The 144179-nt window shown below is 38.7% G+C and overlaps 1 protein-coding gene across 1 annotated transcript; it reads right to left on the reverse strand.

Annotated features, from left to right (window-relative positions):
• Window positions 1-119434: 119434 nt before the first annotated feature.
• LOC145035718 (xyloglucan endotransglucosylase protein 6-like) lies at window positions 119435-120970 on the reverse strand. The gene is made up of 4 exons (XM_078984223.1): window positions 120736-120970; window positions 120542-120642; window positions 120266-120459; window positions 119435-119994 (listed from the first exon to the last, which is right to left on the reverse strand). The coding sequence occupies exons 1-4, from the start codon at window positions 120905-120907 to the stop codon at window positions 119583-119585; spliced, it is 879 nt and encodes a 292-aa protein (XP_078840349.1). The 5' UTR covers window positions 120908-120970; the 3' UTR covers window positions 119435-119582.
• Window positions 120971-144179: the final 23209 nt, after the last annotated feature.

Below are 144179 nucleotides of genomic sequence, written 5' to 3' on the forward strand. Positions count from 1 at the left end.
AATTATTATTAATTTAAAGTTAATTCAGGATTAATTGTAATTAATTAAAAGTGTTAGGGTTTAATTGTAATTATTCATTGGTTAAACAAAAGAAACAATTCTAAAACCATCCAAGCATGAATGGTTTTGAGGAGGGTTTCTAAAAGCCTCCTGATAGTTGATAAGGAAAACAGAAAATATTTAAACCGATGATTACATCTAATATTTAATTGTTCAAATATGAATTTATTTCCAAGTTACACAAACTATAAATAGGACACTTAGGCATCAAAATTTTGTGGCTCATCAAACCTGAAAGACGAAATACAAAATTCATTTCTTTCTCGCCTCTCTCTTTCATATCTACTATTTTAGGATTTTGAATGAACAATTAGAGACATTCACACTATTGGATGTTAGCTTCCCATCGCTTATTGAAGAACTTAAGAGTTAGTATATTTGTATATACTAAAATGTGTGTATTCTAATCTAGTTTTTTCGATTATACCTAAATTAGAATAGTTTTCATAGTATGTTGCTATAATAAGAAAATGTCATAGATCCTTAATTTGCATATGACCATAAATTGTTTAAGTGAAATTCCACTATAAAAATCCGTTTTAATATAACCTAGAAAACTCATCAATATTTAAGTTAAGTTAAGGTTCGAATTAAATTAAAATATAAGTTGGGTTCGAATTAAAATTTTGCACGATCGAATTCAAAAGTGATATATCAACAAAAGATTAACTAAGTAACAAAAGGACAATATTTATCAAATAAAACACTGTATAAATATAAGCATATTACAAATACAAGCATGGCCTTAGGCTTACTCCATAAGCCCACATCCACAAAAGAGTTATAGCCAATGGGCTGAATGACAAGCATGAATATATATATATATATATATATATATATATATATATATATATATATATATATATATATATATATATATATATATATATATATATATATATATATATATATATATATATATATATATATATATAAGCATGGCCTTACGCTTAGTCCATAAGCCCACATCCACAAAAGAGTTATAGCCAATGGGCTGAATGACAAGAATGAATATATATATATATATATATATATATATATATATATATATATATATATATATATATATATATATATATATATATATATATATATATATATATATATATATATATATATATATATAGCCAACAGCATAAAAGTAATATGTTATAATCTTGTAAATTCAAAATTAGACTAGTATAAAATGATATGTGAAATTGGTACTATAATCTATATGTTTTAATTAATTTATGTTGGTAATTTTAGTATTACCATGTCATTTTATTTAATTGGAATTAACATTTAACATGTGAGCTAAGGGGCTTCATAATTTATATTCTAATATATGTCCGGATTTGTGCACAATATCAGATTAGAAGCCGGTTCGACGATAAGTCGAGGATCCGGAAGCAGTGACCCTTTGGCGGGGTCTTGGGGCAGTAAACCCTAAATTTTCTTACAATTTATAGTTCACATTATTTACTTTAAAAGTATATATTATTAAATAGGAACTAATTAAAATGATGTCAATTGCGCTAACATGTACTATTAGATAGGAACTAATTAAAATGATGTCAATTGCGCTAACATGTATTTAATATTTTCATTTGATATACTTCATATCATATGGGAAAAAGATCTTATGATAATTATGTTGGGTCATTTTTGGGAATGAGCCTTTTGTTTTTATTTTATTTTTAATTTGAATTAAAAAAAACTGCATTTGTGATATAAGCTTAAAACTTTTAACAAAAAATAATATTCGAAAAACTATTTTATTATTACATACATAATTACTTACTTCGCATATCCATATTTTTTTTTTCTGTATTTTATTCAATATAAAAACAAAAATAAGATTAAACTATAATACAATCATTAAGAGAATTTTTCATCTATTTTGTAAATTGAAAAGGTAACTTTCATAAGAATCAAAAGCTGGTACTTTTTGACTATTTCTCAACCAAACATGTTGTAAAAAGGTAAAATCCGAGTAAAATAAAAGGACAGAAAATACATCAATTGTTTTTGCCATTTGATTAAACCTATTAACTTTAGATAATTATTCAAATCCTTGTATTACTCAACTTATATGGTTGTAGAGGTTAGTCTATTGTAGGACATGAGTCATAGCTTTATTTGCAGGGAAAATACTTGATGCATATAAGCAATTGCTGAAAACACTTGTAGGAAAGTTCTATTAAGAAAAGAAAAAATGATAATAAAACTATACAAGTAATATGAACAAGACAGATGCCATATGTAATAATAAATTGACATATAAATATTTTTTAAAATTAGTGTCCCGTTAGTTTTTTCTTAGCTTCTTTTAATATTATTATGATTGCTCAAAAAAAAAAGTTATTAACGAGGCTTGGATTCACGTATATTGCTATCCAAAAATCTCTCTCTCTCTCTCTCTCTCTCTCTCTCTCTCTCTCTCTCCTTTTTTTTTTTTTTTTTTGGTACTTTTTGACGAGTTTAATATATGTTTACTACAAGCGTATATTTTAACCGGTTCTGAAACGTTCGATTCATCCTAAGGCCTAATTTTAGTTTTTAGTTTTCAAAATTTTAACAAAAGAAATGTTAGTAATCGTATTTTTCATTAACTCAAATGGGATTACAGGTTATGCTTTTATATACAAAACACCTTCTATCTTCTATAAGTTACAATCTAAACCCTCCAAGTTTCAACATATTGTCAACAATAGATGTTCTAAGACTATTTTGACAATCATAAATCGAAGATCCTCCCCTCAAGATGAACGATGATGAATATCATCAAGGTTCATCTTGGAAAGTAAATGTTGAAATTGGGGCCCATATAATCCTTGCGTGAATAGATCAGCTAGTTGTTGTTTAGTGGGTATATATTTGGGCAAAATGAATCCGTCTTAGTATTTGTCTCTGACAAAACGACAATCAATATCTAAATGCTTGGTCCGTTCATGAAAAACTGGATTTTGTGTTATATGGATTGCTGATTTATTATCACACCATAGATTAACTGGAATTTTCAACTTCACTTGAAGATTTCTCAATATGTAACTGATCCAAAGTAGTTCACAAAGAGTAGCAACTAATGCTCTGTATTCAGCTTCACAGGAAGAGCGAGAAACAGTCTTTTGCTTTATAGTCTTCCAAGACACTAAAGAGGACCCCATGAAAATACAATAACCAGTAATGGATCTTCTTGTTTCCTTACACGTGGCCCAATCAGAATCACTATATTGGTAGTGATGACTCTCTCTTGAAAAATAGACCCTTTGATGGACACCCTTTTAAATATTTGAGAACATAAATTGCAGCCTTCCAATGTATTTCTGTGGGTTTATGAAGAAATTGACTTAGCTGTTGTACAACATAACTAATATCGGGTCGGGTAAAATTGAGATACAATAGTCTTCCCACTAACCTTCAATATTTTTCCGGATCCTTTAATGGTTGCCCATCATCAAGATCCAGTTGTAAGTTCTTAATGACAGGTGTCGAAAGTGGTTTAACACTAGTAAAACCGGCTTCAGAGAGAATATCTAAAATATATTTTCGTTGATTAACATACAGACCATGTTTTGTTTGAAGTAATTCAACGCCTAAAAAATAACTCGCTTGCCCCAAATCTTTAATGGTAAAAGCTTTATGCAACTGATCTTTTACCTCATTTATTAACTTCTCATTAGGTCCTGTGATTAATACATCGTCAACATATACCACTAAAGCTAAAAAATCAGCTCCTTCTCCTTTAACAAAAAGGCAATGATCGTGTGTCGATTGTTTGAATCCAAAGCTTATAATTTTGTTGCAGAATTCAATATGCCACTGTCGACTTGCTTGTTTTAGCCCATATAATGACTTATTAAGCTTGCATACTTCTCCTTTCTTTGTTTTATTGTAACCTTCTGGAGGTGTGAGATAAACTTCTTCTTCCAGAAAACCATGTAAAAAAGCGTTGTTAACGTCTAATTGGTGTAAAAACCAATTATTTGAAGTGGATAAAGAAAGTAACAATCGTACAGTTACCTCTTTAGCAACTGGTGAAAAACTATCCGAATAGTCAATTCGATATGTTTGATTATATCCCTTCGCAACCAGTCTTGCTTTATACCTCTCAACACTGCCATCAGCCTTTAGTTTCACTTTATACACCCATTTTGATCCAATGGGTTTCTTATTTGGTGGTAAAGGCATTATTGTCCATGTTTCATTATCTTCTAGTGCTTGTAACTCTTTCTCCATAGCATTTACCCACTCAGGATCAGTAGAGGTTTGGGCATACGAACGTGGTTCATTTAAGGATGATACAGAGGTTAAAAAGGCTTTGTGGGCTTCAGTGAGTTGATCAGATTGTTGAAATGGAAAAGTTGGAATTGAATGTGGAGAAGAAAATTTTTTTACAATGCATGATGTAGTCATTGTGCCATGTAGGCGGTTTTCTATTTCTCTTTTCATTTATTTCTTGTTCTTGTTCATGTTGCATTTCTTCTTCATGAAAATCAGGAACCAAATGATCTTCTTGAATATCAGGGGCATTTTCATCATGAAAAAGTTGATCAAGCAAATCTACGTGATCAGGATTATAAGCATTTGTGGGAATGAAGTCCTGATGATTAATTTCAAATGGTATTCCTGTAGCTTCTTCATTTGCTTCATTTGGTAAAACATTGAGGTTTTCACTAGAGTTATTTTTGGCAAAAGGAAATATGGATTCATAGAAGATTACATCCCTTGACATGATTATCTTCTTATGGATTATAGGTTATGCTTTTATATATGAAAGCTGGAAATGAAAACTACACAAAACACCTTCTATCTGCTATAAGTTACAATCTAAACCCTCCAAGTTTAAACATATTGTCAACAGTAGATGTTCTGTGACTATTTTGACAATCATAAATCCAAGACGAAATCTTACGATGCATATAGAGACTAAAATATAAGAACTGTTATAACTCAAGGACTAGAATAAAAAATATAATGCATAATATACAAAATCATTTTTTTAAGATTTGAGACATATGTTTATGTTTTACTAGGAAATATAGATGGTGTTTAGACATAAGTTAATTTCTCGTTCCAAAAAATTTTAGATAAATTTGTTAAAAAAATATAATAAATATGGTTTTACCTAGTAGTAAAGAGGGTCCGTTCGAAATCTTAAAAGCATATTCCTCTTTTGGTGTGGACGGAGTCGTAGTAGTTGGATATCCGGTTTAACTGAGGTGGTCGTTCTCATCTTCTCGATACTGGAAAAAAATGTGTCGTTAGGCGGTTCAACAACCCAAAATGGGTTGGACGCAAAGAAACAAAGGATGAAACATGTTAGTACGGAGGTGACTTTAGAGTGCTCACGGCTCCATCCACTTCAAATGCTTGCATCGACAAGAGGAACATTGTAAATCCGTCTATCCTTAGAACAGCGATCTACGAAGCTCGTTCATAATTATTGTGAACACATGATTAGAACTTGGAACCTCCGATGAAGAGTCGATGTCTTAACAAGTGAACCAACATGTGCAATAAAGTAATATGAAGACAAATTAATAACAAAAAAATGATGAAAAGTTAGAAATTAAAATGATATAATACTTATAATTAACTAAAATAACTTTATAGTATTAAATTTATAAAAATAAAGAAATTTTTTATAAAATAAAAAATTATGGAAAATATTAAATAATATTTTATAAGTATATCATTTTTCAAAAAAAAATTCCTGCAAATAACTTTGCTTGTGCTTTTAATGAATTAAATTAATATATTAACAAATAAAGACAAAAGAATATAAATAGTCTCTATATTTTACAAAAAATTATAAGTCCAGTATATAATTTATGTGATATTGGTTTTTGCAATTTTTATTTATTATATGGTTGGTCCTAAATTCAATTTGTTTCAAATATTGATATGAAACTATCATTTTATCTCTAATTTGTTTTTTCTTTTAATTTATATAAATATTTATTACCATGGTGGTTGAGTAAGCTTAAAAATGAGTTTTTAATTTATTATCGGTTTCACATAGATATAAATTAAATTGAATGTTTGGATATAAGCATTTCTAAAAACAACTTATAAGAGTTCTACATTTTAGATATATGTCATTTTTGATAAGTTCCTCTTTACTAACTTATCAAAAATTCTTGTATACTTTGAAAAAACTATCTTTTAGTATTGCTATAACCTCATAAGTTAAAAAAAAATATTTAGAGTAAATTACTGAAATCATTCCTATGGTTTGGTCAAAATTGCACGTTTGGTCTCTAACTTTTTTTTGCACTAGGATCGTCTATGTGGTTTGATTTTGTTGCTTTTTTCGTCCGTTACATACATAAAGTTAGGGACCAAACGTGCGATTTTGACCAAACCATAGGGAAGAAAAATGCAACAAAATCAAACCATAAAGACGATCCGAGTGTAAAAAAAAAGTTAGGGACCAAACGTGCAATTTTAACAAAACCATAGAGACGATTTCAGTAATTTACTCAAATATTTATCATTTTATAAACCACTCACAAACACCACCTAAATACAAAGCTCACTACTTCAAGAAACCTTACACACCATATCTTCTTTCTTATCATAAACTAACCCACTCACATTCTCTTCCTTTCCCTTCCCTTCCTCTTTCATTTATCCCACTCTGTTGGCAACCGGTCGCCGCTTTTAAACACCTCCACACTTCACTAGTCAATCTCGTGAATTTATTGGAAGGGGTAAACTTCTTTGGTGTATTTGGAAGAACGGAAGAGATAGGTCCAAAAAGATGATTGTTTGAACCAATGTTAATCATATCTCATAGGTGTATCGTACAAAGCAAGAGGGGGTTACCTTGGTTCTTTGTTGCTACACTAGGTAGTGGAAACTTTAATGTGGCGGTGAATCAACCAATTACTTGTGACATCTATAAAAGTTCACAAAAAATTTTAAACTTTTCAAAATCAACCCAAGTTCATAAATTGTTTGCAAAATCATCCAAAACCAGTAATGTTTAAAAATTGCTTTCAACATAATAAAATCACATATCGTGTATCTCAAACATCATTTCAAAATATTGTATAAAAACCATGTATCAAAATATCAGAGTCTAGAATATTCCAGGATGCAAACTGTGGTGGGTGCCATGCAGTTATCCCGAGTTCTTCCCTTGCTATTGGAAGTACCTGAAACCAAAACTGAAAATTATAAGCACGAATCTTATTGAGTCTCTACAAACTACCACATATCATACCATAAACACATAATAGCATACATTAGGCCTTGCCCACTACATCGGGCCCCGCCCGATATCGGATGAATCCGACATCGGGCCCCGCCCGACATCGGACTGAAGTCCGGTATACATATAACATAGCAACAAGCATATAATACATAAACATATAAACATTCCTCAGGCTTGCCTCGGTATCAGAACGAAGTCCGGAACACATAACATATAACATATAAGCTAAACCTTCCTCGGGCTTGCCCCGACATCGGACCGAAGTCCGATACACATAAACAAATACATGCAAGAATCACGAAGACATCAAGCATACAAACATTCATCGGGCTTTCCCCGACATTGGACTGAAGTCTGGAATATATAAGTTACATCGGGTTATCCTCGGCATCGGACCTATGTCCGGTATATGCTAGCATACATAAACGCACCGACATTGGTGCCTTCGACCCGATCCTACTGGGGTAAAGCTCACCTCTCAAGCTGGCTACTGAAATATCAAGTGAGGAATCTCTGATGGCTACTCCAACAACTCCCCGACTTTAAATTCACAAGTAACACTTTGTCAAAAACTGAAAATCCTTTTAAGGGTTAATTGACCATTTTACCACCGATCAAAGTCAACTCTATGGTCAAAGTCAAAGTCAAGGTCAACTTCTCGTCACCATATCTAGAGCTGATCGTGCCTCCTCAGCTGTCAACTGAAAGGCCTTGCTCTTTGCCACAGGCGGCTCACCACGGCTCTGACGACCATCTGCAATCCTCAATGTAGCAGCGGCGGGTGCTGCCACCTGCCCTGCTACTGCAAAACTCGAGCACTGGGACCACCTGTGTCCCCTCTAATTGCACTGAAAGCAAATCAGATATGATATTGTCGTGGTGGTGGTAGTAGCTGTACAATTTTTGCCAACATTCCAGTTCGAATACACTTGAAGCAGCCTTAACTCCCCACCTTGCACGTCCCTTTATGCAACTTTCCGCATTTGGCACATCGGCTACGACCCTGTTGGATCCTAGTTCTGTGGTCTGATACCTTTGGCTTCTTTCCCAAACTCCCTAACTGACCCCCCTCGGGTTTCCTCTTCTTTTATATCTCTAAATCCCTCTCTCTCTCTCTCTCTCTCTCTCTCCTCTCTCTCCCTCTCTCTCTCTCTCTCGCCTTAGAAATCATGTCCTCCAGCATTTTACAGCTGGAGCGGCCAACAAACTGACGGATATCACTCCGCAACAACTCATGGTATCGGGTATTTTCATCTCCTCGTCCACCACATACTGCAGAACGACAAGGGCCCTCTCCCTGAACATCACGGTGATCTTAGTCACCGTCTCAATCGTCTGCTGGAGATCCTAGAACTCCTTAGCAAGCTGTTGCACCTCTATCACGGGTGCAAACTCGGCCCTGAACCTAGCCATGAAGTCACTTTAAGTCATAGAATTAAGAGCTACATCATTACCAATGGCATGTTCGACCTCCCCCCACCCTGTCCTTCATAAGACAGGATGTAAGTCGAACCTTGCCCCCCTCGGGACATCTACTAGTGCGGAATACATTGGCAACATCCACCACCATCTAGTGCTTGCAATGGGGTCCTGGGCCCCATGGTAGTCGGGAGCTCCACAAGCTCTGAACTCCCTAAAAGTGAGTGTGTGCGACCCTATCATGGCAGCCACCTTGATGCGGAAAGCACTTAACATCGCATCGAAAAGCGCTAAAATACCCTCCTTGATTGTACCGAAGATCACAGGAGTCTGATCCAGGAGACTGTGCGTGATCTCAAAGGAGATGAACTCTGTAGTCTGGTCCTCTAGCTACTCGGCTCCTGAGCTTGAGCCTGATCCCTTACAGGCGCCTGAACTACCGACTGGTCTAATGCGTAAAACCACTATTCTGAAAACACATCATAATAAACATCAGAATACTAATCAAATCTCGAGGGATCACATATACTACAAGTTCCTTGGATTTATCTCAACCTTCCTTGACTCGAGTACGGATCCTCTGCTTTCAGTAGTACGAGCCCATACTACCTTCCACATCTATCTGTACTTTCCTCAAGAACTGCCTTGACTTCACCAAGCCCTTTTATCACTAATGCTTCATCCGTTACTCTCATCCTAGGCTTGACCTAGGGTAATCACCATCCCACTCTCCACCATCAACTGCATAAGAAGTCTCTACTGTCTCCCCCTAACTAGCTCGTGAATACCATTACATATTACTATGACTAGATAATTCTTCGAATGAGAGATCATACCCTACAACGGTTGGACTGAAACAAGAGTTGCGAAATAGAGATCGACCTAACCTTCTGAAATTATTTAGTCCTCGAAATATGTAACTTAACATATTTTTTTACTACTTAGTAAAAGATAACTAGCACTCCTAGAAGCACAAAGCAAGCAACATTCGAGAATTGAGTAAAGATAATCAAGCATACTATTCAAGCCATCATACTGACTAATCTGTACTAGCTTGTAGTTTATAAAGTTAATACACATATAACAGTCACATAGGGCATTCTTCATAGATCCTTATCCCTAATCTAGCATGAAGTTCTCATAACATATCATAACATAAACTTGTATCAGTAATTTAGGAGTACTTACTTGAACTCAACTGATTGCATGCACCACAACCCTTTCTCTTTTTCAAAGTTCTTTTTGATTTTTTTAAAATTCTTTTCTTTTTCTCAAAGTCCTTTTTATAAAATGGCTTTTCTTTTGAAAATTTATATACCAATTCCTTAGTTTGAGTTCAGAGACACCCGAAAGTGTGACCAAATCCCTCAAACCAAGGCTCTGATACCAACTTGTAACATTCCAAAAATATAGTCTAAAATTTTCATTTTAAAACATTTAAGAAAAACCCATAATTCATAAAACAACATAATAAAATCAGATCAAACATCATATCAAAATACTGTATCGAAACCATGTATCAAAATATCAGAGTCCAAAATATCAGCGGCTGAAAATTGTGGTGGGTGCCATGCAGTCATCCCGAGCTCTTCCCCTTGCTACTGGAAGTACCTGAAACAAAAACTGAAAATTGTAATCACGAAGCTTAATGAGTCTCCCATAACTACCACATAGCATACCCACAAACACATAATAACATACATTGATCCTTGCCCACTACATCGGGCCCCGCCCTACATCGGACGAATCCGACATCGGGCCCCGCCCGACATCAGATCGAAGTCCAGCATCGTGCCGCGCCTGGCATCGGACCGAAGTCCGGTATACATATAACATAGCAGCGGGCATATAACACATAAACATATAAATATTCCCCAGGCTTGCCGCGATATTCGACCGAAGTCCAGAACACATAACACATAACACATAACACATAACATATAAGCTAAACCTTCCTCGGGCTTTCCCCGGCATCGGAATGGAGTTCAGAACAGATAAACAAATACATGAAAGAATCACGAAGACATTAAGCATACAAATGTTCCTTGGGCTTGCCCCGACATCGGACCGAAGTCCGGAACATATAAGCTACATCGGGATGTCCCCGACATCGGACTTAAGCCCACTATACGCTAACATACATAAACGGACCAACATTAGTGCCTTCGACCCCTTCCTACTAGAGGAAAACTTACTTCTCAAGTTGGTTGCTGAAATCTCAAGTGAGGAATCTATGATGGCTATTCTAACGACTCCCCGGGTATAAATTTACAAGGAACACTTATTCAAAAAATGAAAATCCTTATAAAGGTAAAATAACCATTTTACCCCTGGTCAAAGTCAACTCTCTAATCAAAGTTAAAGTCAAGGTCAACTTCCAATTGGCCCAACTCATTGAGTTACCTGCTAACTCATCGAGTTCCTAGGCTATTAAGACTCATGATAAACCGAGTCAACTCATCGAGTCTCTTCAAAGACTCGTTAAGTTCCACCTGGTACGGAATCAGGATAAATCAACTCAACTCGTCGAGTCCCCCCTCTGGACTCGTCGAGTCCCCTTGTCTGTTTGGCTATCTTGATGGATTCATCCCCTACACTTCAGATCAAAGTTTCATACTTCACATAAACCCCGAAAATGTCCTTTTGAGGGTAAAGTTTCCAACTTTACCCGTTAATACCTCTTCTTAATGGGTTTAGCTCAAACCCTAACTCTTTGGGACCTAAAACTTGGTCCTTAAGCCATTAATGCACTAAGCTAAAGCTTACAACCACAGATCTAACTCCTAACATTACTTAGACACCTAAAGCTCCCAGCTTTCTCCTCATGCATGGCCTTTTTGGGCTAAAAAGGCCAAAATGACACTCTAGGGCTTGCTTGGGGGTTCTAACGACGTAAAGTTTGCACCTTTATGCCTTAGCAACCCTTAATGATCCCAGATCTGAATGGATCCTTGATTGGGACATCCAAATCCCCAAGGTTCAAGTTCTTTGAACTAAAACTCTCAAAAGTGGAAAATAAATAGATCTAATTAATAAATGATCAAGTTATAGACGTAATTACTAGAAAAGGAAGGGAATGAAACGTTGCTTTTGGATCTATAATCTTCTCTTGGAGTCCTCTATCTTCTTCTTCTTCTTCTTACACAAGCTTCAAATCATACAAAATCACTCAAAAATGGCTCACACTCTCACTCAAAGCTCTATGGTTTTGTGGATTAGGGTACGGGACTTGGAGGCTGGAAATGAGGCCATAAGGTGGGGATTAAGAGGTTTAAATAGGGTGAAAAACCTTGAATTTAGGGTTTCATCCTGGCAGCCCTACTTGTCGAGTCGGGGATCCTAACGTGTCGTTTAGATCAATTTAATTCTGAGAGAGTGTGCCTGAATCCCTCAAACCAAGGCTCTGGTACCAACTTGTAACATCCCCAAAATACGGTCCAAATATTTCGTTTTAAAATCATTTACGAAAATCATAATTCATCAATCATAACAATAAAAGTAATAAGTCATGTATCTCAAATCATCATAACAAAATATTGTATCAAAATCATATGTCAAAATATCAGAGTAAATCATTCCATGCTAAAAGTCGTCGTGTGTGCCATACAGCCATCCCTAGCTCTTCCCCTTGTTAGTGGAAGTACCTGAAACCAAAACCGAAAATAGTAAGCACAAAGCTTAGTGAGTCTCCCCAAACTACCACGTACCATACACATAAACACACATTGCAAACATTGGGCCAAGCCCGCTACATCGGGACCGCCCGACATCGGACGAATTCGACATCAGGCCCCGCCTGGCATCGAGCCCCTCTCGATACATAAATCTATTTCTACTAGGCCCGGCTGTCTCTGGGTCCCGCCCGCTATACACATAAAAAACATATAATCATAATCGAGCTAGCATATAACAGACAACCTAAGTTTTCTATACAAATTCCTTAGTGTAAGTTCAGACATACCCGAAAGTGTGCCCGAATCCCTCAAACCAAGACTTTGATACCAACTTGTAACATCCCCAAAAATACGGTCCAAAAACTTCGTTTTAAAATCATTTACGAAAATCATAATTCATCAATCATTAATAAAAGTCATAAGTCATGTATCTCAAATCATCATAACAGAATACTATATCAAAATCATATGTCAAAATATCAGAGTAAATCATCCCAGGCTAAAAGTTGTGGTGTGTGCCATGCAATCATCCCGAGCTCTTCCTCTTGCTACTGGAAGTACCTGAAACCAAAAATAAAAAGTGTAAGCATGAAGCTTAGTGAGTCTCCCCAAACTACCAAATACCATACACATAAACATATACCGCAAACATTGGGCCTAGCCCGCTACATCAGGCCCAGCCTAGCATCGAGCCCCGCTCGGTATGTAGATCTGTTTCTACTAGACCCCGCTTGTCTCTAGGCCCCGCCCGCTATACACATACAAACATATAATCATAATCATGCTAGCACATAATAGACAAACTCAACAATATAGCTACTTGTCTCAAGGCCTCGCTTATCTTGGGCCCCGCCCCTACTTTGCTAATAATGAGGTATGGAACCCCTTCCACACTCATCTAGTGATGAGGTATGGGCCCCCTCCCACACTCACCTCCCTACCAGGCACATACAAGTATCACAAAGACAAAAAGTATAACTAAACATGCATTCCTTCCTCGGGTACCACCCGACATCGAACCGTAGTTCAGAAACATACATATAGACTTTCCTCGGGTCTCGCCCGACATCGGATCATAATCTGGAAGCATATAAACTACATCGGGCTAACCTTAATATCGGATTTAAATCCGATATACACTAAGATACATAAACAGGTCGGAATTGGTGCCTTTGACCCGCTCCTACAGGAAAAAATTCACCTCAAAAGCTGATTGTAGAATCCTGCGAATAAACCTCTCGCTGCTAGTTGGCAGATCCTAGAATTGCTGATCACTCTACTCCTTGAGCTATTAATTTAGTCAATAATACTTAGTCAAAGTCGAGGCCAACTACCAGTTTACCAACTCGTCGAGTTACTTCTTAACTCTTCGAGTTCCTATGTTATTCAGACTAGTGATAAACTGAGTCAACTCTTCGAGTCCCCTCACGGACCCATTGAGTTCCACCTGGTATGGAGTCGGGACAAATCAACTTAACTCGTTGAGTCCCTTTCAGGACTCGTCGAGATCATGCAGAAACCAGAAAAATGAATCCATCTTTAACTCGTAGAGTTAGCTATCCGAATCGTCGATTTCCTATGGTCCACTTCTCATTCACTCGCTTTTAAGCTAAACTGTTACACCCTAAATCGAGATGGCGGAAACATTCGGGGGTGGAGGACATCATGTACAATATCATAACAATGCACAATAGTAAAACAAGCAACAACATCCAGTGCATTAATAAAATAGTTAATACATGTGTCTTTTTTGTAAAGTAGAATGACACCAAAAATGTAAAGAAAAAATAAAAGACGAGTCTAAACGTGCTCTGTCTTCTCAAAAACCTGTGCTCGTGTACCTGTCTACTGGTTTCCTAAGAATACAAGTTATTTTCAAAGAGAGTATCAACATTTAAGTTGGCGAGTGTATAAGTATTTTAGTGCCAAATGTTTTCATTTGTTTCATCAAAATGTTTGTATTCCTTTAGTGAAAATGTTTGTTGCTTACTAGTGAAAATGTTTGTATCTAAGTAGTCAAAATGTTTGTATCTTTCCTAGAAAATCCTATATTTTCCGAATTAAATAAAAAATAGTCTTCTACCAAGACTCAAATGTTTGTATGACATGTTTTCTTGAAAATAGTGTAAAATTTGTGTTTGTACTTGAAATAGTTTAAATGTATGTTTTCCATATTTGTAAAACTATCTTTACTTGAAAATCGGATGCATTTCTCATGTGAGAATATCACCGTATGAATGTAATGGAAAAATGAAGATCTATAGTAGTATTGTATAGAATACACTACTGGTGCATTAGCTACCATGAAAACCAACTGGTTAATTATGGTTAAAATGTGATTAGGTTATAACCATACTTGATAGACTAGTATAAAACACGATGTTCTTTAGGAGTCAAAAATGATATGATATTTGTCACCCGTAGACGTATAGGTCCCACTATAGCTAGCAGCAAGGTGTAGGATGGTCAATCCCATATAGATCTATACACAAACTCACGCTCTCTGTAAGGCCCGGGTTAAGGGCTAAGGATTTTAGACAATGTAATAGTCTAGGTCAACTATTGTAAATCTTTTTGAAGTAATAAAGATGAAATATTTGAATTCTATGTGAATTATGTGTATTTGTGTGCTTATTACTTAATTATAAAAATTTAATTAATAAAGGATAAAAATTAGCGTCAAAATTAAAGTGTGAGATAAGTCCGATATCCTTACATAAAGTTGTAGTGGTCGAAACTATAACAGCTACAATTGCTAATTGGATTCTGAAGTTATATGTGAGATATAGTTACTAGACTTATCCAAGTGGGAGACTGTTGGAATAGTGTCTAAGCCCGTAACTATATTTGGTATGTACTTGACCCGGTTGTGCATGGTCCTTTTAGGTTGCCTTCACCAAAGCAACTTGACAAGGTAATTTAAGGAGAAAGAGAGAATATTATGATTTATTATATATTATAAGAATAATATATTAAAGGAGAAATCATACTTATTTAATTAGTATTGGTCATAAATTAATTAGGAATTAATTTGGTGACTAAAAGAGAGTAATTAAATAAATGGATATAAACTGTCAAATGTCTGATAGTTAAGTTTTGGGCCAAGGAAACCTTATGGACTTAAGGGGGAACGAAATTATGATGGGGATCCATCATATTTTCATCCAAGGCCTTATTCCAGAAGGTTCTTTGGGCTGCTTGGTGGTTAAGCTGTCCATTAGGGTTTAGACTGAAACCCTAGTAGCCTGCAAGTATAAATAAGACCCCTATGCTATGGAAATCGGCTAGATTCTTCTAAGAGAACCCTAGGGCCAATTTCTAATATCTCTCACCCTCTCTCATATTTCCTTCTAGCTTGTGGGGTTTGTGAACCATTAGAGGAGTTATAATTGTGACTCTAAGCTCAAGATCAACAAGACTACAAAGATTTCAAGCTATTTGAAAGATTTAAACACTTAGATCTGTTCTTATGATGTTGATTTTGAATTTTATATGATAGATCTAGGGTTGCAAGTCTTTGATTCAAAGCATGTACAATACATAAACCTAGATCCATGCATTAGGGTTTGTATGAGCACATAGGATTGTTCTTATGCATAAAACCCATCAGTGGTATCTTAGAGCCTTGATTGGTTTCAATTGTGTGTGATGCTTAACTGTTTTGCTTGCTGAAAATCGAATTTTTTGGCTCTGCCCGATTCAACTCGGCGAGCCAGTATCTAGACTCGGCGAGTTGGCCCTTACTCGGAGAGTTCGTGCGTCAGGCAGAGGGTATTTTAGGATTTAGTAGCTGTTTTGACTTGGATTTGATGCCTAAATCGTTTTTTGAAGTTAACATCTGAATTTTATCATAATTAAAATGATTATCCTTGCCAAAACAATAGATAATTTCAAATCTTTTGAATATTGGTTGTTTATATGATAAATATGGATTATTTTAAATTATTTGGTAATTATCTTATGACTAAAATTGGATTAGGTCAAATATAGATAATTATAAAATTAATTGTTTAATTTAAATTATTTGTTATTTGATCCCTTTTGTTTTGAAAAGTTCAAAAACTAGTCCTCAAGTTTTGAAATTTAAGTTTTGTGATTAAAAGTTTAATTTTGAAGAATTTAAATTTCAAACCCTTATAGTTTTACAAGTTTTAAATTCAACCCTATACTATTATATTATTACAAGCCTAATGTGTGTGTATATATATATATATATATATATATATATATATATATATATATATATATATATATATATATATATATATATATATATATATATATATATATATAACTAAAATGCTAGTCTTACCATTAGTAGGCCTCATTCACGAAGTCGGTCTATAAGGTGGGTATACGGTTGCTGCCTATAAAATGACGCTTAATGGGTGTACACTCACACCCACCGTTTTCTTGACTGGTGGAGGGTCGTTAGCCGAAAGGGTAGGATAGGGCAATCCTCTCCTCATTAAAAGTATAATGTAAAATACAAAGTAACTACATGTTTTAGAAATTCCCAATCTTAGTTACTTTAGGGTAAAATGTGAAAATGATGCTATTCCATGGAATCACACTTTGTACCCTTGTTAAACGTTAGTGGAGCGTGCGTGGTTAACCGGCATACTAATTTGGGATTGACATTGGTGGCGAAGGGTGACTCGATCTATATCATAGATCAATGGAGCGTGTGTGGTTTACCGGCACATTGATTAGGAGATAGAGACATTGAGTGCACCATGTTGATTCGCATGGTTATTCACAACTTGTTTGCGATCCTCGGTATCCCAGTCGCAAATTTGAAGTGCATATCGAGATTTAAACATGCCATTGAATAGTTCAATGAATCTCAAAGATCTAGGAGTTTTCAATACATTTAAAACTTAAATCTTCTTTTTCGTTTTTCATGGTGAGAATTAGTGGATCGTCATTCACTTAACTTCAAAATTATTTACTTTTAGTGTACGACACCCCTTTTCTAAGTTGTAAACAATGTTGTTGGGTCCTAGACCTAATTTCTCACTTGTGTGTTTAATTAGGGACTCATTTCTAATCAAATTTTGTTCCTTTTCTTTTTCATATGTCTGCAAACAACAACAACAACAACAACGCTTCTGGGTCATTCTCGTTGATGAACCTATGTCAAAAGGTGACATTTGATGGCTCAAACTTCAATGAGTGGATGAGGTATATTCGCATGATCACTCGCTAAGAGGACCAAGAGTATGTTCTCGATGAAAAGCTTGAGAAGATCATCCCAGATGTTGCTACTCCTGAAGAGTTGGCCGCCATTGAGGCCCAAGAGTGTGATGCTACGAAAGTTCATTGCATCATGTTGGCCACCATGAACCTCGAACTCCAAAAGTCCTACGAGGACATGTATCCGTATGAAATGCATTAGAATTTTCTGGACCGGTACAACCAAATCACGAGGCAAGAGCGCTATGAGATCATTACTAACACGATCACCGCTAAGATGGGGAGTGGAGAATCCCTAACCTCTCATTTGAAGAAAATGCAGAGGTATGTTGATTGTCTTCTCAAACTTAATGTTAAGTTTGATGAGGATTTGGTTATCGACATAATCCTCCACTCCTTTCCCTCCTGTTACAACCAGTTAAGAATGACCTACCAGATGAACAAGGAGGAGGTCTCCTTGAGCAAGCTCCAAGGACTGCTGAGAGCAACCTCAAAAGACAAATCTGTTGCACGATCCCCTGCTGTGGCTACTCCCGTGTTGGCAATTGGTCAAGGAAAGGGTAAGAAGAGAAAGGCTCCCTGTAAGGGCCACCACCATAAGGGTAAGACCCAAGATGGTTCCTCTTCTAGTGGAACCAATGCTGGTTTGGCCAAACCCTCTTCCGACCCCAAAGAAGCAGAGTGTTATTACTGCCACAAGAAGGGTCACTGGAAACGAAGCTACCCTTAATATCTGCAAGACATAAAGGATAGGAAGATCAAGCCCACCTTCGCAAGTATGTATTCTATTAACTCTAATAACTCATCATTTGCTACTTCATGGGTTCTTGATATAGGTTGTGGTTACCACATTTTTTCTGATTTACATGGCCTAAGAAGGAGTAGGGAAATGGAACATGGGAATATAAACTTGATTATGGGAAACAAAAGATCGTCGCCTGTGACCAGAGGCCGAGTTTATTCTTTAGTGCTTAGTAATGGGTTAGGGTTAGATTTAGAAAATTGTTGTTATTCGCCAGATATGGCAAGAAACATTATTTCATTTCATGGATTGTGTAGACACGATTTCATATATTCTTTTGATAATAGTAATGGTTCTATTAATGTTTATTTGAATGGTGTCTTTTATTTTAATGCATTACCTAGTAATGGGATTTATGAATCTGTGATGGTTGTTGATAATTTAGGAAATGATGTATTGAATATTGATTCGTCTACTAGCCTAGACAAAGCATGCTTGTGGCATTGTCGCCTTGGCCATGTCAACAAGAAACGCATAGCCCAACTCCAAACGGATGGATTATTAGAGTCGTTCGACCTTAGGGATGATGACGCGTGTGAATCTTTTTTACTTGGGAAGATGACCAAGTCACCCTTTACTGGCACTTGTGAAAGGGGTGAGGGTCCATTAGATCTCATACATACCGATGTGTGTGGGCCCTTTAGATCCACCACAAGGGATGCTTGCCGCTTCTACGTGACTTTTACGGACGATTATAGCAGATATAGATATATCTACCTAATCAAGAAAAAGTCGGAAACCTTTGAAAATTTCAAAGAGTTTAAGAATGAAGTGGAGAACCAGTTGGGCAGGAAAATCAAGATGCTTCGGTCAGACCGAGAAGGAGAGTACCTAAGTCTTGAGTTTCACGACTATCTAAAAGAAAGCAAAATTGTTTCATAATTGACGCCTCCGGGAACGCCACAATTGAATGGTGTGGCTAAGAGACATAATTGAACCTTGATGGACATGGTTCTTTCTATGATGAGTCGGACTTCGTTACCAATATCTTTCTGGGGGTATGCCTTAGAGACTGCCGCCCACTCCTTTACTTAGTTCCCACAAGAAGGTTACCAAGACTCCTCACGAGATGTGGACAGGGATAGCTCCCTCTTTAGCACATATTAAGGTTTGGGGTTGCACGGCTTTAGTAACATGAGAGACTCAAGAAAAGCTCGAACCTCGTAGTGAGAAGTGTTATTTCATCGGCTATCCACAGAAGTCTTTTGGTTATCTTTTCTATAGACTGAATGACAATGTTGTCATCGTTGCTAAAAGAGGAGTGTTCTGAGAAAGGGAATTGATAAGCCAAGAAGATAGTGGGAGTCAAATTTATCTTGAAGAGATTCAAGAACACATCGATGAAGGAACCTCTAACACTGGCGCTCAACCCGAGGAAACTCCTGTTGAACCCGTTGACGAGTCCTTTCCTCTTAGACGATCTAATAGGGTTAGTGTTCAGCCCCAGTTTTATGGTTTTTATATTACTACTGAAGGGGATACGTTTATTAGTGATGAAACACTAATGAATTTGGACGAACCTAGCAGCTATAAAGAAGCCATCGCAGGCCCGAATTCTGCTAAGTGGAAAGAGGCGATGGACAGCGAGATTCAGTCCATGTACGACAATCAAGTTTGGAACTTGGTTGATAATGTACCGGGTCGCAAGACAGTCGGGTGGAAATGGATCTTCAAGAAGAAGACGGACATGGATGGGAATGTACACACTTATAAAGCACGATTGGTTGCGAAAAGCTTTACTCAAACTCCTAGAGTTGACTATGGTGAGACCTTTTCACCAGTTGTGAAGATAAAGTCTATTAGGGTAATGCTTGCAATAGCTGCGTTTCATAATTATGAAATCTGGCTGATGGACGTGAAAACCGCTTTCCTTAATCGAAAGTTGACTAAGGATGTGTATATGAATCAGTCCGAGGGTTTTGTCGATGCAAAGCATCCAAATAGAGTGTGTAAGCTTGAGAAATCCATTTATGGATTGAAACAAGCGTCTCGCAGATGGAATCTTTGTTTTGATGAGAAAGTTAAAGAGTTTCGCTTTCTGCAAAGCAAAGATGAATCTTGTGTATATGTCAAAGCCAGTAGGAGTATAGTGAGCTTCCTCGTATTGTATGTTGATGACGTACTCCTCATAGGAAACGATGTCCCAACCTTGCAGGAAGTCAAGTCCTGGCTTGGGAAATGTTTCGCTATGAAGGACCTCGGAGAGGCTGCTTATGTTCTGGGAATAAGGATAGTAAGAAACAGGGAAAAGAGAGTGATAGGACTCAATCGGGATACATACTTGGACAAGGTGCTAAAGCATTTTAGTATGGAAAATTCCAAGAAAGGGGAGTTGCCAATCCAAAGCAATACCAAGTTGAGTAAGACTCAAAGCCCAAGTACAGAGGCAGAGATAGTTGATATGAGCTGAGTACCTTACGCTTCCACAATAGGCTCTATCATGTACGCTATGACTTGTACTCGCCCTAATGTGGCCTTCGCTTTGAGCATCGTCAGAAGATATCAGGGGAACCCTAAATATTCTTAAGTATCTACGAAGGACCAAGGAATGGTTTCTAGTCCTCGGTGGGAGTGATGACTTGAGGGTACGATGGTACAGTGATGCTATTTTTTAGATGGATCGGGATAGTTACCGATCACAGTCGGGCTAGGTCTTTACCCTAAATGGAGGAGCAGTGACTTGGAAAAGTTCCAAGCAGGAGACCGTGGCTGATTCAACTTGCAAATCAGAGTACATTGCGGCGAGCAAAGCGTCGAAGGAGGCTATATGTTTGAAGAACTTCATTGGAGACCTTGGAGATATGCCATCCATAAAGGAGCCGATGGAAATTTTTTGTGATAATGAAGGAGCGGTTGCCTTGACCGAGGAATCAAGAGATCATGGTAGATCTTGGCATATCGATAGAAAATAACATTTTATCAGACATCGGGTAGAAAAGGGACTCCTCGTTCTGAAGAGGGTATCATCAAAAGAAAATATGGCATATCCCCTCACGAAGGGACTGAGTAGGGTCAAACATTTGCAACACGCTAGGAGCATTGGGCTGAAGAATGATATAAGTTTGGATTAGATATGAAATGTGTAATAGATAGTTTGTACTTGACATTTGATGAATAAATAAAGTTGTATTATTTATAAGTAAAGTTACTATCTTATGTTGGTTATTTATCTATTGTTTCAATTTTTGCATGTTTTGACTTCTTGAATAATAAGATTATTCAAACGGTCCACAGTCGTTCATGTTTTGGAAGTAGATGTGAATGAAGACTATCATGAATTTTTTGTAGATTATCTAAAAAGTTTTGGGCATAGCAAGGGTTTGCTGCAAAGTTCATGAGTGCTTATGAATTTGATTTGAGCATTGGAATTAACCCGCGTTTGGTGGTATCACTTCGTGGTGTTGTACGTAAAGTGATCGCAAAGCGATAATATCATATAGTCTTAAAACATAGAGATATGATTGTTGTTTGTTGGTTGGTTATGCATTGATGATGTGTAAACGCATCCGTACTTGATATTATAAAACACATTGTTGTGTATGACTCAATTAGTAAATAATAGATGCATATGAGTCAAAGTCAACGCTTGGTCATAGTCAAAGTCGAGGCCAACTACCAGTTGACCAACTCGTCGAGTTACTTCCTAACTCTTCGAGTTCCTATGCTATTCAGACTCGTGATAAACTGAGTCAACTCTTCGAGTCCCCTCACGGACCCGTTGAATTCCACCTGGTATGGAGTCAGGACAAATCAACTTAACTCATCGAGTCCCCTTCAAGACTCATCGAGATCATGCAGAAACCAGAAAAAGGAAGCCCTCTTTAACTCGTCGAGTTAGCTATCCAAATCATCAATTTCCTATGGTCCACTTCTCATTCACTCACTTTTAAGCTAAGCTTCCACACCCCAAACCGAGATGGCGAAAACATTCGGGGGTGGAGGACATCATGTACAGTATCATAACAATGCACAATAGTAAAACAAGCAACAACATCCAGTGGATTAATAAAATAGTTAATACATGTGTGTTCTTTATAAAGTAGAATGACACCAAAAATGTAAAAAAAAAAAAAGATGAGTCTAAACGTGCTCTGTCTTCTAAAAAACCTGTGCTCGTGTACATGTCTACTGGTTTCCTGAGAATACAAGTTATTTTGAAAGAGAGTATCAACATTTAAGTTGGCGAGTGTATAAGTATTTTAGTGCCAAATGTTTGCATTTGTTTCATTAAAATATTTGTATTCGTTTAGTGAAAATGTTAGTTGCTTACTAGTGAAAATGTTTGTATCGAAGTAGTGAAAATGTTTGTATCTTTCCTAGAAAATCCTATATTTTCCGAATTAAATGAAAAATAGTCTTCTACAAAGACTCAAATGTTTGTATGACATGTTTTCTTGAAAATAGTGTAAATTTTATGTTTGTACTTGAAATAGTATAAATGTACGTTTTCCATATTTGTAAAACTATCTTTACTTGAAAATCGGATGCATTTCTCATGTGAGAATATCACCATATGAATGTAATGGAAAAATGAAGATTTATAGTAGTATTGTATAAAATACACTACTGATGCATTAGCTACCATGAAAACCAACTGGTTAATTATGGTTAAAATGTGATTAGGTTGTAATCATGCTTGATAGACTAGTATAAAACACGATGTTCTTTAGGAGTCAAAAATGATATGACACTTGTCACCCGTAGACCTGCAGGTCCCACTATAGCTAGCAGCAAGGTGTAGGATGGTCAATCCCATATAGATCTATACACAAACTCACGCTCTCTATAACGCCCGGGTTTAGGGGCTAAGCATTTTTAGACAGTATAATAGTCTAGGTCAGCTATTGTAAATCTTCTTGAAGTAATAAAGATGAAATATTTGAATTCTATGTGAATTATGTGTATTTGTGTGCTTATTACTTAATTATAAAAATATAATTAATAAAGGATACAAATAAGCGTCAAAATTAAAGTGTGAGATAAGCCCGATATCTTTACATATGTGAGATATAGTTACTAGACTTATCCAAGTGGGTGACTGTTGGAATAGTGTCTAAGCCCGTAACTATATTTGGTATGTACTTGACCCGGTTGTGCATGGTCCTTTTGGGTTGCCTTCACCAAAGCAACTTGACAAGGTAATTTAAGGAGAAAAAGAGAATATTATGATTTATTATATATTATAAGAATAATATATTAAAGGAGAAATCATACTTATTTAATTAGTATTGGTCATAAATTAATTAGGAATTAATTTGGTGACTAAAAGAGAGTAATTAAATAAATGGATATAAACTGTCAAATGTCTTATAGTTAAGTTTTGGGCCAAGGAAACCTTATGGACTTAAGGGGGAACGAAATTATGATGGGGATCCAACATATTTTCGTCCAAGGCCTTATTCCAGAAGGTTCCTTGGTCTGCTTGGTGGTTAAGCTGTCCATTACAGTTTAGACTGGAACACTAGTAGCCTGCAAGTATAAATAAGACCCTTAGGATATTGAAATCAGCTACATGCTTCTAAGAGAACCCTAGGGCCGATTTCTAGTATCTCTCACCCTCTCTCATATTTCCTTCTAGCTTGTGGGGTTTGTGAACCATTAGAGGAGTTACAATTGTGACTCTAAGCTCAAGATCAAGAAGACTACAAAGATTTCAAGCTATTTGAAAGAGGTAAACAGTTAGATATGTTCTTATGATGTTTATTTCATTATATGATAGATCTAGGGTTGCAAGTCTTGGATTCAAAGCATGTACAATAGAGAAACCTAGATCCAAGCATTAGGGTTTATATGAGCACATAGGACTGTTCTTATGCATAAAACCCATTAGAAACAAGGATTTCGGGGATATAAAGAACGTTGAAATCCAAGTTATAATGAAGCCTCAAGAAAAGATCCTTTCGGCTCAGAAACTCTGCTCCGGCGGAGCCCGGTTTCCAAGGAAACCAACTGTAAGTGAGCTGTACCTAACCTATCTTTAGTATAGCTTATGTTTTAATATATAACATTATTAGGGCCTTAAAATAATTATTTGGGCTATTATTATCAGTTATATAGAGTGTTGTTTAACGCTTATATAATGATAATAATAGCTAGACTATTAATCAGTCACGATTGACGTTAAACTAAATCCTAGTGGTATTGATATTAGGTTTTATCGAAGGAAAATTGTTTTGAGAGTATCGAAGCGCTGTCCGAGTGCAGAATCACCACCTTTTCAAGTGAGTGCATAGTTATTTTCAGCTTACACATAGATATGAAGTATTTTATATAAATTTTGTGCCATGTGTGCATATTATCTGAATACTTGCTATCTATGCTGGATGAACATAATTATACATGTTTTCAATGATTTAAACTGTATATGTATTTTATATCTACAAAAATGTTGGGGTAAAACATGGGTAGATGTAATAAGAAGATGTGTGATAAAATGATGAGAGGCCTCGATGTTGTTGTTGTTGATCCAGTCATCTAGCGGAGTATAGATGACGACCACATACTCTTCTAGACAGTCCAGTGGGACGCTGACAAGATCGCAACCTGTAGGTATTGTGAACGATGAGTTCACCGGTGTACTCCATCCCCCACATGGTTGACTTTAGGACATTTATTGCTAAGGAACCCCCTTAGCAGTAGTGTCCATCCCGATGATAATCCTTAGGATAGGTCCCTTATGATAAGTGTTTAGGGACGTAATGTGAAGATAAGGGGAATGGGTAATTGGGTTATTGTTGGTTGATGAAATTAATACACTTATTTATTGTGGGTTGAAAACCCTATGTGCTCTTCAGGCTCCCAAGCCTGACCCACTCAGTTTTATGTATTACAGGTAGTGGCGCTCGAGCATAGTTGTGATGTGTTGGGATGAGGGATTACGGATATAGGCCTGTAGATATGAAATAATGTAGTAAGGCTTATATTGTATTGTTTATACTTATGTACTGTATCGAACATGACATCCCGAGTCTTTTAATGAAATACATTTCTAAGGAAATGCTTTTGAGAAATCTTTATCATATTATTGTTTTGGGACGAATTATGCAACTCTTTTATTAAAAGGTTACTATGATTTTGAAATAAAGTATAAACAAAACCGGTCTTTTCTGGCCATGATTTTGGGGATGTCACAGTTGGTATCACAACATTAGTTTAAGCGAACTAGGAATTTGTAGTATTTCAAGACTTAAATTTAGAATGCTAAGCGATGATTGTGAGGTGTGAGCACTAGCTTATTTTAGGAATTGTGCCTAAAATGCTTTTATGTGCTAAATGCTTTGTTCATGATACACTATTATTTGTTCAGATCTATGGTCTGTTGGCAACCAGATCTGGATACCTTATGTGTTTAGGATTCTAAACGTACGAGTATGATATTAGAACTAGCATATAAACGTTTCGGAGTGATAAGGATGATTTAAACGTCTAACCTAAATAAAGATCTAAATTCACCTTATTCAGTGTATAGATCAAAATGACAAGACCCCGTAGTGGCGCTGGGAATGCGAATGTGAATAGCAATCAACCCCCAGTGATTCAGCAAATACCTGTTGTAGTAGGAGCTGCACCCGAGCCATTCACCATGGCTAGAGTTCAAGCCATGATTCAAGCTATGCTAGCTGAACAAAGGGAAGAAATGAGACAGATGTTCCATGAAAATAGGGATGAACCTACCATACACGTTGAGCCGACCGAGCCAATTCCCAAGCAATTAGAGGAAGGGAACTACAGCCGCCAAGGGAGTCATTTAGGGACTCAAGGTGAGCAAAGGGATGGCCCGGAGAGGAGAAACAACAAGGATGGGTGGATGTACAAGAATTTCTTGGGTGCGAAACCACCAAGTCTCTAAGGAATCCCATAGCCTATGGAGATAATGGATTGGATCTTCGAGATGGAGATGGTGTTTGAATGTTGCGACTGCAGCGAGAAGGAGAAGACCTTCTTCGCTATGAGACAACTGAAAACTGGAGTATCGAGCTGGTGGAAACTATTGGCGGATACAATGTCATAAGGAGAAGGTCTGAAAATGTCATGGGATGAGTTCTTGGAACAGTTGAAGATGCAATATTGTTCAGAGATAGATCTGATCGACCTGAACAATGAGTTCCAAATTTTGAGGAAGGGAAGAATGAGCATCGACGACTATGCTACTGCTTTCACAGAGAAGATGAATTTGTTTCCGTACCTAGTGCCAACCGAACTCTCCAAAATTCAGAGGTTTGCGGACGGATTGCCCGCTGACTTTGGCCCAACAGTCAAGATGGCAACTACATTGAAATCAAATGTTCGAGCAGCTGAAAAAGTGGAGACCCAACAGAAAGAAAGGGGTCTGGAAAGGGTCGAGGTTAGTGAAAAACGAAAGTTTGATGGATCCTCAAAGTCCAATAAGAAGAGTAGATTCTCGAAGTCTGGTTCAAGAGAAGAAGGATCAGAAGCGAAGTGGTGCGACACTAAGATGGTCTTTTGTCGGTTACTATAATCACAACTTTCAAACACCATTTCCATCTCGAAGATCCAATCCATAACTTCTACTAGTGTTGGGCTACCAGAAAGACTTGGTGGTTTGGATTCCCTGAAGTCCTTGTACTTGCATTCATCTTTTTCAATTCCTTCGTAAGGGTTGTTCCTACTACCATTCTTGGTTCAGCTTAGCTAACAATCTTCCTATAGTTTCCTTCCTCTAACTATTCCTCATTTACTTTCAGTCGCATAACTGGTGAAGTAGGTTCTTCCTTATTCTCCTAAAGTAGTCGCCTCGTCTCCTCCATCTATCGGTCTAGCATCGCTTGCATCATTACTTAAACTCCTGCCATTGCGATAGGTTCGGGTGTAAATGCGACGATTGGTGCACAATCAATCATACGCTCCTGCCTATTTACATTAACATTTCCTAATCTGCTACAGGTCCTCACCATGATGTTTTGTACACTAGAAAAATCGTTCAGGGTACCGGAATAACGAGTATACTATGCTGTAGAACATTTTAATTATGTTTAGATGCATAACCCTCCTCATCACTACGAAAAGTTATGTCATTTCTAATATCGTAATTAAACATTTAGAAGCAGAAACTTATAAACTTTATTTATCTAAGTTATGGTCAACAATAGACCTTTCATTTTGTTACGTAATAGCAGTTTGGCAACCTAAGTCATGCTGTAATATAAATCATTTAGCACATAATACAAAATTATACATCTTATCCTAAAGTAAGAAAGTGCTAATGTCGATTTAGGTATACTACCTAAAATTTAATAGACACACATCCTATGATCATCGCTTAGCATTCTAAGTTTAGGTATAGAAATACTCAAATATTCTAATTCTATTAAACTAATGCTCTGATACCAACTGCAACATCCCTAATTTTCACAGTCAGAACATGACTTTTTGTTTATTCTTATTTTAAAAGAGAGTATTCTTTATTTTGTAGAATTGGTCCCATAAATGTATTTTCGAAGAAATGTTTTTCATTGATTTATCAAAACTTGGGATGTCATAACTTATAAAATAAAAATAAATATAAGTGTAGTCATTACATGCTTTTCAATATACTTTATACTATGGCCTATATTTCCTCGAATCTCTCATCAGGTTCGAACATCATTATCTTTGTACTGCTTCATGTGATACAAAGAAACTGAGTTGGTCAGGTTGGGAAACCTGGTGAGTACATAAGGTTTTCAACCCACAATATTCTAGTTAATTTGTTTAATTATCTATTTCATATCAAACAATTAACCCAATTAACCATTCCCTTTATCTTCTTTATTCATCTATAAAGACCTATCTTCAAGACCATCGTTGTAATTATCGTGGTTGTCATCTATATTTTATTAGATAACTACATCATTCGTACAATAATACTAGTTCTTACATCGTTAATACAATAGTACTAGTTCCTACATCGTTAGTATAATAGTACCAGTCCCTACATCGTTAGTACAATAGTACTAGTTCCTACGTCGTAAGTACAATAATACTATTAAATTCATGACATTCTATCATCATTTTCATCTTTCATCGTACTATGACAACTTATCATTTTTACCTTCCATTACCCTTCATTACCCAATGTTTTATATTCATAAAAATACATATACGGCATAAATAATATAAACTTATGTTTATAACATTTCATCTAACACATTACATCTTTGCACATAAGCACATATAGCATTCAATTATCTAACTACTATATATTTATGTGTAAGATGAAAGTAACTATGCACTAACTTTTTCAAAGTGGATGACTGGTGATTTCGGCAGTGCTTCACCTAACACTTAGCTTTTCCTTTTGATGTGACCTATGTTCATATCACTAAGTCTTAGTTTATTATTTCTTATGACTAGTGATAGGCTAGATTCCTCAATAATCTCAATGTCTACATCAAGATCTATAGAGTAAGGAGCTACCAGGTAAGATCATATCGGAGCAGGGTTCGGTTAGTATACAAAGTACACTGTTTGGAAATCCCATTTTCAACACCTAACAAAATCTAGCCAAGACATAACCCCCGTAAGTAGATCAATCAGTATAATGACTTGGAATCAATGGTAAATCTTATTTATAAATTCATAGCAATGACTATGAATATAAATATAAGTTACACTAAAAGCAATTTAAGTATAGTTTAACTAACAGAGATTTTCTTGACAAAAATCCAGAAATTACACTGGCAGAACTTCGACCTGATAGCTACTAACGTCGAGCACTCGGGAACCCCAGAGCTTCTTTAGAATCTTAAAAACTAAAGAAATTTACTGCCAAAATGGAGAGAAAATCTACAAAGAATATTGGAAAGGTGTGGGAAATCTAATAGTGGCTGAAACATATTTATAGGTTGAAAGTTGAAGGTGCGTTCCGCACCCCGACAACGTACCTGCTACTAGTTGGTTTGGTCGGCACTCCCAGCGTGTGACACGTGTCGTTCAACGGGTGGAGCAACATGGCAAGGGAGGTAAGTAGGGCCGTATCTTTAAAAATTCATATATTTGTCATACGAGCTCCATTTTCAACAATATCTATATCCACAAATAGATATTTTTGAGTACTACAACCTTCATTTAAACTCCGTCGGCAAATCTTAGCTGATCTTAAAATTAATAGTCTACGAAGATTACACTACAAAGGACCATGTAAAATTCAAAACTTCTTCATACAAACTCCGTTTTTTTACTGTCTTTAAATCAACGGACTCCTTATCATGAGATCTTCGATTCTCGTTTAGATTGTTTTGGTTAAAAGCAACCGATTTGAATTTCATTTTCTATGTACGTACTACTGCGACGAAACTTCAAAAAATCATAACTTCCTCATATAAAATCGGATTTCTAAACCACTTAGGTTCTGGTGACTTGGTAAGGCATGTGGAAGATATGGTGGATAACCTATTGACCCATGTTCAAATCTTGGCACCACTCAGCCCTTGTGGCCATGGAGGTTTGTCTGTAGTGACTCTAGGGCATGAGGCAAAGCTTTATGTTTGTAGCGGGGGAATAGTCGGTGCGCGAAAGCTGCCCCGGAAACACTCGTTAGGGAAGTTCTCTTTCCAAAAAAGAAAAATCGGATTTCTACATTCTCTATATGCATGCTCTTGGTTTTATGATTACTATAACTTTCATTTCGATCACTTAGGATAATGAGCAATCTATCTAAGATTCACTTTTTACGACGCGCATAGTCGTATTGGTTTAATCGCAAAACATCAAAGAAACATAACTTCTTCACACAAAATCGGATTTTAGATTTCTTTTTATATATGAAATCCTTGTCACATATACTATAACTTTGGTTAAGGTTATTTATCATAAATAACCTTCTATCAAAATATCGTTTTATCGCTTATTATATCTTAATTACCTATCCCGAATATGCAGGTATTACACACACAATAGGCGGCAAAAGTCAAAATCATTCATGACATTATAACTGAGGCAACATGTTCCTCGATTATAGGAAGAAGGATATAACTGGGATTTGAACTCAGAGTTGCCACGTGTTGATTAAGTTTAGAAAATCATGACCAGAGTACGCCTACGACATAATTACTAGACTATGGAGCTTAATGACGTATCCCTCTTAATACATTTTGATGGAACAAGATTGACAGCACAACCTCACTCCAGCCGCGGAACCCTTCTCTTATCCTGACTCAACTGATTAGTGAGGTGGCTTTTCCATCCAAACCCATGCATCACCGACATGTGAGCAACACGTAAGGTGAGCAATCAAAAACACGTGGAAGATACGTCAACATGAGGGAATATACATGCTAATTATGAAGATTCCCCTCACACCAATCAAGGACCATGAAGATCTCCCGAAGGATAGATGGACCAATTCTTATGCATCCTGGCTCCTGTCACGCAACCCTTCATTTATCCTGGCTCAACCGATTGACGAGAGGGCGTTTTCATCCAAACCATGCATCACCAACGCGTGAGCAATACTCAAGGCGAATAATCAGGAGCACGTAGAAGTTACGTCAGCATGAGGGAATGTCTATGCCACTTATGGAGATTCCCCTTACACCAATCAAGGACCAAGAATATCTCCCACGGGACAGGTTGACCAATCCCCGCCTCTGGAATGCAACAATGAATTTTCAGGTGGTCCTAACGCTCACATGATCCTCGTCCCTAGAAAAAAAAAGTGCATAACTCAGGTATGGGGATCGCTTTCTGAATCATCAAATCATACGCTCATGTTAACCTTTTCATACCACCGTTGACTTGATCTTCGGAGCGACCTTTTGGGATGCTACTGACATTCTCCATTTGTGTGTGTGATTGCAGGTCCAGGAGAGATTTCGAGGTTGAGGATCAATCCAAAGAACGACGTCATATCATTTAATCATATTATTTCTACAAAGTATTGTCCAAAATGTTATTTACAGGGACGAACGCAGGAATACATAGTAGGTGTTGTCGTGATGAATATTTATTACCGATACATGAAAAATAGTTAAGAAAAATCGAAAAATCAAAATTTTTTACACTACGGCCAGAAAAATTAGGGGTTGTCGGTGCCACACCGGGAACCCCTTAAAACTGTCCCTGATTATTTAATAAATATAATATAACTAGAAGCTCAGAACTCATAATAAAATTTTAGTTATTATATGCAGAAATTGATATAATTAGTTGGCAAAAATAATTATGAGGCTCCACTTGACTTTCCACGTTATTTAATAAAAGTCGTGGATTAATGTTATGAATCATGATCAAATTTGGTAGCACATTATAACATAGTTAATAAACAAATAAAGAAAACGTAGTTTAGATTTTTTGAAAAAATCTATGTTATCTTATATGGAGCAATAATAAACAAACAATAAACAAATAAATACACTTTTCTTGAATCAAGTAGTACAATTTTCAAAGGAGATAAGTATAATATTTATATGCCTTTACAAATAGAAAAACATTTTTACCATCAATAATAGCGTTTTTTTTTTTTTTTTTTTTTTTTAATAAGTGGTACACTTTTTCAGAAGAAGATAAAGTATTTTATGTTCCTCTAGAATAAAATAATTGAGGGGGGTATGAACGATATTCGTCCAATAGATGAAATCACAGTTAAAGTAAAACACGTTTTGCACATTTTTAACAAAAAATAAATAAATAAATAAATAAATATATAAATAAATAAAGTAATAACTTTTGATTAATATTTTAGGGAAATTTTTGGAAAAAATCTTGATATTTTGGAATAGTTTACAAAATAGTTTCAAGTTATTTTTTTTAATGAAAAGATAACCCGATAAAATGTTGCATTTTGATCTTTTTTTTTTCCGGTTCAACTGATAACAAATTAATTTAATATTATTTCGTCAATTTATTCAAAATATTGTGACTTTCTGAAAAAACCTTTATTTTTATTTTTATTTTTAATATTTTATTGAATACTCAAATAAATATGTTGTTTTTTAAATTTGTTATTATCAATATTATTAAATACATACACACATAAATATATTTTAAATACATATTTATAGACATAAAAATGTATTTATATGTATAAATATAATAAATACATATGAAAAACATACTTATATATTTTGATACCTTAAAAATGTTTTTAAAATTCTTTTTTCATTTAAACGTATTTATATGTTGTTGAGAAAAAAAACTAGATGATGATAGAATATATATATGTACAACAAACATATCAGGTCATGCTTAAGTATGGTGGATCGTACCATGCTTAAGTACGTTATAGAAATGTATGGTGAATACACAACCATCAGTGTCGGCCCAAGCCCAGGGCGAGCTGGGCCACGACCCAGGGCATCAAGGTGTAATGGGGCATCAATTTAAAGCCTGTTATATTGTATTGTATATTGCTTGGGCTTTGGTTAGTCCAGTAAAATGTGAAGACTAAGGGCAGGAGACGGCAAGTGGCAACAACAACAACCGATGGAGACCTAATTACTCATTAGCGCCAACCGATATATCGACTTTTCATTCTTCAATTCTTCTTCGCCCAAAGATGAAGAACACGAGGCGTCGGGCGTCCTTCTGGAGAATGGAGAGGACCGTTACACCCTTGGCTATATCGATCGAAAATCGCTCACAAGTAAGTCATCGGCTCATCATCGCTCTCTGCCTCACTCGTCCACTTCAGCTTCAGGCAGCCTTCTCTTGCCCTTTCTCTCGTTACTCATTAGCTTCTCTCATGTTCTATAGTTCTGAATCGACCTCTCACCTCTACTCTAAAACTGTAATAGTTTATCTATTACAGTAAATTGTTGTGTTAAAGTGAAGATTCAAAGGTGCCAAATTGGGATTGATTGAATTTGTCCTCCTGAAAGTCCTAATAATCCAGTAAGTTTTATCTATTATTTCAAATTTCTTGCATAATCTGAAATCTGCTTATTGTTTTTATTTGTCATCGGCTTATAATTGTTTTTATATAATATGATAGGCTTATTGTTTTTATATAATCTGAAATTGATTTTTCTGATAAACTGTATGTACATCACATTCATTGATTTTTATATAATTTGCTTATTGTTTTTATATAATCTGATGAAATGTGTATATAATCTGATCGGCTTATTGTTTTTCAGTTTTTATATAAATTATTAGTATTTTTTTATATAAACTGTATGTACATGAACATCACATTCATTGGATATTTATACTATCTAAATGACCATGGGTAACATCATTCATGGGAGTCTACCATATCAAAAGAGCAATATATGTGATGTACATACATGAAATGGGAGTTTGCCATATCAAAATGAGGTCCTATTTTAATAGTGTAATTGTATTTTTATTTTAAATAATGATATGGTTTTCTATATAAACTTTTTTTCTGTTTCTTCTACTAATCTAAAGATGTAATTGTTTTAATATAAACTGTTGTAAATTTTTTTTTTGAATCATGATATGGTTTTCTGAATTCTAAATAATTTGTTGTATGAAGTTGAAAAAATTATGTGTTTTTTATTTTTGAATAATATGTTGTTACCGTTAGATTAATTTCTGAAAATCTAAAGGATACTATTTCTTTTTTTGTTTAGGTTGTGGATACGAATTGATAACTTCAAGTTGTGGATATGGATTGCTAAGTAACTTCAGGTTGTATCTTTCTTTGTTGTTACTACATTTTGACTTCTAATTTTTTTTTTTTTTTTGTGAAGTTTAAATATGTTTCCTAGAAAACAACCATCTGGTGCTCAAAATAGAAAAAGAAAACAAAGAGAACAAGATCTTACTAATAAATTACAAGGATCTTTAAATAAGTATTTTTTTAGAAGTGAGAATAATGACGAAAATTCTAATGATGTTGAAACTAATGATTTTGTTGATAATTCTAAAGGTCCAATTGAAACTTCTAATGAACCTATTGAAAATTTTAATGATCTTGAAAATAATGATGTTGTTGATAAATCTAGTGATATTAATATTTTTGATCCAAGAGTATGGGATAAGTTAGATTTAAAAATGAAAGATTTGCTTGTAGAAAAATGGCCTATTAGGGAAATTGAAAATAACAAATTTTTTCCAAAAGATGCATTAGGTAGACATTTTTCTTGTGAATTTTATGTTCGTAAATTAAGAAATGGTGACTCTTATCATAGAAAGTGGTTGGTTTATTCGAAAGAACTTGATAAAGTGTTTTGTTTTTGTTGTAAGTTATTTAAAACAGCTCGATCTAGAAGTAATTTGGCAACCGAAGGAATTAATGATTGGAAACATCTTAGTGAAAAATTGAATGAACATGAACATAGTTCTGAACACATGATTAATTTAAAAACATGGACACAAACACAACTTAGGTTAAGGAAAAATGAAACAATTGATAAAGAGTTACAAGAAAAAATAAAAAAAGATACTCAACATTGGAAAGAAGTTTTGATAAGAATTATTGCTGTTGTAAAATGTTTAGCTGAATATAACTTGGCTTTTCGTGTAACTAATGAAAAAATATATGAGAAATCTAATGGTAACTTTTTAGGTGTACTTCAAATGATTGTTGAGTTTGATCCCGTAATGAAACACCATTTTCAACTTATTCAAGATAAAAAAAAAAGTCATTTTCATTACCTTAGTCATAAAATTCAAAATGAATTAATTGAAATGTTGGCATCCGAAGTAAAAAGTGCAATTATTAGAAAAATAAAAAATTCAAAATATTTTTCGATAATTCTAGATTGCACTCCGGATGCAAGTCGTAAAGAACAAATGGCTTTAATTATTAGATGTGTTGATGTTACAAGTGTTCCAATAAAAGTTGAAGAGTTTTTTTAGAGTTTTTAATTGTAGAAGATACATCTGGTTTAGGACTTTTTAGTACAAAATGCTTTAAAATCTCTTGACTTGGATATAAATTGTATCCGAGGACAAGGATATGATAATGGAGCAAATATGAAAGCAAACATCAAGGTGTACAAAAAAGATTACTTGATATAAACTCAAGAGCTTTTTATATGCCTTGTGGATGTCATAGTTTAAACTTAGTTTTGTGTGATATGGCAAATTCGTGTCATAAAGCTAAAACTTTTTTTGGTACTTGTCAAACAATATATAATGTTTTTTTAGCTCCACACATAGATGGAGCGTTTTACTTGATCATGTTGATGAATTAACCCTAAAATCATTATCTACTACTCGTTGGGAAAGTCATATTGAAAGTGTTAAAGCAATAAAAACTCAACTTTTTCAAATAAAAGAAGCATTAACAAAATTAGCTCAAGTGAGTGATGATGGTAAGGTTTGTAGAGATGCGGAATCACTAGTAAATGGTGAATTTTCTAATTTTGAATTTATTTTAAGTTTAGTGATATGACATGAAATTGTATATAGAATTAATTTGGTAAGTAAAAAATTACAATCCAAAGATATGATTCTTGATGTTGCAATAAAAAACTTAGAGGGATTAGTTAACTATTTTGAAAAATATAGGGAAAATGGGTTTGACTCCGCTATTAATGAGGCTAAAGAAATAGCAGAAAATATTGGAGTTGAACCAAACTTTCCTATCAAACGTGTTTATAGTAGAAAAAAACAATTTTATGAAATTCCAAATACCGAAAGAGAACAACAATCTTCTCAAGAAAATTTTAGAACTGATTATTTTATTGTTATAGTAGATATGGCTCTAAATCAATTGAGAAGTAGATTTGAGCAAATGCAACATTTTGAATCTATTTTTGGATTTTTGTTTGATGGTTTAAAGTTAAAATCATTATTTGATGATGAATTAAAAAAATGTTGTAAGAAACTTGAAACTAGTTTGACAAATGGTGAGGACCTTGATATTGAGGGAAAAGATTTATTTATTGAGTTACAAGTTTTGCAGGAAATGTTGCCGGATGAAGCTTACAAAGGTGAACATCCTTGGACAGCCATTCAAATTATGGAGTTTGTAAAGGAAATGGACATGTTTCCCAATGTGTTGGTGGCATATAGGATTTTGTTGACGGTACCGGTCACGGTTTCTTCCGTGGAAAGAAGTTTTTCGAAATTGAAGTTATTGAAATCATATCTTCGGAGTACCATGACTCAAGAAAGATTAAATGGATTAGCAATTTTGAGTATTGAAAGTCAATTCCTATGAAGTCTTGATTATGATAAAATAATAGATGTTTTTGCTTCAAAAAATGCAAGGAGGCATCGTTTTAGATAAATTTTATGTATGCTTTTGTTTGTGTAACCTTGTTTTCGTTTGACTATAAAATTTATTTCATTTTTGCTATTTTTTTAACTAAATAAAGGCATAATTTAGAATCTCGCCCCGGGCATTGAAAATTAATGGACCGGCCCTAACAACCATACTAAGCAACGCTAAGTATGGTGGATAAACATACTCAGACTAGGTCATGCTTAATTATGGGGGACATACGATCACACTCAGTCCACCACACTTAAGCATGGTTTGGTCCACCAAACTTATGCAACACCTATTTTCCATAATGGTTAAGTGTAGAGCATTAAAGAGTCAAATGCATGGTTTTTGGGAAAAACATGGATCACGACGTGACAAGCTAAATTAAAAAATGTGCATCTGGACGATTGGTCACTAAGTGAAACCGGCTACAGCCCAACCCATCATCTTTTAGGGTTTTCTTCGTATTAAGTACCCTAAACTCGCATTTAGGATTCATTTCTCAGCCTCCATCTGCAACACCCAAAAAAATTTCAACTTTTTCAAACTTTAAAATGATATGGTTTTAACGAATTCATTACGGGTATTAACCCGCATTTAACAAAAGCGGTCCCACAAAAACATTTGCACTTAGAACATTAGGTGTTACCATTAAGCATCATACAAACCATAGCAAGCAACTATCATTAAGCATCTTACAAAACATAGCAAGCAAATAAGAATTACACCAATACAATACATAAGGAACTTAACAAGTTCCACTCTAATCTTTATCTCATAATTTCTACTTCCATTTATCATCTTTTCTCCTCAATTGCAACCTGGGATACATGGGATTAGAAGAGATAGGTAAGACAAGAATGTCTCGTGAGCTACGCATGTTTGTTACTAAAAACATTTATCACATTTTCATCAAAAACATTTCATCTTTTCAAAACATATTTTAAAAAGACATTCTCCATAATTTGTTCCATATCAAAACATTTCATTAGTCATAAGACAGTTAGAAAGATATTCCTTTTTCACATTTCATTCATTCTTTCATTAAGGGCTAATTACAGTGTTAAACTGTTGCCGTTTTTATACTTAGGGTCTACGTCCAATAAATGAACCACTCCCAAGTCTAAATCAAGGTGGAAAGAACAAATCAATCCATGAATACATCATTTCCATTAGGACATCTACTTCGCGACAGGGAATGTACCACCCCAGTAGATTCCTCTAGTGTCTCTTATTAGGTATCATAACCTAGGCGGTTTTCATTTCATTACTTTCCAATTCTTTTTATTACCTTCTATTCCCTTTCATTACTTTCCACCTCTTTTCATTACTTTCCATGTTTTACATATTTCATATGTTAGTATCAATATACTCATTTCAAAAACGTTATCAAAACATTTGTTCTTCAAAAAGGTTCTTTACTTTCAAAACATTCTTACTTTAAAGGTATTCTTTCAAAACATTATTTTCTAAAACATTTAACATTTTTATTTCAAAACATTTAATATATCAAAACATTACATTTCATTATCAAAAATCATTTTTTCCATGTACCCCAAAGTGGGAAAATACCAACACATACTTACCTCAATCATACAAAGGTTTGGTATTCTGCTTCTAGTTCTTTTCCTTAAAGCAACACTCTTCAACCATTACCTATTCAATATGGACATAAGTCATTAAAATGATAAAAATACCCTTCAAAGGTTCCATTACTAAATTTTATTGCTTCATACTATTCCTCATGAAAAATTATAAACGTAGGCGAAAATCATGCATAAATCTGAGTCTGTATGCAAAAGTTCTGAGGAAAATATAAAAACCTCTAACAGGTACTTCCATGGGTTGTGAAAACTAAAGCATGAATTTCCACAGGCCATGTTTTCAAGTCTGCATACCCATAAAACTCGATTTTTCTCAAACTAACACCCTAGTTTGCATAGTTCTTGAAGACCCCTTTCCAAATCACTTTGTACCATTTATTTAGGTCCTCACACATGATTAAGACATGTTTTATCATCCAAAAACACCCAACTTAATCCATTAAGTTCTCATTGAAACCATTAAAGATATAATGATCCTTAAGTTCAATTGAAAGTTGAATTAGTCTACCTTCCAATTTCACATTCCAAACTTCCCAAAACTTGTTCCTAACTTATTGATCACCCAAAAGAATGTTGTTAAGTACTTAACATTACGCACACCTGATGTTAATTTCTTAATGTATTTAAGCAATGTCTAATTTCGTTCTAACTTTCCCATTTTCCCCTTATATCCAATAACTCCATATATCAGTCTAAGAATCAAACAACATCTTAAGTTGTGAATTCAAATAATCCAAATAGTACCCATTCATGATTATGAACTTCTACTACTCATCAATTACTCAACTATAAAGGATTCCATTGGTTTCATCATATTATCCCCAAATCTATTTCCATGATTCTCCTATCATGGATTAATTTGAGCATTCCAATTTGATTTTTTGATATCAAATATCATATAAGTCATAGTTACAATTCCAATCTAACATATAACCATGAAATCCCTAATTTTAATTTCTAGGGTTCATGAGGGTTTTCACCAAAATCCTCAAATCCATCAATGGGATGATTGGATTGAGATTGGTATCATCAAAACAACTCAAGGGAGGTTAGGAACCAAAACCCCAATCAAGGAATCAAACTAATTTCAACATTGGAGTTTTCCCAAGCAAATGAGAGTGAAGACCCATTAACTAGCTTTGAACTTTCCTAACTTGCCACTTTTGGTCCCTCCTTGTAAAAAGCTCTTTCAAAATAACTCTAAACTAACTTAGAAGCTACGATTAATTTCCAAAATGGTCCATTTCCATCCCAATCTTCACAAACTTAGTCCAAGTTATTAAGTTGGTCAAATCTCTAGTCAAACCTAAGTTGTGTCTAATTGTCACAAGTGACCCATCAACTTTTATTATGTTATAATGTTCACTTCTGACCTTCTACACTTCATATCAATCAATGAGATGTTTACTCCTTAATGATTTAATTAAATAAATCATTTTTCTATTTACTTTATTAATTTAAGTAACTAGTCTTAAATTTTAGGATGTTACAATTATCTACCCCTTGGAAGGATTCTGTGCTCTGAATTACATCGAGAGCCATCTCATTAGAATTTCATCCCATCAATTTTCAATTTCCTCAATACTTACATCACCTTGGTAGTTTGTCACAATTATGGTTAGCCTAATAATCAATTGTACATAAATTAGGGGTTATTAACCCTCTTGGATACTTTTACCGTTTTGCCCATTTTAAACTTTTAACAAATAACTTTGATAATGATATCCAATATTTTAAGACATACAGTCTCCTCATGTTACATCAAAGTTAAGGAACGTAAGAAGCCATATCAGGATCTTCTAAACCTTTAAGCCATCAGTTTTCTATTTCCTTACTTAGGTTCTAATTTGCCTAAGCATGTCCCTTTGTGCTAAAGCACGGCACCAATACTCCACTATTTACTAATTCCATTAGTAATTCAGTTCTCGGTCTTTAGCTTCCAAAATATATTTCCATCTTTTCCTTTTTTACCTCCTCTAGTATAACAGTCTCACCTTAACACAGTATTTTCAACATGGCCTAAATGTTACACTTTCCATTTCATTCATACTAACGATATTCTCCTTCTACATTTATCCATATGACAACCCAACCATGTTTATCACTAGCAAACTTATACTTTTGTACCAATAAGTACCATACCATCAAAGTTTATGTATGGTTCCCACCTTGTCCATATCCTCTTTCATTCAGTTTAACTATCATGTCAACCCAAAATCGCATTTCATGAGTTAACGTATTTCTTAGGCCTACAAGCCCAAACATACCATGATAAGAAGATCTAAAGCACACTGAATTGTTTCAACTCAACTTTCAAAATCTTGATGTGTGGGAATGATCTTTTCACTTGTAACTTGGTTCTTCCTAGATAACTACCCCTTAAAAGAAATGAGGGCATTTCTTTTAAGGATAAAACACAAGATGGTCCTCATCATGTAGCAAGAGGTTTTGTTTATTTCTTCACGAAAAAACTCATTGCCTCATATTTAATCCTCTTGGACCTCGAATTCTGCATTTTCTTTTCAACATTAATCACATATAGCTTCTATCATAATTTCATGAATACCCAACAGTTTTCTTTCACAATCAATTTTTGATTGATTAATTTATATATTTCTTAGTCATTATTAAGTAACACATCACATCCATAGTCAAAATTCCATCTTTTAGATATATCTAGGTGAATGCCAATATAACTAGAGACTTTATCGATAAAACTAAATACCAGATAACCCTTGACCAAAAGTCAAATCCAAATTATTAGTCATACTCGGACCATGTATAGAAGGTACATGAGCTATCGAGGTCTATACATGTAATCTGTTTAACTTGGACTCTTCATAGAAGATATCTTTATATTAAGTTTTCCAGCTCTTTGCCTGATTTCCGAATCCAGCTTAGCAGCAATACTCAAACTAAATATTCAATTGTACTTAAGTGTGCTTGGTCTGCAACATTAGGTTGCTCAACTTGGAATCTCTAAATCATGTATCCTTGGTTCGTTCATTTTTATTGTAATTCTAATCACCGTATATCGTTCTTACTCAACCTCCAAAATGTTGTGAGCTCTTGTAACATCGCATCATCACACTCCCTTATCCTTCTTACCATCTGCCCCTTAAAAGAAATGAGGGAATTTCCTTTAAGTTCCAAGTCATCCTATAATTCTCACACTGTAGTAGTTCTTCTCTCTGACTCAACCATGGAAATTTCAAAATTTTCCTTTGTTCACCACTTTCTGCTTGATAGTCATTTTCAACAAACTTCAAGTGTTAATTCTTGTCCACACCTTGTTAGTACCATAAAATCTTTTGATTTTCAATTTGCATTCTTTGATATTCCATCATGTGAAATCTTCTTCCAATTACTTATCATCTAGTTGTCCCTTCTTAAAGTTTTATTCCTGCTGACGCCCTTATTACATTCTCTGTGAAAACTGAACTTTTTATCACAAATCTCAGAATTTATAAGTAGAACTTATAAAGTTCCTCCCATTAAATTGTTCATCATGGTAGTCTAGTACTCTAGGGTAAGGTACTCTCATAGACTTGTCATTGTCACTTTTATTTTCCATTATGTGCATGCTTCAGGACTATCTTCATATTGGTTGTCTTATTTTCAGGCTCAAGAAATACCTTTAGGTATCTTTCATTATTCTTATTTCCTTGTGATGACTTCACCTTCCATTATAGTGTACTAGGTTAATACACCATATCTCGTCTTTTACTAGTGTCATGATATCACAAGGCCACCCTTCTTACATAGCTACCATTACATTTCACACATGAGAATGTTGCCATTTAGTCGCCAACTTCATAGGATCCCAAAAAATCTTACTAAATCAACATTATCAAGCTCCTTCCTAAGATGTCTCAGTTACACTGTATCTCTTCTTAGGTCATTAGCTCCCCTTCCAGTATCGTCAATCAAATCTGGTTATTTACTTTCATCTAAAGATGGAATTCATGGTTCCGTTCCATCTTTTTCTCAATCAAATTGTTTCTAATTTGAAGTTATCACTCTTATCTAGTAGCATAAACTTGTACCAAATTAGCAAATTCAACTAGTTTCTTAATCATAACTATGGAGTTCCAATTCTTATCCGACTATAGACTTTTACCAATAGTCAACTATATCCCGTTTTAGCTACTTGATTGTTAACAATTAACTAGCTCAATTCACTTCATTCCTTGGTGTTTCTATCTTACTACCAATAATACTTCGTGGATACAAACTCAAATTTCAAACATATATCAAATGTACACCAAGTAATTTTTATTTTATACTGGTTGTTTGACTTTGATAGAAAAGTTAAAGCTGTCAAAATTTCGTATTATCCATTAATCATGTTTTAAACTTCTTTATGACTCTTATTTCACAAAACCCCTTCATGTTTCCACCAAGTTTGTGTATGTATCATGTGTTTATAATAGTACGGGCTCTATACTATTATACCCACATCATACATAACCAACCTTGACTTCACCGCTTAGGAGATTTTGATCCATTGGTTTATACCATCCGTTCACTAGTCCTATTTCTGTTTCTTACTTTAGGAGCACTCAATGTATCATTCTACAAGTACATCTAACTTATCTAGAGCTTCATAAATATATGTGTAAGGTCCTGAAAACGGATCTTTACCAACGATCAAGCCATCACACAATCAAATAGAATAAGAAATAAAGTAGAAACAAAATTGAAACAAGCTTGCACATGCTTATATTGCATAAAAAAGTCTGGTACAACTTGCTCTCTATGACCGTGAATACTTGTGGCATCAACAACCATTAATGACCTAACCAACCCCTATATATAGTGGCTTGAGCACTTGGGCCGGATACTGGGTTTACGACCGTAAACAGGCTTACGGTCGTAAACTCTCTACTAGGTCATAAACTCTAAAAAACCTACCAAAACCTGATAATGACTGAAAAGAACTTATTACAATGTAAGCCTAGACCAAACCACTAACTAGACCCTTCAATCTTCCCCTTGGTTTGGTGCTAGCTTAAGCTCAATCTTTGTCAACCACCAGCACATCTGACATCCCCATTGCTCCATTCCACATCCATTTGTTAATGATCTCCCCAACCATAGTTGTATACTCTTTGGCAACTGGCTCAAATATGTCTTCTACAACTTTAATATGATGAAGGCTCAGCTGATGTATATCCCACTTTCCAAATTGAAGCATGTCTCCTTTTTCATACAAGCAGATGCATCCCTTCTCAAGTTTGATGACATCAGATCCAGTAGTTTCATCAAACACCTAATATTGCATGGTTCGAAGAGATCCATCTGGATGTTTTTGAAGAATAGGAATCTGCTTAACTTGATCGGTAGCAGGCCACATCACAGATCTAAGAGGTTGATTGGTCTTGGGATCAACTACAATTGGGTATATCTTAATGATTGACTCTGCAGTCTTCATTAAGGGAAAACCCTTGAGTACTTGATCCTCCAAGAAATGCTTGAAATGTGTATCCTGGGATTCTGAGATGGATTTGCAAACGGAGCCTTTGACAACTCTGAAAGATCAACTCTGGTCCAAGAGTGGAAATCATGAGCTTCTTTGTACAACTCAGTGTTGTCAATCTTTCGTCTCACGATCCACATGCTTAGTGTGTCGTGAAATCCCCATGAAATGATCTCGAACCTATCACCATATACATTCTTGAAACGATTCTCTCCAAGATCTGTAACGGTGATCTTGGGTTGATCCCCAGGAGCATTCTGATCCGAGCTCCTTTTAAACAGAAGTTGACCCTTCGCAGATGCTTTAGCTAATTTTGCATGTTTGTGGGCCACAATACTTGGAGCTTGAACAGGCTCTTCTTCAAATCTAACAACAACATGTGATGTTTGAGTAGATGTCACAATGGGGTGAGCTTCAATGTGCAGATTGACCCGAGACTCATTAGCGGATGTCTTGAATTTGTCACCAAATTCCTCTTCAAGCTTTTTCTTCAATTCAAAGTAACTTGAAGTGAGAAGATTAAAGTGCTCTTGGAGGTCAGTAATCTGCTTAGTCTCCAAAGATTTGTCTTTTTCAAGATCAGAAACCTGAATTTTTAGTTGCATATTTTCGCTCAAAAGCTCATTAAATTGGATATTGAGCTTGATGTTCCTTTGATCAAGCATATTAACTCTCTTTTGAAGCTCTTCAACGGCTGGATTATCTTCCCCTGAATGACCTTCTCTAAAAGAAACTCCTTTAGCTTTGGGAGAAGGCATAGAGCTTTGTTCCTGGGCTAGATGCAAGGCGAGCCGTACATAGGCATCATCATGATCTGGTCGGGGAGGAGAAAATCCTACCTGAGTAGAAGATCCACGAGCCTCAAAAGTGGTGCTAGGGCCTTCACTAAATGGTTCTGTTGAGACAATAGAAGGAGTGGTTGTTGGTGTAATTGGTGTAACTTGGAGGCCTTGAGATAAACCAAAATCTAGAAGTCCTTGTTGAGGATCACGTCTTCTTCTTTTTGAAGGAGGTTATGAGGTCTGGATTGTTGCATCATCACCCTGAATTGGTTCTGTGGTAGGTGAAATAATATCATGAGGAGGACCCCCTGACGCTGTCACCATGGGAGTTGTTGTATCAACCACTTGTTCTGTAGTAGGAAGTGTTGAATCGAGAACATCATTGGAGTCCCTTATCTTAGTTGCTGGATTAGCAACATCATTGATATTGTTAAGTAGCTTGTTGATATTGACATTCGACAAAAAATTTTCATTACTTCAAAAGTTTGTCAGGATTTCATCTTTATCAAAACCCGTAAGATCAAAATCTTCATATAGATCAGTCACATTTAAATTCTTTGAAGACCCCTCATTATAGTCACTTTCGACTTGAGCTGATGTCAGATCATGCTTCTCTGCTACAGTAACATCAAGAACAGTTGTCTCTTCTCTTTCTCCCTAGTCTGACACAAAGATCACATCCTCTTCTGAGATCACCTTTTCTGAGGATGTAGGTTCAGACGAAATCTTATCAAACGATCTATGAGACTTGGATGCCTCATTTGGCTCAGGAAATCTTCCGAATTTCACAAGCGGATACAATCCTTGGAAGACGACTTTTCCCTTGCAATTTTACTTGATGAGCCCAACAATGTGAGGACCTAAGGACTTCATATCAAGGGTCTCTCCCTCCTTGACCATCTTAGGAAATTGTCTGTTGATGAATAATTGAATGAACCTAGGATACATCAAGAAAGTGTCCTGGGTTATAGCATTGATGTTAACCACGAACTCGTCCAGGATAAACCTCAAAAAGTTGAAGCCTATCCCTGCAGCAAGAGAAATGATGGCTCCGGTGTTTCCCAGTGAGATTTCATCCGCACCAGACCTCCTGCCAGAGATGCAGCTGACGGACACATAAGCCAGGAACCTCCAGTATTTTCTGGGCGTCCTCTATCCCGATCTCAGTGGGAAAGCTAGGTAAATCATTGATTAGCAACGTTTCTCTAATGAACTGCTCAGTGATCACAACTTTGCATCCCTTAACAATCGCATCCACAGTAACTGCTCCATCGCCATCTCTTCTCATCTTAGTAGTCTTCCAGAATTCCCTTATGATGTGATAGACCACAGTTTTAATGGTGATGGCAGAGGCCAGGCAACATTCTCTCAGACCGTGAATCATTGACCTAAATTCCCCATGTACAACTGGAGGATCTACCAGAACAATCGCCAAGTTGAGCAAATCTGCGAATTTTAAGCTTGCTATTTGATCTGCACTAAAACAGACTAAGTAAGAAAATAAAGACATTTGAGCAAATAATATTTCAATTTATTTAAATTTAGCCCAAAGACAATTAATTATTTTATCCAAACTTGAGTTCACTGTCAACCAGGAGTTTTGCGGTCAACCTGGAGTTTACAATCGTAAACCCGTGGTTGTAAGCTCAGGGCTGCAAACGGAGTTTACGGCCGTAAGCTACCCTTGACCGTAAGCATGGGTCGTAAGCTCCGACAGACCAATTTTTCATCGATTTTAGACTTAAAACTCAACAATTTCCTGAAACAAATACATATCCATGGTCGGAATCTTACTACCTTTGAGATGAACCGAGTAATTTCACAGAAAAACGAAAAAAAAAATTGAAGTTGAGAGAGAAAGAGAGAGTGTTTGCGGCCGGAAGCTGAAAAGTGAAGAATAAAGAGGGTTTTCAGCTGTAAACTCTCTTTATATATATATATATATATATATATATATATATATATATATATATATATATATATATATATATATATATATATAATAAAACTTTTGAGGATTTAAAACAAATTAAAACTAACATTAAAATAAAATAGAATAAAATTAAAATTCTAAAATTAAAATTTAAAGACTTTGACAATTTTAAAATAAATAAAGTAAAAATAAAAAAAATAAAAAAAATAAAATAATTTCTAAAACTTAAAAAATTTAAATTTTGATAATTACAAAGTAAATTTAAAATGAAATAAAAATAAAATAAAATAAAATAAAATAGATTAACATTATCTAAACGAACACTGAATATAATTTTGTGATGTAGGGATCAAAGTTGTTAGACAACCTTTGTCTACTTGTCAGCACATCTACCTTCATGTCCATGTCTGATCGATCGTCGATATTGTGTTCCACTTAAACACAAAAAATTGTGATAAGACTTGGACAAGCTAATAAAGACAAGACACTTTTGATTCTATATTCTTAAATAAATTTCCTACGGACCATTTATCTGACGAGGACTAGGGATATTATTGTCCACCTAAATTGAGCAGCGAGATCTACAGACAATCTGTTAGTGTTCAATTTTAATTGTACTAGAACATGTTTCCCGCTTCCTGACATGCTCCAGTAATCAAGGACTTCCAGAATACTTCTTACATCGGGTGAGCAGACAATTATTAAGAAAGAACATAGATTTAGAATGCATATGTTATACACCCAGGTCGGATCTCTTCTAATCACGCAGAGGGTGAAATATATGACTAACTGAAGTTTTTAGAGGGATTGAGAAAAAGAATAATGCATATATTGTGTACCAGGTCGGATTGTAAGTCACGCAAAGGGGAGAGTATGTGGCTAACAGATAGAAAGAAGTGCATAGAAAGAAGATGCATAGAGATAGAATTGCATATGTTACAGTCCAGGTCGGATCTCTCGATCACACAGAGGAGGCAACATATGACTAACAGACAGAAAGAAAGAAAATAACCCTTCTACAAACCTAATTCATCGGAATTTCCCAGTCACCCCATCATTACCGAAATTCAGGACTAAATCCGGACATCGAGGAAAAGTTAATCCACAGTTCTAGATACGGGTTCTTTTAATGTGACCAATAGACTCCCATGTATATCTCCTACTCAACCTATCCGAGCGTTGTATTGTCTGACAACCCGAAATTTAGTCTGTCACTGTAACCCGCTTCCGTTAATAAAAAGTTATTTTTATTAAAGTTTTCCGTTAACTTTTGAGTTAGGTAAATCCATTTGGGTTATTGTTGTATTATTCATATACATCAGAAAGCAATAAAATCACGTGAAATACCCTCGATTTCTTTTGGAAAAATTTCTAGCTCACGACTAAGTCGGATTACGGCCATTTAATCGGGTAAAATCGTAAACTCCGTTTGATGTCGGGATTGGGTGGATCCCCACCTGGCCGTGAACTCAACCCTATATAAGGGTTGAGTGGTCTCCATTTGAACCTTTTCACACCTTTACAGCTTTCTCTCTCTACTCTCTCTCTACAACTCGGGATTCGATCTAGAAACGCCCCTTCAAGCTTCACAACTGTAAGTTAATCTTCCTAGCTTGTTGTATAGCCTAGCATACTTGAGAATCCATGGTTTAATCATCCAAAAGCCCCAAGAACATGTGTTTACGGTTTGGGAACATCCCAAAACCATAAACACCCAAAAAGGGGGTTTTGATGCCCCAAAACCCTTCCAATGCTTAGCTAATGGCCTAGGGACTTGCATGAATGATCTAAGAACCCCAAAACATAAACATAGAGGTGTAAATATGATTTTACAGTTAGGTAATGTCCCAAAACCGTAAACACCTTTTTAGGGTGTTAAAGTGCCCTTAAACACCTTCTATAGCTTGAATAAGTGACTAGAACTTCGTATGCCTACCTTAGAAGCACCGAATCATGCAAGAATAAGCCAAACATGAGTTTACGGCCATAAAATCATGTTTTTACGACCGTAAACTCACCAAGGAAGCATTCAAGAACCGTAAACTCCTTTTAAGGTCCATTTCAAGCCCCAATCACTTCCATAGCCTTTGATTCAACCCTATGACCCTTCCTTGAGTGAGATAAGACCTCTAAACAACCAATAACACCACTACCATGAGTTTAGGGTCGTAAACTCATGGGGATATGGTCCCAAAACCATAAACACCCCTAAGGACTCCCACTTGAAGAGTAAACTCCATAACGAGGCCATACACTCCTTAGATGCAACCCGTATCACCCCTAACACTTGAAATAAAGTGTTTTCGCGCATTAGAGTGTATTTACTTACTTAATTAGTGATTCAATAACTAATTAAATACAATTATGTATCACTTCATGTTACATAGGATCCTCGCGTGTGTTCAAGTCATCACTTAACACCTAACATTCCTACCTGGCACTTCCATCCATTCACTGCAGGTGAGTTCATACCCCTACACCTTTTTCCGAGTTTTTCATGTTTTTAGGGGGGGGGGGGGGGAATACAAGAAAAAGTACAAGGGAACTTGTACTAAAAACCTACTATTTCGTATGATATACTTACATGTTTAGTATGCTTTTAACACAAAAAACCGATTTATTAGATCGACTAAGAAATTAACTTGTGGAGTTAGTTTTCAAAACTAAAACAAGGAACTTGTGAACCTCATCATAAAATGTTATATTTTATGTTATATTTTATAATTTACAAAGTATTCATGATAATCATAAAACGAGATTATTATTATTATTATACTCCTATGAGTGTCACTAGAGCTTTGAAAATACGGCTAATGTACTCCTCTGGGTATCACCAGAGCTTCGAAAACACGGATAATGTACTCCTCTGGGTGTCACCAGAGCTTCGAAAATATGGCTAATGTACTCCTCTGGGTGTCACCAGAGCTTCGAAAATACAGTTAATGTACTCCTATGGGTGTAACCAGAGCTTCGAAAATACAACTAATATACTCCTCTGGGTGTAACTAGAGCTTCGAAAAGAAAAGTTTTGTCTAAGTATAGTAGATACTCTTGTATGGATAATACATCATCAACTTTTAAAAGGAAAATATAGGTTTTTTCTGGGATAACTTAACTTTTTCATAAGAAGACTATATAACAAATGGATAATCAAACTTCTTTATAAGAAAATATGGGATTTTCTTAGGAAACAAATTTTCATGAAATCAAAGGAACATTTTCTTTTACCAGAACTCAACCGCTTAAGAACTCACCAGCTTTATGCTGATATTTTTAAAACTTCTTGTATTCTCAGGTTCAACTTAGACAAGTATCTTGCTTATTTTTGGGAGAAGACAGAGCATATAGAAGTCTCGTCTTTATTTTTGATTATACGTTGATGTATTTAAACTATGTTTTCAATACTTTTAAACAAATGTAAATATTCTTATGTAATGTAATGGTTGTGTTTACTATGCTTACTATGTACAATGGTTGTGATACTACGCATGACGTCCTCCGCCCTGGAATGTTTCCACCATCGGTTTTGGGGTGTGACATATTGGTATCAGAGCTTTTGTTTATAGTGAACTAAGTATACCGAACCTTACATGATATACAACTATAAACACTAAGGGGTCGAAAGTGCTCTGAATTAAAGTATACTTTAAAAATATAAGTATTTTTACTACAAGTATACAAGTATACCTATATACCAGAATCAGTATCATGAAAAGAACCAAACAAAAGTATTTGGATGTTGAACATTGTGGTTAAACCTGGGCAGTTATGTAATCATGTCTAGGGTCAATATAGCCTGATCAAATATATTCATTCGAGACATGACCAACATGTGCGTGGGAGTGACTGTGTTGTTGCAGCAAGCCTAAAACTTACCTAAATACCAGAAAAGATATAGAACCAAACATGAAGATTAAAATACTATAGGGGTATTTTAGGATGCAATAACGATTAAACCGGAAACTTTCCCAGGAGAAGTAATAGTGTAACTGTAATACATCGGAAGTATTATAGATTCAATGCCTATTAGCCACCCCTTTACCATCACCTCGCATAGATAGCATGGATAAATTCCATATCCCTAGCGGCCCGTACTTCCTCAACCAAGGAGATGGCGGATGGATCGAGCCAGAGCCAGAAGGAAACCATGAAATTCATTTGGATGATGGCTTTGTCGAACCATTTCTTGAAGAGACTGACTCGGAACCGGAAGTCCAAAACCTACCCCAAGTGACACCAATGCCAAATCCTAACCCTCAAGTTGGATTCCAAGATCCAACGCCTATGTGGTAGGGAGCTTGAATAGGTGGATCCATAAGCAAGGCAAACCCCATCATACAACGGTAACCACAACTTCTAGAATCTAATCGAGGGGGTCCTGTAGACAGGGCCCTTCCAACCCTAATACACCGAGTGGCTCAGAATGTGATGCTAGGTGTGGCAACCCTTCAGCGAACTATGGAACTTGAAGCAGACTCAGATGCCAACACAAAACACATTCGTAATTTTGAAGTTTTTCACCGGAGAATTATGAGAGACAACAAAGCTCTACAGCGAGAGTTAGCCATAACCCAAGTCGAGGTCATAGAGCTCTAAACCGGCCAGTTAGGGTATGAAGGACGTCTGCTTGACGTAGAGCGACAGCTAACCGAATTAGGACTTCACTTAAGTAGTACCCATCGTCGATAGAGGATCACTCTACTCGTCCTTCCTTTCTGGTCAAAGGAATAGCCTTCATGTTTATGTTCTGAGTAACCGTTTCCCGTAAACACCTCTGTCTTCTATATTTCCGAATCTTTCTCTTTGATATTAGGACTTAGGCCTATTGGTAGGTCCTGAATTCCGAAATATGTAATCCCAGTTTCAGTAACGATGACAACAATCATATTTCAGTTAAAGCATGTATCATAGGATGTGCTCTTACCTTAGACAATTATTCCTTTTCCCCAATCGATTTCATATCAGTACCCATGAAAAGCTTCAATGTCCTAGTCGGCATAGGACGAATGAGCCTCACATGGTTCCAATGTCCTTGCGTTGAGAAAGCAATTCATCTCAGTCGTCCCTATGAAGGAGTCCTCACCGGTTTTAGTGATAAGTGATGGGTTTTGAGCATTCTAACACTTCCTAAGTGTACATGCAACCCTAATAACCTTGGATCTATGTTTGTCTAATTGTCATGCAAAGTTGAATTCCAAGGTTATATTCCTATCTAGCATACATGGGGAACAATTTTAACTTAATGTATAGATAGAATAACTTACCTTGTTGTTGTTTGTGTTCCTTGAAACCTTGTGAGCCTAGCACCCCAAGTGTGATGCCTCAAATGCTTCACAAAACACCAAATGCTCTTGGAAGAACTTATGAGAGAACACACACTTCTCAAAATCGGCCAAGCCCTCTTGTTTCTTAGTGTAGCCGATTTTAGGTGGAGAACATGTTTCTTATATAGTGTTGACACATCTAGGGTTAAACCCTAATGTGTCATGACTCTTCATTTCCATGACCCATGGGTTTGTAACTCTCATGGAGCATCCTATGGGTGGAACCCAACTTGATAGTCCATGGAGCCTTTTAGCCCACTATACAAGATATGGATGATTTACATAATCAACCCATATATTTAATTAGTTATCTTTTGATCACTTAATTGATTCTAAATTAATTCTTGATCAAACTAATCAAATAATATTATTAATATATTAGAACTTATAATATATTAATAATCTCCAAGTGTTATTTCTCTCATTTAGTCTATCCAATTGCATGGTGCCATGCAACCCAAATGGACCATGCTGGGTCGGGTCAAGTACATACCAGAAATAGTTATGGACTTAGACACCTTATCCAACAGTCTCCCACTTGGATAAGTCTAATAACTATTACTGCAAGTATGACTTCAGGAACCGATCGGCAATCGTAGATCTTTTCAAGGTTTCTCGAAACTGAGAAGATGATGGTACGCCATTTAAGATAAGTGATCATATAATCCTCTGTTCTAGATATCAGTCGGACAAATACATGGAACAATGTCTTACTTATTGTCCAACAATTTGTTTCCCGATTTCCTATTTGTTTGACAAAGAACTTCATTGAACACATCAATTTAGTTCTGACCGGGCCCGGTACATAGGTCAAAACAAAATCATCGAGGGGCCCAGATATCAGCTTCTAATCCAAGAAGGAACAGATAAACTTCGACTCATATGTTTGTTCTACTACTCATTGAATTACACACAAGAGAGCGATTTATAACATCGAGTTACCAATGCATTTTTCGTACAATCAATGCATAACCAACTTGTAAGTAACAAATCATATCTCTAGGTTTAAAGACTTATATGATATTACCGTCTCACGATCACTCGAGATAGAATTCCATGAAGTGATTCCAGTGAGCGTGGGTTGAGTCCAATGCTCAGAACTTATGAGCACTCATGATTGTTGTAGCCTTGTCCAAGACCTCTACAACCAAACATGACAGTCTTGATTCATACCTACTTCCGACATATGACCAACTGTGGAGGTTTGAATAATATGTTATACCAAACAAAATTATTCTGGAAGTCAAAACATGCAAAAGAAATATAGTAAACGATCGACAAGAGATAGCAACACTTTACTCATAAATAAAACACTTTTATTCATCATCAAATGTCAATTACACTTTACAAATTTTGAGGTTATCTAACTACTAAATCTAATATCATCCTTCAGCCCTATGCTCCGAGCATGCTGGAGATGCTTAACCCGAGTCAGTCCCTTCATGAGGTGATCTGCCGGATTCTCATCTGATGATACCCTCTTTGCCACGAGGAGTCCTTCTTCGATCCGATGTCTGATGAAATGGTATTTTCTGTCGATGTGTCTGGATCTCCCGTGATCCCTTGGTTCCTTGGCTAAGGCAACAACACTTTCACTATCACAGAAAATTTCCATTGGCTCTTTAATAGCTGGTACAACTCCAAGGTCTCCAATGAAGTTCCTCAGCCATAACGCCTCCTTTGCCGCCTCGCTAGCTGCAATATACTCTGATTCACAAGTAGAATTTGCCACTGTCTCTTGCTTGGAACTCTTCCAAGAAATTGCTCCTCCATTTAGGGTAAAGACCCAGCCCGACTGAGAGCGGAAGTTATCCCTATTAGTCTGGAAGCTAGCATCACTATACCCTACAACTCTCAAGTCATCACTCCCACCGAGGGTAAGGACCCAGTCCTTAGTCCTTCGTAGGTACTTGAGAATATTCTTTACCGCAGTCCAGTGTGCCTTGCCAGGGTTCCCCTGAAACCTGCTAACCATGCTCAGGGCAAAAGCTACATCAGGTCGAGTACACGTCATAGCATACATGATCGATCCTACAGCCGAAGCATAAGGTACTCGACTCATTTGTGCTATCTCAGCCTCAGTGTTAGGGCTTTGTGTCTTACTCAGTTTGGCGTTACTCTGGATGGGCAACTCTCCTTTCTTGGAGTCTTGCATTCTGAATCTCTTCAGAACCTTCTCCAAGTAGGTACTTTGACTAAGTCCAATTAGTCTTTTACTCCGATCTCTCAAGATCCTTATCCCCAAAATATAGGCAGCTTCACCAAGGTCCTTCATAGCGAAACACTTTCCAAGCCAGGAATTTACTTCCTGCAGGGTTGGAATGTCGTTTCCTATGAGTAGTATGTCATCCACATACAATACCAAAAAGCTAACTATACTCCCACTAGCCTTGACATATACACAAGATTCATCTTCACTCCTAGAAAAGCCAAATTCCTTGACCTTTTCATCAAAGCAAAGATTCCATCTGCGAGGTGCTTGCTTTAATCCATAAATGGACTTCTCAAGCTTACACACTCTATTAGGGTACTCGTTGCTGACAAAACCCTCTGGCTGACTCATGTAAACATCTTCAGCCAACTTTCCATTAAGGAAAGCGGTTTTGACATCCATTTTCCAAATTTCATAGTCATGAAATGCGGCTATGGCTAACAGAACCCGAATAGACTTAATCTTGGCTACCGGAGAAAAGGTCTCATCATAATCCACTCCAGGAATTTGAGAGAAGCCCTTTGCAACCAGTCTAGCCTTATAAGTGTGTACTTTACCATCCATGTCGGTCTTCTTCTTGAAGACCCATTTGCACCCTACAGTCTTTCGACCTGGTACATTCTCAACCAAGTTCCAAACTTGATTGTCATACATGGATTGTATCTCGCTATCCATAGCCTCTTTCCATTTAGCAGATTCGGGGCCTGCCATGGCTTCCTCGTAGTTGTTAGGGTCATCTTGACTTACTAGTGTCTCATCACTAATAAGTGTCTCACCTTCTGCAGTAATATGGAAACCATAGTAATGCTCAGGTGCACTCCTAACTCTCGTGGAACGCCTCAGAGGTACAGATTCGTCAATTGGATCAACAGGAGTTTCCTCCTCAAGTTGAGGGCTAGAGTTTGAAGTTCCTTCACCACTTGACTCTTGAATTTCTTCAAGATCAACTTGCCTCCCACTGTCTCCTTGGCTTATAAACTCTCTTTCTCGAAAGACTCCTCTTCTTGCTACAAAGACCACATTGTCACTAGGTCTGTAGAAGAGGTAACCAAAGGATTGCTGTCGGTAGCCGATGAAAATACACCTCTCACTTCGGGGTTCGAGCTTATCATGAGTCTCGCGTCTCACAAAAGCCTCGCAACCCCAAATCTTGATGTGGTCTAGTTTAGGTACTTTACCAGTCCACATCTCGTGAGGAGTTTTGGCAACTTTCTTTGTAGGGACTAGATTAAGGATATGGGCGGCAGTCTCTAAGGCATACCCCCATAATGAGATTGGTAGCGAAGCTCGACTCATCATGGAACGAACCATGTCCAACAAGGTTCGATTACGCCTCTCAGCCACACCATTCAACTGCGGTGTCCTGGGAGGTTTCAATTGTGAGACAATCCCACATTCCCTTAGATAGTCGAGGATCTCTGAACTAAGATACTCACCACCCCGATCGGATCGAAGCATCTTAATGTTTCTGCCCAATTGATTCTCGACTTCCTGTTTAAATTCCTTAAACTTCTCGAAAGTCTCTGACTTATGCTTGATTAAGTAGACATATCCATATCTACTGTAATCATCAGTAAAAGTCAAATAATAACGATTAGCATCCCTTGTGGCATGTTTGAATGGCCCACACACATCCGTGTGTATAAGGTCCAACAAACCTTCACCCCTTTCACACGAGCCTGTGAAGGGTGACTTTGTCATTTTTCCAAGTAAGCATGATTCGCAACTATCATTTGACTTTAGGTCAAACGACTCCAAGACTCCATCCTTTTGGAGTTGGCCTATGCGTTTCTTGCTTATATGTCCAAGACGACAATGCCATAATGATGTTTTATAAAAGTTATTATTATTAGTAGAATCAATACACAAAACATTATTTCCTAAGTTATCTACAACAGATACAACTTCATACACACCATCACAAGGTAATGCTTTAAAATAAAGTACATTATTAAAGAAAGCATTAATCGAACCAACTTCATTATCAAACGAAAAGGTGAAACCTTGTTTGTACAATGCATGAAAGGAAATAATATTTCTTGCCATTTCTGGAGAATAACAACATTTATTCAAATCTAAATTTAACCCACTACTTAGCGATAAAGTATAAACTCCAATCTTGGTGACAGGTGTAACTTTCCTATTCCCCATGATTAAGTTTATTCTTCCTTGCTCCACATTCTCACTTCTTCCTAGTCCCTGCAAGTCACAACAAATATGAATACCGCAACCGGTATCAAGGACCCAAGATTTCGAATGGGGTGAGTTATTAGAAATGATAGTGTAAATACCTGCATGGTTGGGTTTGACTTTCCCATCCTTCACATCCTGCTGGTACTTTGGGCAGTTCCGCTTCCAATGAGCTTTTTCATGGAAATAGAAGCATTCAGCCTCTTTTGGGTCAGAAGAAGGAGTAATGAAACCTTTCTTGGTTCCACTTGAAGAAGAGCCATCAAGGGTCCGAGCCTTGGTACCTTTCGAAGATCTCTTTCTCTTCCTCCCTCGACTTTGCCCGATTGCCAAGACCGGAGTTGAGTCTGGAGTAGGAGTGATAGCAACCGACTTCCCCTTAAGACCTGTTTCTACGGTCTTGAGAAGTCCCTGAAGTTTGCTGAGGGTGACCTCTTCCTTGTTCATGTGATATGTCATGCGGAATTGATCATAGCACGATGGTAAGGAGTGCAAAATGATATCTATTGCAAGCTCCTCAGGGAAGTTCACATTGAGCTTCAGCAAACGATCCACATACCTTTGCATTTTCTGCATGTGGCTCGTGACGGACTCTCCGTCCTTCATCATGGTTGTTATCATGGAGCAGATGACTTCGTACCTCTCTTGTCGTGCACTTTGATGGTATCTTTCCATCAAATCTTGGTGCATTTCATAAGGGTAGAAATCCTCATAAGACTTTTGGAGTTCAGCTGTCATTGTGGCCAACATGATGCAAGCCACCTTGGTTGCATCTCTTTCATGAGTATGAAAGTCAGCGATCTCCTGGGGAGTTGCAGTGGACTCATCAATTTCCTTAAGCTCCTTGTCAAGGACATATTCTTTGTCCTCGTAGCGGGTAATCATCCTGATGTTTCTGATCCATTTATTGAAGTTGGATCCATCAAAGGTGACTTTCCCACACAAACTCATAAGAGTAAAGGAGCCATTAGGATTCGAGCCAGAAGCATTATTTGAAGACATCTGAAAGAGAAGAACAAGTTTAGTATTGATTTAAGGGAGTCCTTAATAAAACACCCAAATGTAATATTAAGGCTAGGATCCAATCACAATATAATATAACTTAGAAGAGGTATGTCGTAATCTAAGCTATACCATATTTGAAAGGTAGGTGAATGACGATTCACCAATTTCCACCATGAAAACCGAAATATTAGATATTTAGTTTTTATTGGTTTTAGAAATTCCTAGATTCTTTGAGATCCAATGAACTTTTCAAAGGCATGTTTCAATCTCGAGAGTGCCCTCCAAGTTTTGTGACTGGGATACCGAGGATCACAAAACGAGGTGTGAAGTAACCATGCAAATCACTTGGTACCCTTAAAGTTTATCACTCAATCGATGTGCCAGTAAACCACACACGCTCCACCGATACTATAATAAACCTTAAGTCACCCTTTACCTACCTTGTTAAGTCCAAGTTAGTGTGCCGGTTAACCACACACGCTCCACCAACGACTTAGACAAAATGTAAAGTGTAATTTCATGGATTAGCACCTTATTCACATTTTCCTAAAGTAACTAAGATTGGGAATTTAATAAAACATTTAGTTACTTTATTATATTCATCATACTTTGAATGAGAATTTATAAGTCCTTGTCTTACACGTTCGGCTAACGACCCTCCACCAGTCAAGCAACCGGTGGGTGAGAATATACACCCATTAAGTCACCATTTTATAGGCAACAACCTTATACCCACCTTATAGACCGGCTTCGTGAATGAGGCGTACTAGCGGTAAGACGACTTTATTTTTATACATATATATATAATTATTAAATCATCATAATATAAGTATAAGGGTTGAATTTTAACTTTTAAAATTCTAGGGGTTGGAACTTAAAGTTTTAACTTAACTTTACTTGTTCCAAAACTTGAGGGCAAGTTTTGTAACTTTCAAAACTTTTCATTTCTTGTAACTTATGAGTTTAATAGAGTAATAAAATGAAAACTCTTCATTTTTCTAACTCTTGTATTTGTTTTAATGGTTTTAACTCAAGTGTGACTCTTGGTTTTCCATAACTTAAGGATAAGTTATGGACTCCATTAAAACACATTATGATCAAGAATTAATCTACCAAATAGGTCACAAATAATTCCTATGATCATCTAAAACATCATAAGAACAAGAACATGAATATGAACACAATCAAAAATTACATTTAAAACTTTGTAATTTTGATAACTAGTTGTTGTAGATGAATTAGCAAAGACATTACACCACCAAAAACAAGTTTTCAATTACCAAAACAGTTTAGGGTAATGTTTCTAATTCATTTCCAGCAACTGAATCGAAATTCTGCAATCAGTCGACCCTACTCGCCGAGTGCATGAACTGACTCGCCGAGTTGGTTGAAGATACCCATGAACTCGACGAGTCCCCCCTATAGACTCGACGAGTCCATTCGCAGACAGCAAGATTTCTGACTCTGTTTTCAACTTTTAAGCACAAATAAGAGCAAACAAGCCTAGGCTCTGATACCACTGATGGGTTTTGAGCATTCTAACACTTCCTAAGTGTACATGCAACCCTAATAACCTTGGATCTATGTTTGTCTAATTGTCATGCAAAGTTGAATTCCAAGGTTATATTCCTATCTAGCATACATGGGGAACAATTTTAACTTAATGTATAGATAGAATAACTTACCTTGTTGTTGTTTGTGTTCCTTGAAACCTTGTGAGCCTAGCACCCCAAGTGTGATGCCTCAAATGCTTCACACAACACCAAATGCTCTTGGAAGAACTTATGAGAGAACACACACTTCTCAAAATCGGCCAAGCCCTCTTGTTTCTTAGTGTAGCCGATTTTAGGTGGAGAACATGTTTCTTATATAGTGTTGACACATCTAGGGTTAAACCCTAATGTGTCATGACTCTTCATTTCCATGACCCATGGGTTTGTAACTCCCATGGAGCATCCATGGAGCATCCTATGGGTGGAACCCAACTTGATAGTCCATGGAGCCTTTTAGCCCACTATACAAGATATGGATGATTTACATAATCAACCCATATATTTAATTAGTTATCTTTTGATCACTTAATTGATTCTAAATTAATTCTTGATCAAACTAATCAAATAATATTATTAATATATTAGAACTTATAATATATTAATAATCTCCAAGTGTTATTTCTCTCATTTAGTCTATCCAATTGCATGGTGCCATGCAACCCAAATGGACCATGCCGGGTCGGGTCAAGTACATACCAGAAATAGTTATGGACTTAGACACCTTATCCAACAATAAGATCATTCGCAACTTCATATGATTCCTGCATCAAAGCCTGAGATCATCAATGAAAGGAATGTTATGTATTCCTGGCTTGTGTTGTCAATAGGATGCAAAAAGTTAAAGACCTCGAGAGCATTTCCGAAGCCCACAACATTCTCGGTGTCTTCTCTAAAGACATTCCAGGGATTTCTCATGAACATCAAGTTGAATCCCGTACCAACTTGATGTCTGTAGCTACTCTTATAGCTAACCCTTCACCTCATCTGGAGCCGAAGAAATAGGAGAGTTACTTTGCCAGCCAAATGGGCTGAGAAAACAAGAAGTTCTTAATATTATATTATGTGAACTTTGTGTGCTTAAATCTTTTCTATCTTTCCTAAGACCACATCATGGGAATGTGGGTCGAATCAAAGAGAGTCAGTAGCAAAACGGGAAATACCAATACCTAGACAAATATTTAGGATACATCCAGAGACAACCATTGTTGCTCACAAACGGTTTTCTTAACATATAGCAGATCATGCCTCCGAAGAAGCAGAACCAATCCACCAGTAAGACACAAATCCTCTAGATGGACTTGGCTACGTTCCAAGCTACTGTCACAGTAGCCGCTTTAGCTGTTCTTAATGCTAACGGCCAAAATGGAAATGGGAACGACTTCCACACCTCAAGCTGTAACAACCCACCATGAAATCAACAAGGGCATGTCCTAGAGAACATTCCAGCCCCCAAACCTAAGTGCACCAAACGAAAATTTTGGTCCGAGAAGAAGAACAAGTCATCTCAGAAACTTGCAAAGAAACGAAAACTCGAGATAACTTCTACAACCGTCATATCCGCCCAACTAGTGCCAACGCCAGTGCGGCAATATGCTGGAAAACTTCCAAGTTGTGAGAAATGCAACCTCCACCATGTAGGAAAGTGTCGTGAACTTCTATGTAAGAACTGCAACAGGCAAGGACACACCACACGATACTGCAAGGCATCTATACAACCAAACACCTTGATTACTGGTGTAAGGATGAATCAAGTTTGCTATAATTGTGGCAAACGCAGATATTTTAAAAGAAATTATCCAAGGATTATGATTGGCCGGGAATCTTGCTCCGTACAGACCCCAACCCAACACATCACTTCCACTACTAATGCTAGCATAGTCCAAGTGTGCTACATATGTGGCGAAATGGGACATCTCAAAATATATTGCCCAACAGAGAAGAACAATGAGGAAACATGAGGAGCCTAACCTCCGAGAGTAAAGAAGCATCGAAGGACCCTGCCACGTTTTGGAACGTTTTCAAAAACCTTGATAATTGTTCATAATTGTGATTATTTTCCCGTCCGGTTTAAATCAAGAAATCTATATAAGGTTTAAGGCCCTAATGAGCAAATTATGATAACTTAGTGAATACACTAGGGTCAGCTGTAATTATACACGGCTTGCGTACCCCATAGACATTCACCCAGGGACATCAATGTTCTAACAAAGCGATCCTTCCAAACCAACTTAATTTGCAATTCTTCGACGACATCGTGTTGGTCCGACTGAGTCTACGTTATACCAAACCCTATCGTCTTAAATCATATTATCGCAGAACTCTCATCACTCGTAACGAAAAATTAGGTGCGAACTTCAAAAACTTATCACTTTTCAAAGAACCCGAAAGCATTCATACAAAGGGTGCCACGCATTAGGACATAGACAAGGTAAAAGGGTTATCTGGACAATTGGAAATACATCATAGGACACTCAATTACTCTTAGTTGAACCTCTTCGCAACAAACGACGACCTATCCAGCATCAAGGCTGTGCCGTTTGAAACTCTCTATGACCACATGTGCAGATCCCCTCTATGCTGGGCTAAGGTGGGCAACACGCAGCTAGCCAAGGGGCAAGTGATGGACTCTCACTGGCCCAGAAATCATCCGCGAAACCACCAAAAGGATCGTACAAATCCGAGAACGGCTGAAAGCTTCCCGATACAGGGAAAAGAGCTACGCCGGCAAGAGATAAAACCCTGGAAAGGCATAATACGTTTTGGAAAGCGTGGAAAGCTAAACCCAAGGTACATCGAACCATTCGAGATCCCTGTTAGGATCAGTCCTGTAGTATACAAAACCCCATTACCGCGAGAGCTCAACATCATCCACCCTATCTTCCACGTCTCTAATCTTAAGAAGTGTCTATCCGATGAGACACTTGTGATTCCCCTCAACGATATTGAAATCAATGAGAACCTCAAATTCATGGAAGAACCAATCGAAATCATGAACCGAGAGATTAAACGAACCAAACAAAGTCGTATCCCGATAGTGAAGGTTCGCTGGAATTCCAAGCGAGGACCTGAATTCACTTGGGAGCACGAAGATAAAATGAAACAGAAGTATCCGCATCTCTTTCTAAATCCATGATTTGTATCTTATTTCCAAATTTCGGGACGAAATTTCCTCTAACGGGGGGATGATGTGACAACCTGAAATTTAGTCCATCACTGTAACCCACTTCCGTTAATAAAAAGTTACTTTTATTAAAGTTTTCCGTTAACTTTTGAGTTACGTAAATCCATTTGGGTTATTGTTGTATTTTTCATATACGTCTGAAAGCAATAAAATCATGTGAAATACCCTCGATTTCTTTTGGAAAATTTCTAGCTCACGACTAAGTCGGGTTACGACCATTTAATCGGGTAAAATCATAAACTCCGTTGTCGGGATTGGGTGGATCCCCAGGTGGATGTGAACTCAACCCTATATAATGGTTGAGTGGTCTCCATTTGAACCTTTTTCACACCTTTAGAGCTTTCTCTCTCTACTCTCTCTCTCTCTCTCTCTCTCCCCACAACTCGGTATTCGATCAAGAAACGCCCCTTCAAGCTTCACAACTGTAAGTTAACCTTCCTAGCTTGTTGTTTAGCCTAGCATACTTGCTAATCCTTGGTTTAATCATCCAAAAACCCCAAGAACATGTGTTTACGGTTTGGGAACATCCCAAAACCATAAACACCCAAAAAGGGGGGTTTTGATGCCCCAAAACCCTTTCAATGCTTAGCTAATGGCCAAGGGACTTGCATGAATGATCTAAGAACCCCAAAACATGAAAATAGAGGTGTAAACATGATTTTATGTTTTAGGAATGTCCCAAAACCGTAAACACCATTTTAGGGTGTTAAAGTGCCCTTAAACACCTTCTATAGCTTGAATAAGTGACTAGAACTTCGTATGCCTACCTTAGAAGCACGAAATCATCCAAGAATGAGCCAAACATGAGTTTAAGGCCGTAAAATCATGTGTTTACAACTGTAACTCACCAAAGAAGCATTCAAGAACTGTAAACTCCTTTTAAGGTCGATTTCAATCCCCGATCACTTCCATAGCCTTTGATTCACCCCTAGGACCTTTCCTTGAGTGAGATAAGACCTTTAAACACCCAATAACACCATTAACATGAGTTTATGGCCGTAAACTCATGGAGATATGGTCCCAGAACTGTAAACACCCCTAAGGACCCCCACTTTAAGAGTAAACTCCATAATAAGGCCATACACTCCTTAGATGCAACCCGTATCACCCCTAACACTTGAAATAAAGTGTTTTCGCGCATTAGAGTGTATTTACTTACTTAATTAGTGATTCAATAACTAATTAGATACAATTATGTATCAATTCATGTTATATAGGATCCTCATGTGTGTTCAAGTAATCACTTAACACCTAAAATTCCTACCCGGCACGTCCATCCATTCACTGCAAGTGAGTTCATACCCCTACACCTTTTTCCGAGTTTTTCATGTTTTTAGGGGGGGGGGGGGAATACAAGAAAAAGTACAAGGGAACTTGTACTCAAAACCTATTATTTCGTATGATATACTTACATGTTTAGTATGCTTTTAACACAGAAACCCGATTTATCAACCGACTAAGAAATTAACTTGTGGAGTTAGTTTTCAAAACTAAAACAAGCAACTCGTGAACCTCATCATAAAATGTTATATTTTATGTTATATTTTATAATTTACAAAGGATTCATGCTAATCATAAAACGGGATTATTATTATACTCCTCTGAGGGTCACCAGAGCTTCGAAAATACGGCTAATGTACTCCTCTGGGTATCACCAGAGCTTCGAAAATACGGCTAATGTACTCCTCTGGGTGTCACCAGAGCTTCGAAAATACGGTAATGTACTCCTCTGGGTGTCACCAGAGCTTTTAAAATACGGTTAATGTACTCCTCTGGGTGTAACCAGAGCTTCGAAAATACAGCTAATATACTCCTCTGAGTGTAACCAGAGCTTCGAAAATACAGCTAATATACTCCTCTGGGTGTAACCAGAGCTTCGAAAAGAAAATTTTTGTCTAAGTATTGTAGATACTCTTGTATGGATAATAAATCATTAACTTTTAAAAGGAAAATATGGATTTTTGCTAGGATAACTTAACTTTTTCATAAGAAGACTATATAACAAATGGATAATCAAACTTCTTTATAAGAAAATATGGGATTTTCTTGGGAAACAACTTTTCATGAAATCAAAGGAACATTTTCTTTTACTAGAACTGAACCGCTTATGAACTCACCAGCTTTATGCTGATATTTTTAAAACTGCTTGTATTCTCAGGTTCAAGTTAGACATGTATCTCGCTTATTTTTGAGAGAAGACGGAGCATATAGAAGTCTCGTCTTTATTTTTTATTATACGTTGATGTATTTAAACTATGTTTTCAATACTTTTAAACAAATGTAAATATTCTTATGTAATGTAATGGTTGTGTTTATTATGCTTACTATATACAATGGTTGTGATACTACGCATGATGTCCTCCGCCCCGGAAAGTTTCCGCCGTTGGTTTCGGGGTGTGACATATTGTCAAGCTAAACGGATCTAACTAGTTCAAGATTTGTCAAGTCCTTGAATTCCTTAAGTTCAAATCTTCCTAGTCAAGTGCATTTGGAGTCTTTCGTGCCTACCGGCGCATCGAACACAGAGCGTAGACAATTTAATTTTAATACGTTACGCAGATTCAGATTGTCTGTTATCACTTGATAATATCACTTCCCAACACAAAACTATCAGCAACATATTTTTCATTTTCTGATTTTTCAATGTTTTTGGACTTCTAAAATTTTTCAATGTTTATTTGGTTTTTGTTTATTTCTCCCCCTAAATTTATGCATGGGTGAGAATGAAATCACTAAAATGCGGAAATTTAAACTAATTCAACCAAAAAAATAAAATAAAAGACATGACAGAAAAAAAAAATAAAAAAAAAAAATAAAAGATAAATAAGTAAATAAAAATAAAAATAATAAAAATAAAATTAATCCTCAAAACGAATCATTTTCAAAAATCTCACAAGCATATCGAATCGAGCTTTGTTAAAAAGCTTGGTGAACAGATCTGCCACATTATTAGCAGTGAGAACCTGTTCCAACCGGACAAGTGAACGTTCATAATTGTCTCTGATAAAATTAATTTTGATATCAATGTGCTTGGTTTTGGGATGTTGGAAAGTATTTTTAGCAATTTGAATCGCAACCTCATTATCACAGTAAATAGGGGTTTCTAGATAATTCAAACCGTAATCCAACAGCTGATGTTGGATCCAGATAACTTGAGAGCAATAGGCATATGCAACAACGTATTCTGCTTCAGTTGTTGAAGTTGAAACGGTGTGTTGCTTCTTGCACTGCTACGACACCAGCCTATCTCCAAGATATTGACACCCTCCTGAAGTAGATTTCTTGTCAAGTTCACAGCCTCCATAATTACTTTCAGCTAAAGCATATAAATCAAATTTAGAATTTTTTGGATACCAAAGACCCAATTTTGGGTTGCCTTTGATATACCGAAAAACTCTTTTGACAACAATAAGATGTGAAAGTTTAGGATTAGCCTGATAACGTGCGCATTAACAAACTGCAAACATGATGTTTGGATGAATTGCAGTAAGATACATCAACGATCCGATCATCGATTTGTAGTGTGTCTGATCTACGGATTCACCATCAGTATCTGGAGTCAGTAGAGGTCTTTCGGCCATCGGTGTCGATGCAAGTTTAGCATCTTGAAACCCAAACTTCTCAAGAATATCCTCCACATACTTAGCTTGATGTAGTAGAATTCCGGTTGAACTTTGTTTGACCTGAAGTCCCAGAAACATGGTCATTTCACCCAACGAACTCATCTCAAACCTCTTTTTCATAATGCCTTCAAACTCTTTGCATAACTGCGGACTGGTAGACCCAAAGATAATGTCGTCAACGTAGATCTAGACTAGAATCTGATCATTACCAACATGCTTGATGAATAAAGTTTGATCAATAGTACCACGAGAGTATCCATGCTCGAGCAAGTGCTTTGTAAGTGTCGCATACCATGCGTGAGGAGCTTAATGTAACCCATACAATGCCTTGTCTACCTTTTAGACATGATTAGGAAACTTCGAGTTAACGAACCCAAGGGGCTTATCAACGTAGATTTCTTCCTTCACCTTGTCATACAAGAAGGATGTCTTGACGTCCATTTGATAAACCGTGAAGTTCATATAGGAAGCATATGCAAGGAAGACACAAATAGCCACCAAGCGAGCTACTGGAGCATTAACCTCAGTATAATCAAGACCCTCGACTTGTCGAAACCCGTGAACCACCAATCTAGCTTTATTTCACACTATAACTCCAGAATCATCCTGCTTGTTTTGATAGACCCAACGTGTGTCAAGAGACTTTTTTCCCTTTGGTAACTCGACCAATTTCCCCGAGCTTTTCAACTGATTTAGCTCTTCATGCATAGCATCTACCCAACTGAGTTCATTCAGAGCCATTTCAACATTCTTGGGCTCTATTTGAGAGATAAAGCAAGAATAGAGACATGTATGGACATATCGATTCTGACTTCTTGTTTTAACTCCATCACCCAGCTGACCAATGATGTTCTCGATCAAATGATCACATTGAATTCTTGAAGGTATCTCCTGGCTGATATCATTAAGTGAAACTGGAAGATTGTGAATATTGACACCTCCATCATTTGCTGATTGTTCTACATTAGATGAATCGGCTATGAACTCATTAGAAATGTCTTCAGGAAAGAGTAGTTCCATAAAAGTTGAAGTGACAGCGGAAACATCTCTAGACATGAACTCTCTTTCAACAGGAGTAAGAGGTGTAGCATCAGCATTAGGTGTATCATTTTGAACTGGAGATTTTGGACTATCAGGTGATATAGATGATTCCCCCCAGGTAAAGCATAGGACTCCCCCTCAGATGATGAAGAGGATACCGTTGGGGTCTTTAGACAACTTCTTCGACTTTGTCTTCGGAAACATTCTTCGAACCAGAGGAAAACCCAGATGAATTATCCGAAGACACATTTATAGACTTGAAAAGTGATGTGTAATCAAATAACCAATCTGGACCCACTCAAGCATCTGTTTCATTTTCCTCCAACCAGGGCACATCATAGGACTCCACAATCTGCTTTGTCTTCTTATTATAGACCCTATATGCGGTGCGTGCAGCGTACCCTACGGAGTAACAATCATCGGCTTTGGCATTAAACTTTGCGTTAGACTCTAGGTGAAGAAGGGTGCAAGAGCAGCCAAATACACGGAAATGACTGACTGATGGCTTGTGACCATATAGAATCTCATACGGTGTCTTCATCTGATCTTTGTTGATCAACACATGATTCTGAACGTAGCAAGCAGTGTTAATCGCCTCATCCCAAAAGAAGACGGGTAACTTGGAGTCACACAGCATCGTCCTTGCAGCGTCTTTTAAAGTTCTATTTCTCCTTTCAGCAACACCATTTTGTTGAGTTGTGTGAACGGAGCTGTATTAACGCATAATCCCTTTTTTTGCGCAAAAATGATCTAGAATATAATTCTTGAACTCTGTTCCGTTGTCGGTACGATGCGTCTTCACCCGATTATTGGTTTGGTTCTCAATCAACACTATGAACTTCTTTATCAAATCCGCAACCCCAACTTTGTTGGATAAGAAGAAAACCCACGTAAAACGAGAGAAATCATCAATCACAATGGAACATCCCAAAATTTAAGGCCAAAAATTTCATTTTTAAATAAGTCATTACATCAAACCATTAGTATAAAAATATTCATAGTAATGTCTTGTGTCAAAACCCAAGTGTTAATAATCAAAATATAATATCATGAAACCATATCAAAGTGTAATCCCAAGGATCTCGTGTACGGAAGACATAGTGTGATGCGCTGCGATCAAGCCGACTCCTTTCCTTTGAAACAAAGCACCTGAAACCAAAACTGTAAACCATAAGCACAAAGCTTAGTGAGTTCCCTCATCATACCACATACCATACAATCAGATAGCATACATACCGTACAATCATATAACATACCATACCTGTCAGGCATTTCTGGGGTGCCCGACCTACCCGGTACGGCCATACTGAGGTGTCGACCTACCTGTGTAGCCATTCTAGGGTGCTGTCCTACCCGTGCAGCCATTTTGGGGTGCCGACCACCCTTCGGTCCTAACAATCGAACCTCGAGGACTGTTTCACCTCCTACCACTACTACTATCACATCTCATAACATAACATACTATCATACATATCTAGGGTGTCTGACTACCCTTCGGTCCTAACAACCAAACTCGGGGACTGTTCCCCTTCTACTACCCCTAACACATATCTCAGATCATGCTAGCATGTAATCATGACATCACATACTGTCAGACATATCTGGGGTGTCTAACTACCCTTCGGTCCTAACAACCGAACTCTACTACTATAACACATCAAGCTAGCATATAACATATCAGGTAGTAGCAAAACTAGATGATATCACAAAGACAATCATATAACACACAACTCCTACTGGTGGGCCGGCATTGTGGTCGTATACCCACCGCTACTGGAAGGTAACTCACCTGCATCACTGAAGTTCTTGCTGATACCCTTCTGACTGCTATCAGACAACTCTCGAACTGCTGCTCCAAAAACTCCCCGATCTACTAATACCAAATATAACACTTAGTCCCAAAGTGCCCTTCAACAGTCAATCTAAGTCAACTTTGGTCAACGTCAACCGTCCAGACTGATTCTACTCACCGAGTCAGCTCGTTGACTCGTCAAGTCCTTGTACTCTGAAAATTCTTAGAACGCGACTCAACTCGCCGAGTCACCCCAAGACTCGTCGAGTCTAACAATCTCCGACTCCCATCCTGTTCAACTCACCAAGTCTCCACTCAACTCACTAATCTGAGTCTTAACTAGAAGGGTTTGGGGTTTCGCGACCTGACTCTCCGAGTTCAAGAACAGACTCGCCGAGTACGCATGTGACTCGCCGAGTCTCTCCAGTTCTTAATCCATACAATGGCTTTTCGAGCCATGCAGGGGCTCAAATCCATAGATCCATTCCTCTAGAGCCTAACCCCCACGTAAAGTAGCAAACTTTACGTGTAACCAAGGAGTTATAGGCTTAGAACACTCTAGGGCTAGGGGTTGTAACAATGGGACTTCACCAACAACTTATTGGCCTAAACTTTATGACTTTCTGGATTATTACCAACCTAGATCTGAGGTAGCAACCTCAGATCTACTCCAAACTCAAAATAGATCTCATTCATACTCAAAATGCCCAAATCTCAAACATAAGGTAGATCTAGATGCACAAAAGCCCAAGCAACAGACTATTACCTCAAATGAAAGCTCTAACTGAAGTAAATCCCGGATCTACACCACTCCTTTGCAGCAAAGCCCTTGATCTTCAAGCCCCACTCCAAGATTCTCTCCTCCAAGGCTCTATTCTCTCAAATAATGAAGGCTCACTCAATTATAAGGTTTATGGAACTCAAAAGGGGAGTAAAGAGGCTGAGGGTGGGTTATAATGTGCTTTATATAGGGTACAACCTCTGGGATTAGGGTTTTTCTCGCCTAGACCAGACTCGCCGAGTCCATTCGCTGACTCACCGAGCCGTTCACTTATTCAATGACCCGGATCCCGCTCCGACTCGTCGAGTTCCTCCCTGGACTCGACAAGTTGACTCTTGACTTAGAGTTTAACCTTTCTTTTCTTGGTCTTCCTGATTCTGGGTGTTACACACAACCAAACAGTACAAACTTCTGTTGATGCTTAGGACGTTAACTGGACCGAACAAGTCCATATGTAATAATTGAAGCACCTGACTGATTAAGTTACCCTGTTTTGGCAGTGTGGTTTTCTATGATGTTTACCATGGGCACATGACACACACTTCTCAAAAGTTAAAAAATTTCTGACAGTTTAAACCACATACCATCTCATTCTTTGCAAGATGATTTAGGTTTTTGGCGTTAGCATGACCGAGTCTTCGGTGCCACAGCATTGCGTTTTGTTCTAAGACCTTCAAAAAGAGCCAAGCGACTTGCTTAGGAATGTTGCTATTCATATCAATAATGTAAGAATTTCCATCCCGCTTAGATTTGATGAGAATCCACTCTTCCGGAATGACAATGCTTGGCTTGATAATCATACACTCCTTGTCAGTGAAATGTGTAGAATAACCTTTGTCACATATCTGAGACACACTCAAAAAAACTATGCTATAACTAGGGAGCAAAGTTGACATTCTCGAAACTTAACACTCCATTTGTAACGGTTCCTCTCTGAGTGATCTTGCCACCTTCTCCACCCGCAAAGGAAACATATTCCCCATTAAAAGATTGAATGTTGTTCAATTAGGAGATATGTCCTATCAAATGCCATGAGCAGCCATCGTCGACGAACCAAGGTCTGACGACATTCCTCCGCAACTATCCCTACAAAATGTGCAGGATTATTTAGATTTGGAAACCCAGGTCATCACTTTCCCAGGTTGACCCTTCACTTTCTCAGATTTATCATTATTGACTAAGTTTTCAGAGGATGCTGATCATGGATTGGAATTTATTTTGGGCTTCCATTGGTAATTAGGTTTCCTAACAGTCACCGATGATTTTGAAATGTAACGACGTAAATTTTAAATTCCCCAAAATACTACCTACGCACATACGCCTTTCCAGGCCCTGACCTTCCGGTCCACGTGTCTCAGGGGACTTCCGTCCCGACTGGGTAAACCTTCCGGTCCTACCCACGTCAACCTTACGGTCCACATTACAACACCTTCCGACCCATAACATATTCGCCTTTCGACCCATAACATAATGCCTTTCGGCCCATATCAAGCATATCATACATGGCACATATAACGATTAACTTATCACATTTTATGCATATATCTCATATCATATTCGACCTTCTGGTCACACAATCTGTAACGACCCAATTTTCACATCAAAATTTTTTTTGTTTAAAAACGTTACTTTAGAAAATATTAATAGCTAAAACATCATTCGATCATCCATAATATAAACTGAACCATGTCCGAACACCAAAACATACAACTAATCAGAATATCAGAGTATCAATCCTAGAAAAGCTCGTAAATGCGGAAACCGAAGAGGGTGTGTGTGACATGCTGCTACCGTGCCGCCTCCTTTCCCCTAGCTGAGGAGGTACCTGAAACCAAAACTGAAACCGTAAGCACAAAGCTTAGTGAGCTCCCCCATAATATCCCATACCATACAAGCATCTAACAAATAACATGCAATTAGGAGATACGGGCCCCGCCCACACTCGTGAAGATACGGGCCCCGCCCACACCTTACTTTCTGAGAGATACGGGCCCCGGCCACACTCGTGAAGATACGGGCCCCGCCCACACTTCGCTATCTGGGAGATACGGGCCTAGCCCACACTCCATTCTCGGAGAGATACGGGCCTCGCCCACACTCAACCGCCAACTCATATCATACAAGTATCGCACAGACAACAAGTGTAAACAATTCTATCATACTGGCATATATCATAATCAACTCAACTAATAGATACGGGCTCGGCCCGCACTATAATACTAACGTCTCATCTATACGGGCCGGCCTTGGTGCCTTAGACCCGTTACTACTGGAAGGAAACTCACCTCGAAATAGCTGCTGGTCTGTGTGGGAATTGATCACCTACTACTGTTGCTGCTGCTCCGAAAACTCCCCGGCTGTAATTCCCACAATATACTTAATCATATACTGCTAACTGTCCTTTGGGTAAAAAGACCATTTTATCCCTGGTCTAGCCCTAAGTCAATTCGAAGTCAACTTTTAGTTGACCCAACTCGCCGAGTGGATCTCCACTCGCCGAGTCCCTGTCCAGACTATTGTCCTGGGTCCCTGATTCTACTCGTCGAGTTGGGCTATGACTCGACGAGCTCATCTTCTAATCTGTTATTCAACTCCTTCATCCTACTCGCCGAGTTGTATGAACAACTTGTTGAGTTCATCTTCATCCGAAGAACACATATGCTAAGACTCGCCGAGTTGTATGAACAACTCGCCGAGTCTGTTCTTGATCTATGAAGATTGCCTTGGACTCGCCGAGTCAGGGCATTGACTCGCCGAGTCCTAACAAGGGTGAGTTCAGCTCCCAACTCACCGAGTCACCCCCTGTGACTCACGGCGCAACTCAACACACCATGAAGGGACCAGTCCAGTGACTCGCGACCAGACTCGTCGAGTCACATATACGACTCGCCGAGTCGCAGCCATGCAACCATCAAATACGCCGATTTGCTCAATTCCAGTCCATGCCATTCACAGATCTGGGCTTCTAGGACACAAATCACACGTAAAGTTTCCAACTTTACGTGTAGATATTCACCAATATGGATTTTAAGGCTCAAAGTGCACCAAAAGAGGTAGATCTAGGGCTTTCATGCAATATGACCCCATAAAGGCATTAGATCCAAGTTCCAGGGACTAGATCATGCCTAGATCTAAAGGCTAACAACTTATTACAACCCACAAAGCACAAACAAGCTTGGGGAAGAGCCCAAGAAGGACTCCTATGAAGCTAAAAGAGATTACAAGCTTGAAAATAGAGGGGAAACGAGCTATACCTCAAGGAAAACGTTGGGATGACACAAAGATGCCTGGTCTCCTTCTCCTCTTCTTGATCTACTCTTCTTTCTCCTCAAAATCTTCAAGAACACTCCAAAAACACTTCAATCTCTCAAGGAAATAAGGGAAAAGCGATGTTGGGAGTTCTGGGGGTGAATGGGGACGAGGTTAGGGCGGAATGAGGGTTTAAATAGGGTGCAAACCCTTGAAATTTAGGGTTTCATCCAGCAGCGGTGACTCGCCGAGTCCGGGATATGGACTCGCCGAGTCGCCAATTTAAACATGTCCAGAGTCTCGTCCCTACTCGGCGAGTCGGACCTTATGACTCGCCGAGTCCAAGGCAAAAATAGGAAAATGCTCAAGTAAAATTCACATACCGGAAACCAGGTGCTACAAATCTCCCCCGCTTATTTTAGACTTCGTCCTCGAAGTCTGCTGCTCGATCCTGAAACAGCTCGGGGTAATGCTCCATCATCTCGTCGATCGGTTCCCAAGTCCATTCCGAACCCTTGCGGTGCTGCCATTGCACCTTTACTAGTTCTACCCTCTTGTTCCTCAAAGCCTTTGACTTCCTGTCAAGTATTGCGACTGGGCGCTCAATGTAATTCAAGCTGTCATCAACCTGAATATCCTCCAACGGTACTACCGCTGAATCGTCCACCAGGCACTTCCGCAACTGCGAGACATGGAAAGTGCTGTGGATCTGACTGAGCTCGGCTGGCAGATCCAGCCTATACGCCACCTTGCCCACCCGGGCTACAACCCTGAACGGCCCAATGAATCTTGGGCCCAACTTGCCCCGCTTCCTGAATCGAATGACGCCTTTCCAAGGCGACACTTTCAGGAGAACCATATCCCCGACTTGGAACTCCAAGTCGGATCGACGCTTATCGGCGTAACTTTTCTGCCGACTCTGAGCAGTCTGAAGTCTGCTCCGAACCTGCTGGATCCTCTCGGTTGTCTCTAGCACCACCTCGGTGCTTCCCATGACTCTCTGGCCAACTTCACCCCAACATATCGGGGTTCTGCACCTCCGCCCGTACAACATCTCGAACGGTGGTCGGTCAATACTCGCGTGATAGCTGTTGTTGTAGGAGAACTCAGCCAAGGGAAGATAGGTATCCCAGCTACCACCGAAATCCAACACACACGCCCGCAACATGTCCTCCAAAGTCTGGATGGTCCGCTCACTCTGACCATCTGTCTGCGGGTGAAAGGCGGTGCTGAAATGCAGACGAGTGCCCAACTCGTCATGGAATTTCTTCCAAAATCTGGAAGTAAAACGCACATCCCTGTCCGAGATTACTGATACTGGCACTCCATGCCGTGCCACAATCTCCCTGATATAGATGTCGGCCAATTTTTCGGCCGATATGCTCTCCTGGATTGGAATAAAGTGAGCACTCTTGGTCAATCTATCCACGATGACCCAAATCGAATCCACTCCACGTGCGGTCCTGGGAAGCTTTGTGATAAAATCCATCGTGATATCTTCCCATTTCCACAGTGGAATGTCCAACGGCTACATCTTGCCATGCGGTCTCTGATGTTCGGCCTTGACCCTCCTGCAGGTCAAACACCGCTCGACGTACCATGCCACATCTCGCTTCATGCAGGGCCACCAGTAATCCGGATGAAGATCCCTATACATCTTCGTCGCCCTGGGATGAATAGAGAATCGGGACTTGTGCGCCTCCTCCATCAAAATCTGACGCACGCCTCCGTGATACGGCACCCACACCCTACGGTGTAGTGTCAAAAGTCCTCTGCCATCATAATCGAAGGAGGAAACCTGACCCACCACACGCTCGCTCTTCCTATGCTCCTCTTTGATAGCCTCCTGTTGAGCCTCCCGAATCCGCTCCAATAGGGGAGTCACCACGGTCATCCTCAAGCAAACGTCCCTGATCGGCACCGTCTTGCGGCTAAGCGCATCGGCTACCACATTGGCCTTCCCCGGGTGGTAAAGGATCTCGCAATCATAATCCTTCACCACGTCCAACCATCGACGCTGCCTCATGTTCAGATTCGGCTGGTCCATGAGGTACCTCAAACTCTTGTGGTCCGTGTAGATGGTACACCGAACCCCGTAGAGGTAATGTCGCCAAATCTTGAGGGCAAAGACCACCGCCCCCAACTCCAAATCGTGCGTCGGGTAGTTCGCCTCGTGAGGCTTGAGCTGCCGTGAAGCGTAGGCAATGACATGCCCCCTCTACATCAGAACTGCGCCCAACCCTAAAATGGACGCATCGCAGTAAACCACAAAATCCTCTACGCCCTCAGGCAGGGCTAGGGTCGGCGCCTCACACAATTTCTGTCTCAGCATCTCAAACGCAGCCTACTGCTCGGGTCCCCACCGAAAGACCACGGCTTTCTTCGTCAGTCGTGTCAGGGGTACGGCTATCTTGGAGAAATCTTGGATAAATCTCCGATAGTAGCCCGCCAATCCCAGGAAGCTCCGAATCTCAGATGGAGACTTCGGGACCTCCCATCTCATCATGGCCTCGACCTTGGCCGGATCAACCAGAATCCCGTTCTGGTTGACGAGGTGTCCAAGAAATTGCACCTCGCACAACCAAAACTCACACTTGGAGAACTTGGCATACAAGCTCTCCCTCCTCAGGGTCTCCAATACCTCCCTCAGATGCTCCTCGTGTTCCTCCCGAGTCTTGGAATAGACCAAGATATCATCGATAAAGACTATCACAGACCGATCCAGCATCGGTCTGCATACGCGGTTCATGAGGTCCATGAACGCGGCAGGGGCATTGGTGAGCCCAAACGGCATCACCACGAACTCGTAATGACCATAGCACGTCCGAAACGCGGTCTTCTGCATATCCTCCTCCCAGACCCTCATCTGATGATAACCCGAACGCAAATCAATCTTGGAGAACCAAGATGCCCCCTGAAGCTGGTCAAATAGGTCATCAATCCTCGGAAGCGGGTAACGGTTCTTCACCGTTACCTTGTTCAGCTCCCGATAATCTATGCACATCCGATGCGACCCGTCCTTCTTCCTTACAAACAGAATCGGGGCTCCCCAGGGTGAACTGCTCGGACGAATAAATCCCTTGTCTAGCAGCTCCTGTAGCTGTGTAGACAACTCCTGCATCTCGGGAGGCGCCAACCGATACGGCGCCTTGGCGATCGGAGCCGCGCCAGGGACAAGGTCAATCCTGAACTCCACCTGTCGCTCCGGAGGTATCCCAAGAAGCTCCTCCGGGAAAACATCCGCAAAGTCTCGAACCACCGGAACCTCGCTTACTGTCGCCTTACCCGCCTCGGGGGTATCTATCACATATGCGACATATCCTGCGCATCCCTGCTGGAGGTAGCGCCTAGCCCTCGCAGCTGAACATACAGTGGGTCCACGCTGAGGCCTCTCCCCATGAATCACTAGCTCTCCCCCGCTTGGGGTCCTGACCCGTACTAGCTGCTGCGCGCAATCTATCACCGCCCCATTGGGGCTCAGCCAATCCATGCCTATAATCACCTTGTTCCCACGCAACGGAATGGGAACCAAATCTACCAAATAGCGCTCCTCGAACAAATGCAGCACACAATCTCGGAATATCATCGATGCTCGCACCGATCGATCGTCAGCGATCTCCACTTCCAAAGGGCAATCTAACTCGCCCGATGGCTCATGAAACTCCTTGCTAAGTGCAAGGGAAACGAATGATCGGGATGCTCCTGAATCAAATAACACTTGAACTGGGAGGCCGTTCACATGGAACGATCCTAAGGCATACATATACATATAGAGCACATATCAATAACATAACATCATCATAAAAAAATAAAGGGGAAGAATCATACCCGTCACCACATCGGGTGCGGCACGTGCCTCCTCGGAAATCAACTGAAATGCCCGACTCCTCACCACTGGAGCCTCTGCCTTGCCCTGCCGACCATCCGTGATCCGCAGGGTCGCTGGAGCTGGCGCCTTTACTGGCGCTGCGACTGTCAACTGGGGGCAATTGGCCTTCTTGTGGCCCCTCTGGTTGCAGTGAAAACACAGCAACTCGGATGTCTGAATAGCTGAAACTGGAGCAGTACAATCCCTGCTAAAGTGCCCTGTCTTGCCGCACTTGTAGCAGCCTCCTGATCCCATCCTACATATCCCCACGTGCGTCCTGTCGCATTTCCCGCTGCGGCTCGATCCTGAATGACCTTTCGGCCTACCGTCTGATCCCTTGGGCTTCTTCCCCGAAGCCCCTCCTGCCTGGCCGTCCTTTAGTTTCCGTTTCCGGATGTGCTCCAAATCTATCTCCCTCTCCCTAGCCCTGGCAATCATAGAGTCCAGGGTAGGGCAAGCCGAAAAGCTAACATGCTCCCGGATGTCAGCTCGTAGCATATCATGGTAACGAGTCCTCCTCATGTCCTCGTCACCAGCATACTGGGGCACCAATAAAGCCCTCTCCCGGAACTTGGCGGTGATCTCCGCCACAGTCTCCGTCGTCTGCCTCATGTCTAGAAACTCCCTAGCCATCTGCTGAAGCTCGACCGCCGGTGCAAACTCTGCCCTGAACCTAGTCACAAAGTCCGACCAGGTCATTGCCTCGATAGTTGAGGCTCCCAACGAGTCACCCACTGACTCCCACTAATCCCGGGCTCGGTCTCATAAACACCCTGCTGCGTACCTCACCTTCGACCCCTCGGGGCAGAAGCTAGTCAACTGGGCAGACTCGATATCTGCAATCCACCGCCTGGCGACAATGGGGTCCTTCACCCCATGGAAATCTGGCGCACCACTGCCTCTGAAGTCCTTGAAGGACAGTGTGCGAGGTCCTGACTGGCTAGAGGCTAAATCGCTCCTGAATGCCCGTAGGCGATCCTCCATCAACTCTATGATCCCTTCCTTGATCAACCCAAAGAGAATAGGGGTCGACTCAAGGATGCCCCTGGTGATCTCCGACGTGATGAACTCACGTAGCCTCTCGTCAATCAGCTCGGAGCCTGATCCCGAACCTGACCCCTCTCCTGAACCGCCATATGTCGGTCTCGGTCGAAGTACCACCATTCTGCAAAACGTCATACTAATCATTAGTGATACTGCTACTTTCTGAGGGATCTCAACTACTTACAGGTTCCCTGGTCTCATCTTGGCCTTCCTTGGTTCGGGTACAGATCCTCTGCTTTCAGTAGTACGGGCCCATACTACCTTCCACATCTATCCGTACCTTCTCCAAGGAATTCCTCGACTCCACCAGATCCCCTTCACTACTACTGATCAAAGCTATACTCATCCTAGGCTTGCCCTAGGGAGATCTCTAATTCTACTCTAACCAGTCCTCAGCTGCTGCAGGCCTCATTATAATGCCAATTGGCCATTACTCGAATGCCATCACACATGACGAGGCTCAGATAATCCTTCGAGTACCGGACTCGTCCCCACAACGGTTGGACTCAAACAAGAGCTACGCAGTGGGATCAAATTCGGCACTCTAAGATTATCCAAGCCTGATTACATGTGATGTGACGCATTCGACTAATGGCTAACTCCCATTATTCAGAGTCCCACGAAGCACGAAGCAAGCAGCATTCGGACAAGGGTAACAGTCTCACTTAACTCTATCCACTGTCAGGAACTGAGCTAGCATATAGTGCTAAGCTCATACTACCAGGCATAACCTATTCAGGCTATCCTACTTACTGTCTACTCCGTAACTAGCATGCAATTTCTCACACAACTGAAACACAAATAGTAGGCACATAAGGCATCACTCCTAGATCCTTAGTCCTATTCTAGCATGCGGTTCTACGAAAGCTGATAAACATAACATAAACTTGTATGGGTACTATGGGGAATACTTACTTGAGCTCGGCCGGTCGCGCACGTCACACACATTGCTCTTTCTTATGACTCTTTTCCAAGTTTTAGAGAACATTGTCTTTTAGAAATTCTTTCAATCCCTCGATTTGAGTTCAGACACTCCCGAAGGCGTGTCCGAATCCCTCAAACCAGGGCTCTGATACCAACTTGTAACGACCCAATTTTCACATCAAAATTTTTTTTGTTTAAAAACGTTACTTTAGAAAATATTAATAGCTAAAACATCATTCGATCATCCATAATATAAACTGAACCATGTCCGAACACCAAAAACATACAACTAATCAGAATATCATAGTATCAATCCCAGAAAAGCTCGTAAATGCGGAAACCGAAGAGGGTGTGTGTGACATGCTGCTACCGTGCCGGCTCCTTTCCCCTAGCTGAGGAGGTACCTGAAACCAAAACTGAAACCGTAAGCACAAAGCTTAGTGAGCTCCCCCATAATATCCCATACCATACAAGCATCTAACAAATAACATGCAATTAGGAGATACGGGCCCCGCCCACACTTCGCTATCTGGGAGATACGGGTCTAGCCCACACTCCATTCTCGGAGAGATACGGGCCTCGCCCACACTCAACCGCCAACTCATATCATACAAGTATCGCACAGACAACAAGTGTAAACAATTCTATCATACTGGCATATATCATAATCAACTCAACTAATAGATACGGGCTCGGCCCACACTATAATACTAACGTCTCATCTATACGGGCCGGCCTTGGTGCCTTAGACCCATTACTACTGGAAGGAAACTCACCTCGAAATAGCTGCTGGTCTGTGTGGGAATTGATCACCTACTACTGCTGCTGCTGCTCCGGAAACTCCCCGGCTGTAATTCCCACAATATACTTAATCATATACTGCTAACTGTCCTTTGGGTAAAAAGACCATTTTATCCCTGGTCTAGCCCTAAGTCAATTCGAAGTCAACTTTTAGTCGACCCAACTCGCCGAGTGGATCTCCACTCGCCGAGTCCCTGTCCAGACTATTGTCCTGGGTCCCTGATTCTACTCGTCGAGTTGGGCTATGACTCGACGAGCTCATCTTCTAATCTGTTATTCAACTCCTTCATCCTACTCGCCGAGTTGTATGAACAACTTGTCGAGTTCATCTTCATCCGAAGAACACATATGCTAAGACTCGCCGAGTTGTATGAACAACTCGCCGAGTCTGTTCTTGATCTATGAAGATTGCCTTGGACTCGCCGAGTCAGGGCATTGACTCGCCGAGTCCTAACATGGGTGAGTTCAGCTCCCAACTCACCGAGTCACCCCCTGTGACTCACGGCGCAACTCGACACACCATGAAGGGACCAGTCCAGTGACTCGCGACCAGACTCGTCGAGTCACATATACGACTCGCCGAGTCGCAGCCATGCATCCATCAAATACGCCGATTTGCTCAATTCCAGTCCATGCCATTCACAGATCTGGGCTTCTAGGACACAAATCACACGTAAAGTTTCCAACTTTACGTGTAGATATTCACCAATATGGATTTTAAGGCTCAAAGTGCACCAAAAGAGGTAGATCTAGGGTTTTCATGCAATATGACCCCATAAAGGCATTAGATCCAAGTTCCAGGTACTAGATCATGCCTAGATCTAAAGGCTAACAACTTATTACAACCCACAAAGCACAAACAAGCTTGGGGAAGAGCCCAAGAAGGACTCCTATGAAGCTAAAAGAGATTACAAGCTTGAAAACAGAGGGGAAACGAGCTATACCTCAAGGAAAACGTTGGGATGACACAAAGATGCCTGGTCTCCTTCTCCTCTTCTTGATCTACTCTTCTTTCTCCTCAAAATCTTCAAGAACACTCCAAAAACACTTCAATCTCTCAAGGAAATAAGGGAAAAGCGATGTTGGGAGTTCTGCGGGTGAATGGGGACGAGGTTGGGGCGGAATGAGGGTTTAAATAGGGTGCAAACCCTTGAAATTTAGGGTTTCATCCAGCAGCGCTGACTCGCCGAGTCCGGGATATGGACTCGCCGAGTCGCCAATTTAAACGTGTCCAGAGTCTCGTCCCTACTCGGCGAGTCGGACCTTATGACTCGCCGAGTCCAAGGCAAAAATAGGAAAATGCTCAAGTAAAATTCACATACCGGAAACCAGGTGCTACACAATCAAACCCTTCCAGGTACAGTATAATGAGAAGACTCACCTCGTATATCTCGATAACTCGCGAACCCTGGAAATCACTCATGCTCGAACCCCCGAGCTATAATCCCCCTATAACATCATATATCTCTAATTAATACTTTTACCACTAAGGTTGACTATCCCTATCAAGTCAACACTGGTCAATTATGGTCAACGGTCAACGGTCAATTTGACCGGACTCGACAAGTGCACTAGAGCGACTCGGAGAGTCTAAGCATTTTCACCAACTCTCTAGGATTCTCTTTTGACACGTCAAGTACTCCTTTGACTCGATGAGTTCCACCTGGTCATGAATCGTGGGGCCACCGCGACTCAACTCGCCGAGTCGCAAGGACAACTCGGCGAGTTCCAGCTCGACTCAATCCACCTGTCAATCCCTCTCTAACTATCCGTGACTCACTGAGTCAACCACAACTCGGCAGGATCACTCACTGAGTGGTTAAGGACAATCTTCATGCTACTCGCCGAGTCTGTTCTTCAGACTCGGCGAGTCCATGCCATGCATCAACTCAATCTTGCTTCTAAGGTTAGATCCGCTCCATACATTCATAGATCTGGCCCTCCCAAGCTCATTTATCACGTAAAGTCACAGTCTTGGCTACCATGCAACACTTACGAGGCTCTTTTTGGGGAAATGACCTCTAATATGGCAACCCTAGTCTCCAACCCAAAAGGAAGGACATAAAGCATAGCATTTGGGACTTTCTGGACTTGCTAAGGTCCAGATCTAGGTACCATATCTCCATGGGACCTCTCACACTTCAATTACAAAGCAAATAAGGCAAGAAGAAACCCTAGATTTGACCATATCAACAAAAACACGGAAATAACCTTTGAAAGATACCTCAAGAAGCTTCCCTTGGCGAAATGGAAGTAGATCCAAGCTCCCAACTCTTCTAGCTTGACTTTCCCCCTTCCTTTCTTGCAAATACACACAAATTTGTGAACAATAGCCTCTTATCTCACTCACAGGAACCCTAAGCTGCTTTGGTGCTCTCAAGGATCAAGGTGACTGTGATGAAGGGCCATAAGGTCCTTTAAACAGAGCTTAGGGCCGGGAAATTAGGGTTTCATCAAACAGCACGGACTCGCCGAGTCCATCCCTTGGACTCGCCGAGTCCAGGCGCGAACGGCGTCTAGAACCGCGACCCTACTCGGCGAGTTCGAGCTCCAACTCGCCGAGTCCCCTCACAAAACACCACAAAAATATGTGAATAAAAGATACTTGGAAATCCAGGTTGTTACATGAAATAGGTTTCTTATCAGTTTGCATTGAGCATGTGGGTTTTCTACCAGAAGTGGTTGAAGACCCAGAGCTGCTCCTTAACGAAACCGATCTTGGCGGAGCCGTGCTTGGTTTTGTCAAACTGCTTGGGACTTTGTTATAAAAAACCTTTTTATTATTTTGAAAAACTGACCTTTTTGTACTACGATCATCCTTCCAATCATCATTTTGAGACCGAACTCCAGAGGACTTTCTAGTTCAAGACCTTCCTCTAAATTTGTTCTCTCCTCTTTATGACGTATAATGTGTTGGGTTTTGAGCATTCTAACACTCCTTTGGTGTGCATGCAACCCTATAAACCATGGATCTATGTTTTCTTCTAAAATACATGCAAATAATAATTTCCAAGGTTTCTTCCTAACTAGCATAGTATAAGGATTATGAATCATAAAACTACTAGTAGAAATACATACCTTTTCATGGTGGTTGATTGCTTGGAGTTTGAGAGCCTAGCACCAATAATGTGAATGCCTCAAGTGGAATCACAAATCACCACAAACTTGGAAAAACCTTGAGAGAATAATATGCTTATGTAGAAATCGGCCACCCTTAGTTCTCACACAACTAGTTGCAATTTCTTGCAATATGTGCATCTTTATATAGTGTGGAGGCTTAGGGTAAACCCTAATAACCCATGTCTTTTCCTTTCCAAGGATCCATGGGTTAAAAGCTCCATGGATCATCCACTGACCCCCATGCATGCTTAGCCCATTCCTAATGAGTTTAAGCCCACATTATATAAAATGCAATAGCCCATGTTTAATTAGTCTTCCTTTTAATCACTAAATTAATTCATAATTAATTTAAGACTAAAACTAATTAATTAACATGACTTTATATTAATATATTATAACTTATAATATATAAACAAATCATAAACATACTATTCTCATAAGTTTAACCATATAAATTGTTCGGGTGAATTGCAACCCAAATGGACCATGCCGGGTCGGGTCAAGTATGTACCAAATAAGTTATGGACTTAGACACCTTATCCAACAGTCTCCCATTTGGATAAGTCTAATAACTGTATTTGCATATATTACTTCAGGAACCAACCAGCAATCGTAGCTCTCGAAAACTCTGTTGAACTATGAAGCGCCATTTTAGATAAGTGATCATACAATCCTCTGTTCTCATGATATCAGCCGGACAAATACATGGAACAATGTCTTACTTATTGTCTGGCAGTTATTTCTCGATTTCTGATTTCTTTGACAAAGAACTAAATTGAACACATCAATTAGATTCTGATCGGGCCCGGTACATGGGTCAACACAAAATCATCGAGGGGCCCAGATATCGCTTCTATTTCTAGAAGCAACAGATAAACTTCGACTCATATGCTTGTTCTACTACTTGTTGAATTGTACACAAAGGCACGTTTTATAACATCAAGTCACTGATGCATTTACGTGTAATCAATGCACAACCAACTCATAGGTGACAACTCATATCTCTAGGTTTGAAGACTTATATGATATTACCGTCTCACGATCACTCGAGATAAATTCCATGAAGTGATACAAGTGAGCGTGGGTTTAATCCAATACTCATAACTTATGAGCACTCATGAATGTTGTAGCAACCATTGCTATGTCTAAACACATTTAGCCATCTACAACCTCGATTCATGACAGTCTTAATTCATACATACTTCCAACATATGAACGACTTTGGAATGTTTAAATAACTTAGTCATTCGAAAGAATAACCTAGTTATTCTGGAAGTCAAAACATGCAAAGTGAAACACAATAATAATTGAATCCAATATGGTCTCAAAACCCTTGTGAATATAAATAAAACCACCTTTTATTTATCACCATATTGATTACGCATTATTCATTGTATAATGTTTCAAATAATCAACTTAATACTTGAATAAAATAACAGTTGTCCCATGCTCCTAGCATGAACACTTTGTTTTCTAAACAATAGTTATGCCATACTCCAAGTATGCACACTATGTTTGTCTATGATCTTTACTTTGTGAAATATATCAATTGAACATGATTCCAACGATGCTCATTTCACAATCCCAAATCCTTATTGTAAATGTAAGAATTCCTAATTCCTACCATTTACCAAAAATCTATTAGATTTTAAATTTTTATGCAATGTTCCTCTTGTAATGATTATACACAAATTCACAAAACTTGTCAACAGTCATTACAGAGTATTCCAAAGGAGATCAACTCTATGGAAATGAAGTCTCATATTCAAAGTACATTGCTTTGAACATTCTTCTTGCATTAAGGTTTTCTAATCTTACACAGATTGAATAACTTCCACCTATGGAGACATTTCCATAGTCCCATTTTGACTATCACTTCTAAACAAGAGTTATCTCTTTTCAGAAAATGTCAATATGGTCCTGCCAAAATTAACACTATACTTCCAAATGTCTCTAAGAAACCAATCTTTGACAAAACTCAGATTTTCCTCAACAATTGCTTAATCACTTTAGTCATATCCAGTTCTATACTTTTCCCTTCTAAATGCCCTGAGCATTTGGAAAATTTAGATAGGATGAATATTATAGCACATGAAATCGATCCTATATCCGAAGCATATGGGACATGATTCATGATGTCTCACATAAAGACATGATACTAGACCAGTCTTTTGCTACAACATTTTTTATTTGCCATGTTTTCAAAATTTAACTATGAAGATGGATGTCGTAGTCATAATTGAATTTTGAGAACGCAATATATATAGAATTTCCTTAAGTCGAACCATTCAAACATAAAATTCATATATATGTCCTTGATTAAAGATTATTAAAATCTCAATCTAAGCTTCTAGAATTGAAATGAAGTATAATTTTCTCTCCCTTAATTATAGCAAAACGACTTTTTCAACCCTGCAACTTCACGAATTGAAACTTTTGTTTTTCTATAATTAACATTGCTAGCTTGCAATACTAATCATAATTATCATGCTCCCACTAACATGATGATTATTAGCATAACACTTATGCTCCCACTAGCTTTGACATGTATTCAGAAATCGGTTGGACTTCTAAAATTTAGATTCATACACCTTTCCGTAGATAGTTCACCTGTGTGTCTAAGCAATTTCAAGAACTATGAAAAGGGATGTCGTAATCATAGTCTCAATTTCTTAGACCTTTTCCATTTCTCACAAGTCCATGTTAGTGTGTCGGTTAACCACACACGCTCCACTAACGACTTTTGAAAATGCAAATAACACAATTGCTATCTACTTAAAATCTACTTAGTGAAAGCATTTTCTCACCATCATTATCATGAATCGGAGAGAAACCTTATGACACTTAGATTTTATGTTGTATGAGTTCCTATCCATGTTAATTTGTCAAAACCATAATCACAAGACAAGGTTAGTGACAAATTCAAACTCATATGGATTGAACTTGTTCAATCTTAATTTCTTGCCACTTGGTAGCACAGAAGCCCACCATTGCTTCCAAGTTGAACTCTGATAACTCACATGCATACTCAACTTATTTGAAATAGGAACAGAAATAAGAATTATGTCAACACGATAGGTTGCAAACCATAAGTCGCGTGCTAGTGATAAACTATAGGTTTTACTCTTGATTAAATCTTGAAATCCTTTCAGGATCTTTAAGACTCCCACTGTCCTCTTGACATATAAGTTTCCCTAGTCAAGGACCATTCCTTGACAAAACAAATATTCAAGGAATAATGCGGATTCTTATCAAGATAAACACTTCACACAATTGGTCTTAGTTGGTCGTTGTCTTGTACAAGACATCACACTTACCAATTTCAAATGTACAGGAGTAGAAAACATTTTACACTACATTTGATAAGTGTTTTAAACCTTACTTTATGTCACTCAATGTTAAAATCTTGGAGTATGACTCTAAGAGTTGTATTGGAACGAAGTATGATTCATCCTCTTGATTTTAACCATTCCAACAATTCATGACCCCTCTTCTAAGTCATAACAATGCACTAAGATGTCCTTGGAGTATGAATTTGTGATATGGTATCTTAATCATTAAGATGATCATAAAACACGATACTAAAGTACTCTCCCATCTTTTTCAGATTTGAGAAATATTTATCTTTCTACCTAATCTGATTCTTTTCCATTCATTCTGTCACACATTGAAAACTTCTCAATGCTTCAGAATTATACTTAAACTTGTAAATATAACCATATTTACTAAGCTTTAGAAAATCATGATGAATAGTCTTATCAATCTTTGTGGTGGACTTGACCAGTGCACAAGCATGTGTACTCGATCCCTTTAGTCCTATCCTTGTTCACATAAGGAATTAGTCTTAATTTTCAAAAGATGAAAATTCTCATCCATCATATGATACAGCTTGTATATTCCAAGTTCCAGTCCAATTGAAACTTGGGTGATAAGAACCTTTCCTCATTTGGTAAATTCAGACACTACCACAAATGAAAGAATCAAATCCGCTTTCCAATATTGCTACTACTGGAAACATATAAGCAACAACTTTTCACAAATGCCATTGTAAGGATTTTTAAAATAAACAAAATTCAAACCCCTTTTTTATTTTAAAACTTTGCAGAAAAAACTTATCCTTACAATCCATATGAAAACCTTGTTGTTATCTATTCCTAAGTAATATAACATAACTCTCAAGCAACAGCTCAAAATTCTGATCACCGAACCATGCGATCGAAACCCATCTTCGCAATCAGAATCAGCATATACTTCCTTTAAGCTTCCTATCTTTTCTTTGATTCTTAACTACATCAACATGTGACCCATTCACATTATGTAATAAGAAGCTCCAAATAGGAACTTAATAGAGTTAGATAGTGGACTTTAACTGAAGTAGAGTCAAACTTCTTGACTTGATCAATCTTATGATCTTTCAAGTAAATTTGGTAGCTTCGTAATCAGTGTCCCTCCTTTTGGCAATCAACCATATGGACCATTTGGTAATGGCACATGAGACTATCTCAGACTTAGCCTTTCTCTTTACCATTTGGTCAACCGAGTTGACTATGGCCGATCCCTTTCCATTGGGAAGAGAAATCCTTTTCTAGATATCCAATGCTACCATTGTCAATGTCCATTTAAGGTTTGGGAAGTTGATCTTATAACAAAATTTGCTTTACTAGTGTTCCAAATCATTGCTGATTCCGCAGCACCAAGCAAATAGCTAAGATCAATAAGGGTCATGTCATAGTCTGTCTCATAGTAGTCTTACTACGTTACCAAGAAAGTGATTGAACATCCAACTTTCACAAGACCTTGACACCCAACTCTCCTGGCTTGTCAATATGTGATTTTATCTCTAAGATGTGATCACACATAAACTATGCTTGCCAACAGGTCTTGAGTGACCTTAAACTTGTGGGTTAGGGAGAATAATTGGAGGAGGTGGAGGAAGAGAAGTATGATGTTGAGGAACATCATCTTCAAGAGGAAAGCTTGTTCCAAGAGATTTGGAAAGATCATAGTTGTTTGAACCAGACATCTATAATGGGAGATAATCAAGTTAGTTGATTCAAATTCCTTAATATAACACCCAATATGAAATATTAAGGCTAGGACCCAACACAATATTTTATAACTTGGAAGAGGGATGCCGTAATCCAAGCCATAAAATATTTGAAGGTAGGCGAATGATGATTCACCAATTTCCACCATGAAAACGAAATAGTTTATTAGGTTTTAATTGGATTTGAAACTCCTAGATCTTTTTATATTCATTGAACTTTTCAATGGCATGTTTCAATCTCGAGTGTGCCCTCTCAAATTTTGTGAATGGGATGCGGAGGATCACAAAACAAGGTGTGAATAACCATACTAATTCACTTGGTACCCTTAATATTATCACCTAATCAATGTGCCGGTTAACCACACATGCTCCATTGATCTATGACAAACATTAAGTCACCCTTCGTGATCCTTACTAGTTCAAGTTAGTGTGCCGGTTAACCACACACACTCCACCAAATTCACATTTTTCCTAAAGTAACTAAGATTGGGAATTAAAAATATATATATTTAGTTACTTTATAATAATCATTATACTTTTAATGAGAATTTAAAGTCATTTTCCTACCCGTTCGGCTAACGACCCTCCACCGATCAAGCAAGCGGTGGGTGAGATTGGACACCCATTAAGTTGCCATTTTATAGGCAACAACCTTATACCCACCTTATAGACCGGCTTCGTGAATGAGGCCTACTAACGGTAAAACAACTTGTTCTTATACATATATATATAATAATTAACCATTAATGTTATAAATAGTATAAGTGTTGAATTTTAACTTTTAAAACTCTAAGGGTTTGGAATTAAAGTTTGTGTGAGACTTTACAAATTCCAAAACTTTAGGGAAAGTTTTGAATAATTCATAAACTTTTGGATATTCATAACTTATGAGTTTTTAATTGAGTGTTTAAAACTTTTAATGAAGAGTCTCTTGGAAATCCATAACTTGAGGACAAGTTATGAAGTCCATAAAAGCATTTATTAGAAAAACTCTTCAAAAGTGTAACTTATGACTTTTTAAAAAAAAACATTTAAAAGGAAAAACTTTTGGAATTTCATAACTTGAGGACAAATTATGAATTCCATTAAAACACATTAAGATCAAAAATTAACTAACAAACAATTTGCAAATAATTCCTATGATCTAACAAAACTCATAAGTTCATGAACATTTCCTAATCAACAACTTTCAAGGATCATATAAGCATATATAAACTTGAAACTTTGATTATAACTTTGAAATTGGTCCATCATCATCATTACCACATCAAAAACAGGTTTTATATGATCAAAAAAACTTCAAGGTAATGATTCTAGACCAATTCCAACACCAAAACTCGAAAATTTGCACTCAGGTCTGCCAACTCATCGAGTGCATGAACTAACTCGGCGAGTTGGTTGAATATACACATGGACTCGGTGAGTACCATGAATGGACTCGGCGAGTCTGCTGTGCAGATTGCAGTTTTTCGACATTTTTGAGCAATTCGCATCAAGTATTCAAGAAAACAAGCCTAGGTTCTGATACCACTGTTGGGTTTTTAGCATTCTAACACTCCTATGGTGTGCATGCAACCCTATAAACCTTGGATCTATGTTTTCTTCTAAAATACATGCAAATAATAATTTCCAAGGTTTCTTCCTAACTAGCATAGTATAAGAATTATGAATCATACAACTACTAGTAGAAATACATACCTTTTCATGGTGGTTGATTGCTTGGAGTTTGAGAGTCTAGCACCAATAATGTGAATGCCTCAAGTGGAATCACAAATCACCACAAACTTGGAAAAACCTTGAGAGAATAATATGCTTATGTAGAAATCGGCCACACTTAGTTCTCACACAACTAGTTGCAATTTCTTGCAATATGTGCATCTTTATATAGTGTGGAGGATTAGGGTAAACCCTAATAACCCATGTCTTTTCCTTTCCAATGATCCATGGGTTAAAAGCTCCATGGATCATCCATGGACCCCCATGCATGCTTAGCCCATTCCTAATGAGTTTAAGCCCACATTATATAAAATGCAATAGCCCATGTTTAATTAGTCTTCCTTTTAATCACTAAATTAATTCATAATTAATTTAAGACTAAAACTAATTAATTAACATGACTTTATATTAATATATTATAACTTATAATATATAAACAAATCATAAACATACTATTCTCATAAGTTTATCCATATAAATTGTTCGGGTGAAGTGCAACCCAAATGGACCATGCCGGGTCGGGTCAAGTATGTACCAAATAAGTTATGGACTTAGACAGCTTATCTAACATAATGTACCGACATTCTATTTGGAAAATTCCTAGCTATATGACCACCAATACGACAATTAAAGCAAATCAGTTTGTTATTATTAAAACCTGTACTGCCTTTTTCAAATTTATTTTCCATACTGACACCCTTACTTTTCTTACATGAACATGAACAGGAAGCAGGTTGTGAGATAAGTGAGGGTGTATCAGATGGAGTGACTTATGGAAATGGTGAGTTTTTATTTGTATCATTACAAGCATCAGAATTATCAAACATCTCATCAAACACTTCAAAACAATTCAAACCAGTATCAACAGGTGCAGAGAAATCACAAAAAATATTGTCACTTTTTAACATCTGGAAAAATAAATTCTTTATTGGAAACTAAAACTTCAGGTTCAGGCTCAGTTTTATTATCAGAAACAGATCCTTCAACTTCGTGCTTTGACTGATTTAAGGATTAATCTGCAGGGGAAGTAGAAGCGTTAGTATTTTCAACATTAACAACTCCTCCTTACAAAACCTGTTGGTTTGCCATAAACCATGAAAGATTCATTGGCAATCTCGTCATCAGATACAGGGTGATACTGATAATTGTGATTGAAAGGAGGAGGCACTTTATCATATCCCAAACCCTTTTTCTGGTTTTGTTTAAACTGTAGGCAATGGTCAATCATGTTGGTAACTACCTCGCTTGATACATCATATTTTTTTAAATCAAAGTTTGTAGTATCAAATTTATTTTTTAATGTATCAATCTCAACAATTAACTCAACATTCTGTCTCTTGACATAATCATAGTTTTCACATTTATTACTATAGTCTTCCTGAGGTCTCCTAAAGTCCTTTATTTTTGTCTCTAATTGGGCTTTTAAGGGTTTTGGACCTTTTCTAAGTTGATAGCGCTCATATCTAAGGTCCTCTACTTCTCTACGTAATGATTCTATTTCTTCGCGAAGAATTTTAACGTAATCAATACAAGCTTGAGAACAAGAAGGCAAACTTACCTCATTTTTCTTTGGTTTAGAAGTAGAAGATACCATCAATGCAAACTGAAGCTCCATCATCTTTTCTTCAGCAGCAACACTCTCCATGGAAGCTTCATCCTTAACTTGGTCCAAGTGAGCATTTTTAGGTTTTGAAATGTTCAGGGCCTGAATCTGGTCCTCCCAGTCAAATGACTGAGCAACCATAGCTTTCTCACTGTTGAACTGAGCACCTCCCTCATTGTTTCCCACTGCAACCATTGTCCGGTAACTGTTTAATCTTCTATCTGGCTTCGGGCACTCACGAGAAAAATGACTTGGCTCGTGACCGTTGTAACAACGTCGCTTCCCCTTGCTAAACCCCACCTTTTTATCAGCGCTCATCCCCCGGTTATTCTTCCCTGTCTACTTAGCAAACTGCTTCGCACTGAACACTACCATGGCAATTTGCCATGTAATATCCATTTCTACCACATCTTCTGGATGAATCTGATCCAGATCAGCAAACGACAATTGTGGTGGAAGATCTCTAGCTACAAGAGCATTGTAGCAGTTAACAAGTCCTGCGGCGAGAGCAATATTTTCATCACTTTCTTTAGAATTTGAAGAAGAAGTCACATTTGAGGAAGGAGCAACTTGAGGAGAAACAGACGATTGAAGTAGCTGATGAAGTGGAAAAAGTTTGAGTCTGAGCAGATTGATCAGCAAAAGATTGACTTGGAGAGGAAAAGGTGAGAGATGAAAGAGCATTGTTAGAGGAAATCCCAAGATTTGCAGTTGAATACGAATTCACATTGTTAATCTCTTGCTGTTTATCATCAATATCACAAGCCTTGATGATCGCCATTATTTCAGCAAGAGTAATGCGATTTAGATCCTTGGTCCTCTTAATGACAACTACATTCATGTCCCATGACTTTGGAATAGCATTTAGTAGTTTTTTATTTATTTCGGACTTGGTCAAGAAGATCCCAGCTATACTCATCTCAGTGGTGAGAGTTGTGAATCACTGCAACTGTGCCTCCAGGGTTTCTCCAGGAATATAATTGAACATGTTAAACCTTTGACGCAGCATATCCTAGTGGCTTTCCTTCATATCTTCATTACCTTCATATACCTCAATCATGGCTTCCCACACAGCCTTAGCTGAAGTATACTCTCTAAACCCTTGAGCTATATCAAGAGATAAAGCCATGCTTAGAGTGGCCAAAGCCCTTTCCTGTTCTTCCACTTTCTCAAAATCTTCCTCTATGTAGTTTTCAACTGCTTTGTCAACTACTTGCCCTGCAACAGTGGTGATTATTCTGACATTCTTGATGATTCTTCTCCAAATCTTGCAGTCCTTCATTTTAATATATTTTTCAATCCGGTATTTCCATTTAGGAAAACCATCTGCAGACAACAGTCTTGGAATGCATGAAGTGGTGCCCATGACAGAATCCAGCTCATGATGATGTGTTTGGCTTTGAGAATCCATTGATTATTAAAATTTAAAAGCAAAAAATTTAAAACAGAACTTATCAAAATTGAGTTTCCGGTAAACACTTGAGTTTACGGTCAAAATAAGATTTACGACCGTAAAGTCAGTTTACAATCGAGAGCTTACGGTCTGGGTGTTTACGGTCGTAGACTCAGTTTACGATCGATAGTTTACGGTTTTTGAGGCTTAGATTACGGTTATTGAATATGCTTGGTTTACAGTCCAAGAACAATGTTTACGGTCCAAGAATAATTCTGAGTTTGCGGCCGTAAACAGAGTTTTATGTCGTAATCTCTTGGCAGTAAGCTCCCAAAAGTTCAGGAAAGCACGTTTTTGGATTAGAATTGATTCCCTTTAGCGGTAAAACACTAATTCCAATCTCAAACAGTGAGGAATACGGCCGAAAAACTTGATTGCAAGATGCTTTGACACTGGTTTTACTCTGATACCAATTGTAAGGTCCTGAAAACAGATCTTTACCAATGATCAAGCAATCACACAATCAAATAGAATAAGAAATAAAGTAGAAACATAATTGAAACAAGCTTGCACACGCTTATATTGCATAAAACGCCTGGTACAACTTGCTCTCTATGACTGTGAATACTTGTGGCATCAACAACCATTAATGACCTAACCAACCCCTATATATAGTGGGCTTGAGGACTTGGGCCAGATACTGGGTTTACGGCCGTAAACAGGCTTACGGCAGTAAACTCTAAACAACCTACCAAAACATGATAATGACTCAAAAGAACTTATTACAATGTAAGCCTAGACCAAACCACTAACTAGACCCTTCACTCTGGTATAACAATTGATTTCTATCACTTATCGAATAAGATTCTATCTAACTTAAGTCATAGCAATCCTATGACTCATTCACACTTTCCATAACCAAAGTCTAAGCCTAGGAGTAGAATTATACAATCCTAGTTCTCTTAAACAATGGATCTGATATCAAACTGTAACACCCTAAAAAATTTCAAAATCTAAAATGCGATGGTTAAAACAAATTCATTACATGTATTAACCCACGTTTAACAAAAACCGGTCCCACAAAATATTTTGCTTAAAACATTGAGTGTTACCATTAAACATCATAAAAAATACTTTGCTTTTTCACATTTCATTAGTCATAAGATAACTCAAATGACGTTCCTTTTTTGCATTTCATTTTATCTTTCTATAAGGGCGAATTCCAGTGTTAAACCGTTTGCATTTTTATAATTAGGGTCTACGTCCAATAAAGGAACAACTCCTACGTCTAGAACAAGGCGGAAAAAACAACTCTATCCACCAAGGCATCATTTCCATTAGGATATCTACTTCGCGAGGGGAATATACCACCTCAGTAGATTCCTCTAGTGCATTTTATGAGGTATCATGGCTTGCATAGTTTTCATTTCATTACTTTCCATTCATTTTCATTACTTTCCATTTCTTGTTATTACTTTCCATGCTTTATATATTTCATATGTCAGTATCAAAATACTCATTTCAAACATGTCATCAAAACATTTGTTCTTTGAAAAGGTTCTTTACTTTCAAAACATTTTTACTTTAGAGGCGTTCTTTCAAAACATTCTTTTCTGAAACTTGTAACATTTTTATTTCAAAACATTTCATATATAAAAGCATTTCTTTTCATTATCAAAAGTCATTTTTTTTCCATGTACACCAAAGTGGGAAAATTCCAACACATACTCATCTTACTCACACGAAGGTTAGCTTGTCCTCTTCTAGTTCTTTTCCTTAGAGAAACATTCTTCAAACATTACCTATATAAAATGGACATAAGTTATTAAAATGACCAAAATACCCCTCAAATGTTCTAGTAATAAATTTTATTTCTTCATAATATTCCTCATAAAAAATTATGAACGTAGGCGAAAACCGTGCGTAAATCTGAGTACATATGCAAAAGTTATGAAGAAAATAAGAAAATCTCTAACAAGTACTTCCATGGGTTGTGGAAATTAAAGCTGGAATTCCCATTGGCCGTGTTTTCATGTCTGCACACCCACAAAACTTGAGTTTTCTCAAAATTCCACCCTACTTTGGATAGTCCTTGAAGAACCTTTCCAAATCACTTTATACCATTTATTTAGGTTCTCAGACATGATTAAGAGGTGTTTTGTCATTGAAACCATTAAGGATAAATGATCCTTAAGTTAACTTGAAAGTTTAACTACTCTACCATCCAATTTCACGTTCCAACATTCCCAAAACTTTTTCCCAGCTTCATGATCACCCAAAAGAATGTCGTTAAGTACATGAAACTATAACCAACCTCATTGCAAGTGTTTAATTTTACAATGGAATCCTCAATTCTATCGTTACTCTTTAAATGATTATAATCACTTAATTGAAAGTGTTAAGAGTTCACGTTTCTCATTAATACTCTTCAACCCATAAGAGTTTTTACCAAATCAAATAATACATTATTAGGTGTTGTCAAGTACTTAACATTACACACATCTCATGTTAATTTCTTGATATAGTTATGGAATGTCTAATTCCATTCTACCTTTCCTCTTTTGCCCTTATAGCCAATAACTCCATATATCAATCTAGGAATCAAAGATCTTAAGTTTTGAATTCAAATCACCCCAATAGTATAAATTCATGATTATGAACTTCCTCAACTCATCAATTTCTTAACTACAAAGGATTCCATTGTTTCATCATATTATCCCCAAAATCATTTCCATTCAAGCTTATATATGATTCTCTCATCGTGGATGAATTTGAGCATCCCAATTGGATTTGTTGCTACCAGATATCATCTAGGTCATAGAATCCATTCTAATCTAACATATAAACATAAAATCCCCAATCTGAATTTCTAGGGTTCATGTGGGTTTTCACCTAAATCCTCAAATCCATCAATGGGATGATTGGATTGAGATTGGTATCATCAAAACAACTCAACGGAGGTAATAAACCAAAACCCCGATCAAGGAATCAAACTAATTTTGACATTGGGGTTTTCCCCAAACCTTGAATTCAAAATATAGAGTTAGAGGATTAGATATTATACCTCTCAAGCTTGATGTTGCTTCACATCTTCAAATCCTAACTTGATTCCTCAACAACCACTCTAAATCTTAGTTTGCTTCATAGAAATCGCCATTTCCCTCTTCCTTTCTATCAATTATGTTATTCCTAAAATAAGAGAAAATACCCATTAACTAGCTTTGAACTTTCAAACTTGCCACTTTTGGTCCCTCCTTGCAAAAGCTCTTTCAAAATAACTCCAAACTAACTTAGAGCTTCAATTAATTTCCAAAATGCTCCCTTTCCATCCCTATATTAACAAACTCAGTCCAAATTATTAAGTTGGTAAAATCTCTAGTCAAACCTAAGTTTCATATTATTGTTACAAATGGCCCATTAGCTTTTATGATGTCATAATGTTCACTTCTAACCTTCAATACTTCATATCAACCAATGGTATGTTTACTCCTTAATGTTTTAATTAAATAAATCATTTTTTATTTATTTAATTTATTTATTTATTTAAGAACCTAGTTCTAAATTTTAGGATGTTACACCATCTCTCTCAAACCTAAGAAACCCTAACCCTACTCCATCTTCGTGATTTTGGCTCATTTTGGTGGTTTTGGTGCTCTTTGAAGGAAGATGAAGGAGAATTAGTGCAAGGATCAAGCAAGAAACACTTTCTCATCTTTGATATCACCTTCTAGACCAATTTTAACAATTCAAGCTTCTACTTTTATGGGTTATTCTCTTATATCTAAGTTGTTTTTGTCCTTTTTGGTTCATATATAGTTTAGATTTGAGTGAATGGATGTAATAAAGTTGGCAACTTTATGATCCTACAGAGTCCCAAGAGCATCATATCTTATGAATCTAAGGATTAGCTGTTGATTACGAAACTTGCATAATTTTTATGTCATTTTATTGCCTTTTGACCTAGGTTGAGGAAAGGACATGCATAGAGCAAGCATATCCATAAATTTGTCATTTTTATGAACCTCTAGAGTCCCTTAAATCTTTCTAGAAAGTTATCGTTGAAGAATTAATGGATTAACGACTTAAACTATTAAGGTTTTTCCTCATACAATGGTCATGCCATGGCATGAAGAGTGTCACGACGTGGCGATGGAGGAATCCCTCAATTATCTTGTCCATTTGTATTCACGACGTGACCAAGGAGGGTTCACGTCGCGGTTTCTGCTGAGAGAGTTATCTGAAACTGAGTTGGCTTAGTTGGTGCGAGATCGATTTAGAATTAGGTCGAGTGCATTCTCAAGATGTGACCAAGGGTTGGTCACGACGTGAGGGTCAACTGTTAGTATTGTTGGTTGTTGACATTGACTTTGACCATTGACTCTGGCATGGGTTGACTTTTAGTCAAACTAAGGGTTTGGAGTGTAGACTAAGAGGGTACTCTTTATTGTTGTTAGGTGCTTTATAAAATCAGTCTTCATTGGGTGAAAGCTATGGTGTTTAGTTGCTACTTGCAAGGTGAGTCTTCTCACTATACTATAGGACACTAGGTGCCGATTATGCATGTTATCTTTATGACTCTTGTTGATGTGCTTGTATCTTGTATGCATGGAGCTGAAATGGGCTCGAAGTCATTACGGACTCGTGGTTAATACGGACCTGATGGAGCCAATCTAGGCTCAGATTCATTATGGACTTGGGGTTGATACGAACCCCGATGGAGCCGATCTGGGCTTGGTGTCAATATGGACTCGGGTTGATATGAACTCGAGGTTGTTACGGACTCGATACAGGTACATGTTGTAATATATGTTATATATGGAATTTTGGAGAACTCACTAAGCCTTGTGCTTACAGTTGTGAATTAAATATTTTGTAGATACTTATCAGATTGCGACTGCGGGACTGTACACACACATCAACAGTTTTATGATTCGAGATTCCGCAATGTATTCATGATAACTTTAATTCCTGAATAGTGGTTTGCGAATGTGGAAATAACTTAGCCTGAGAATTAGGGATGTTTCGACTTAAGAATGACCTGGTTTGTTCATTGTATTGATATGTTCTATCATCACCCATTTCTTTTCTCAACAATGTAAAAATATTTTTAACTGAAAAAATAATTTTAATTTTTTTAAGGTATAAAAATATATAAAATATATTTTTCATATGCATTTATTATATTTATATGTATTTTTTTTATGTAAAATACATTTTTATATGTATAAACTAGAAAAGTTTTGAGGCCCATGCTAAGCCGTTGGGTATCTTTTATACCAATCCAAAGATTTTACTACTACATTCAGGCTTATGCAAAATGTAGTAGTTTCAAATTAAGCATTTTCATCCATTTTCAACAAATCACAACATAAAATGTAAGTACACAAATTACCAACCCTTAAACTTAACAAAAATTTAACAAACTCTATTTTTACAGAAAAATTGATCTGAAAAGAAAAATAGTTTTCACTTCCAACAATAGTACCCATATTTATATAAACTATTCACTAAAGATCTAATCAAAACAAATTCTTTTTTAAAATTTGTTTCAAATTTACCTAGAATATTCATTTTCGACAACAAAATAATATAAAAAGATAAATAAAAGAATGAGGTAATTCATATCTAATCATAAAATCCTATGCTTTATAATGACAGTAAACTTAGATATGTAACTTCTTCAGGGGGGGGGGGGGGGGGGGGGGGGGGGGGGGGGGGGATTGAATTATATTGAAGATAATAATAAATGTTGTTAGAATTTGTATAAAATCTATATTAATTTGCTTTGGTAAAGACATATTTTTGACCTCATATGAATGTATAACTCCTTGTTTTACATGACCAAGCCGCGGGGTAAAACCTGCAAAAATCCACCTTTGTGTTCAATCTTCACAAATGGTCCATCTACATACGACTTCATTTGTTAGTGCGACAAATCACAACATTCTTGATATATTTGAGATTTTGTATGTAGCATATGGCATATCCCCATCAACATTATGTAGGAGAAGCAGTAGTCAACTTTATGTTTCTTGATTGAGGGTTTGTGAAATTTTCTATAATTTGATTTGAATTCATTGGATGGAACAGTGATTCTTGGTTACTATATACTGGAATTTTCGTAGTTTTTGACAGAAATAAGTGTTTGATGTTGATCTTTTTTTTATAAAAAAATCATTAAAATGGATAATAAGAAATTGGGTGCCTGGACATTTTCAATATTTTGTGAAACACCATTAACCCCATATGAGATGTTAAACAAATATTGGTAATACTACTTTTTCAATATAAGATGACACATTGTAAAGGCTGTTTCAAATTTTCAAGGTGTAAGCATTTTAATACAAATGTTGGCCATAATTGTGATGATTAGTTATTCTACGATGGATTGAAGTATTTTAATTTGGATAAAATTGGTAATTTGAAGACAGTAAGGAACCTGCTGCGTATCATCATAAATTCTATTTTGATTGTCATTTGGAATTTGTTTTATTGTTGGGGTTGCACAAGAATTATATAGAATTTAATCGAACAAAGAAACTGTAAACACATAACGAAAGCATTTGATTCTAGTCAAACGTAAATGAAGCCTAACCTATCTTGAACAATTCAGAAAGATCTGTCAATCCTCAGTACAATTGGTGAAATCTGGGGCAGTACATACAATTTTTTTTTTTTTATATGGATGATGTCGTTGGTATTTTAATTGAAGAAATCGTGAAGGTGAAGCAATCATCAAGTGACAGAGATGAAATAAGGAATTGTTTGGCAACTAAATTAGGGTTTTCTGAGGCTGATATCGTCGGTGTTCTTTTGGTTTTGGGAGGGAAAAGTTGGAGCGGCGCGCAAGGGAAAAGGGAATTGTTGTGCGGATGGGTATTTCAGTGTGTGAGATATGAAACGTTGCAATGGAGGAGAGCAAACGTTTTGGTACTATGTGTCGTTCAGTAGAGAGGGTACGTGTCCTAAACCGAACCCCATGAAATTGTTGTAGACGGCAGGAGAAAATTAATGTTTTCATATATAATAATGATATGTATTTAAAATATATTTATATATGTTTTCATTTAATAATATCAATAATAACAAATTTAAAAAATAATATATTTATGTGATTTTTCAATAAAATAATAAAAATAAAGGTTTTGCAGAAATGTCAGAATATTTTGGGTCAGTTTACGAAATAGTATCAATATTTTTGGACTGTTTACAAATAGTCCTAAATTAATTTGTAATTGGATGAACCGGAAAAAAAAAAGTCATAATACAATCTTTTACCAGGTTGTAGGACTTTTATGTAAAATAAAATTTATTTTGAACAATTTTATAAATTGGCCCAAAATATTTTGACTTTTCTGAGACAAATATATTATAAATGAAAAAAAAAAGCCTAGCAACAAGCCAAGAGGTACAAAAAAATAAAAATGAAAAGAAAGTTTTAGAAAACACAAATAATCATAACCTAACATGACATTCAAAGATTGGGTTGTAATACTCATTCCATCTAAGCTTGCCGCCTTTGTTTTTCCTCGAGTTGATAAATAGATGTGACAAAAGTCGTACATCATATACCAATATTGATTGTGATTGTAAGTCAATGGAGTGAACCTTAAGATTCAGAAAAGTCCATATAATCTAAACAAAGACCAACACAATGGCGTCGTGAACAAGGGCTCTGTGGTCGAAATATGAGAGGTTGGACTTGAAGTTTTATAGACCTTAAATCAAAAGTAGCGGGGTTGTAAACAAGCTCCGCCAATTAGTCACGTTGCCATACTTTGGACATGATCGAGCCTTCCACAAAGAGGTGATTTTCACTTTCAAGGGCATTAATACAATGTTTTCAAGTTGGGTCATGTGACATCCATTTATTTTTCAGAATCGATTAAAACTTTTTATTTACGCTTTGAGATGCAGAAATTCCCAGTTATATAAAACAAATTGAGATAACAAAAGTTATTTTGGAGTATTAAATTTTGAGGATGTCATCGTTCATATCAACACATACATTACAACGTAAATATATAAAAGATTCTAAAATACTATAACGAGGTTGTCTCTTATTTCACTTGGCATCCTAACTAAGCTTCAGTAGCCTTACATCCACTACCTGTGATGCCCATAAAATAAGTGGGTCAGGTTTGAGAAACCTGATGAGTTGCATAGGGTTTTCATGGCCAAAATAATTAAATGATAAATAATCATAATATCCTTCCTATAAAACAATCATTGACAGATAACATAGGTATATAAAATCTAACATAAATATCCTTAAGACATTCTACCCAGCCCAACTGATTCTCATAAATCATAAGTCAACGATTATTTGGAGGAATCGCCCTACCTGATGAGTCGTTAGAGTGTCGGGTTGATTACACCACTAGGGGAGTCCATGGCCAGTGTAAATCATATAAGGGCAACCAATGTTCACAGCATTCATAAATATTTTTATCTACGTCTATGGGTTTGAAATACACATTAGCAACATAATTCACTATACCGCCTAGAATAATCAAGTGTTGTCATCTACTATGGTCGATGACCCAGACATAACTACCATTTGTCTGAACTGGACCCATAATTTCTGGTCATCCTAAAGAGAGGAAGAATACTACACTCAGCTCTGATCTCACACTCTACCCTCAGAATGAGACCTAATCAATCTCCAACATATTGGGAACTAAACGCCTTGTATAAGTCTTATTATAACTAATCCAGACTTATACTAAAGGAAAACGATGTCCAGTATAGTTCCTAATAAGCAATACTATTACAGGTATACAAGTAGTATAGAGTATAAATAAAACAATTAGCATTTAATAATTACTTTTTTAAATTATGCTTTTGAAAGTAACTATGCACTCACCTAAAAAGAGTAGGTGACTAGAGGTTAAGGCAGCGCTTCGCCTTAACACTTCTCAAAGACCTAAATGTATAACACTAACTTTAAGTCTAGTTTAATAATCTTGGTGACTATATAATGATTGTCTAGATTCCTCAACAATCTCAATGTTTACATCAAGATCTATCAAGTAAGATATAACCATGTAGGATTATATCGGAGGTAAAGTTTGTTTGGTATACAAAGTATAGTGTTTGGAAATCCCACTTTAAACACCTCACTAAATTTAGCCTAGACATCACTCCCGTAAGTAGACCAACTAGTATAATGACTTAGAAACACCGATAAATCTTAACTACAGGTTCATAATAATGGTTATGATAATAATTAAAAGTTACACTTAAAATAAATAAGTGTATCTTGACTTACAGAGTAATCTAACAAAAATCGGGCATTATGTGGGTAGAACTCTGAGAGCTTCCATTCTCTAGATTTGAAACCACAAAGCTCCACTAAAGTAATTGGGAACTTGGGCATAAAAGGGATTAAAGGCTAGGTGGTAATCTAGAGAGAATTGGAGAAGTGGTGTGAAGAAAATGCTGAAAATCGCGTCTATATACAACTGAAAACCAAGTGCATGTCACACACTGTGTTCCCAGCGCGTCGCGCATGTGGTCGGCCAGAGGACGTACCTCTTTTTGTGTGGTGCCACATGTCATGATTCCCAAGGAGAGTCAGATGCGTGTTGTGCACCTTGTCGGTGCACACATCTGCACTCGAAATTTCGTGTTTTCTTAGAAAATTCATATATTTTTCGTACGAACTCCATTTTCGATGGGTTTTATATCAAAGCGTAGCTATCGACAAGATCTACAACTTTCATTTAAACTCATTCGGTTGATTTTGAATTTATTTTTAAAGTTATATTTTTACATGCTTAGACTATTAAAGTCCGTGTAAAAATCATAATTTTTCTCATATGGCATTCGTTCTTGACTGTCTTTATACCGACAGATGTGTATCGACGAGATCAACAACTTTTGTTTAGATTGTTTTTCATAACAATCGACCGATTTCCATTTCGGGTTTTGTGTCGTACATTGTTGTATTATATTGCGTCTAAAACTTTGAAAAATCATAACTTCTTCGTATGAAGTCAAATTTGGACATTCTTTATATGCACGCTTTCACTTTTCCGATTACAACTTTTGTTTGGATTATATATTCAAAATAATCTTTTATTTTTAATTTATATTTTATGCCTATTAATTATGTTACAACGTAAGAATTTACACAGATATCATATACACATGATATCTTAAAAATTTACATATTTATTTGAATAATATATGTTTATCTATTCTCAAAATTTTACAATTGTTAACTGACAATGTTGCTAAAACATCCCAAAAATACAAACCGAAAGTTTCGTTTTAAAAATCATTATAAAACCATAATTCATCCATCAAGATAAGGAAAACCAGTAACCATGTATCTCAAAACATCATGTCAAATATTGTATCAAAATCATATAAGAAAATATTAGCATCTAAAACAATCCCAGGCTGAAACTACGGTGTGTGCCATGCAATCATACCGAGCTCTTCCCCTTGATAGTGGAAATACCTGAAACCAAAACTGAAAACTGTAAGCACGAAGCTTAGTGAGCTCCCCCAAACTACCACATACCATACAATAACACATAATAAGACATACTGGGCCATGCCCACTGCATTGGGCCCCGCCTGGCACCGGACCGAAGTCCAGCATCGAGCCCCGCCCGGTATCGAACTGGAGTCCAGAATACAGATCATAGTAACAAGCACATAACACATAACATATAACATATAAACATAATAAACTTCCTCAGGATTGCCCCAGCATCGGACCGAAGTCCGGTACACCTAACATGTAAGCTAATTTTGCATCGGGCTTTCCGCGAAATACATAACACATAACATACATGAATCACAAAGACATCAAGCATACATATACTCTTCTCGGGACTGCCCCAGCATCAAACCGAATTCCGGAACATATAAGATGCATCGGGCTAACCCCGGCATCGGGCGTAAGCCCAGCATGTACTAACATACATAAACGGGCCGTCATTGGTGCCTTCGACCAGTTCCTACTGGAAGAAAACTCACCTCTCAATCTGGCTGCTGAAACTCATGTAAAGGTAACTCTGATCGTTGCTCGAACTACTCCTCCACTATTATGACCAAAATAAACACTTAGTCAAAGACTGAGAATCCTTCTAAGGGTAAAATGACTATTTTACCCCCACCCCACTTTGATCTTAAATGGACCATGACTTGGGATCAATTTATTTTCTAGTCCTTCCAAACCCACTAAGGCCTATTAAAGTTCTCTAATGGCCTAATTTTCCAAATTGTGCCCAACTCCTTAAATGGGCTTTCCTCCCAAGCCCGACTAGTCCTTGGGCCCTTAACTGGCTCATAGAGGCCCATCACGGCCCAACACTTACTAATCCCAAACTGAGGCCAAATAACGTGAAACCTACAATTTGGGAGTACGTTGAGCGTACTCATCTGTACGCTACGCGTACAGCTTGTATGGGTTGTACGTTGAGCGTACTGGCGTGTACACCCAACGTACTCCCTTGTTAAGTCATTTACTTGAAAGTTGCTTAATCCCTTAAGACACTACGTCCAAACTACAAATATGATCTTAACCCATAAATTCGATCACTTGGTCGCTTCCAACCCACCAAATGAGCCCAAACATAGAATAATAGCAACTAACTCCATATAAATGGCTAGATTTCATCCATGGTTACATAAAATCCTTAAAAGTTAAAACTTTACTACTAAAGGGATACTTTGAGCTCCATGGGTGTCAACCCTAAGCTCAAAATCTATAACGCCTGCAGATTTGGGCTAGTCAATTTAGAGACAATAAGCGTCCAATGATATAAGATAATTTAGAAAAAAATTATCTTGACCAAGTTATAGTATATGTCACAATGGGTCCATACATATAGAGAACGCTGAAATCCGATTTATAACAAAGAGGTTATGACACGTCGAAGTTTTACGGCAAAACCGGCACGACACTGGGAATCGTAAAAAGTGAATTTACGATAAAATACTTTCTAGCCTTAGCGATCTAAACAAAAGTCATAGTATATGTTAAACTGAGAGCGTGCATAAAAAGAATGTCTAAATTTGACATCGTATGAGGAAGTTGCGATTTTTCTAAGATTCAACATAACAGTGCACAACCCGGAAATTCGAATTTTAGATCGGTCGATTTTCAGCCAAAATAATCTAAACAAGAAATGAAGATATCGTAAATAGGAGTTAAATGATAAAAAAAACAGTCGAAAATGGAGGTCGTATGCGAAAGATATGGACGAAACTTGGTCCCTACTCTTCGAGCGCGGCGAATTCTATATAGTTTTGTAAGTTTGAGATACAATAAGAATTAGCCAACGAGGTCTAAATGAAAGTTGTAGTACTTATATATACCAATGTGTGGATATAAATAACGTAGAAAATGGAGCTCGTATGCAGAGGATACCGACGAAACTTAGGGGCTACTCTACGATAAAATCTCTATAAGTAAATGATGAATCCTTCGTATTTTCTTCACACCATAAGCCTTTATTTCTCTCTCTAACTTCTCTATAACTCCCCCAAACCCCGCCCCCCCCCCCCCCAAAAAAAATCCTAGGGTACCTCCCTAGCACAAGAAGGAAGCCCCGGAGCTCCCAACGGCTCTGAGAAATAGTGTTTTTCGGCTCGGAAATGTTGCTCCAACGATGCCCGGTTTTTAATAAAACCCGCTGTAAGTGAGCTACGGCTACCCTATTTTAAATATAGCTTATATTTAAATATAATATCATTATTATGAACCTATAAATAAGATTTATCAGTGATTCAAAGTCGTTATACTGATTGATCTACTTACGGGGATGATGTCTATGCTGTGATTTAGTGAGGTGTTTAAAGTGGGCTTTCCAAACAGTATACTTCGTATACCAAATGAACCCTACCTTTGATATGATCCTACCTGGTTGTTCCTTAATTGATAGATCATGAAAGTAGACTTTGAGTTAATGATGAATCTAGACTAATAATTAGTCTCAATAAAGATTAGACTAAAACTTAGCGATAATAATACTAGGCTTCATCGAAGGAAAATAGAATCGTTAAAAGCGAAGCGCTGCCCGAGTTTCGAATCATCACTTTGACAAGTGAGTGCATAGTTACTTTCATCTTACACATAGATATGAAGTATTTTATATAAATTACGTGCTAAGTGTGCATATTGTCTGAATAATTCTTGTCTATGCTGGATGAATGATTTTATACATGTTTTAAATAATTTAAACTGTATACGTATTTTATATTTACGAATATTATGGGTAAAACATGGGTAGATGAATGATGAGAGATGAAAGATTATATGAGTGAACATTAGCAGCTATAGACTTAGTGGCTAATAAATAACATCGGCAGTTATGGACTTAGTGCCTATTGGATGAACGTTGGTAGCTATGGACTTAGTACCTGTTAGATAAACGTTGGTAGCTATGGACTTAATACCTATTGGATAAACGTTGGTAGTTATGGACTTAGTACCTGTTAGATAAACATTTTAGCTATGGACTTAGTACCTGTTAGATAAACGTTGGTAGATATGGACTTAGTACCTATCTGATAAACGTTGGTAGCTATGGACTTAGTACCTGTTAGATAAACGTTGGTAGTTATGGACTTAGTACCTATTGGATAAACACTGGTAGCTATGGACTTAGTACATGTTAGATAAACGTTGGTAGCTATGGACTTAGTAGGTATTAGATAAATGTTGGTAGCTATGGACTTAGCACCTATTAGATAAACACTAGTAGTTATGGATTTACTACCCGATGAATAAACTTTAGCAGCTATGGAATTAGTGCTTTACAAACGATCATTGGCAGTTATGGACTTAGTGCGTGTCGTATAAACCCTGGAATCAATGGACTTCGGATTGAAGGAATGTAGGATAAATGATTATTAGGGTTGACCCTTAAGAATAAAGATGATATTGGGGATGGGTAATTGGGATAATTGTTTGATGATTAACCATAATAATTATATTATTGTGGGTTGAAAACCCTATGTACTCGATAGGTTTCCCAACCTGACCCACTCAGTTTATTTATATCACAGGTGTTGATATGAAGTCATATTAAACTGAGAGATTAAGAAGATATAAATCACTAGTGATAATGAATGTAAGTTCTGTTTATGCTTATGTTTCTGTATTGATGATGACATCCCAAATGTTTTAAAATGAATAAAAATATTTTTCTTCGGAAATGATTTGATAACGTATTTATCATGTTTTACTGGGAACAAATTCCGCAATATTTTTTTTAAAATAGGTACTCTGATTTTTATAAAGCATAAACAAAATCGGTCTTTTCTGGCTATGAAAATGGGGATGTCACAAAATCAAAGTTGCATGAAAAAGGTCCATCCTTTGGACCTAAAAAGGTCCTAAGCTTCATAACTCTAGATCTAAGCTTCTAAGAGGAAAGTTTGAAACTTTATACCTCCATTGAGTGCCAAAAGATGCAATAGTCCCAGATCCTTAAGATCAAGATACTCAAGTTCTTCTTCTCCAACTCTTCTTCTCTTCTTCCAAGCTTTTCTTCACCAAAAATGAGCTCAAAAGGTCAAACACACACAATAATGGAGTATAAGGACGTATTAGGGTTTTCTGAGGCTGAGGGACTGATAAGGAGGCCAGGGGGAGGCTATAATGGGGTATTTATTTATCTTAAACCCTACAAATTAGGGTTTGGAATCTGCTCACGTATGCTGAGCGTACTTATTGGTACGTTGTGTGTACGTGCCCGCTTCCCCCGAATGCAATGCGCCTCTACGCCCCACGTACGCCAAGGCTACGCCCAGCGTACGACTTATGGACGGCCTAATTCTCTTAACCCACTAGATTAATTCAATTCCTTAATCCTTCTATCTACATTTAGCCCAAAAAATAATTAAGAAATATCAAAATAAAATAATACCTCAAATACAGTCATTACAAGTCACCCCCACTTGAATCAGACTTCATCCTCGAAGTCTGCTGCTGCATCCGGAAACAACTCCGGGTAATGTTCCCTCATCTCCTCCTCGGGCTCCCAAGTCCCCACTGAACCCTTACGGTGCTGCAAATGAACCTTCACTAATTCAACCCTCTTATTCCTCAACTCCTTCGTCTTGCAATTTAAAATCAACATTGGTCTCTCAATGTAGTCCAGGCTGTCATCAAACTGAATATCCTCAAGGGGTACCACCGTTGAATCATCCACCAAGCACTTCCATAGCTGGGAAACACGGAAGGTGCTAGCTTCGTAGGAAGGTCCAGTCTGTACGCTACATTGCCCACCCAGGCTATGACTCGGAAGGGGCCGATATACCTCAGGCCCAGCTTGCCCCATTTCCGGAACCGTATGACACCCTTCCATGGCGACACCTTTAGGAGAACCATGTCTCCCTCTCGAAACTCCAAGTCTGAACACCGCTTGTCGGCGTAGCTCTTTTACCTACTCTGAGCAATCTGGAGCCTGCTCCGAACCCGCTAAATCTGCTCGGTGGTCTTGAATACTACCTCCGTACTCCCCATGACCCTCTGACTGATCTCACCCCAAACAGATTGGGGTCCTGCAGTTCCTCCCATAGAGCATCTCGAATGGAGGCCAGACTATATTGGTGTGGTAACTGTTGTTATACGAAAATTCCGCTAACGGAAGATACATATCCCAACTGCCACCGAAATCCAAAACACATGCACAAAGCATGTCCTCAGAGTCTGGATCATCCTCTCGCGTGAAAGCGCTTCCAAAATTTGGAAGTAAAACGAACATCTTCGTCTGACACTACTGAGACAGGCACTCCGTGTAGTGTCACTACCTCTCGCACATAAATCTCGGCCAACTTCTCTGCCTAGATGCTCTCCTGGATCGACATGAAGTGGGCACTCTTGGTCAACCCATCCATGCTGACTCATATCGCATCAAGTCCACGTGCGGTCCTGGGAAGCTTAGTGATAAAATCCATCGTGATGTCCTCCCATTTCCACACAGGGATGTCTAACGGTTGCATCTTGTCATGAGTCCTCAGGTGCTCTGCCTTGACTTTCCTGTAGTTCAGGAACCTCTCCACGTGCCATGCTATGTCCTACTTCATGTAGGGCCACCAATAATTAGGTAGAAGATATATGTACATCTTCGTCGCCCCTGGATGGATGGAGAACCTAGACTTGTGGGCCTCTTCCATCAATATATGTCGTACCCCGACCCAATACAACACCCAGACCCTCCTATGCAGGTTCAACAACCCACGGTTGTCATAGTCAAAGGAGGCCACCTGTCCTATGATCCGCTCGCACTTCCGGCGCTCCTCCTTCAGGTTCTCGACCTGCACCTCTTGGATCTGCTCTAGCAATGGAGTAATCATTGTTATCCTCAGACATATGTCTCAGATCAGGGCCGCTACCTCCTTGCGGCTCAGGGCGTCATCCACTACGTTGGCCTTGCTCGGGTGGTAAAGGATCTCATAATTATAATCCTTTACCACATGTAACCACCATCGTTGTCTCATGTTCAGATTCGGCTGATCCATGAGGTACCTCAAACTCTTGTGGTCCATGTAAATACCATATAAAGGTAATACCACCAAATCTTGACGGTGAATACCATAGCCCCCAGCTCCAAATCGTGCGTCGGATAGTTAACCTTTTGGGATTCAACTGTCTCAAGACATAAGCTATCACATGACCCTGTTGCATCAACATTGCTCCCATTCCTGTGATCAAAGAATCACAGTAGACTACAAAGTCATCCACTCCCTCTGCCAGAGTAAGAATCGGTGCTTCGCACAACTGCTGTCTGAGCGTCTTAAAGGTTGCATGCTGCTCAGGTCCGTAGCGAAAAACCACCGACTGCTTGGTCAGTCGAGTCAACGAAACTGTAATCTTGGAGAAGTCATGGATAAATCTCCTGTAATACCCTACCAGACCCAGGAAACTCCAAATCTTAGTTGGAGACCTTGGAATCTCCCACTACATCACGACCTCTATCTTGGTCGGATCCACCAAAATACCCTTCTGGTTGACGAGGTGCCCAACAAAATGCACCTCCCACAACTAGAACTCACACTTAGAGAACTTCGCAAAGAGTCTCTCCCTCCGCAGTGTCTCCAAAACCTCTCTCATGTGATCCTCATGCTGCTCGTGAGTCTTGGATTAAACCAAGATGTCATCAATGGATACTAATATGGTCCGATCCAGCATCGGCCTGCACACGTGGTTCATGAGATCCATGAACACTGTTGGAGAATTGGTGAGCCTAAACGGCATCACCACAAACTCATAATGACCATAACGGGTCCTAAAAGCGGTCTTTTGCACATCATCATCTCTAACCCACGTCTGGCGATACCCTGACCGTAGATCAATCTTAGACAACCAAGACATTCCCTGATGTTGGTCAAATAAATCATCTATCCTCAGAATTTGGTAACGGTTCTTCACCGTTACCTTGTTCAGCTCCCGGTAGTCTATGCATATGCGGTGTGACCCATCATTCTTCTTCACAAACAGGATCGAAGCTCCCCATCATGAAGTGCTCGGCCTGATAAAACCCTTGTCTAGAAGCTCTTGCAGCTATGTAGACAACTCCTGCATCTCGGGAGGAGCCAACCGATATGGTGTATTGGCTATCGGAGCCGCACCAGGGACTAGGTCGATCCTAAACTCAACCTGCCTCTCCGGAGGTATCCCAGGTATCCATGACATAGGTGACGTATCCTATGCCACATCAGGAGCTGCTCGTGCCTCTTCTGCTGTTAACTGGAAGACTATATTCTTCGCCATAGGTGTCTCACCTCGTCCCTAACAGACATCTGTAATCCACAATATCGTAGGGGCGGATGCTTCCACCTGCCCCGCAGCTGCTAAACTTGGACATTGGGACCGCTTATTTCCCTTCTGATTGCACTGGAAGCAAATCCGATCAGATGTTGTAGCGATGGTGGTAGTGGCAGTACACTCCCTGCTCATATGCCCAGTTCAGCCGCACTTGAAGCAGCCGGAACTCCTAACCTTGCACACCCTATCGTGCAACTTGCCGTATTTGCCACAACGGTTGGGCTCTACTGGCTCCTAGACGTGTGGTCAGACACCTTGGGCTTTCTCCCTGAACTCGCCATGCCAGACGGTACCTCTGGCTTCCTCTCCAACTCTAAATCAATATCTCTCTCACGAGCCCTAGCAATCATGTCCTCCAGCGTCTTACAGATGGAGCAGCTCACAGACTGTCTAATATCACTCCTCAACATCTCATGGTATCGAGCCTTCTTCATCTCCTTGTTCGCCACATACTGCGGAACAAGGAGGGCTCTCTCCTTGAACTTGGCGGTGATCTCCGCTATTGTCTCTGTAGTATGTTGGAGGTCCTTTAACTCTCTAGCAAGCTGTTGCACCTTAATAACAGGTGCAAACTCAGACCTGAACCTAGTCGTGAAATCACTCCATGTCATCTCATCCAGCATTGTATCATCACCAATGGCTCGCCCAACCTCCTCCCACCAGTCACGTGCCCTATCCTTCAGAAGACAGGACTCTAGTCTAACCTTTTCCCCTTCGGGACATCTCCTGGTGCAGAATGCATTGGGGACATCCGACAACCACCTAGTACTCACAATAGGGTCCCGAGCCCCATGGTAGTCAGGAGCTCCACATGCTCTGAACTCCTTGAAGGTGAGCGTGCGCGACCCCATCATGGCTTCCACCTCAGTACGGAAGGCACTAAATCTCTCATCCATAAGCTCCAGAATACCCTCCTTGATCGAACCAAAGATCACAGGAGTCTGCTTAAGAATACTGCGCGTGATCTCTGAGGAGATGAACTCCCTAGTCTTCTCATCTAGCTGCTCGACTCCAGAGCCTGAGCCTGATCCCGATCCCTCCCCCGCACCTGAATTGCCAACTAATGGTCTAGGATGCAAAACCACCATTCTGAAAAACACATCAGAACAAACGTCAGAATACTAACATAACTCGAGGGATCGGATACACTACAAGTTCCCTGGTCTTATCTCAGCCTTCCTTGACTCGAGTACGAATCCTCTGTTTTTAGTAGTATGGGCCCATACTATCTTCTACATTTAACTGTACTTTCCTCAAGAACTGCCTTGACTCCACCAAGTCCCTTCTATTGCTACTGCTCTCTGCTACTCTCATCCTAGGCATTCCCTAGGGTAATCACCATCCCACTATCCACCATCAGCTGCATAAGAAGTTCATGCTTTCTTCCCCTAACTAGCTCGTGAATACTATTACATATTACTCATACTAGATAATATTTCGAATGAGAGATCCTACTTTACAACGGTTGGACTCAAAAAGTAATGCAAAATAGAGCTAGTCCTAACCTTCTAAAAATATTTATTCCTTGCAATATGTAACTTAACATATTCATTTACTAGTTAGTGAAAGACAACTAGAACTCCTAAAAGCACAAAGCAAGCAGCATTCGAGCATTGAATACATATAATCAAGCATATACTACCTGGCTATCATACTGGCTAATCTGTACTAGCATGCAGTTCTTATAAATCCGATACGCATATAACAGGCACATAAGGCATCCTTCCTAGATCCTTAGTCCTAATCTAGCATGCAGTTCCCATAAAGCCGATATACAAATAACAGGCACATAAGGTATCATGCCTAGATCATTAGTCCTAATCTAGCATGCAGTTCTCATAAAGATGGTAACAATATCATAACATAAAGTTGTATGAGTAATTTAAGAGTACTTACTTGAGCTCGGCTGATTGCATGCACCACACCATTTTTCTCTTTTCAAGTTCTTTTCTTTATACTTTTCTCAAATTCTTTTACTTTTCTCAAAAATCCTTTTATAAAATGGTTTTCCTTTTGAAAATTTTATACCAATTCCTTAGTTTGAGTTCAAACACACCCGAAAGTGTGATTGATTCCCTCAAACCAAGGCTCTGATACCAACTTGAAACATTCCAAAAATACAAATCGTAAATTTCGTTTTAAAAATCATTATAAAACCATAATTCATCCATCAACATAAGGAAAACCAATAACCATGTATCTCAAAACATCATGTCAAATACTGTATTAAAATCAAATAAGATTATATCATAGTCTAAAACAATCCCATGCTAAAACTGTGGTTTGTGCCATGCGATCATTCCGAGTCCTTCTCCTTACAAGTGGAAGTACCTGAAACCAAAGCTGAAAACTGTAAGCACAAAACTTAGTAAGTTCCCCCAAATTACCACATACCATACAATAACACATACTAGGCCTTACCCACTGCATCGGACCGGAGTCCGAAATACAGATCATAGCAACAAGCACATAACACATAACATATAACATATAAACATAATAAACTTCCTTGGGATTTCCCTGGCATCCGACCAAAGTCCGGTACACCTAACACATAAGCTAATTCTGCATCGGGCTTACCCCGAAATACATAACACATAACATGCATGAATCACAAAGACATCAAGCATCCATATACACTTCTCGAGCCCGCCCCGGTATCGGACCGAAGTTTGAAACATATAAGCTACATCGGGCTAACCCCGACATCGGGCCTAATCCTGACGTATACTAACATACAAAATGGAACATGACCTAGGCCCAACTACTCCCCAGCTACTCCCCAGCTATTATGACCAAAATAAGGTAACTCTGACCGCTGCTCCAACTACTCCCCTGCTATTATGACCAAAATAAACATTTAGTCAAAGACTGAGAATCCTTCTAAGGGTAAAATGACTATTTTATCCCCCACCCCCCTTTAATCAGAAATGGAACATGACCTACGCCCAATCCTTTTCTAGTCCTTCCAAACCCACTAAGTCCCATTAAAGTTCTCAAATGGCCTAATTTATTGGGCCCAACTCCTCAAATGGGTTTTCCTCCCAAGCCCAACTAGTCCTTGGGCCCTTAACTAACTCCTGGGGGGCCATCACGACCCAATACCTGCTAAGCCCAAAATTTGGTGCAAACCTAGGCGCAATAACGTGAAACCCACAATCTCGGCGTACGCTGAGCGTACTCATCTGTACGCTAGGCGTACAGCTTGTATGGATTGTACGTTGCGCGTACTGGCTTGTACGCTCAACGTACTCCCCTGTTAAGTCATTTACTTCAAAGCTATTTAATCCCTTAAGATACTACGTCCAAGCTATAGATCTGAGCCCAATAAATCGTCTTAACCCATAAAGTCAATCACTTGGTGGCTTGCAACCCTCCAAATGAGCCCAAACATAGAATAATAGCAACTAACTCCATAGAAATGGCTAGATCTCATGCATGGTTACATAAAATCCTTTGATAACGTACCCTAGCCAACACGAAAGGCCCACGCCCGGCTTAGAAGGCCGGTGCGCCTAACAGACCAGGCCCAACGGGTTTAGCGCCCGCCAGCGCCCCTGAGGGCAGGTCGTTCTAGCAAAAGGAAGCGCCTACCAAAGGCGCCCTCGCAAGAGGCTCGTGCCCGCCAAGTGCGCCACAGAGCTCCACGGTAGAAGATATGGTCAGGCAACAAAGCAAGGCCTCAGAGCATTATCGACAGGACCAATGGCATCGCTCTGACAAGTAAAGGAGCACGATCCTCCAGTCATTTCCCCGGATCCTGTCGGCTAAGGAGATCATGTCTTGTACGGACGAGCAATATCGTTGAGTATAAAAGGAAAGGATCATGGCCCTGACAGGTAAGACGCCTTCTCCAAGCTATACTCACACACACTCCCTAAAACCTACTGACTTGACCATCAAAGCGTCTTTCCGGGAGCACCCTCTCGGGAAACGGTGGATGGCCTGTGTTTCTCTATGATCTTGTAGGAGCAAATCAGGATGTTGTCGAAGTCTATTCAGAGCAAGAGCAAGGTCGCATCATTTGGCACCATCTGTATGTGTGATGAAGAACAAAACCAAAAGCACACAGTTCAACGAAAAAAATGGAGTCCGACGGCATCGGCGGACCCAATAGAGCATCGGGATATCCGATCCGATCAATGGCACCGTTGGATGAAACACCACCACCTTTAGCAGAAAACAGATACATCTTAGACGAAGGTGTTTCCTCAATAACGGCGGAGCCACCAAGCGGTTCATAACCACGGGTACATTTTCCGCCAATAACCACCTCAATGGCGATCATCCCGACTAAGCCACCACAGTCGTCGCCCACATCATCAGTGGTGAACACCTATAACATAGTGCCGACACTACAGCAGACAACGGCTCAGATGATGATGCCACCAGTCACACTACAACATACACCACCCTTCGGCCAAGCACAACTGACAATACCCCAAACACCACCATTTTTCAATCCGATGATCCAAGGGCAGCCACCAATCCCTCAGATGCTACTGCCATGAAACCGAATCGCTAGTGCTTAACTGTAAACACCGATGGCCATGCAGCCAACGATTTCTTTACCACCATTGGATCAAGCCATGACAGCCCAGCCACCCATTTTCTTTTCTTCCACGACAAAAGATACGGTCAGACGACAAAGCAAGGCCTCAGAGCATTACTGACAAGACCAATGGCAGCGCTTTAACAAGTAGAGGAGCACAATCCTCCAATCAGCGCTTCGGATCCTATCGGCTCAGGAGATCCTGTATCGTACGGACGAGTAGGATCGTTGAGTATAAAAGGAAAGGCTCATGGCCCCAGCAGGTAAGACGCCTTCTCCAAGGAAGAAAACGAGGAAGATACACATAAAAGCACCATCATATGCACTTGTGAACGGGGAACTATATAGGAAAGGGTTCACAACGCCTTGGTTGAAGTGTGTGGATGAAGCCAGGGGAAAAGAAGTGCTTCATGAGGTACACGTCGGCCAGGCGGGTGCGCATGAACGAGCACGCCCCCTAGTAGGAAAGGTACTCCGCTTGGGAATTTATTGGCCTACCACGTACCAAGACGCGGTGGAACTGACAAGGAAATCGCGGAATGCCAAGCATACTCACCATTCCAAGGAAATCCTCCAGCCCCCTGACTAACATCTCCAGCCCATGGTCGTTCTATCAGTGGGGGATAGATATTGTTGGGCCATTCCCAGAGGCCCCGGGGAAAATAAGGTACATGGTGGTCGCGGTCGACTACTTTACAAAATGGATTGAGGCCGAGCTAGTGCCATGCATATCGAGAAGGAACATGATCAAATTCATATGGAAGAACATATTGACCTGATTCGGAACGCCCAAGACACTCATCAGTGATAATGGGCTACAGTTCGTAGAAAATCCTTTCAGAGACTGGTGCGCTAGCAAAGGGATCACTCAACGATTTACGTCAGTAGCACATCCCCACTCAAACGGGCAAACAGAAATATCCAATCAGACAATTGTAAACGGAATCATGAAAAGACTGGGGAAAGCTAAAGGGAACTGGGTCAAGGAACTTCCTGCAGTGTTATGGTTATACAGGACAATGCCAAGAAGAAGAACGCAGGAAATTCCATTCAGCTTAGCATATGGAGCGGATGGGATGCTTCCAGTAGAAGTGACGATAGGCACCTTGAGGAAAATTCACGCTGAGGAGGAAACAAATTCCCAGGATCTAAGACTACATCTAGATCTCCTCGAGAAGCGACGAGAACAGTCAGGGGTGTGATAGGCCGCATACAAGCACGTCATAGAGAAAAATTACAACTAGAGGGTCAAAGAAAAGGCATTCAAAGTGGAAGACTATGTGTTGAGATGGAATGAAGCAAGTCGAGTCATGCCACAAGGAAAATTGGGCCCCTGGGGGAGGGCCCGTATAAAATTATTGAGGCAAATTGCAATGGAGCATATGCACTGGAAACAATGGAAGGAACGGAAATTCTAAGAACTTGGAACGCAAGGAACTTAAGGAAATTCTACTTCTGATAAACACGAATGGTTAGTGCATAAGCCGGCAAGCCCGAACCTTTCATCTAACACATCTAGGGCAGTTATACAATCGTAGTGCTCAGTAAAATACTCAATTTATCAAAGTGCAAACTTCCCACACCCAAATACTTAGTGTATTAAGCACAAAAACTCTCATACTTAGTGTATTGATGATTAAATACTCAATGTATTAAGCGCATGCTCAGCACATTATTGTTAAGTACTCAGTGTATTAAGCGCAAAAACTCTCATACTCGGTGTATTAATGATTAAATACTTAGTGTATTACGCGCATGCTCAGCAAATTATTGAGAAATGCTTAGTATATTAAGCGCAAAATCCTCATACTCAGTTAATTGATGATCAAATGCTTGCTGCTTTAAGAGCATGCTCGGTATGTTAATATTAATACTTAGTGTACTAAAGCGCGAAAATTCTCATGCTCAGTGCATTGATGATTAAATTCTTAGTATATTAAGAGCACACCCATCATGTCAATATTAAACACCCAATGTATCAAGTGCGAAAACTCGCATTACCGACAAGAGCAATGGTAGCGCTTTAACAAGTGGAGGAGCACAATCCTCCAATCAGCGCCCCGGATCCTATCGGCTCAGGAGATCCTGTATCGTACGGGCGAGTAGGATCGTTGAGTATAAAAGGAAAGGCTCATGGCCCCACCAGGTAAGACCCCTTCTCCAAGATATACTCATACACACTCCTTAAAATCTATTGACTTGCCCGTTGGAGCGTCTTTCTGGGAGCACCCTCTCGGGAAACGGCTGACAACCACTTTTCTCTGTGATCTTGTTAGGAGCAACTCAGAAACTGTTTCCGAAGTCTACTCAGAGCAGGAGCAAGTCGCATCAGCCTTAAAGGTTGAAACTTTACTTCTAAAGAGATACCTTGAGCTCCATGGGTGGCAACCCTAAGCTCAAAATCAAAGTTGCATGATAAATGTCCATCCTTTGGACCTAAAATGGTCCTAAGCTTCATAAATCTAGATTTAAGCTTCTAAGAGGAAAGTTTGAAACTTTATACCTCCTGTGAGTGCCAAAAGGATCAATAGTCCCAGATCCTTGAGCTCAAGATACTCAAGTTCTTCTTCTCCAACTCTTCTTATCTTCTTCCAAGCTTTTCTTTACCAAAAATGAGCTCAAAAGGTCAAACAGACACACACACACACACACACCAGTGGAGTATGAGGACGTATAGGGTTTTCTGAGGGTGAGGGACTAGTAAGGAGGCCAGGGGGAGGCTATAATGGGGTATTTATATGTCTTAAACCCTAAAAATTAGGGTTTGGCATTTGCTCGCGTACACTGAGGGTACCTCATGGTACGTTGCGTGTACGTTCCCGCGTCCCCCAGATCCAATGAGCCTCTACACCCTACGTACGCCAAGGCTACGCCCAGCGTACGACTTATGGGCGGCGCAATTCTCTCGGCCCACTAGATTAAGTCCATTCCGTAATACTTCTATCTACATTTAGCCCAACAAATAATTAAGAAATATAAAATAAAATAATACCTCAAAGACGGTCGTTACAGTTGGAAGTTTAATAACTAAGCCTAGCAGGAAATGAGGTGATAAACTCTCCATGCTAGGATGTTAAGCTTACCTGAGATTAGCTTATTCCATGCCCACCCGTAAGGTGTTTGGGGAAGATAGAGATGTCAATATATTCTCCTAATGATGCAACCATGAATCGCTTCAAATTATTAAGAGCCCAAGAGCAACCATCATAACTAAAGGGGGAGATTAAATGATGAAAAAATATAAAAAAATAGAAGTTTGTCTTGAGCGAGAAGTTGATTTTGGTTGGGAATAGCACTCGAAGAGTTTCGTTTCCTTTTAACCATGGTTGGGTGTGGGAAATGCCATCAGGACCGTATAAAGATTTGATAATAAGGATAATGCCATAAAAACCCTCTAATTATCAAGAAATGTTCGGTTGTATCCTAAGTCCATTTTTATGTCTAAAAACCGCACATTTGGGCAAAAATTGTCATAATTGTCCTCTTTTCCGATATTTCCCTTCTATGTAATTAAGGGGTGTATGGTTGTCGACACATGTTAAAGGGTGTTTGGCATTAGGGGATGTCAAAACGAAGTTGGGCATTGTCTGCAACTTCCGACAACCCTTTGTGGTCCTTCTCTCATCGTCGGCAACCACCAATCGACGGGAAAAAGAAGTAGTGACAGGGTGGATCGTTAAAGATGAACGGAAGGCAGTAAAGCATAACTCCGGTGGTTAAGCAGAACGCGAGGAGGGGAAAGGAGTCGATCTCCAACGGGATCCCCTTGGCCACCTCGTCCTAGTCTCTGACATCAATCTGAAATGGATGCAGCACCAGCAGTTGACCAATGGAGAGCACCATCGATGCTCTATCTGACTGAAGAGAGAGAGAGAGAGAGAGAGAGAGAGAGAGAGAGAGAGAGAGAGAGAGAGATGGATAGAGGGAGAGAGAGAGAGAGAGAGAGGGAGAAAAAAAAAGAAAGAGAAAGAGAGAGAGAGAGAGAGAGAGAGAGAGAGAGAGAAAGAGAGAGAACAAAAACGACAGTAGGTGGGGGGTTTTGTTGGTGCTCAACAAACCAAAAGGAGGAAGGATTGAAGTCGGTAGCTGGTGGTGGCGGTAGCGGGCTGGAGATGGTGGTGGATCAAGGTGGAAGTAGGCGTCTCCAGCGAGTCCTTCGTGGCTCGTTCTTTGTGGTTGGCTATTGTCGAAATGAAGGAAAGGGAAACAAAAGATCGAGGGGTGTTTGTGTTGCAATTAATGAAGAAAGAAGAAGGTGGAGGGGATGCTAAAAGTGGCAGCAACGAAGGTGGCAACCCTCCCTTTCTTCATCGGTTTACCAACGATGGAATGAAAATAGTGAGCAAACCAAACACACTTTAATCTTATAACCAAACATCCATAATGTCATAGAAGGGTAAAATCATAAAATAGGACAATTATGACAATTTTTGTCTAAATGTACAGCTTTTGTGAACATAAAAATGGACATAGGTCTTACAGTGTTGTTGCTAAAGGTCTTAAATCTCCACAATATCTTTGATATGGCAAGATTTTGCGACTTTAGACTTCCAATGCCAAGACCCTCATGGCAAACTTTTTTGTTCCATATGATTTTTTTTCCAAATGCCCATTCCAAAAGAATCTCTCTTTTTCCTTTTTTTTCCAAGTTTTCATTGTATTTAGATAAGAGGCATGTTTGATACGGAGCTTTTGAAAGCATTTGGAAACTTCTATCTTTTAACTTTTGACTAAACGTTTTAGTTTAAACAAAAAACTTCATTTTAAGGTAGAAACATTACTGAACTTTTGAAATCAATTTACATAGTTAGAAAGCATGTGTTTGATAAAAGTAGTTCTTTATATATATATATATATATATATATATATATATATATATATATATATATATATATATATATATATATATATATATATTTTGAGTATGGATGGGTGTTATGACACCAAAAAATTATCACCTCATCACAAGGATGCATGCCATAACGAGAAGAAACGAGAAGGGGTGGCGGGTTACCATGCCGTCAAAGCATGTCCACGTCGACAATAACGAGAACAAGAAGCCCCCATACTAAGCTATTTTGTTAAAAACGCCCAAGATGTAAGTGCCGAGAGTACCCTTACCCAAACGGATTTGCAAAGCGCCTTGGAACTTCCAAACGACACGAAACTGTATTGATTTTTTTTTCTTTATACGTGTTGCTTGTGATCATTTTTCAATGTACATGTCGACCAATAATTTTTTCTTGACGTGCCCCACAAATGATAAAAGCGCCCGTGACCGAATTAATTAACAAAAATCCAAAACCCAATTAACACATGTTTTCAGAACACCATCAATTATCGTAGCTTTGTGAAAGTGACTTTCCTTAATAGAAAATAAATAAATTAACATTGCCTAAAAAGTCAATAATAACCTTACATTAACAAAATATGCAACATGAAGTTCATGTTTTCATTCATTTTTACAAACATTTCATCCCCATCCCACTTCCCCACTAGTGACGGTGGTGCTCGCATTCCACCGGCACCGACGGAAACCTGCCGGCGTCACTGCAGTAGTCATAAATCATATGGTTCGCCCTCACCCAAATCAGCTGGTGGCTTTGATGCACATTCAACTCCGACAATATTGGTTGATCCCACCAACCGCCGCTGCTAGCACACCGCTTTGCGTTATCGGAATCCGCCGTGGACACCGGACATTCACAACCATTGATCTCAAATGACCGGTAGGAAGCGACAAACGGAGCATGGGTCCAGTCAGTTTTAACCCGACCACCTTGTGTCGCCCAGTCGTCAGCATTCCAAATTGAGCTGTACACACCCATCGCTTGGTCTTTAGGGAACGGGATACCCTTGTGCTCCAAATTACTGTGAACTCTAATCGGGGTTTCATCAACCAAAAACCTGCAACAAAAATTTACACCCATGGTAAATACTTGTACTCACTGCAGTATAATTTGTACACGTAAAAGGTAAGGCGAGATACTCCATGTTCAATAAGTATGGTATTTACTTTTCCCTGCTTTCCTTTTCAGACCCATCATGGCATATTGAGAGAGAAAGTGAAACGTACAAACTCACGGTTGCTTAGAATCATTCTAGTGTGCTTAAATGGGTTGTACACACAATGTTTGTGTGTGTGTGTGTGTGTTTGAGATTGAAGGAAGGAACTTACACAACTTGGCGCTGGTTCCAGAGGATTGAGTAAGCATGGAAGTCTTTGGTTGGATCGAACCAGAGATTCAGTCTCTGTTCACGGTTGCCGACGCCATTGACGTACACATTTGTCTGAACAATATAAGGCTCTCCGGTGGTGTTCCCGAGGAACTCGAAATCAAACTCGTGGTGTTTAGCGCCATCTGATGACATCTGATAAGATCATGAACAATGGAGTCAAACAACTAATTATCGATTCAACTGTTTTGAGATGCAAGCTTTTGGATTAACTTACATAGAATGCAGTGACTGTTCCGGCGGAATCACCTTCAACAAGCTTGATCTGAACGTTTACTTTCCCAAACATGTACTTCGACTTTGATGAAAATCCAGCTCCTGGAAATCAGATTTCATAAGTGACTTGTTTATACAAATTAGTCGTAGCAAGGGAAAATTAATTAGTAAATTAGGTTCGAATCGTGTAGTTACCGGAAAAGTTATCAAGCTTCATGTTCACAGTATCTCCATCAAACGAGAAATGATCAGCAGCCCAGTAAGGCTGAAACAGCTCATCAAACTTTGAAGTCGAAGTCACAGAGCAAACAGACAGTGAAAGCAGCAATGCGAGAGTGATTAAAGACGAAGAGGAAGAAAACGCCATGAAAGAGAGAGAGATAAGAAGGTTCTGTTGATTTGCAGAGAACTGATGAGTGAAGAAGGGAAGAGGTGTGGGGTGGTTTTATAGCAGGGTGGTGAGAGAAGTATGTTGTGTATGGTAATGGACATGTCAGAGCCACGTTGGATTTAGAAGGACATGTAGGACGAGTAGGGTCCACAATAGGAAAATTTAAATTAAAAAACTAGCCGTTTAAGCTGGCTGTAGATGGATGTTTGGAGTAAAAGTGGGCACAGGGTACGAATAGTCACTGTCGGAAAAGATGGCTGCAAATGTAAGCGAATGAGTAGCTGACACGTGGTGTACTACAGCTGGATACGGTATGGTCCAGCTGTCATTTACGCAGTGGTTAAAAAGGACAGCCTTCTTTTGCTCAGTTTTACATTCACCACTCCCTTTGATGATAGATGCTCCCACGCGCTCCTGCTCTAGTTCATACGATGCGTGGAATACAAACGCCACTTGATAATTTGAAGTTCCCAAATGAGTGAAAGAGTTTTTCAAGATATCAATACATTCATGGGGTAAACTGCAGATCTTAGTTTAGTTTTATTACTTTTTCATTAAGTTTTATAATATTTGTATGTTTTTTTTATATGTATTGACCAATTATAATTAAAGTAATTATCAATTTTTTTGAATAGTGAGTGAGATTATAGAGAGTGAGATTGTAGAGAGTAGCATGTAAAATATCTTTTGCTTTTTTGTTTTATTCTTTCAGAGATGATGTCAAAGTGCCAGCTGGGACAGTACAGTTTTCCACTCAATTTTTTTCCTCACATTTTAAAACCCAATTAAATAAATACCCGAAAATAATCACCAATCCCCCACCATACCAAAAGTAACACTCTTTTCTTCTTAAATATCTATGAGTATTCGAGTTATTTATATTTCTATAAATATACGGTAGGAAATTATTATTTTTGAAAAAATTGCAAAATGACATTTTATTTCGAAATTTTGAACTTTTTGTATAGAGTTTGTTAAAAAGACACTCTATTTACCATATAGACACCTCATTTTATTTCGAAATTTTGAACTTTGTATATTATAGGCCAACAAGTTTAATTTTTAACTTATAAGAAAAAAAATCCAAATTTGAGAAAAGTTCCATTTCTATATATTGTATAAACGTCTAGTTTAATGAAACTTTTTAAATCTTAAAACAAGTTAAAATAGTTGTTTAATGTTTACACCTTTCAGAAGTTTTAGTTTTTAAGTTTCCAATTATTTTTTATGAAAATCTATATATATATATATATATATATATATATATATATATATATATATATATTTCGATTTCCATCTATGAGCTATCAGATTATAGTTTTTTATTATCAGTTCTCAAATTTCAGATTTAGTTTTGACAGAAATAGCCATACTTAAAAAAATTTAAATTCAATTTGAACATTTTTTCTTAATTTCTCTATATTTTATCATCATCATCTTATCTATCATTTTTATTCATTGTTCTTTTAATTTTCTGTTTCAAATCTTCGTTTTGTAAAGAAAAAGATGAGTGTTTGCTCTCCTTTTTAATATGTAATTTATCATTTCAACCAATATATAACAAAAAGAATAAAATCCAAAATCATGATCAATTTTGTAAACAAACTTAAGGATAACTTCCCCATCACGAATCATTTCCATTTGGTAAACAATGCTAATTTTGTTGGAACAGTTAATTGGAGCTGGGATTTAGAGTCATCTAGGATATTCAGTAGCATCTTTGAGAAACCATATCAATATGACTATTCTCCCTTGATCTAATGAGAACTGGGGGTGGAACCCATGAGTTCCCGAGAAATTAAATATTCTAACGTAGACAATTATTCACTGTTGACTACCAACAATTGTTAACTTATCTAAAATTGGCATTGGAACATCCACCTCATGCAGGATCTGTGGTGAAGCTCTAGAAAACGAGAACCATATTTTTATTGAATGTGGGATAACAAAAGAAGATTGGCAAAGAGTATCTAGTTAGTGGCGATTGCTGGACTCTACCGTTCATGCGACTCAGGATCTTCCGAATTTTAAAAAGTTGTTGAAGGGTCACAAAAGACTGTCAAACATTCACGAAGTGCTTATGCTTTTGAAACACTCGGAACTTGAAGGCTCACTCCTCAGGCATCAAATCTCATTGTACAATCTATGTCTTTATTTTGGATTAATGCGAGGAAACGGAAGGGTGAAGCTCTCATATGGGTTGATTAGTGTAACGATGATGTTTTTGAAGACTTTATTCATATTTGTATTATGTTTGTTTTGTTTTGTATTTTATCTTGGACTTTCCAACTTTGTACCCCCTAGACGGCTAGTGTTTTTTAGTGTCAGTTTGTGATTAAAAAAAATAAAACAAAACAAAAAACTCAAACTCAAACTCGCTTAATAATTTTCAAACTAAGGAACAAGTACAAAACTCATCATAAAGTTTGAGAATTTCAAAATTTTCTTTTGAAAAACCGATTTTCAAATATATTTTTTATGGCAAAGATATATTTGAGTCTAAAAAAACTTATTTTTTCAAAAAAGTAATAATACTTTAAAACAATAACAAATTTAGGTTATTAAACAACTTATTATTTTAAATAATCAGATTTATTGTACTCCAGAATTGGGAAGTGCACCACATATTTTTCTAGTCCTCTTTTTACGTTCCCCACATCCCCAAACTACAACATCCACCCACCCTGCCACCCATTAACCATGTCTTAGTTGATAAGTATAACTGGACCCCCTCAACATTCGCTTATGATAGTAGAAGTCCTTGTATATTCTTATTTATGTTGGCTGTATCCCTTTGTCAATTGTCAACAACCAAGCATATGTTCAGTTCCAAAGATATTACATTATTCTTATTTCCAAATAATCATTACAGTTATGTAATAACTTAACTTTTAAGAAAAAATTAATAACCTATCTTGATAATATTTTTCAAAATCTATTTCAAGATATCTATTCTAAGAAGTACATGTTTGATAAATCATCCAGTTAACTATTTGTTTATATAGTTTATTAATACTCATGTATTATACTAAAAACGTTAAATATAAAATTCTTAACATTTAATAAATTTGAATTTATAAGAAAAAATAGAAAAATATTAAATTATTAAAATTAAAATGTTTTTTCTCTTTTAAATTTAAACAAATAATAGATAAATAATCAAAAGAAATTAATAGAGTTTTAATTTAGAAAAATTTGAAATTAGAATGAAAGTCAGGTAATGAAATTGATATGCGTTTATTATTATATTTAAACAATTAATATATTTAATTAACTATTATATGAAATTTAATAAAAATGAAAACAACCACAAAATATCATGTGAGAAAAATTTAATTGAAATAACCACAAAATAACATGTGACGAAATCAATAAGAATACAACATGTGACAAAAAAGTTTTCTAGAGTATATTATCTTTCTTCGAACATTGAATGCTTCTAAATTAGAATAGTCTATTTATATCAACTTTGGTATATACATATTCATATGAAAATGCCAACGTGTATGCTACAATGAAGAGTTGAGTTAATTGAAACAAAAGTAATGTATGGAATTACATCTCGTATACGTTTGCAAACTGAACTAAATTCAAAAAGAACTTCATGCAACGAAATGATATAATGCAAAAAACAAGTGGTCAGAGTGTGAGGAAAAACATTGCTTTGGGGTTGAAATAAATATTATGAGGGCAGCAAAGTGAAAGTAGACCTTAAAACACGAAAACCTATATTAATACCAAAAAGTCAAAATAAATATAAGATGAAAAGTGAGGTTGCTAGCATTTTATATGGAAAAGCTCCGTTATATTCTCCAGCAAGTTATTCCTAAATCAAATGGTGACAATAGCCTAATGGCTCCTTATTTCTTTACTTTTAGAGATGCTTACCACTTTTAATGATGCTATGGGCTTCTTGAAAAATGAATAATGGTATTACTTGTTATATATATATATATATATATATATATATATATATATATATATATATATATATATATATATATATATATATATATATATATATATAAAAATTCAAGCCAATTAAAAATTTTAAAACATTTCAAATCCATTAAAAATTATAAACTTGTTTTCAAAATGTATCATATCAGAGTATCCCAGAAATAAATTCATAAAAAGCGATGAGTTGTACGATCACGCCTTTGCCTTGCTCCGATCCCCTGAAGTACTTGAAACAATAAATTGAAACTGTAAGCCCAAAAGCTTAGCGAGTTCCCCGAAAATACAGATACACATACAGTTCACATAACCATGTCCGTAACATCATAACATAACAAACTGAACAGAATGCAACGAGTCCACAACTTTACAGACTGGATTACCCCCTGGGCCCACAGTGTGAGTCTGGATCGCCTTGCGGGCCCACAGCTCACATCTAGCTAACCATCGAGCCCACAGTACGAGTCTCCCTTAGCTCGTAACCGGAATGCTCCCGAGTTTGTTGGTTACCGCACGAAGCAGTCTCACCTCAACCCATCCCACATAACATATCAACATATAACATAACCACTGAGAATGCAAATAATCATATAACACAAATAGTCCTACAGATCTACCCAACTGGGATAACCACTGAGCATGCAGATAATCATATATCAACACAAGTAGTCCTACAGATCTACCTAACCAGCATAACCACTGAGCATGCAACATTAACTTCAAACTCAACATACTAACATTGCTAGGATAACATATTCAATGGGCCGGCCTTGGTGCCTTAGACCCCTTAGTATAGTGAGGATAACTCACCTTGCAAATGTCGGCTCGGTAACTAAACTCCAACTCTCAGGTCACGACCACAAACTCCACCACCTATTATCATAATAGAACCATACTAATAAGTTCTCAACCTTTCAAGGTACCTCATAAGTCAACTAGTCAACCCCTGGTCAAACTCAAAGTCAACAGTTAAGGTCAACAGTCCATGTTGACCCTTACTTGTCGAGTACCCTCGGTTACTTGCTGAGTTCCTCGAGATACTCGTCTACTCGCCGAGTCCCCGGAGTGACTCATCGAGTTCCTAAGGTTCGTGATCGAAGCCCTAAGGCCACTCATCGAGTTTTCCTTCTTGCAACTCGACAGGTTCACACGCATTCATCAATTTGGAGAAACCTTAATCGACTCGTCGAGTTGTTCATCTAACTCGTCGAGTCTATGGTAATCTTCATCGGACACTCCGAATTATTCATCAAACTCGTCGAGTTCAATGCCTATCTTCATATGACTCGCCGAGTCGACTATGCGACTCGCTGAGTCCCTTCATCCCTTTAAACACGCAGACACTTTTCAAGCCATGCCAAGGCCCCAAATTGCAGATCCAAGTTCCTTAGACATTCTTATCATGTAAAGTTGCAAACTTTACGTGCATACAAGGCTTTAAGGCCCTAAAATGGCACAACTAAGATTGCAATGAAGTCACATCCTTGAGAGAAGGCTCATACTAGACAAGGCTGATGGCTTTATGAATCTAGAAGCCAAGGGGAGTCAAGAACCCATTCCTAAACTCATGCACAAAAGGGTTTAGGAGAAAATAAGCCAAGGGAAAAATGATCTAATACCTTCAAGAGGGCCCTTTCAGGTGCAGAACTTGAAACGCACAAACTCTTGCTTCAACTAGCTTGCTTTTCAAGTGATTCCTTCACCAAAACTTCCCTCCAAGCTTAAACCTCGAAAGAATATACACACACTCGAGTTAGGGCCTTTCTAGACTCTTAATGGACTGTAAAGAGGCCAAAGGAGGCTTGTGCTTCTTTAAATAGGGTGCAAAATCCAGGGATTTAGGGTTTCATCTACCAGCTCCTACTCGTTGAGTCCCTTCTTGGACTCGGCGAGTAGGCTACTAAATTCGCGAACCAACCCGCTGCTACTCGATGAGTAGGGCAACCAACTCGTCGAGTAGACCTTGGAAACAAAAGAATTCTTATTTAAATCAATACCTAAGAATCGGGGCGTTACAACTCTCCCCCGCTTGAATTAGACTTCACCCTCGAAGTCCGGTGCGATGAACAATGTCGGGTAATGCTCCCGTATTTCTGCCTCCGGCTCCCATGTCCACTCAGATCCCTTCCGATGCTCCCATTGTACCTTAACCAAAGGTATCTCCTTATTCCGCAAAACTTTCGTCTTCCTCTCAAGTATGGCTACAGGCCTCTCCACGTAATTCAGGCACTCATCTAACTGAATATCATCCAATGGCACCATTGCCTCCTGATCCACAATGCACTTACGCAGCTGCGAAACATGGAAAGTGTTGTGGATCCGACTAAGCTCCTCCGGAAGCTCTAACTTGTACGCCACCTTGCCAACCATGGCAAGGACCTTGAACGACCTAATGTATCGATGACCCAATTTGTGACATCCCCAAAATCTCGGCCAGAAAAGACCGATTTCATTTATGCTTTTTAAAATAATTTTCAGAGTAAATCCTTTTAATTTTAAAAGAGATGCGGAATTTGTTCCCAAAGACAAAACATGATAAAATAGATATTTATCAAAACATTTCATAAAGAAATATGATTTCATTTCAAAATCAAAAGTCGGGATGTCATGTTCCGATACAGGTCATAAAGCATAAACGATAACATTACAAGTTGTTCAACAAATATATACATATACAGACTTGTAAACAAAAACAACTTGATGTTCGCCCATCTTAAGCTCTTGCGCCACTTCCTGTAAAGTAAATCAACTGAGTGGGTCAGGCTTGGGAGCCTGGTGAGCATATAGGGTTTTCAACCCACAATAATTATATTTAATTTCAACAATCAACAATAAACCCGATTACCCATTCCCGTTATCCTCACCTTACGTTCCTAAAAATAACGTCTATTATAAGGAACTTATTTTAGGATTTTTCATCGGGACGGATATTACTGCAGAGGGGCTTCCTCAACAATAAGTATCCTAAAGGCAACCATGTGGGGGATAGAGTATACCGGTGAACACGTCGTTCACAACACCTACAGGTAATGAGCCTGCTAGTGTTCCACAGGACAGTCTAGAATAGTCTGTGGTCGTCATCCATACTCTGCTGAATGACTAGAATAACACCAATAACACCAATAACACCGAGGCCTCTCATCTGTTTATTACACACCAATTACCTACCCATGTTCTACCCAACATATTAGTAGATAAAAATATACGTTTTTATACATAGTTTAAAAACCTGTATAACATGTTTTAATCAACACATATTCCACATAACAGATGAGGCATACACACATAACACGTATTTCATAGAGAATACATCAGATCTGTAAGATAGAAGAGAGTGAATATACACTCACACGTATAACAACCAAATATATACACATAACACGTATTTTATAGAAAATACTTCATAATATTGTGTTGGAATGAAAATAACTACACACTCACTTGATCAAAAGATGATCGGGCAGCACTACGGCTTGCAGAAGAGGTGTTTCTCCGTAGATCTGGAAGATCTTCACAAAACCGGGCTCCTCGCGGGCAGCGTTTCGGCTCGGGAATAACGCTCTTCGGGATCCTCGGGGATTCGGATCTTACTTCGGGGCTCGGGAATATTACCGGGGCTTCGGGGTATGATTGGCACGCAAATCGAGGCAAAACTTAGAGAGAGGGAAGAGTTTGAACAAGAGAAAATGGCTGAATTCGAGTTCTATTTATAGGCTGCTGGGTCTGGGATTACGCAGGGCGTACTCAAATTACGCGGGGCGTACTCAGTACGCGGGGCGTACTCGGGTTACGCGGGGCGTACTTTGACGTCACTGCGTGCGTCGACTGGTGGCACTCGAGTATTGGTCAAACAAGTTGCATCCGACTGAGTACGCGGGGCGTACTCAAATTACGCGGGGCGTAATTGACTTGTCAAACTTCTAAATTGCGTAACTTTCGCATACGAGCTCCGTTTTCGACGTTCTTTATATCCACGCGAAGGTCAGACCATACTCTACAACTTTCATTTAGACTCCGTCGGCTAATTTTGACTTTTATTTTTATTATTTATTTTTAGAAGGCCGGGACAGAAAGACTTCGTTATAAATTCATAACTTCTTCGTCTGACGTCCGTCCTCGCCTAACTTGTCATCGTTTCGCTACTAACAACGAGATCTTCGATTCTCATTTAGATTGTTTCGGCTAAAAACCGCTCGATCTCAAATCGAGTATTCGGGCTGCATACTGCCACGTCGAAACTTCAGAAAATCATAACTTCCTCATACCAAGTCAGATTTGGGCGTTCCTTTTATGCATGCTCTCGGTTTAACGAAATCTACGACTTTCGTTTAGATCGCTAAGGCTAAATATCGCTCTATCTTAAATTCATATTTTACGTCACTCAGCGTCGTACCGGTTCTGTCGCGAAACTTCGACAGGTCATAACTTCTTCGTTATAACTCGGATTTTGGCATTCCTTATATCTCTGGAATCCTTGTTTCGACCACTACAACTTTATGCAAAGATGTCGGGCTTATCTCACACTTAAATTTTGACGCTTATTTTATTCTTAATTTATTAAATTATAAAATTAAGAAAATACACACATAAATCACATAATTCAAATAATTCACAGATAATACATTCTTATTATTTCAAGTTGAGTTACAAGGTTAACCTAGACTATTACATTGCTAAAAATGGCAAGCCTAGAAACACGGGCGTTACAATTCTCTCCACCTTAGAATGATTCCGTCCCCGGAATCACACACCAGCAAACAAATGCGGATAGCGACTCATCATGTCACTCTCCGTCTCCCAGGTGAGATTTGGCCCATTCGTGTGTTTCCATCGGACAAGCACTAACTCCACCATCTTACGTCGCAATTTCTTAGTCTTTCGGTCAACAATTGCCTCCGGTTCCTCAATCAACCTTTTGTTCTCATCGATCCTCAACTCTGAAAGTGGAATTATGTCGGGAACTTCTCCCGTGAACTTCCTCAAATAACACACATGGAAAGTGTTATGAATTCCATTCAGTTCTTCTGGTAGTTCGAGCTTGTAAGCTTGGTTCCCAATCCTCTGAAGAACTTTAAACGGTCCAATAAACCTTGGACTTAACTTTCCCCTTTTTCCAAATCTTATAAGTCCCTTCCACGGCGAGACTTTAAGCAAAACCGAATCTCCAACTTCAAAAGTCATCGGTCTTCGCTTTTTGTCAGCATAACTCTTTTGACGATCCTGAGCTGCTAACATTCTCTCCCTAATTATTTTCAACTTTTCAGCAGTTTGATGGACTATCTCCGGCCCCATAAACTGCTTTTCCCCAGCCTCAAGCCAACAAGACGGCGTACGACACTTCTATCCATACAAGGCTTGATAAGGTGCCATCTTTATGCTCGAGTGAAAACTATTATTATAGGAAAATTCTACCAAAGGTAAATGTTCATCCCAATTACCTAGGAATTCCAAGGTACACGCTCTCAACATATCTTCAAGTGTTTGTATCGTCCGTTCGCTCTGACCATCAGTCTGCGGATGGTAAGTTGTACTTAAACACAACTTGGTACCCAATTCCTCTTGTAGACTTTTCCAAAATCTTGAGGTGAAACGACTATCACGATCCGACACAATTGTTAACGGAACACCGTGAAGTCTCACAATTTCCTTCACATAGGAATTCGCAAGCTTTTCCATAGACCATTTCTCATTGGCTGCTATGAAATGCGCACTCTTAGTGAATCGATCGACGACCACCCAAATCATGTCTTGACCATTCTTTGTTCTGGGCAGTTTAGTGACAAAATCCATAGTAATGTCTTCCCACTTACCCATAGGCACATGCAATGGTTCTAAACTCCCGTACGGTTTCTGATGTTGTGCCTTGACTCTTGCACAAGTCACACACTCGGCCACATACTTCGCAATGTCGAGCTTCATCGTCGGCCACCAATAATAGGGTTTCAGGTCCCTATACATTTTAGTGCTACCGGGATGAATTGAGTACATGGTCTTGTGAGCTTCTTCCATCAGAAGATCTCTGACTCCTCCTGTCTTAGGTATCCAAATCCGATCTTGGAACACCTTCAGTCCGTGACTGTTTACACCGAACACCAACGTTTTGCCCAAACGTTCCTCCTTTTGGTCATTCTTCTCCGAAGCTTCCTCTTGAGCTTTCTTTATACTTTCCAAAATAGTCGAGACAACTTCAATTCTCAACGCTCTTGGCCTTCTCCTTTCAAGATTGACTTTCCGAATGAGAGCATCAGCAACAACATTGGCCTTACCGGGGTGGTAAAGTATCTTACAGTCGTAGTCTTTAAGTAGTTCCAGCCAGCGTCGTTGCCTCATATTCAATTCTTTCTGACTAAAGAGATATTGGAGACTCTTATGATCAGTGAAAAGTTTGCACTTCGTGCCATAGAGGTAATGCCTCCATATTTTCAAAGCGAAAACTACCGCTGCCAACTCCAAATCATGAGTCGGGTAGTTCTTTTCATGCTCTTTCAGCTGTCGAGATGCATACGCGATCACCTTATCTCTTTGGGTCAAAACACAACCCAATCCAACACCAGACGCATCGCTATAAACAGCGAAGTCTTCAACTCCATCGGGTAGAGAAAGTATCGGTGCCTCGCATAGTTTCTTCTTTAGCTTCTCGAATGCTTCTTTATGCTTATCACTCCAAGCATAAGTAGCTCCTTTGTGGGTCAAAGCTGTTAATGGACTAGCAATCGAAGAAAAGCCTTGGATAAACCTTCGGTAATATCCGGCTAATCCTAAAAAGCTTCGAATCTCCGTGGGACTTTTCGGTTGTTCCCACTTCATTACAGCTTCAATCTTTGCTGGATCAACCATTATACCTTCTTGGTTGACCACGTGACCCAAGAATTGGACTTCTCGAATCCAAAAATCACATTTGGAGAACTTCGCATACAACTTCTCCTTCTTCAAGACTTCCAAAACTTCTCGCAAGTGTCTGCCATGCTCCTCTTGGCTTTTTGAATAAATCAGAATGTCATCTATGAACACTATCACAGATTTATCAAGGAACGGGTTACAAACTCTGTTCATTAAATCCATGAATGCTGCGGGAGCATTGGTTAGTCCAAACGACATAACCAAAAACTCATAGTGTCCATATCGGGTTCTGAATGCAGTCTTCTCTATATCCTGCTCTCTTACTTTTAACTGATGATATCCTGACCTCAAGTCGATCTTTGAGAAATAACTTGAACCTTGTAGCTGATCGAATAGGTCATCAATCCTCGGCAACGGATATCTATTCTTTATTGTTGCCTTATTCAGCTCTCGGTAATCAATGCACATCCTCATGCTTCCATCTTTCTTCTTTACGAATAATACCGGAGCTCCCCAGGGTGATGAACTAGGTCTAATGAAACCTTTGTCCAATAACTCCTGAAGTTGCATCATTAGCTCCTTCATCTCCGTCGGTGCTAATCGATAAGGTGCTTTTGCAATTGGCGTTGTTCCGGGCAACAAGTCAATACGAAATTCTACTTGTCGATCGGGCGGTAATCCAGGAAGATCTTCGGGAAATACTTCCGGATAATCACACACAACAGGAATATTTTGCATCACCTTCTTTTCCTTCTTAGCATCGATCACGAATGCTAAATATGATGTACATCCCTTGGTCAAACACTTTCTGGCTTTCATTAGGGAAATGATTCCAAAATTTACTCTGCGTTTATCTCCATACACCATAAACGATTCCTTTCCAGGCGGATTCACTTTCACTATTTTCTTCTTGCATAAAATTTCGGCATCATTGGCACTAAGCCAATCCATTCCCAAAACGATGTCGAAACCATTAAGTTCTATAGGTAATAATTCCTCGTGGAACTTATTCCCATTCAAATCAATTAAAATGTTTTTCATACGATGGCTAACAGGTACAATCTTGCCACTAGCAACTTCGACTAATAAAGCATTATCTAGTCTCACAATAGGCAAAGCTAGTTTTCTACCAAATTCATGCGATATAAAGGAGTAGTTGGCTCCAGAATCAAATAAAATTTGGGCAGGCAATTTGTTAACGAGAAAGGTACCTGAAGCGACATCAGCTTCATCTTTAGCAGCTTCCAGTGTCATCTGGAATGCTCTCGCCTTTGGCTTTGGCGGAATGTTCGGTCTTGCTGCCTCCTTCTTCTTCGGACAATCCCTTGAGATGTGCCCCTCCTCACCGCAACCATAACAAACATTCTTGGTGAAGGTGCATTCGTTGGCATAATGCCCTGGCTTTCCACATTTGTAGCATGTGGTTTCCCCGCCACACTTCCCATGATGCTTCTTCTTGCACTTGTCGCACCATTTCGCCTCTACCTTTCCTCCACTTCCTCTTGAACTAGACTTCGAGAATTTACTTTTCTTGCTGGACCCTGAAAATCCATCGATTTTCCTTTTCTCACCAACCTCTGACCTTTCTAGACCTTTTTCCCTGATCTGGGTCTCAACATTTCTAGCAACCCAGATGGCGGCTTTCAATGTGGTCGCTTGCTTAACCATTGGACCATAGTCCGCTGGTAGTCCAAGGGCAAACTTGTTGACCTTAGAGAGTTCTGTAGGCACCAAATATGGGATAAAATTCATCTTTTCCGTGAAACTTGTAGCGTATTCAGTAACGCTCAATTTCCCTTTCTTCAAATTCTGAAACTCATTACTGATTTCCAGAAGGTCCTGCTCGGAGCAGTATTGCAGTTTTAGTTGTTCCAGAAAGTCTTCCCAAGACATTTTGCTTGCTTCTCCCTTGGGCATAGAGTCAGCTAACAGCTTCCACCAACTCAACACGCCAGATTTTAGCAGAGGGATCGCAAGAGCGGTCTTCTGCCTGTTGCTGCATTCGCAACTTTCAAACATAGTCTCCATTTCAGAGACCCAGTCCATAACTTGTACCGGCGTCGGGCTTCCGGATAGGCATGGTGGTTTGGATGCCATGAAATCCTTATACTTGCACCCACGACCATCATTTCCTCCATACTGGTTATTGCGTCTCACCACTGGTTGTTCGTCTTGACCAATGATCCCACTAAAGTTTTCTCCTTCAGACTGCCCTCCATTCTCCTCGGGCTCTTCCGCTTGAATTGACGGTTCTTCACGATTCTGCCTAAGCAGGCGTCTTGTTTCTTCCATCTGACGATCCAACATCATTTGAATCATCATTTGTACACCAGCCATTGTTATCGGCTCAGGTGCAGCAGCTACGACAGGTACTTGCTCGATTACAGGCGGTTGATTCCTGTTTTCATTAGCATTTCCAACTCCGCTTCTTGTTCTCACCATTTTGATCTATACACCGAATAATTTCACCTTATTACTCCAAACGATTACATGCTAATTCTAATATCGTATACATACGCTTAGAATCCTAAACACATAAACCTTCAGATCCGGTTGGCAACAAACCATAGATCCGAACAAATAATATCATATATGGCAACATATAACATTTAGCACATAAAAGCATTTTAGGCAACTTTCCTAAAATAAACTAGTGCTTGTGTCTAAGATCCAACAGACACACACCTCGCAATCTCCACTTAGAATGCTAAGTTTAAGTTTAGAAATCCTACAAATTCCTAATTCGCTTAAACTAATGCTCTGATACCAACTGTGACATCCCCAAAATCTCGGCCAGAAAAGACCGATTTCATTTATGCTTTTTAAAATAATTTTCAGAGTAAATCCTTTTAATTTTAAAAGAGATGCGGAATTTGTTCCCAAAGACAAAACATGATAAAATAGATATTTATCAAAACATTTCATAAAGAAATATGATTCATTTCAAAATCAAAAGTCGGGATGTCATGTTCCGATACAGGTCATAAAGCATAAACGATAACATTACAAGTTGTTCAACAAATATATACATATACAGACTTGTAAACAAAAACAACTTGATGTTCGCCCATCTTAAGCTCTTGCGCCACTTCCTGTAAAGTAAATCAACTGAGTGGGTCAGGCTTGGGAGCCTGGTGAGCATATAGGGTTTTCAACCCACAATAATTATATTTAATTTCAACAATCAACAATAAACCCGATTACCCATTCCCGTTATCCTCACCTTACGTTCCTAAAAATAACGTCTATTATAAGGAACTTATTTTAGGATTTTTCATCGGGACGGATATTACTGCAGAGGGGCTTCCTCAACAATAAGTATCCTAAAGGCAACCATGTGGGGGATAGAGTATACCGGTGAACACGTCGTTCACAACACCTACAGGTAATGAGCCTGCTAGTGTTCCACAGGACAGTCTAGAATAGTCTGTGGTCGTCATCCATACTCTGCTGAATGACTAGAATAACACCAATAACACCAATAACACCGAGGCCTCTCATCTGTTTATTACACACCAATTACCTACCCATGTTCTACCCAACATATTAGTAGATAAAAATATACGTTTTTATACATAGTTTAAAAACCTGTATAACATGTTTTAATCAACACATATTCCACATAACAGATGAGGCATACACACATAACACGTATTTCATAGAGAATACATCAGATCTGTAAGATAGAAGAGAGTGAATATACACTCACACGTATAACAACCAAATATATACACATAACACGTATTTTATAGAAAATACTTCATAATATTGTGTTGGAATGAAAATAACTACACACTCACTTGATCAAAAGATGATCGGGCAGCACTACGGCTTGCAGAAGAGGTGTTTCTCCGTAGATCTGGAAGATCTTCACAAAACCGGGCTCCTCGCGGGCAGCGTTTCGGCTCGGGAATAACGCTCTTCGGGATCCTCGGGGCTTCGGATCTTACTTCGGGGCTCGGGAATATTACCGGGGCTTCGGGGTATGATTGGCACGCAAATCGAGGCAAAACTTAGAGAGAGGGAAGAGTTTGAACAAGAGAAAATGGCTGAATTCGAGTTCTATTTATAGGCTGTTGGGTCTGGGATTACGCGGGGCGTACTCAAATTACGCGGGGCGTACTCAGTACGCGGGGCGTACTCGGGTTACGCGGGGCGTACTTTGACGTCACTGCATGCGTCGACTGGTGGCACTCGAGTATTGGTCAGACAAGTTGCATCCGACTGAGTACGCGGGGCGTACTCAAATTACGCGGGGCGTAATTGACTTGTCAAACTTCTAAATTGCGTAACTTTCGCATACGAGCTCCGTTTTCGACGTTCTTTATATCCACGCGAAGGTCAGACCATACTCTACAACTTTCATTTAGACTCCGTCGGCTAACTTTGACTTTTATTTTTATTATTTATTTTTAGAAGGTCGGGACAGAAAGACTTCGTTATAAATTCATAACTTCTTCGTCTGACGTCCGTCCTCGCCTAACTTGTCATCGTTTCGCTACTAACAACGAGATCTTCGATTCTCATTTAGATTGTTTCGGCTAAAAACCGCTCGATCTCAAATCGAGTATTCGGGCTGCATACTGCCACGTCGAAACTTCAGAAAATCATAACTTCCTCATACCAAGTCAGATTTGGGCGTTCCTTTTATGCATGCTCTCGGTTTAACGAAATCTACGACTTTCGTTTAGATCGCTAAGGCTAAATATCGCTCTATCTTAAATTCATATTTTACGTCACTCAGCGTCGTACCGGTTCTGTCGCGAAACTTCGACAGGTCATAACTTCTTCGTTATAACTCGGATTTTGGCATTCCTTATATCTCTGGAATCCTTGTTTCGACCACTACAACTTTATGCAAAGATGTCGGGCTTATCTCACACTTAAATTTTGACGCTTATTTTATTCTTAATTTATTAAATTATAAAATTAAGAAAATACACACATAAATCACATAATTCAAATAATTCACAGATAATACATTCTTATTATTTCAAGTTGAGTTACAAGGTTAACCTAGACTATTACATTGCTAAAAATGGCAAGCCTAGAAACACGGGTGTTACACAATTTCCCTCGCTTCCTGAAGCTAATCACACCCTTCCAGGGCAAGACCTTCAGGAGCACCATATCATCCACCTGAAACTCTAACTCGGATCGACGTCTATCGGCGTAACTCTTCTGCTGACTCTGAGCGATCTGCAGTCACTGCCTAATCTTCTAAATCTTCTCGGTAGTCTGCAAGACTACCTATGTCCGCCCCATCACTCGGTGTCTAACCTCACCCCAACAAATCGGGGTGCGACATCTGCGCCCATACAGTAACTCAAACAGTGGGGCGCCAATATTGGAATGGTAGCTATTGTTGTAAGCAAACTCTGCAAAAGGTAGGTGGGAATCCAAACCCCCACCAAAATCAATGACACACGCCCTCAACATATCCTCGAGGGTCTGAATGGTCTGCTCACTTTGACCGTCTATCTGCGGATCAAACATTGTGCTAAAGTTCAAGTGTGTGCCCAGTTCCTCGTGGAACTTCTACTAGAAACGAGAGGTAAATTTGAAATCTCGGTCTGAAATAATGGAGACCGGAATCCCGTGGCGAGCAATGATCTCGCAGATATATATGTCGGCCAACATCTCGGCCGAAGAACTCTCCCGTATCGCCAAGAAATGAGTACTCTTGGTCAAGCAATCCACGATGACCCATATAGCATTGAATCCTTTCGCCTTTCTTGGCAGCTTCGTGATGATGTCCATCGTGATCTGTTCCCACTTCCACATGGGGATCTCCATAGGTTGTAGCTTACCATGTGCCCTCTGATGCTCGACCTTGACCATCCTACAGGTCAAGCACCTCTCGACATACCAAGCAATTTCTCGCTTCATACATGGCCACCAGTAACTCAAACTCAAGTCTCAATACATCTTGGTGGCCCCTGGTGTATGGAAAAATGAGAGTTATGAGCTTCCTCCATCACTATCTGCCTGACTTCACTAGTCATCAGAACCCAAACTTGACCACATCGAGTCAATAACCCCCGACGATCCTGAACAAACCGATCGCTTTCACCCTTGATCCTTTCCAGCTTCCAGTTCTTTGGTCGTATGCCCTCGACCTGAGCATCTCTGATCAAACTCACTAGCGGGAAGTCCACCGCTATCCTCATACACCTTGTTGGGGTGGAAGACTCAGCTGACTTGTGGCTCAATGAATCCGCAACCACATTCGCTTTACCAGGGTGGTAAAGGATCTCACAATCGTAGTTCCTGACTACATCCAACCACCTGAACTGCCTCATGTTTAGGTTCGGCTGGTCCATGATATGCCTCAAGCTCTTGTAATCCGTATAAATGGTACAACGGACCCCATAAAGGTAATGCCTCCAAATCTTGAGAGTGAATACCACCGCTCCTACCTCCAGATCATATGTAGGGTATCTCGTCTCATGCGGCTTCAACTGCCACAATGCGTAGGCTATCACTCGTCCTCTCTACATGAGGACTGCCCCTAAGCCTTTGATAGATGCATCACAGAATACCACAAAATCCTCAACTCCCTCCGGGAGCGTCAAAACTAAAGCCTCACACAACCGCTGACGGAGGGTCTCAAACGCCCTCTGCTGCTTGGGGCCCTACCGGAAATCCACCCTCTTCCTCATTAGATGAGTGAAGGGTACTGCGATCTTCAAGAAGTCTTGAATAAGTCTCCGGTAATACCCCGCTAGTCCCAGAAAACTCTTGATGTCTGAAGGAGACATCGGCACCCCCACCGCATAACTGCCTCGATCTTGGCCGGATCAACCAAAATCTCATCCTGGTTAACGAGGTGCCCAAGGAACTGAACCTCTTGTAACCAAAACTCGCACTTCGAGAACTTGGCATACAGTTGTTCTAGTCTCAAAACCTCCAACAGCTCCCTAAGGTGCTCCTCGTGCTGCTCTCGGGTCTTGGAATACACCAAAATATCATCTATGAACACGATAACCGAGCGATCAAGCATCGGACTGCATATCCTATTCATCATGTCCATGAATACTGTTGGCGTGTTGGTGAACCTAAATGGTATCACCACGAACTCGTAGTGCCCATAACGTGTCTGAAACGCGGTCTTCTCCATGTCCTCCTCTCTAACCTGGACCTGATGATACCCCGATCTCAAGTCAATCTTGGAGAACCAAGATGGACCCTGTAACTGGTCAAATAGATCGTCTATCCTCAGTAGTGGATAACGATTCTTCACCGTCAGCTTGTTCAACTCCCTATAGTCAATGCACATCCGGTGCGATCCATCCTTCTTCCTGACAAAGAGGATCGGTGCTCCCCATGGAGAACTGCTAGGTCGAATGAATTGCTTGCCAAACAGATCCTGCAACTTTGAAGATAGCTCTTGCGTCTTGGGTGGCGCCAAACGGTACGGTGCCTTAGCAATAGGATTCGCACCCGGCACCAGGTCGATCCGGAACTCGACCTGCCTCTCCGGAGGTATCCATGGAAACTCCTCCGGAAACACATCGAAAAAATCCCTAACCACTGGAACCTCTGAAACTGAAGTCTGGTCTCCAACTCGCGTATCCACCACGTACGCTAAGTAACCCGCACATCCGAGATGAATATAATACCGAGCTCTGGCGGCTGAACAGAACCCTGACCCACTCTGGTTACCTCACCATATACAATCAGTTCTCCCCCACTTAGGGTTTGAACTACCACTATCTGGCCCTCACAATCTATCATGGCACCGAAACAACTAAGCCAATCCATACCCACAATCACGCATACTTCCCCCATGGGAATCAAAATCAAATCTAGTGGCAAGACCACACCTAAGATCTCCAACTGACATCCTCGATACACCGAAGAAGCAGAAACTCTGTGTTTGTTAGCGATGGAAACTCGCAACGGACACTCTATCTCATCAACTGGTACACCAAACCCCCTACTAAACGTTTGAGAAACGAAAGACCGACTCTCCCCCGAGTCAAATAAAACCAAAGCAGGCCAGGACTTTACTAAAACCGTACCAAAGCACATGTACCACATATAAGCATAACATAGATATAATAAACGAGGTAAAGGAGAGATACATACCAGCAACCACATCCGGTGCTGCTCTAGCCTCCTCTGCCGTAAGCTGGAAAGCACGCCCCTGAGACTTTGGAGGTTCGGCCTTAACAGTGGTAGCATAACCTCATACCTGATCACAGTGGTAGCATAACCTCATACCCGAAACCGAGGTGCCTTGGCGGCAATCCTTCACATAATGCCCCTCCTTGCCTCACCTGTGGCACCCGCTACCCGCTTGACACACTCCAGAATGACTCCTACCGCACTTCCCACATGTTCGGCTCTGCTGACCCCCAACCCTAGAATCAACGGTCATAGACCGCTTCGGCTCCGTCTGAGACTGTGCCAAGGCCAGACGCTGCTCACTCAACTGCAGCTCGATCTCAACTCACGCCACCTAGAAGCCTCCTGCAACTCCAACATAATATCACATCGATGGGTAGACACAATTTGACAGATGCCAGTCTTGAGCATGCTCAGATTACAAGTCATATGAGCTTGCTCGAAAGCAAACTCTAGGCAGAACATTGCCCTCTCTGTGAACATACGGGTGATCTCCATTACCGACTCTCCATCTTGTCTCAAACTCAAAAACTCCTGAGCCAACCGCTCCTGCTCCACCCGTGGAACATAGCGGGTGTGAGACATCTCCATGAACTACTCCCAAGTAACAACAGCTCTCTGATCATCAGTGTACAATCTAGTCGTCACTCTCCACCAATCTTTGGCTCTTAGCCTAAACAGGTTCAGGGCACATCTGACCTTCTGGTCAGTAGGACATGAACACATGAAGAAACAGCCCTCCACGTCAGACAACCACCTCGTAGCTCTAATCGCATCATGTGTACCATCAAACGTTAGGGGCTTCGTGTTATCGAAGTCCCGGTACTGGAAACCCCCTCCAACTCCATCTCCTCTTGCCGCTGTTAAAGCTAATGCAGCTACGACGACAGCTGTAACATCCGTGTTTCTGGGCTTGTCATTAATAGAAATGTAATAGTCTAGGTTAACCTTTGTAACCCATTTTGAAATATTAAGAATGTATTATTTGAGTATTATGTGTTTTGTGCTTAATTGTATGATTTAAATGAATTAAGGATAAAAATATGAGTTAAAAAGAAATATTAGATAAGCCTGATATCGATACATGAAGACGTAGTGGTCGTAACGAGCTTTCCGAATATATATATATATATATATATATATATATATATATATATATATATATAGAGAGAGAGAGAGAGAGAGAGAGAATGATAGAATTCGAGTTATAACGAAGAAGTTATAACCTGTCGAAGTTTCGCGATAGAACCGATATGCCACAGCGCGACGTAAATAGTGAATTTACGATAAAGCGATATTTAGCCTTAGTGATGTAAATGAAAGTCGTAGAATACGTTAAACTGAGAGCGTGCATAAAAAGAACGCCCAAATCTGACTTCGTATGAGAAAGTTATGATTTTTCGAAGTTCCGACTTAGCGGTATGCAGCCCGAATACTCGATTTGAGATCGAGCAGTTTTTAGCCAACACAATCTAAACGAGAATCGAAGATCTCATCAATAGTAGTCCAATGGTAAAATGACAGACGAAAACGGACATCGGATGAAGAAGTTATGAATTTATATAGGAGTTTTCTTGTCCCGGCCTACTAAAAATTAATAATCAAAATTAGCCGACGGAGTCTAAACGAAAGTTGTAGAGCGTAGTCTCACCTACACGTGAATATAAAGAACGTCAAAAAAGGAGTTCGTATGAGGAAGACATGATATTAAATTTAATTATAAATTTCGATATCATCCAAAAGGGGGGGGGGGGGAGTCAGCGACCTTATCCAGGTTACGCCCAGCGTAATCCTTCTTCCAGCACCCTATAAAAAGATGGTGAGGGCTGCCGAGTTTTGGTGCTCCATTCTTCCCTTTCTCTTGTGTTTTTACCTCGATTTGTGTGCAAGAAATACCCTGAAGCCCCGGTATCAACCCCGAGACCCAAAGCGAGTCCCGAAGCCCCAAGATCCCGAGAAGTACAATTCCCGAGCCGAATCTCTACTTGCGAGAAGCCAATTTTTGTGAAGATCTTCCAGATCTACCGAAGAATACTACTTCTACAAGCCATAGCGCTGTCCGATCATCTTCTGATCAAGTGAGTGTGTAGTTAGTTTCTTATAACGCATAATTATGAAGTATTTTATATAAAATGTGTGTTATGTGTATATTTTGTTGTTATATGTGTGAATATATATTCACTTTCTTCTATCTCATAGATATGATTTGTTCTCTATGAAATACGTGTTATGTATCTGCGTCTCATCTGTTGTTTGGAATATGTATTGAATGAGAATGCTATACAGGTTTTAAACTACGTATAAAAAATATATTTGTATCTACTAGTATGTTGGGTAGAACATGGGTAGATAGTTGATGTGTGATAAACAGATGAGAGTCCTCGATGTTGTTGTTGACCTAGCCATCTAGCGGAGTATGGATGACGACCACAGACTCTTTCTAGACAGTCCAGTAGAACGCTACCAGGTTCATAACATGTAGGTGTTGTGAACGATGTGTTCACTGGTGTACTCTATCCCCCTCATGGTTTCCTTTAGGAAATCTATTGTCACGGAAACCCCTTTGCAGTAATGTCCATCCTGATGAAAATCCTAGATTAGGTCCCTGGTAATAGATGTTGTTTTAGGGACGTAAAGTGAGGATAACGGGAATGGGTAATCGGGTTATTGTTGATTGGTGAAATTAAATATAATTATTTATTGTGGGTTGAAAACCTTATATGCTCACCAGGCTCCCAAGCCCGACCCACTTAGTTTACTTGTATTACAAGTAGTGGCGCGATGGCATAAGATGGATGAATCATCAAGTTATTTTGTTTATTAGACCAGTTGTTATATGTAACTGTTGTATGCTCTATCTTTTGTTGTTTATGCTTTTGTGTCTGTATCGGAACATGACATCCCGAGTTTTGATAATATAATTAAAATACATTTCTTTATGAAATGCTTTGGTAAATCTTATTTTTATCATATTTTGTTTTTGGGAACAAGTTCCACAACTCTTTTAAATCAATGGATTTACTCTGAAATTATTTTAAAAGTAAAAATGAAACTGGTCTTTTCTGGCCTTGATTTTGTGGATGTCATAGTTGGTATCAGAGTATTAGTTTAAGCGAAGTAGGAATTTGTAGGATTTCTAAACTTAAACTTAGAATGCTAAGTGGAGATTGTGAGATGTGTGTCTGTTATATTATATACACGAGAACTAGTATATTTTAGGAACCTTCCTAAAATGCTTTTATGTGCTAAATGTTATATGTTGCCATATATGATATTATTTATTCGGATCTACAGTTTGTTGCCAACCAGATCTGGAAACCTTATGTGTGTAGGATTCTAAGCGTACAATTACGATATTAGAACTAGCATGTAAACGTTTTGGAGTGATATGGAGGATTGTAATATCTATCACGAACGAAGATCTAAATTTCACCTTATTCGGTGTATAGATCAAGAATGGTAAGAACAAGAAGCGGAGTTGGAAATGCAAACGAGAACAGGAATCAACCTCCTATGATTGAACAAGTAGCTGTTGAAGCTGCTGCACCAGAACAGATCACCATGGCTAGAGTGCAAGCCATGATTCGGGCTATGTTAGCCAAACAAAGGGAAGAAATGCGACAGATGTTGCTTGATAATAGGGACGAACCTATCATGCCTATTGAGGAACCTGAATTGATTCCCGAACAATCGTAGGAAGGGAAAAATAGTCGCATTGTGAGTCAAGTTGGGACTCAAGGAGAACGAAGGAATGACCAGGAAAGGGGAAACAACAAGGATGGGCGAATGTATAAGAATTTCTTGGGCACCAAGCCGCCAAGTCTTTCTGGAAGCCCAAAGCCTATTGAGATTATAGATTGGATCTCTAAAATGGAGATGGTATTTGAAAGTTGCGACTGTAACAACAAACAAAAGATTGTCTTTGTAGTTAGACAACTGAAGACCAGAGTCTTGAGCTGGTGGAAGTTGTTGGCAGATACTATGCCACGAGGAGAAGCCCTGAAAATCTCATGGGAAGAGTTATTGGAACAATTAAGGGTGCAGTATTGTTTAGAGATAGATTTGATTGAACTGAACAATGAGTTCCAAAAATTAAATAAGGGGAGAATGAGCATAGACGACTATGCTACTGCATTCATTGAGAAAATGAAGTTATTTATGTACCTAGTGCCAACAGAACTCTCCAAGATTGAGAGGTTTGCTAATGGACTGCCTGCCAACTTTGGCCCGACAGTCAAGATAGCAACCACTCTGAAAACAACTGTTCGTGCAGCTAAGAATATAGAGGCCTAACAGAAGGAAAAGGGTCTGGAAAGGATAG

This window comes from Lactuca saligna, chromosome 3 (genome assembly GCF_052625555.1).
Source record: "Lactuca saligna cultivar CGN05327 chromosome 3, ASM5262555v1, whole genome shotgun sequence".
In the NCBI taxonomy this organism is placed as follows: domain Eukaryota; kingdom Viridiplantae; phylum Streptophyta; class Magnoliopsida; order Asterales; family Asteraceae; genus Lactuca; species Lactuca saligna.

Coding starts and splice junctions, on each gene's coding strand:
- LOC145035718 (XM_078984223.1), bottom strand. CDS start 120,907: ATGGCGTTTTCTTCCTCTTCGTCTTTAATCACTCTCGCATTGCTGCTT. Junction 120,643..120,735: donor GAAGCTTGATAACTTTTCCG/GTAACTACACGA, acceptor TCTGATTTCCAG/GAGCTGGATTTTCATCAAAG. Junction 120,460..120,541: donor GAACAGTCACTGCATTCTAT/GTAAGTTAATCC, acceptor TGATCTTATCAG/ATGTCATCAGATGGCGCTAA.